This window comes from Sorex araneus, chromosome 2 (genome assembly GCF_027595985.1).
Source record: "Sorex araneus isolate mSorAra2 chromosome 2, mSorAra2.pri, whole genome shotgun sequence".
Lineage (NCBI taxonomy): Eukaryota > Metazoa > Chordata > Mammalia > Eulipotyphla > Soricidae > Sorex > Sorex araneus.
Genome location: NC_073303.1, coordinates 37435754 through 37579371, shown reverse-complemented (window position 1 = coordinate 37579371; position 143618 = coordinate 37435754). Strand labels below are relative to the sequence as shown.

Sequence of the window (143618 nt, the reverse complement as noted above, 5' to 3'; positions counted from 1 at the left end):
ACGCCTTAGCCCATTTTCTGGCATGTAGCTGTCCAGTTTTGCCAACACCATTTATTAAAGAGGCTTTCCTTACTCCACCTCACATTGCTTTCATCCCTTATCAAAGATTAAATGATCATATGTTGAGGGTGTGTGTAAGGATATTGAACCCTGTTCCATAGGTCTGCTGCTCTGCCTTTGATCCAATTCCCTGTGTTTTAATTATTACCACACTGTAATAGATCTTGAGGTCGGGGAAGTTGGTGCCTCCCATTTTCATTTTTCCAAGAATTGCTTTAGTTATTCCTGGGGGTTTGTTGTTCCATATGAATTTCAGGAGTGTTTGATCCATTTCTTTGAAGAATTTCATGGGTATCCTTGTAGGGACCGAATTGAATCTGTACAATGCTTTGGGGTGTATTGCCATTTTGACAATGTTAATTCTCCCAATCCATGAGCAGGGGATATGTTTTCATTTACTTGTCATTTACTTGTGTCCTCTTTCATTATTTTGTGAAGTAGCATTTTGTAGTTTTCTTTGTACAGGTGCTTTACCTCCTGAGTTAAGCTGATTCTGAGGTACTTGATTTTCAGAGGCATGATTAAGAATGGGATTGCTTTTATCATGACACTTTCTTCTCTCTCATTATTTGTGTGTAGGAAAGCCATGGGCTTTTGGGTATTGGTTTTATAGCCTGTGACTTTACTATACAAGTCTATTGTTTCTAGGAGCTTCTTGCTAGAGGCTTTAGGGTTCTCTAAATATAGTATCATATCATCTGCAAATACTAAGAGCTTGATTTCTTCTTTTCCTATCTGTCACTGTCACTGTCATCCCATTGCTCATCGATTTGTTCGAGCGGGCACCAGTAACATCTCTCATTTAGAGACTTATTGTTACTATTTTTGGCATATCCGTTACGCACGGGTAGCTTGCCAGGCTCTGCCACACAGGCTCAATACTCTCTGTAGCTTTAGGGGCTCTCAGAGAAGGGTGGAAGAATCGAACACAGGTTCGTCGCGTGAAAGGCAAACGCCCAACCGCTGTGCTATCGCTCCAGCCCTTCCTATCTGTATGCCCTTAATATCTTTTTCTTGCCTAACTGCTATTGCAAGTTCTTCCAGTACTAGACTGAATAGAAGTGGTGAGAGTGGGCATCCTTGTCTTGTCCCTGATCTTAGAGGGAAAGTTTTTAGTTTTTCCACATTGAAGATAATGCTTGCCATAGGCTTGTGGTAGATAGTTTTGAGTATCTTGAGGAAAGTTCCTTCAATCCCCATTTTAATGAGAGTTTTCATCATAAATGGGTGCTGGATCTTGTCAAATGCTTTCTCTGCATCTTTTGATATGATCATATTGTTGCTACCTTTTCTTTTGATGATATGATGGATTACGTTGATTGATTTCCGAATGTTAAACCATCCTTGCATCCCCAGGATGAATACTACTTGGTCGTGGTTTATGATCTTTTTGATGAGTTGTTGGATTCTATTTGCTAATATTTTGTTGAGGATCTTCGCATCCATGTTCATCAGGGATATCAGCCTGTAGTTTCTTTTTTTGTGGTCTCTCTGTTTGCTATTGATATTAGGGAGATATGTGCCTCATAGAAACTGTTTGGGAGAACTTCTGTTTCTTCAATTTCCTGGCTAAGTTTGAGAAAATCTGGCAGTTGATTCTCTTTAAATGTTTGGAAGAATACGCTAGTGAATCCATCTGGACTTGGGCTTGTGTTTTTGGGAAGACTTTTGATTACAGTTTCAATTTCCTTGATAGTAATACGTCTCTTCAAGTATTCCAAATCTTCTTGGTTCAGCCTTGGGAGATTATAGGAATCCAGGAATGTATCCATTTCTTCTAGGTTCTGCTGCTTCATGGCATACAGAATTTCAAAGTAGTCTCTGATAATCCTTTAAATTTCTTTGGTGTCTGTTGTGATGTCCCCCTTTTCATTTCTGATTATGTTTATTAGGGTTCTCTCTTTCTTTCTTTGTGAGTCTTGCTCTTGGTTTATCAATCTTGTTTATTTTCTCAAAGAACCAGTCCTTGGTTTCATTAATCTTTAGGATTGTTTTTTGGGTTTCCATTTCTGTTCTAAGTTTCATCATTTCTTTCTTTCTGCCTGATTTGGGCTCCTTTTGTTGGTCCTTTTCTAAGATCTTTAGCTGTGAAGTTATCTATAAGGGCCCTTTCTTTCTTCCTGAGAAATGCTTGCAGAACTATAAATTTTCCCCTTCACATGGCTTTAGCTGCGTCCCAAGGTTCTGGTAGTTTGTGTCTTCATTTTCATTTGCTTTCAGGTATCTTTTGATTTCTTCCTTGATTTCCTCTCTGACCCACTCATTGTTCAACATTGAGTTGTTTGATTTCCAGGTGCGTGATTTGGTTCTCACAGTCTGTGTGTGATTAACTTCTATCTTCAGTGCATTGTGGTCTGAGGAGACAGTTGATACAATTTCTATCTTCCTGATTCTTTCGAGGTATGTTTTGTTTCCCAGCAAGTGGTCTATTTTGTAAAATGTTCTGTGTGCACTGGAAAAGAATGTGTATTTGTTTTGGGGGGATGTAAAGCCCTGTACACATCTATTGACCCTCTCTCTTCTATTTTTTCCTTCAAAGCCAGTGTTTCCTTGCTGAGTTTTAATCTTGTTGATCTATCCAGAGGTGATAAGTGTTGGGCCTGACTGAGCCATAGGCATGAGCCTATGTAAACTGCACCTCACAAACGCAGGAACATAGGGCCCATGAAAATGGGTGAGATTTCTCATGTGTCCTGACTGGCTTGGATGAAGCAAAACATCTTTTCCTTTAAGCTGCTTTCAGTAAATACTTTGTTTACTGAAATAGCTAGTTTTCCTTTCTCACAGAAGCCTGGCTTGTCTTTGACATCCAGAGTTCAGGTGCTAGCCCAGCCTGGTCTTTGACATGCATATTCCAGGTGCTAGCCCAGCCTAGTCTTTGGGATGTAGATTCCAGAATCTTGCCCAGCTTGTCTTTGGGCTGCAAACCCAGATGCTTGTAGTCCAGGAAAGGTTTTGGATACAATTTTGGTTCTTTGTCTCTTTCCAGAACCCTAAATCCACTGATTTGCAGACACAAGGAAACAATACATGCCTTGCTACCTCAATGGTCTTTCTGTAACTTCTTTTGATGGACTTAATTACTAAAATACCAGAAATCCAAAACCTCATATGCTCTTCATTCTCAGCAATGGAAAACATATTATCAAATGATGCCTTTTCAGCAGGTCTGATTGTTGGGGAAAAAATCAAAATATTAATAGCGAGTTTTCTGTTGAAATATTGAATGTAATCGAAGTAAAGAGAATTAAAGTGAAAATCATCAGCCACACAGGCGGGGGGTTGGGTGGGATGGGAGGTATACTGGGGTTCTTGGTGGTGGAACACTGTGAAGGGATGAGTGTTTGATCATTGTGTGACTGAGACTTAAACCTGAAAGCTTTGTAACTTTTCTCATGATGATTCAATAAAAAAAAGAGACTTGACTAGAACACAATTTTTATGTTTAGCCCAATTAAATCACTCTTTACTATTTTATTAGCCATCCTTGAGAGTAAAGATGCCATTATTAATTTTTTATAATACATTGAACAATTTTTTTATTGAATGAAGAGAAAATGTTTTTAAAATGTGAAATATGCCCTATGTTATTTTAGTATGAAAGGATAAAAATTTGCAAAGATTACTATGTATTCCCTTTTTTTTTTCTTTTTGGGTCACGTCCAGCGTTGCACAGGGGCTACTCCTGGCTCTTTCACAGAAATTACTCCTGGCAGTGCTCCGGAACCATTGGGATGCTAGGAATTGAAATTGGGTCGGCAGCGTGTGAGGCAAATGCCCTACCCACTCTGCTATTGCTCCAGCCCCTTTTTTCTCTTTTACTGGTAAATTTACATTTCTGTCACTTGTGTATCACTTATTTCCTCAAAATATATCCCCTTGTACATCACATATGTTAACAGTATGTTTCTGGCAGTTGTACCCAAGATACACACACACATACACACACACTTACAAGCACTCACCCCTGTCATTATAATGTCAATGAAGGGAAGAGTGAAAATTACATTTAAATTACATTTTTAAAAAGTAAAAGGAAGAAATAGTAGAGAAGAATCCAAAGCTGATATGAATAACAGTGACAAGACTCAGGAAACAAAGTGGATGTAAGTAATACCTATAGAACAGCAGAAACAGGAAAACCTTATTAATACTTATTACTTTTTTTTTTTGCTTTTTGGGTCACACCCGGCGATGCACAAGGGTCACTCCTGGCTCATGCGCTCAGGAATTACTCCTGGCTGTGCTCGGGGGACCATATGGGATGCTGGGATTCGAACCTGGGTTGGCCGCGTGCAAGGCAAACGCCCTACCCACTGTGCTATCACTCCAGCCCCAGTACTTATTACTTTGTAACAAATAATCCTAAAATTGGTGGCTTGGGAGAATAATTGTCTATTAGCTCAAAGAGATAAAACCAAGTGAAACCAGATGGTGATGGAAGAATCTAGGGGAACAAGGAGTTAAAGGATTGAATCAACCATTGGTGTTGGTGTAGCAACAGAAATAGCTTTGGTAGTCCAGTCTACACCATCTAAGTAGAAGCCAAGATGAGGTCACACTCAGAGGGAATTTTTTAGGGGGAGCCCTAAGTAGGGAATTTTATCATAGATTCCCTATAAAAGTATGAGTCCCAGGATTATTAACCAGCAGATAATGGTTTTACATATGAGCTTTTAAAAGTATATTCTAAAAATAATTTTGGAAAATGGGCAGAGAGAACTGAAGGGCAGTTGCAAATACAATTGAGAGGGTCACTCCAGAAATGTGTGGACTTAGCCAAGGCAGAACTTTTATGTGAAAGTGGGGGATTGTAGGATATCATTGGTTTGTCCTTTTTCCCTTGCTATAAAGACTTTAGCTTTATCTGGTAATAATCTCTAAACAATTCTAGACAATATTTGTATGTCCTGTTCCCCTTGCCACAAGGAGCTTAGGTATATCAGGTCACGCCCATCAAGATGCTCCCCAGTCACTCCCATTCCTTTGTTTATCTGTAACCACTTCTATGCTCTCTTCCCCAACCAGTTACTCAGCTTTTCCCCTAATCAGACTCTGATGATTTGTAAGGTCAGACCTTTCTAGGACACTGAACTTATGTTGTAAGTTCATATTGTCTTTCTCCTCTCCTTATGTCTTTTGAATAGTTTACTTTAAAGCAATGCCCTTTTTTATGGACAAAGAAAGACAGTCGTTGATATGCTTTTGTAACATGGGATTTTATTGGCTTTGAATATTATTCACTCCCGGGCATCTGCTTTCTCGACATAAGCCTCAGCTGCCCTTACTTCCTAGCACCCCCAAAAGCAGGGTCCCGATGAGGGACGGGACTGACCCAGGGCAAGCAGTGAGTTATGTACTACTCTAGCATCGAGATGGGCCTGGACAAAGTGCCTCATTCTTAACTATAAATTAAGAGCTTGGTCTGGACAAATATTGTCATGATCCAAAAGCAACGACGAGACTAGGACCCTGCTAGGGATAGGAAAGACTAATCTGGCCTGAGCACTGTAGTCTGAGATCTAGGTGATCCCAGGAGAGCAATTCTATAAGCTTAATGTATCTCTTGCTGTGTCCATACAAAATGATTGATATTATGAATGCTTGTATGTTAGTTGGACAAGGAGACGAGAAACACACCCATGAGATTCTGCTCTTGGGTGGGTGTCCTGCTGAAAGAGAATCTGTCCTAGAAAAAGCATCCCCTGAGAGAAAGAACTTTACCCCTATTGATTGTGACCACGCCTATGTGTAAGCCCCAACCCCTCATTCTTGGGGATTTAACTAGGCTGAAAGAGTGGTCTGGGGCCAGTGACCAGTGCCAGATCTAGAGAAGCTAGATCGAGATACAGACCCAGAGGAAAAGGAGCATGAAGTAACATGGGGGAGGAAGAAGCAGAGAGAGAGATGGGAGTGCATAGAGAGGAGATTGGAATAAACTGCAACTGAGACCAACCAGCCTGGCCCTTGTTCCTTTCTTAGCCTGCCTCATGATCGCGATCAACCTCCCCAGAGTGGGGGAAGAGGCTGGAGACTACTGAACTCGGGTGACGGGAGAGACAGCGACGCTGCCCTGTGCCCGGTGTGGAGCCCCCCCTTCCCTTCCTCTTTTGTGCGTTTACACAGGGGATGTGGAGAGTAAGCTTGAGATTCTGCACAATTATCTCAACTGAGGTTGTGATTTTGAAGTTTATAATAACACACACATTTTTGCTTCATTTCCATTTCTTTTTTTTTCTTAAATCCAACACGAATACAAATTTTATTTATTTATTTTGCTTTTTGGGTCACACCTGGCAATGCACAGGGGTCACTCCTGGCTCTGCACTCAGGAATTACCCCTGGCCATGCTCAAGGGACCATATGGGATGCTGGGAATCGAACCCGGGTCCACCGTGTGCAAGGCAAACGCCCTACCAGCTGTGCTATTGCTCCAGCCCCTTCATTTCCATTTCTGATGGAGAGTCTTTAAAACTCTTGGGATTTTCTCAGTGGTCAGAGCTTTAGACACATATTCAGTTCTAATATATGTCCATTGCCTGTGGTTCCTGACACAGGGCTCCTGAAACTTCATGAATTTGGGGGGATGAGGGGAATAGGAGCATCTTTATTCTAATGAGGCAACACTGGATGGACTCCTGAATAGAGCTGGTCACTGGAAATCAAGGTCACAGAATATTGTGCACTGCACCCCACTCCACCTCTTGAAAATGGAGAAGAGAGTCTCGGGCTGGGGCCGGTGCCGGCTTGAGCTCCACCGAGATTTGACCTGGGTGGCCATGCCTTTGCACAGCCGCTTTGCTGCTGAACGAGCAGGATCCAGAGCCAGCTATAGGACTTGGGGTTCCAGTGAGTGCTTGCAGCCATGTCTCCAGACTGTGAATTAAGCTTTTGCCCCATGATGCTCCAGGAAGGGAAATGACTCAATTTCCAACTTAAATTTCCCTGGACTTAATTACTAAAATACAGAAATCCTAAATGGCTCGGCCAATACTGCGCTACTATGGCCGCGCGACTTTATATCTCTTCATTCTCATCAGTGGAAAACTAATTATCAAATATTTCCCTGTCTATCGGGCCATATTCTTGGGGGGAAAATTCCAACAAGAATAGTGAGTTCTGTCTTGAAACTCCAACAACAATAGTGAATTTTGTGTTGAAATATGGAATGTAATCAAGGTAAAGAGAAAAGGAAGTGAAATTTATCAGTTATGCAGGGGGGGTGGTTAGGGGGTGAGGGTTGGGTTGTATACTGGGTTTTTTTTTTTTTTGGTGGTGGAATATGGGCACTGGTGAAAGGACGGGTTTGAGCATTGTATAACTGAGACATAAGCCTTATAACTTTGTAACTTTCCACATGGTGATTCAATAAAAAATAAAATAAAATAAAGGAAAATGGAGAATAGTTGAAAATAAAGCAAATTCCTATGAGATAAAGACTTCATTACATTAGCATCCAGTTCAGAGTGCTACCAATTAGTGATCCACACACTGGATGGTGTAAACCCCCATTCCATGGTAACAGAAGCTCCTTTCCTTCTGCAGTTTACCACCTCTATCTCTTTATCAAGATCCTCATCTGTACTCTATCATGTCGCTAAAGTGGTGGGAATAGAAGTTTCCTAAATACTTAGAGTCACTGTAGAAAATTGAGCCTGAGGAGGTAACTGTAGCAAGCAACCTCAGATTTATTCTTGATTGGTTGGAAGTTCAGGAAATAATCAGGACTTGAGATTGGCATCTAAGGCAGAGTGGCAGAGTCTCATAGATGGAGTCTTTTATCTCTAGCAGATGGTGTCAGGGTTGAGGTATATTGAGTAGGATACCAGGAACAGGAGCTGTGGCCTCTGGTGGGCATGTGGTGGGCACCACAGTGACTCCAGTGACACCACAGGTATAATTTGTGCCTCAACTGGGAGTGCGCCCTACCCCCAGCAAGCACGTGGGAAAGTCCCACCAACCTCGTGCTGAGCATCACAGCTAGACACGTGCACGCACCAGTTGGGCATGTGTGCAGCCTCCGGTCATCACAGCATCACTAAGAACAACAATGAAGAGAAGGAGAGGAAATAAACTTAATAAGATAAAAATAACGAAACCATGCAGTTCATAAACACAGGCCATGCATGAGCAGTGAAGGGCATTTTGACTGCATCAAACACAGCTTTTTAAAATTTATTTTTAATTTATTTTTTAATTTTTTTTTGCTTTTTGGGTCACAACCGGCGATGCACAGGGATTATTCCTGGCTCTGCACTCAGGAATTACCCTTGACGGTGCTCATGGAACCATATGGGATGCTGGGAATCGAACCTGGGTCAGCTGCATGCAAGGCAAATGACCTACCCGCTGTGCTATCACTCCAGCCCCAAAATTATTTTTAATTAAAATTTTTAATTTTATTTTATTTTTATAAAGTAGTCCAAATAAAAATATTTATTACATTTAATATTGGAACACCAATTCTACCACCATAACACCTTCCTACCACCATATTTCAGATGTTTCCCTATGAACCCGAACCCCTGCCCCAAACTAGAACCGAAATAATACATTTTGTATTATTTGTTGGGGCTGGAGCGATAGCACAGCAGTAGGGTACTTGCCTTTCACATGGCCGACCAGTGTTCGATTCCTCCACCCCTTTCGGAGAGCCCGACAAGCTACCGAGAGTATCGTGCCTGCACAGCAGAGCCTGGCAAGCTACCCGTGGCGTATTGGATATGCCAGAAACAGTAACAATAAGTCTCACATTGACAGACGTTACTGGTGCCCGCTCGAGCAAATCGATGAACAATGGGATGACAGTGATATTATTTGTTATGAATAAACTGCTGAAAATGATCCAAGAAAATTTCCTTAGAGGAATGTGTATGAAGATTATTGTATTTCACGGAGGGGCCATTAAGTAAGCACTTCTCTAATATTTATATATATTAGATATATATGTATATATCATCATCATTATCATCCCATCGATCTTCAAATTTCTCGAGTGGTCTCAGTAACGTCTTCATTTGTCCTAGCCCTGAGATTTTAGAAGACTTTCTTTACTTGTCCTTTGTAACTATATCGCATTGGAGGCTCTTTCAGGGTCAGGTGAATGAGACCCATCATGTTATTGGTTTTGGCATATGAATACACCATGGGGAATTTGCGAGGCTCTCCCATGAGGGAAGGAAAGTCTTGGTAGCTTGCCAGGTTCTTCCAGAGGGAGAACTAGGCTATAAGATGTTGCATGGTCACTTTGCAACTGCGCGCTTCCAGGAGCTTGGTTTTATAGTCTCTGGATATTGGCCGATGGTGGGATTACACAGAGCTGGGAGCAGTCCCTGGGTGTGACCACCTAGCTACTGGAAAATGGAAAATCTGGGCGGAAGAGGCCCAGTCCAGACCATATGTATATATATATGTCTGTAAAAATATATTTCCCCCTAAGTTTGGTTGCCTTCTACTTTAAACCCCACTAATATGCAACTCTTTGAATATTAGTGATGTGAGGTAAGACATGTTGGGCGGCTACAGATGCAGCCTCCAGGTCCAGGAGAAAGTTTACTCATGGGTAAGGCTCAGTCAAAGAGAAACACTTGCAGTTTGAGGCAATGGACACTTGTCTGTAAACTCAAGTTAAAATTTACAATAAGACATGTTCTCATGTGTTGGTTTGTTGTGGGTCACACAATCTCTGAGATATAGAATATAGAAATTTTTTAAATAGAGTAACACACTGGGATTTTAGGAAAAAACACAGGGGTTAGAGGGAGCCTGCGCGACAGTACATGGGGAGGCGCTTACTGTATGTGGCCAACCTGGATCTGATCCCTGTATGGTTCCCTGGGCCTGCCAGGAGTGACCCGTGAGTGCAGAACCAGGACTTCGCCCTCCTCCCCCAAAGCAACAAAGGAGTTAGAGGTTCATCAAAGCCCACAATGACTGAGACAAAGACAGACTGGGCACACCTCTGTCCCCTCCCTTTCCCTCACAGCCTCTCTGGTCACATGTGGGACAGACTCAAATCAAAACAGAAAACACGTGGAAGGTCTCAAGATTTTTATTTTTTTCTTCTCAAATTTCAGGGATTTCTTTTATTAACCCTCAACCCCAAAAAACAGGAATTAGAAAAGTGCAAATTAGATGCTGATTTCAATAAGGGCTAAACATTATTCAGGAAAACAAGAAGCTAACACAGATGGAGACGGCTGAGTCCTGTTTCTGCTGGCAAAGCCCAGAGCATCAGGGAAGAGAACGCAGGTCAGTGTGGAGGGCCTGGTGGGCAGGGGTGGGCCAGTCTCCCCCATCACAGAGTGTGACAGAACACAAACACACTTAAGTCCCAGGGCAGAAGGAGAATCAGCAGTTCTTGAGTCACAACACTGGGATGTGAGGAACCCAGCGGGACAGCTGCCTCACACTGTGAGAGAAAAGAATGAAGAGACTCAGTGAGTGACAGAGTGGTGACATCCTGAGCAAGCTCCCAGCATCCTTCTCAAAGAACCCCCAAATCCAGTCCTGTCCCCTCTGCCCAATCCCGCCACTCCAACCTCCAGAGTCTCACCTCTAGGGTTCGACAGAGACTCATCAGAGCCCTGGGAAGTGTCGCTGTCTGGAGGGAACAAACAGGCCAAGGTCAGAGCCCCAGGGGGTGGGACTAGAGGAGGATCTAGGGGTGCGGGAGCTCCTGTGGGCTCCAGACTCTGTCCCAAAGATTTTAGGGCCCCAGCCCTGCCCAGACTTACTTGCAGCCTGAGTGTACTGTCCTCCTTTCTCACCTGCAGGAAGGAAACATCCAGGGAAGGTCGGGGAGAGCACAGGGTCCTGAGGCCACAGAGCAGCTCTCTAGGCCCGGACCTCCAGGAAGCATCAGCACTAGAAGACTGAGAGAAGGACCAGGAAACGTGCGGGGAAAAGACACTCGTGGACTGACCAGCCTCTCCTGGCGGTCTGTTCTCAACAGGGACAGTCCCTGTGACCTGGGATCCTGGGAACCAGGTTCATCCCCAGCTTATGGGGGTGAAAATGTCTTTCCTGAGCAACCCTGAGAGCGGCACACACAGGGGAGTGTGAGTGACAGCACAGGGGCAGGTGGTGCTTTGCTAATGAAGCAGGAGAGCTAATATGGGGGGAGACCCCCAAAGTGGGACAAGACTCAAGACTTTCCACGTTGGACAGATTCCCCCCAACCCACCCCCATCTTACCTGAGCGCTTCCTCCTGCTGATCACAGCTGCCACCACAGCTCCAGTGACCACAGCCCCGAGGACAGCCAGGCCGACAATGATGCCCACAGTGAGGATGGTGGGCTGAGAAGGGGGCTCTGGGAAGGGAGGAAGGAGAGGGTCTGACCCCAGCCCCGCCTGACCCTCCGCAGTTCCCCACAGGGGCCAACCTTGATTCCCTGAGAACAGGTTCTGTGCCCCGTCCCCCTCCTCACCCCATCTCAGGGTGACAGGCTCCGGCAGCCCCTGGTGCTGCACACGGCACGTGTATCTCTGCTCCTCTCCAGAAGGCACCACCACAGCCGCCCACTTCTGGAAGTTTCCATCGCCTGAAGGCCTGGTCTCCACCAGCTCTGTGTCCTGGGTCAGGTCCTCCCCATCACGCTGCCAGGTCAGGGTGATCTCGGCAGGGTAGAAGCCCAGGGCCCAGCACCTCAGGGTGACCTCCTGGCCAGAGAAGGGGTGGTGGGTGATGTGGCTTCTGGGGGCGTCTGAGGAGGAACAATGAGAAAATTCACACTTTGGGTCACTTCCACAATTAGGTTGAACAGGATAATCGGTTTGGAATAGGAGGTAAAAATCCAGACACAAACTGGGCTGAGAAACTGGATAAAGTCCTATTCCTTGGAAAGTTCTGGAATAGGGTTTGGGAAGGAGGTTCGGGTCTCTCAGGAGACACTGACTCTGTCCTGCCCTGGGTGGAGGGTGAGTGACTGAGAGAAGCAGGAGTCAGAGCTGAGACCTGAGACAGTTCACAGGTGGCTGCCTGGTCCCAGGGAAGCCATATTCGTTATTTCTGAGAATTTTGCCCCTCCCCCCACGCTCCCACACTGAGAAACTTCAAGGTCCTGAGGACACAGGGTGGCCTGAGGGGAGGGCGGGTCTCTGTGGTACAGAACATGGAAACCAGGCGGGTCCGTCCCTCTCCTGACTGAAGAAGGGGCGCTGTTCGGACACTGAACCCCACTCTGTCCCCCGGTTGGGAGTCGCCCCTCCCCCGGGCGGTCAGGGGTCGTCAGTATCCGGGACCCGGTACCTGCGCGCAGCAGCGTGTCCTTCCCGTGCTCCAGGTATCTGAGGAGCCCCGGCACGCAGATGTTCTCCAGGTAGTTCCTCCAATATTCAGCCTGACCCGCCTGCTCCCTCTTGCGCTGGCTTCTCCAAGCCTGCGTGCCCCCCGCCGCCGTCCAGGAGCGCAGGTCCTCGTTCAGGGCGATGTAGTCGGCGCCGTCGTAGGCGTCTTGCCAGTACCCGCGCAGGAGGCGCCCGTCGGACCCCACGTCGCAGCCGAACATCCACTGGAGGGTGTGAAAGTCTGACCCGCCCGCACAGATTAACCCCGAACCGAAAACGAAACCGGGGCCCGGTCCACGCGGCGCCTCCCAGTCAAGGGTCCGGGGCGGGTCCCTCAGCCTCGGGGACGCTCGGACCCGCCTCGGGGCGACCCGGCCCGTCCCCGTGTTGGCTCGTCCCTGCCCGGCCGCGCTCACCCGCCTCGCTCTGGTTGTAGTAGCCGCGCAGGGTGTTCAGGTACACTCGGTAATTCTGTGTGGTGCCCTTGTAGATCCGCGTGTTCTCCTCCAGGTACTCGGGTCCCTCCTGCTCCACCCACGGCGCCCGCGGCTCGGCCCTCGGACTCGCCGAGTCGCTGTCGAAGCGCACGAACTGCGTGTCGTCCACGTAGCCGACGGCGATGAAGCGGGGCTCCCCGCCGGGCCGGGACACGCCGGTGTAGACATACCGCAGGGAGTGGGGGCCTGGGGGAGGGGAGGGGTGAGACCCGGCCAGACCCGCCCCCCGCGCGCCCCTGGGCCAGGGTGAGGGATAGGGAGGGGGCTCGGGAGACGGGAAGGAAGAGGGACCGAGAAGGGCGAGACTTAGGGGCGCGGGGGGAGTTGGAGGTTGGGGGGACAAGGAGGAACATTTGGGGGCGTCCGGGCAGGGAACCGGAGAAACTCCTTCTCGGGGTCCTGCACATCAGTGCCTGGCAGTCCCCACCCTCCCCCCCGCAACGAACTCCCCTCCCGACCCCGCACTCACCCGCCCGGGTCTGGGTCAGGGCCAGGGCCCCCGAGAGCAGCAGCAGGAGGGGTCGAACCTCCCACATACTGAAGGAAGCAGGCGGGTTCTGACTCACCTGTGAGTTCCCTCAGTTTATAACCGGGAGCGTCGCGGACGCTGATTGGCTGAAATAGACAGCGATGCCCAATGGGAGTGAGGACTGGGGACGTGTCAGGAGTATCCGGGCAGAAGGCGCTGACACAGGTTGCAGAGGGAGAAGTGAAACTCTGGAGACCAGGAATCCCCAGGCCTGATCTCCCGCCCCCAACACCACCCTGGGGACAATGGGGGCCACACCTGGGACTTGGGACTTCGCCCTCTCACCTGTCCCTCACCTGATCTTTGTCGCACTGTGTCCCGTGTCCAGGGCTGAGACTGACTCATCGATTTTCCATGGATTTCATTTCAGTATCTTGCTACAATCTTACAAGTTCGCTAGGACCCCAGAGATGCTTCTGTGCGTTCAGGTTATGCCTGTCAGTGTTTGCTGTGCGAGGAATCTGAGTTAGAGACCCTTTATTGTTGGTGGTGACTTTTTTTTTTTTTTGGCTTTTTGCTGCACCAGACATTGCCCAGGAGTAACTCCTGACTCTGTGCTCAGGGATCACTCTTGGCAGGTTCATGGGACCATATGTGGTGCCCTGGATCAAACCTGTGTTGGCCACATGCAAGGCAAGCACCTTACCTTCTGTACTATCTCTCCTGCAGTTAAAGCCTGAAAATGACTTCTACGGAATAATATCAACAGCAGATTAATGCTAACAGGAAGTCTTTTCGGGGTGGGCAAGGGGTCACACCCAGTGATGCTCACTGGCTCTGTACTCAGGAATTACTGTGGGCAGCGCTCTGGGGAACATATGGGATGCAGCAACAGAACCTATTTCTTAGAAGAAGAAGAAGAAGAAGAAGAAGAAGAAGAAGAAGAAGAAGAAGAAGAAGAAGAAGAAGAAGAAGAAGAAGAAGAAGAAGAAGAAGAAGAAGAAGAAGAAGAAGAAGAAGAAGAAGAAGAAGAAGAAGAAGAAGAAGAAGAAGAAGAAGAAGAAGAAGAAGAAGAAGAAGAAGAAGAAGAAGAAGAAGAAGAAGAAGAAGAAGAAGAAGAAGAAGAAGAAGAAGAAGAAGAAGAAGAAGAAGAAGAAGAAGAAGAACCACCTATTTCTGGCAAGGTGCAAAGCAAGCTCATTACCTGTTTTACTATCTCACCAGCCCTAGAAAGTTTTTTGAAGAAAAGCCATATTAGATTTTTGCCGGGTAGCAGCACCAGCTGGGCAGGCCTGATCCATGGACGCCATGAGGACTAAGAAAGAGGCAGAAATGGGAGCGAAAAGCATGACTGAGTCAGGCTCAGTCCACAAGCTGAGGTGAGGGGCTCTCAGCCTGTGGACTGAGCCTGACTCTTCTCCATGAATCAAATTTATTTCTTAGGATCCATAATCATCAGAACATTATTTGTGTAAATTCAAAGAAATATATATTATAATATTTATATATAATATAAAGATAGACACATCCAAGGCCTTAGTTCATGGGGATGAAAATCTTTGTAATGGGCTTTTTCAAGGGGAGATTCTTTTAGGAGTGGAAGTAAATACAGAGCAGATACAGAACCCTCCCCCACAGCCCCTCCTTGCCAGGGCAATATTGCATGTCTAGTGCAAATATTCTGGGTTGAATGGTTCCATAAAGGTGCCATAAAGTTCCAATAAAGATCCAAGGGGTCCCACAAGAACCTCTTGTCCATCTCCTTTATTTATCTTGTCCCCCCAAATTTTTGTTTCTGCAGAGAAATGGCCCAGTTCTTCAAATAATCTTGAAAAGAACGCCAAGTTGCTAAATCTTCCATGTAGACCAGTCAGGGCTGGGCTCTGGGCCCTCCTCAGAATGGGGTTGGGCAGATTCCCCGAACACCCCAGCCACCCTCCCCAGCCCAGGGGCCAACAGCGCCCACCCACACCCAAAGTTTCAGGCATAGAAATGGCCCCATTCCACACCTGAACCTCATCAAGCTGCTAAACCACCAAATGCTTCCAGCTTCTGGAGCGACACCCCATTTCATAGTAGTTTGAGCCTTTTGACCCCAGCCCAGTAGGAAAACAGCAGATTTGATAAACAGTTGTGTAGGATATTGCAAACCTCAATGTCCAAAATGAGAGAGAGAGAGAGAGAGAGAGAGAGAGAGAGAGAGAGTGTGTGTGAGAGAGAGAGAGAAGTAAAGCACCTGCCATAGAGGCAGGAAGGGGGTGGGGAGTGGGGGGTGGTGGGAGGGAACCTGGGGACACTGGTGCTGGAAATGTCCACTGGTGCAGGGATGGTGTGGGAATACTGTATGACTGAAATCATACCACATGAACAGCTTTGTCAGGGTCTATCTCACAGTGATTCAATAAAAACATTAAACAAATTGTCGTGGAGAAGCCCACCAAGCTGAGTGAGCAAAAAAAAAATAACACAGAAGGCTCAGAGGCACTAAACATCCAGTAAACACTCAGATACGCAGCATTGTGAGATAGAACAATGATCACAGATTGATTCCTATTGTTATTTTTCCTGATACTTTTTCCTGTAAAAAAAATATAAAGTAAATTATTTTGTGCCCCCTAAGGGGTCAGGCTTGTGGGTGGACAGGAAATGCCAGTGTGTGACCAAAATAATGAGCAGCACAGCCAAGTGTGCTGACACCACAGCTCCCATGTGCAACCTCAGAGACAGAGTGTGTGCAACCTCAGAGAGCGAGGCCACCTGTTCAATGTCAGGGAGCCAGTCCACCTGTGCGACATCAGAGCAAGGTCACCTGTGCAACCTCAAAGAGCTAGAACGAAAGTGCCATCTTGTTCATCCCAGCAAGAAATGCCAGTATAATTGAATTTTTTAATTCTGGAATAATTTTATGTTGTAGCATGTGTTGTAACAAGCATGTGTTGAACTAAATTTCTTTGTGTCTGCTTACGAGGCCGGCTGAGTGGGGGGGGTGGGAAACTGGGGACTTTGGTGAAGGGACGGTCACACTGGTGGTGGAATTGGCTTTGGAACATGGACTCCCTGAAACAACTGTATAACAAACAAGTTTGTAAACCATGGTGCTTGCAGAAAGTCTCCCCTCAAAAAAAGTGCTTCAGGGGTTAAGAGGTCCAGGCAGCTGGTTCTGTGTGGCACACACGGGCCTCAGAGCACCACAGCTGTGGCACTGGAGAACCTGGAGCTCGAGCAGAGGCCTTCTGAGCACTGTTTGGAAGTCCCCACCCCAAAATTCGAAAGAAAAAGGACAAAACTAATTCAGAACATAAATGGTGTTGTGGAAGAGTGAATCCTTTACACTGTATGTATTCAAAGTGTCTTCTCTGTCTCATCAGAAGCTAGCTGAATTTTCATATTTTCTCCTGCCTTTAATCTGTTATTTAAGTGACATATGAAAATAATAACCTTTATCCAAATATGTAGGGCTGACATATGTAACAATTTTGTCATTTAATTATGAGTAGTAATTATGAGGGTAAAACTCTGTTGTTTCAAGAAATGGGGATACATGAATATTGGGACCTAAAGCCTTTTAGATGTATTAGGATTCTGAAATCACATGTTTAATATCCATTTGGTAAAAATAAAATTTCAATTTGGTAGCTGAGTTATGGACTCAAGGCTGGGGTGTTAAAGAGGATCACAAGTGGATGTGGTCAGTGGGGATCCAGGCTCCCATGGGTGAGCCCGGGGCTCCCTTTGGGCACCCAGTGTGGGAGACATGAGACAACAGGTGGGAGAGGACATGGGGCAGACAGTGGGCTAACTTGGAAGCATTTGTTTGGATTTATTTATATCTCTTTAAGGGTCCAATCCTGTTCAAAGCTGAGGGGACCTCGGACATGGCAGGACCATTGCTGTCCTGCCCCTCCCTGTGGGGAGACAGTATCCAGGTCCTGATGAGAGAGTGGGGAGATGACCGAGCTGTTCTCTCCTCAGACTGTTTATACGGGGTGAAAGTGATATAGGGACCAGACAGGTTGGAAAGTGAATAAGGTGATTGCCTTGTTCATCACTGACCAGGGTTCTCTTCCTGACACCCCATATGGTCACCTGAACCCCACCAGGACTTATCCCTAAGTACATACAGATGTGATCCAAAACCCCCAAATCAGAATAGAACATAAGATAAACTCATCATCTGAGCATGTGATGGGGAGGGACTGACTGGTTGGCAGAGGGAAGAGGAAGTGGAGCAGCGCTCAGAGGAAGGACTGGACTCTGCTGGGCTTAGGGACCCAATGGGGCAGCAGGACAGGGCATGGAGCAGACTGGTGAAAAGTGCAGCAAAGTAGGCAGAGGTGCGAGGGTGCAGTTCCTGTCACTAAGGACACACAGACCTTCCCCCTGTCTCAGGAGCTGTTATCTGTGGAGCTCCTGCAGGGTCTCTCCCTTTCTTGGCACCTGCCCTTGGGGCAGGTGGGGGAACTACATTGCTGTGCTCAGGGTTACCCCAGTCTCTGTGCTTCAGGGCTGCCCCCAGGGGTGCTCAGGGGTCCTCACAGTCTGGGTGTGGTAACAAGCAATATGAACTCAATTTTACAATATGTGTTGTAACAAGCTACCTCCCAAATCTGGAAATCTGGAAATTCAAGGCCCAGGGCTGATGCCTCCAGGCTGCACAGGCCTTGATCCCCTTCTCTGGGTCTTTTCATTCTCTCATCAGTGTTAAGGGGTCTTATTCTAGATGGAAAAAGAATTTTGAAATCTTTTCTCCTGGGGGTTATGATGCTGCCAACGGGTCAACCTGTACCTGCAGTGCGAGTGTATCAGCAGCCTGATGGTGTCTTCAGGCTTACTGACACACTAAAATTGCCGTTGTGCATTTGGCTGGATCCCAACAACTTGGGACCATGTTTACCATGAAATTAAACAGCCAAAAGTTAGGTATGTGGGAGCCACACGCACAAACCACCTCTTACTCAGCTATATAAGATCATTTATTGGCCTTATCTCAGAGACCCAAGATAAATCTCAACAGAGACCAAAAGCTGCAGTTAATCTTGGACTCCCGCATGATGAACAGACTGGGGTAAATCAGAGGGGTTAGGTTGGCCTGTGCCTGCCTAAGCAGAGCCCCCAGCAGCCATTTGTTTCCACAACCCAAAATCGCTGTTATATCCCCAGACTGACTCCTGTCTCAGGACAGACCTCATCAAGATATAATCTGCTGAAAATTCGGGTATGCGGTGACTGAAATCTCCAGGCTTTCACGGAGTTGGTTTGGGCCACCGCTCCCCACTTCCCAATACACGTGTAAGCACTGGCAGTCACCCCCACAAACCAACTCCAGCCCACCCTGTAACTCCATTACTGGCCTTGCTTCAGAGACTCAGGAACACATCTCCAAAGGCATCAAAAGCCAGAGATGAAGCAGCGAGTTTCAGCAGACACCACAGGGCGCCCCCTAGTGTGCACAGCTACGAGCTCATGGAGAGCTCCCTACTAGGAAGCACAATTCGGACTGAGTTGTTTTTCTGCGCTATGGCCACACGGGGGCACCGCTGCTCTGCTCGCTCCTACTTTGCAGAGGCGGGGCTGTGGTCTGACTCAGGCTGAGATGCTGACCGGGAGGAGGAGGAGATATGGGTCCAAGATAGATTGGCCCAAGATAGATGATAGGTCCAAGATAGATTTGTCCAAGTTAGATTGGCCCAGGTAGAAGATTGGCTGAAATTAGATTGCCATGGGATGAAGGTGCTTCAGAGCTATCCTGGGGTCAGAATCTGGAGCCGGATGGAGAGTTGCAGAAGGGAAACCCCTGGGGCTTGTGCTGGCCTTGCTGCACACACAGCCTGCGCCCCGGCCCTTTGAGCTAAGGCATCTCACTGGCCCCTGGGCATGGTTCACTGTCTTGTGAGGTCTGATGTTTGTAAGAAGGCGGTTTAAAAGATTCTTTCATTGCTGATTTATCTCTGTCCCTTTCCTTCCCTTTGTTGTCGCTGCTGTTGGTGCCTTCACTGGTGCTCACACACTTGGATGTGGTGCTTGCCGGGTCACACACTTGCTCACAGTGCTCACACACTGTTCAGTTGTAACATCATTTAGGTAAAAAATTTAGCCTTGGCATTTCTGCACACTTGGTTGTGGTGTCAAAGACAGATGTCTTTTTTTGGGGGGGCTAGGGATCACACAACACAGCATCACCAGGATCTCACAAGGCATGTGGGATGGTGCCAGGGGTCAAATTCATGCTCTCATATCTTCAGGGCAGACAGTCTACACTGAACAACATTCACATACCCCAGAATGTCTACACTGAGCAATATTTCAGACATTCAATCTAGCCTCCTCTCCCAGTCAGGAAAGCTAAGCTAGTTCTGTGAGTTGGGAATAAGGCTCAGCGGTAGGGCATAGGCCTTCCACATATGGAGGCAGGGGTCCATCCTGTCTGTGCAGAAACAAATAAAAGTTTAGTTCAGTGAAAAAATATTGGCCATGGACTAGAATGGAATTTTATATTTTGAGTATGATCTGACAAATATTTTATAAGTGTCATAAAATTTAAGGTATTTAAAATAATGTTTAAAAACTGGTCACATGCGGAAGAATTAAAGATATTCTTAAGGCCAGGGCCAGAATTCAGCAGGTAGGGGGTTTATCTGACTGGGGTTCAATCCCTGGCACCACATATGGCTCCCTGAGTCCCCCTAGGAGTAAGCCCTGAGCACTGCTGGGTGGACCCCAAAATAAACAAACAAAATTAAAAGTTTCATACAACCTGAAGAACAGTTCTTAGTGTGAGTGTTACAGAGGGATTCATTCTAAAGAAACACTGTGGGAAATAGATCCAGAGCATAGGTACTCTTTGGGATGGGGTCAGGAAAACGAGGAAAATTAATGTTGATAACATAAGTAGCATAAGGAGATGGAGGATGGTATTGGGCACTTTGGTGGTGGTGAGATGCAGAAACTATATTAACACTGTACATGTTGCCTTAATTACAACAATAGAGATATTTGTTTGTACAAAATAAAACACATATCTTGAAATAGAGAAACTGAGGTACACGTGTCATCAGGGGGTGAGGGTGACCATCATCACTGATGACCAAATGGCTCCTGCACTCCCTGAAGTGCTATTGAGAATGACACTGTGTCTGTGGGCTTCTGACACCCCTAGCCTTGGCCACCACACCCAAACTGAGGGGCTTTCTCCAGTGTACAGCAGAGCAGCCTCCTAACAATGCCACGTCATCCAAGACTCAGCCAGAGGAAACTTTGGGAGACATGACTGGGATTTCACTTGGGGTGAATGACCCTGCGGTGGGATCCTAGGAGACTAAAGAAAACAGTAACATCAAAATATGGTGTAGAGATTCACGATACTCTCATGGCAGGAACTTATCAGCTGTAGAAATGTGGTAGCGATAAAAGATGAAGAATTTTCCTAAGAAAAGGAACAGGGACACTCGGACCCCAAGCAGCCCACTGAACTAATTCCCGCATGGGACCAGAGACCCTACGGCGTGCTGAAGCAGTGGGACCCGGGCATCCCCCAATTCTTTTAACCTGTCTCTCTCTCAACTCCTCCCTCCTGAGCACAGCGCAGGGGCCGCGGTTTTCCTGAGCGCAAAAGGGAGACGCCGATCCAGCCAAAACAGGACGTGAGCGCGCTTGCGGGAGTCCCCAGGGGGCGGGGGCGGCGACCCCCGCCCACCGCAGTTAGATACTTAAACCCACCTCCCCCACGTGTGCTTCCTTTTGGACCCGGCTGTGGAGCGAGCACGATGGAGGGGCCCGAGGGAGCGCCCTCGGACCCCAAGCAGCCCACTGAACTAATTCCGGCATGGGACCAGAGACCCTACGGCGTGCTGAAGCAGTGGGACCCGGGCATCCCCCAATTCTTTTAACCTGTCTCTCTCTCAACTCCTCCCTCCTGAGCACAGCGCAGAGGCCTCGGTTTTCCTGAGCGCAAAAGGGAGACGCCGATCCAGCCAAAACAGGACGTGAGCGCGCTTGCGGGAGTCCCCAGGGGGCGGGGGCGGCGACCCCCGCCCACCGCAGTTAGATACTTAAACCCACCTCCCCCACGTGTGCTTCCTTTTGGACCCGGCTGTGGAGCGAGCACGATGGAGGGGCCCGAGGGAGCGCACTCGGACCCCAAGCAGCCCACTGAACTAATTCCGGCATGGGACCAGAGACCCTACGGCGTGCTGAAGCAGTGGGACCCGGGCATCCCCCAATTCTTTTAACCTGTCTCTCTCTCAACTCCTCCCTCCTGAGCACAGCGCAGGGGCCGTGGTTTTCCTGAGCGCAAAAGGGAGACGCCGAGCCTCTCTCTAGGTTTCTCCATCTTATGAACACCATAAAAGGGTAAAAGTTTGTAGTGATGTTATTTCTGGTTGTACTTTCCCTGGACTTTATACAGAAACCCAAAACCGCGCGGCCGCTGCCGCGGCTGCGCGACTTAATGTCATCTTAGTATGAGCAATATGTAATGGTTCCTTTCTAATGGGGCGGACTTTTGTGGGAGATCCTAATAGTAAGTCTGTTGCTGAAACATTGAAGGCAATCAAAGTGGTAGCCATCTCACTAGACTGAACTAAGCTATATCCCCAAGCCGGTTGAGAAGAAATTTTCTTCTTTCTCGGGAAGAAACGCGGTGTGTCATCAACTACAGTGTGATGTCCATTAAGCAAGCAGACCTGGTGGCGTGGGAATGGGATATAAGGGGAAAAATTATGTACAAGGAACAGCGGGACGCTGGTGGAATCTCGAGCCGGAGCCGATACCAGCGCAAGACCTTCGGGTCCAGAGACTGTTTGGAGACACTCTACTAGTCTATCAACTAAGCCAGAGCCCCACGCCTGCTGATGACGGGAAATAACCATCCTTTTCGGTTTTTTTCCCTTGTCAGGCAGCGTGGCGATTACTAAAACAGGCGTGAACTCGGTGGCGCGGGGCAAGGGGGAAAAAGAAAAACTATGTAACAAACAGCGGGACTTAATATCTCTATATTCTTAGCAATGGAGAACTATCAAATGCCTCCTTGGCAATAGGACTGCTTTTCTTTTTTGGGGGAAACCCCAACAACGGTAGTGAGTTGTGTGTCGAAACATGGAATGTAATCGAAATAAGGCGTAAACGAAGTGAAACATATCATGTGCAAGGGTTGGGACTGGGGAGGTGGGAGGGGGCGGCAGGTATACTGGGGGGGTTGGTGATGGAAGATGGGCACTGGTGAAGTGAAGGGTGTTTGAGAATTGTATAACCGACATAATCCTGAGAACTATGTAACCCTCCACATGGTGATTCAATAAAATTAAAAAAAAAAAAAAAAAAAGGAACAGGGAGTGGAAGGAAAGTTCCCTTGTAGTTTCTAGGTTTCCACCACTGACTGGAGAAAGAGGTTCTGGAGACATTTTGGAACCTCAGATACAGCACAAGGCCCCAGAAGTTTCTTTTCCGCAACTCTTTGCCAGGCTCCAGATCCTGACCCCAGGTCTGCTCTGAAGGCATCTTCATCCCATGGATGTCCTCCAGGTCAACATCTCAGCCTGAGTCAGACCACAGGCCTACCCCTAATAGTAGGAGCGAGCAGAGCAGCGGCGCCCTCGTGTGGCCATAGCACAGAAAGACAACTCAGTCCAAATTGTGCTTCCTAGCAGGGAGCTCTCCATGAGATCCTACCTGTGCACACTAGAGGGCGCCCTGTGGTGTCTACCAGAACTTGCTGCTGTGTCTCTTTTGATGTCTTTAGAGATTTATTCATGGATTCTGAAGCAAGGCCAGTAATAGAGTTACAGGGTGGGCTGGAGTTGGTTTGTGGGGGTGACTGCCAGTGCTTCCATGTGTTGGGAAGTGTGGGGAGGTAGCCCAAACCAACTCGTGAAAGCCTGGAGATTTCAGTCACAAAACCCGCGTACCGGAATTTTCAGCAGATTATATCTCGGTGAGGTCCGTCCTGAGACAGTGGAGTCAGGCTGGGGGTATGGCAGCGATTTAGGATTGTGGCAGCAAGTGGCTGCTGGGGACTCTGCTTGGGCAGGCACAGGTCAAGCTGCCCCCTCCGATTTACCCCAGTCTGTTCAGCCATGCTTGGGTCCGAGATTAACTGAGGCTTTTGGTCTCTTTTGAGATTTATCTCTGGGTTCTGAGATAAGGACTATAAATGAGTTTATATAGCTGAGACAGAGGTCGTTTGTGGGTGTGGCTCCCACATACCTAACATTTGGCATTTAATTTCTTTGTAAACTTGGTCCAAGTTTTTGGGGTCCAGCCAAAGGCACAGTGGCAATTTTAGGGTTCAGGAAGCCTGAAGAAACCATCAGGCTGCTGATGCCCTTGCCTCACAGGTACAGGTTGACCGGAAGGTAGCGTCAACCCCCCTAGGATAAATGACATTAAGAATTTTTTTCCACCTAGAATAAGACCCCTTAATGCTGATGTGAGAATGAAAAGACCCAGAGAAGGGGAGCAAGGCCTGTGCAGCCTCGAGACATCGGCCCTGGGTACCGGTTCTTGAGTTTCCTGATTTCCACAGTATCTGAGAGCAATAGCTCTAGGACGTGGCATTGCTTCCAAAAGTTTGCTAGAGAGGTGAATTTTTAAAAATCTAGTATATGAAAGGTGGCAATGTGTTGTTTATGAAACCCTATCATCAACAGCACTGTAAACAACAGTGTAAAACTTTTAAAAAAAATTCTTTTGCTTTCATCTGACCAGAGTTTGATCCCAGATATCACATATGATTCTCTGATCCCTTCCATCAGTAATTCCAGAGTGCAAAGCCAGGAGTAACTCTGGCCAACAAACAAAGCAAAAAAAAGAACCCCTGGCAAGCCTCCCCCTAACCTTCCCCTCATAGAGCCGACTGGTGGGACAAGTTGTCTGCAGGGCAGGGGCTGTTAGAAGAGATGAAGGGATCCGTGTTGGAACATTGTATGCCTGAAACCAAATAATAAGTAACTCTGTAATTTCACTGTAACTGAATAAAAAGAGAGAGAACAATAATCCAGCATAGATGAATAATCTGATGTGTAGACTTCACTGTGGATTTTTAAACATTACTCTGTCAGTGACCAAAAATACCCTTGTTGAGGCAGCATCTCCACATTTTGTTTGTGTAGGGAAGAGAGTGCAGTCGAATGTCTTTAAAAAATTAACGCAAAAATAAAAACCACAACCCAACTCTCCTGGAGGGGAGCATAACATGACGCTTGCCATAACCATGCCACCAGACCCCTGTGCCAGTCTGTTTCACTAGGAGTGTCCCAAGGGAAGATGGGTGAGAGCTGTCCCCCACCTGAATGACCCAGCCCCTGCAGCCGAAAACCTCCAGAACCCAAACAACGCCATGCTCAAGGCTGCTCTCCACAGACGCAGGCTGAGCCTCATGCAGAGTGAACCTATTCCTGGACCATGCGGCTGCAAAAGTGGCCACGCAACAATTCATAGGAAATACCCTACCCATACTCCAAGAGTCCCGCACCACATTTCATGTTCACAGTAGTAGGCAATCAATCTTAGAGGGAAATATATATATACATATTTATGTATATATAGAGGTATATTTGCAAAAGCTCGCAAGGCTCAAACTTTTATAACATGTTAGTGATCTCTTATAGAAAAACTGTTTCCCCTGTCGAAATAAAACAATATCCACATGTATACCATGTATACCATTTTATAGCATCTTCAGGTGTCTGTTTGTGACTTTTCCACTCTCGGCATTCTTTGCGCAGTCATGGAGGTGCTGAACCAGTCAATCGTATTCCTCCTCGATGTTGTCAATGATGGCATTTTCCCACATTGCCGCAATAGTGCCAAAGAGCTCCCAGTTTGTGGTCATTCTGGTAGTTCTCTTCTTAAACTTAAACGTTACAGACCTTTCTCCCCACTCTGTGAAGTAGAATTTTGTACTAAGGAGATGGCAGTCTGATCCCGTTTGGAATTTTGGGAAAACAGCGACATCAGTCAGTCAAAACTTTCACTTGAATATGATATGGTCAATTTCATTGTGGAACTGTCTGCCAAGAGACTCCCATGTCCATTGTTTAAATTCAGCCTTCTGGAACTGTGAGTTACCATGGATGGTCTTGGTCGACATAATAACTCAAACTATCTCTCACCCTGTTCGTTCCAATCTAGGCTATGGGTTCCAATGTGGAGTTTTTCAGGCGACCTTCTTGGTCCTATCCTGGCATTAAAATCACTGTCAATGATCTTGTAGTAGGTGTGGTCTTCTTTATAGAACTTCTCCAGCTCCATGTAGAACTTCTCAATTTCTTCTTCATCATAGTTGGATGTTGGTGTGTAGATGATGAAGATAGAAACTGCTGACAGTGAGCCACATCTATTCAAGCATAATAGTCCAATTTAGGTTGTTAGGAATTTGAATGAATCAATGATCATTGCCAAGTTCATGTTGACAAGGACACAGATGCCTTTGAATATTAAAATAATAATAATAATATTAAATGTAAAATATTGTCAACTACCTTATAAAATTAAATTTAAAAAAAAACCTCTTTGGGGCTGGAGAGGTAGTGCTTGCATGCATGCAGCCAAACCCAATTTGATCACACTAGTTCCTAGCAATCAAATCTGCCTATTGGTGACACTGTCAGATCCAGGTGAAGAAGATCTTGGCCATGGGGCTCTGTGACTTGGAGGAACATGGAATCCTTACTCAAGGGAGAAGCATTGTGAATCCCAAAAGCAGGTCCTCAGCACCATGACAGCTCCTAGCTAACATTAAGTCTCAAGTAGGACTCATTTTCTGCTTCCCAAAAGCAGGACTTGCAGTTTCTTGTAATTTCCAGTTGAGTAATTTGCCAAGATAAGAAATTGGGCAGTTGGGTCTGGCCAGTCATGAAGGCTCACTGTACCCTCCCTATAAACTGTTACTAGCCATTGCCTAATTGCCGACCACTTTTTTAATAGGGTCAATGCTAAAAATAGACCAGTATGTAAAATGCTTTTTTATTCTGAACTATTTTTTATAAACTGCGTTTGATTGGGAGTCAGTGTCCTTGTCAAGGCTCCACTGCGTTGGATGAGAGTTGGACCCTAGCTCGAGTTAGCAATGTCTTGGGCTAGTAATAAATCTCGTTTGCTTTTGCATTAACATGTGTGGACTTGGTCTCTCTGCACTTGGGGATCAAAACTCGGGCACAACAGCATCAGAATCAAACAGGCTTGGAGCTTTCTGTGGCAGCAGATGTACAGGACAGGAGGAGATGATGCTGGTTCCTTGGAGAATGTGGTACACAAGCTGCACTCTCTCTTTCCCTCTCTGGGATCCCCCTAGAAGAGTTCTCTTGGGTTCCTGCTGTAGAGCTGTGGGGTGCCTCATGGTACTCAATATCAGTTTGGATGAACAAACATCAGAGTTTTGGGGGGAGGCATAGAACTCTCTCTTGCACACAGCCAACCCAGATTTGATCACCAACATCCCATATGGCCTCTTGAGCATCACCAGGAGTGATCTCTAAAAATATTTCAGCAGCTTGAACATGGTCACCTATCCAAAGAATATGAAAATGTTTACCCATAAAATTATAGATAACCTGAATACTTATTTCAACATAATTTACAGTAGCTAAAATATGGAATTGAAGTGTCCATTGAGAAGAAATTCAATAAAGAAGATAGATTATTTGCATAATAGAGTGCAGATGAACACAATTACAAAAATGATGAAAATTTTATTTGCAAGAAGCTGGAAGAAGATTAAGAAACTTTGTGATGCAGAGTAAATTATAGAAAAAAAAGGTAGGTATTGGATAATTTGCTCTACACATCTAAGGATAAAATAATTGGTGAGCAGACAAAACATAGAAAGACATGCCAGTGAATCTGCTGTCATCTTAGATTTAAGATTATGGGAGGAGGAGAAGGTAGGGAAATATAAAGTGAGTCCTATGATATCCAACATTACAGCACCTCCAAAATCCTCCACAACACCTGCCCCCAGGCCACGGCACCTCTGATCTGGCACGAGATGAGGCAGCTTCACAGGTTTTCCTCTGGCCTTGAGCACAGTGAGTCTTCCTCCACAGACCGGGAGCTGGTGTGGGGTCACCCAGCTGCCTGGCAGAGTGATGACAATTGCACAGCAGAGACTGGGGTAGTCTGGACAGATTTTTAAAATTTTTATTACTGAATCACTGTGAGATACAGTTAAAAGCCTTCATGTTTGACTTCCAGTAATACAATGATCAAACATCCATCCTCCACCAGTGCACATTCCCCACCACGAGTCTCCCCAGTGTGCACGCCCTTTCCCACCCCCTCGCACTGCCTCCATGGCAGGCAGTTTCCCCCATACTCTCTCTCTACTTTCGGGCATTATGATTTACAATACAGATACTGAGAGGCTATCTTGATTGGTTCTTTATCTACTTTCAGCACACATCCACTGTCCCGACCAATCCCTCCAATCATTTTCTTAGTGATCCCTTCTCTATTCCAGATGCCTTCTCTCCCTGCCTGCCCCTCCCACCATGAGACAGGCTTCCAATTATGGAGCAATCTTCCTGGCCCTTGTGTCTACTGTCCTTGGGTGACAGTCTCATGTTATGTTACAGTCCACAAATCAGTGCAGTCCTTCTATATTTGTCACTCTTTCTGACTCATTTCACTTAGCATGATACTCTCCATGTCTATCCAATTATAAGCAAATTTCATAACTTCATCTCTCCTAAAAGCTGCATTGTATTCCATTGTATAGATGTACCAAAGTTTCTTGAACCAGTCGTCTGTTCTTGGACTTTGGGTTGTCTTCAGATTTTGGCTATTGTGAACAGTGCTGCAATGAACTTACAGGTACAAATGTCATTTCTACTGTGCTTTTTTTGCACCCTTAGGATATATTCTCAGAAGTGGTATTACAGGGTCATATGGAAGCTGCATTTCTAGTTTTTGAAGGACAATCCATATTTTTTTCCAGAAAGGTTGGACCAGATGGCATTACCAGCAACAGTGAAGGAACGTGCCCTTTACCCCACATCCATGCCAGCACTGGTTGCTTTTGTTATTTTGAATGTGTGCCAGTCTCTGTCGTGTGAGGTAATATCTCATTGTTGTTTTGATTTGCATCTCCATGATGACTAGCGATGTGGAACATTTTTTCATGTGCCTTTTGGTCATGTATTTCTTTTTTGAGGAATTTTCTGTTCATTTCTTCTCCCCATTTTTTGATGAGGTTGGAGGTTTTTTATTGTACAATTCTACTAGAGGATTGTATATCCTGGATATTAATCCCATATCAGATGGGTATTGAGTAAATATTCTTTCCCATTCTGTGTGCTCTCTCTGTATTTTGATCACTGTTTCTTTTGACTTGCAGAAGCTGCTTAGTTTGAAGTAGACCCATTTGTTTATGTTAGTTTCCACTTGCTTGGTCAATGGTGTTTCATCCTTTAAAATATTTTTAGCTTCAATGTAAATGTTCTGCCTACATTTTCCTCTATGTACCTTATGGATTCATGTCTGATATTGAGGTCTTTAATCCACTTTGATCTGACTTTTGTGCCCGGCATTAGACAGAGGTCAGAGTTCATTTTTTTGCAGGTAGCTATCCAGTTTTCCCAGCACCACTTGTTGAAGAGGCTTTCTTTGTTCCACTTCACATTTCTTGCTCCTTTGTTAAATATTAAGTGGTCATATATTTGGGAGTCTGTGACAGAATACTCAGCTCTATTCCATTGGTCTGCAGGTCTGTTTCTAGCCCAATACCATGCTGTTTTAATGACCACTGCTTTGTAGTACAGTCAGAGTTGGGGAAAGTGATGCCACCACCTTCTTTTTCCAAAGGATTGCTTTAGCTTTGCATGGGGATTTATTGTTCCATATGAATTTCAGGCGTGTTCTGACTATTTCTTTGAAAAATGTCATGGGTATCCTGAGAGGGACTGCATTAAATTTGTAGAGTGCTTTGGGCAATATTGTGATTTTGATTTTAATCCTCCCTACCCATGAGCAGGGGATGTGTCTCCATTTCCTAGTGTCCTCTTTTATTTCTTTAAGTCGTGTTTTATAATTTTCCTTGTATAGGTCCTTCACCTCTTTTGTTAAGCGGATTCTGGAGTAGTTGATTTTCTGAGGTACTATTGTGAACGGTATTGTTTTCTAAATATCTCTTTCTCCTCTTTTGTTACTTGTCTCTAAGAAAGTCATGGACTTTTGGGTGTTGATTTTGTAGTCTTTTCTATACAGACTTATTATTTCTAGGAGCTTTTCTGTAGAGTCTTTAGGGTTTTCTAAGTCTAGTATTAAAGAGGATTAAAGACCTCATATCTGCAAATACTGATAGCTTGACCTCTACCTTTCCTAGCTGTATGCCTTTATATCTTGTTCTTACCTAACTGCTGTGGTCAATTCTTCCAGTACTATATTGAATAGGAGTGGCGAAATGGGGCAAACTTGTTTTGTGCCCGATCTTAGAGGGAATGGCTTTTAGTTTTTCCCCATTGAGAATGATGCTTGCCATGGGCATGACTTTGATTATACCTTGATTATACTAGATGACTTTGATTATACTGAGGAAAACTCCTTCAAAGCCCATTTTGCTGAGAATTTTCATCATAAAAGGATGCTGGATCTTAATAACTGCTTTCTCTGCATCTATTGATATGATCATATGATGTTTATTATTTCTTTTATTGATATAATGAATTATATTAGTTGACTTGCGAATGTTAAACTATCCTTGCATCCTTGGGATGGTTGTGGTGTGTGATCTTTTTGATGAGTCGTTGGATTCTGTTTGCTAGGGTTTTGTTGAGAATCTTTCATCTGTGTTTATCAGGGATATTGGCCTGTAATTCTCTTTCTTTGTGCTATCTCTGTCTGCTTCTGGTATCAAGGTGATATTTGCTTCAGAAACTGTTCCTGATATTTTCTGATACTTCATTTCCTGGAAGAGCTTAAAGAGGATTGGGAGTAGGTCCTCTAAAGGTTTGGAAGAATTCACTAGTGAATACACCTGGGCCAGGACTTTTGTGTTCAGGGAGACTTTTTATTCCCATTTCAATTTCCTTGATGGTGATAGGTCTGTTCAGGCATTCCAGGTCTTCTTGGTTCAACCTCAGGCAGCTATAGGAATCCAGGAATTTATCCATTTCCTCAAGGTTCTCTTGTTTCATGGCATAAATCTTCTCAAAGTAATCTCTGAGGATAATTTGAATTTCTGCAGTTTCTGTTGTGATGTACCCATTTTCATTCCTGATTCAGTTTATTAGGGTTTGCTTTCTCCCTTTCATTGGGAGTCTTGCTAGAGTTTTATCGATCTAGCAAAGTTTTATCGATCTTGTTTATTTTCTCAAAGAACCAGCTCTTAGGTTCACTAATCTTCCAGATTGTTTTTTTTTTTGGTTTCCATCTCATTAATTTCTGCACTGAGTTTTATTATTTCCTTCCTCGTGCTTGGATTGGGCTAGTGAGGATAGATTTCCGGAACAGGGATCCCACTGTCACCCCCATTAAAAAGGGGAAATTGGTGGTGCTCTAAGTGTGGAGTATTTGGTCAACTCAAACCTCACAACTCTGTAAATCAGGTGTCTTATTAAAAATTATAGAAAAATTTCCATCTTTGTTCTGTTATGCCCAGAAAAACCATTCCCAGCCTTGCCAAACCCTATCAACCCTCATAGTTTAAACCTAAATGTTGGAAAATCTACTCCAGTTGGTGGAGTACCAGGCGTGCCCCCCAACCTAACCCTGCACACTCTGGAAAGCTGCTACAGCTCCCATGAAGAGAAAACTAGAGAATAATGAGAATTCTCTATGCCCAGATGATGGAGAAGGGCATCCATTGTAATAACCTGTCCTGGTTTACAGAACCTCACATTTCCCATTGTCACACTGTCTTGCCCATAACTGCTTCTTAGCTGAGAGTCCTAACATCTCTGCTGTTTTGTAACACTCAAAATTTGGTGTTCAGCTGCCAACCTATTCTCTCTGCCTTCACCTACAGAGCTAAACTTCTCTCTATACAATGCTGCCGAGAGATGGTGCAAAGGCTGGAGACCATCCCTGCATGTATAAGGCTGGCCTCAGAGTTTGATCCCCAGTACTGCATAGTGCACCAGCAGGGGTGGCCAACCAGAACCCTCTAAGGCCCCACCAACTTCCCATCATTGGGCCCGAGCTCTGAACAGTTAGGTCTGCATTACTAGGGAACAGCCCTAGTTGTCACATCTGCACTAGTTTCTCAGTTTCCTCTGCAGGTCACTCTCCCCTCACCTGCCCATCCACACAGCAGCCAAACTGATGCCCACAAAGACACTGCACAGGGCTGAACTTCTACTTAAACTTGCCTGGAGCTGCCCCTCTTAGATACAAGTCAAAGCTTTCAGGGTCATTGAAGCCTCATACCTGAGGGCACCAGGACCTGACCTCAGTGACTGCTCCAGTCATACTGCCACCTCCTTTTCCCTGACAAATTTTTTCTACATCCCTGATGCATTTGCACTGGGATTTCCTGACTGGCACGTGCCCCCAGACATCCAAGCAGATAATACCTCATGTCCTTCCCTCTTTCATCAAAGGTCATCTTCCCTGTGAGGCTATACTAAACAGGCTAGGAAAACAGTCCCTGTCCTTGTCTCCAGCCAATTACGAGTGGGTCATGTTCCCCACAGCCATTACCATTTTCGAACCCGAACACCTGCTTTAGTAATTATATTTTCAACGTGAGTCCATCCCTTCCTACTAAATCTCTAAGGCTGGTAAGTTTTGCCTAATTTTCATTCTCTGCTATTTGCTAGACTCAAAAATATCATCCCTGGGGCTGGAGCGATAGCACAGCGGGTAGGGCGTTTGCCTTGCACGCGGCCGACCCGGGTTCAAATCCCAGCACCCCATATGGTCCCCTGAGCACCGCCAGGAGTAATTCCTGTGTAGAACCAGGAGTAACCCCAGTGCATCGCCGGGTGTGACCCAAAAAGCAAAAAAAAAAAATATCATCCCTATATCTGGCACAGTGGGTAGATGACAAGTATAGACCATGGTAGAGACACTGTCTTATTCATGCAACCTCAACCAACATGCCGTGCTGTGGCAGCTGTAATGTCTACTCCAAGTGACATCGATGTCACCTACACTTTTCTCACAAGTGCTTCTCATCCTCACTTTACCTCCCTCTCACACTGGCACCCCACAGAACACAGTATTTTCTCTCTTAGGAGAGAAGAACTTGGGGTCCGAGATCCTCTTTTTTCTAACCCCTAAGTTTGAAGGTAACTGAGAGTAGTTTATAAATCCATGAAATCAGATCACAGACAGCGCTAAGATTCCTAGAGCATCAGGGTTGGTGGGCGGGAGGGCTTATGAAGAGGAATAAAATGAAAATGAAAAACTTCATCTGTTGGTTCCATACTGTGAATTCTTAAAGGCAGAAAAATTTGGGGAGACCAATGCAAGATACAGCCCCAGAACAAGGTCAAGTCTGAACATTCATCTCTTGATACCACAGAGACTCCTGTTTGCAGGGCACATGCTGGGACTTGAGGGGTCAGTGAGAGGCAAATGCCTCCTGAGGCTCAGAGATGGGGACACACAATGAGAGAATGAGCTATGAATGTGTGTACAAGAGAACAGGCAGCCTCCTGCACAGAAACGACAAAGAAAAACCCAGCTGAGGAGCAGACCGAGGCCTGAGCCTAGACTGACCAGCTCAGAAGCCCTTGCTGCTCACATCCCTGGACAGGATGAGGCCAGGTGTGACCTGAGTCCCTGTGAGCAAGGGCCTGTGGGACAAGGTGCTACTGAGGACCAGGACAAGGAGCAGGAAAAATGACCCAGACAACTCTGTGAACACATTAAAACCCACAAGGACTGAGAGAGGCTGGGCATAGGCTCAGTTCCTGCCCATCCCCTCACAGCCTCTCCTGTCACACCTGGGACAGACTCAAAAAGGAAAACACATGAAAGGTCACAGCATTTCCATTTATTTCCTCTCAGATTTCAGGGATTTACTTTATTAACCCTCAATCCCACAAAACAGGAATTAGAAAAGGTTGAATCAGATACTTCTTTCAGTAAGAGATAAACATTATTCAGGAGAACAAGAAGCTAACACACATAGAGATGGCCAAGTCCCATCTCTGCTGACACAGCCCAGAGCATGAGAGAAGAGAATGCAGGTCAGTGTAGAGGGCCTGGTGGGCAGGACTGGGCCAGTCAACCCTGTCACAGTATGTGACAGGACAAAAGACACACTCAGGTCCCAGGGCAGAAAGAGAATCAGCAGTTATTTTTAACTTTTTTTTTTTTGCTTTGTGGGTCACACCCAGAAATGCACAGGGGTTATTCCTGGGTCTGCACTCAGGAATTACCCCTGGTGGTGCTCAGGGGACCATATGGAATGCTGGGAATTGAATCCGGGTCGGCCGCGTGCAAGGCAAACGCCCTACACTCTATGCTATTGCTACAGCCCCTAAAAATTTTTTTATTAGTGAATCACCATGAGGTACAGTTAGAGAGTTACAAACTTTCGTGCTTGTGTTTCAGTCATATGATGGTCAACTACCCATCCCTCCACCAGTAAACATTTTCCATCACCAATGGTCCCAGTATCTCTTCCACCACCCCCAAACCATCCCCCCCCACCCCGCCTCTGTGGCAGGGCATTCCCTTTTGATCTCTCTCCTTTTGAGTGTTGTGTTTGCAGTAGAGGTATTAAGTGGCCATTAAATTCAGTCTATAGTCTTCTTTCAGCCCACATGTCCCATCCTAACACAGGCCCTCCTCGAAAACTTTACTTGGTGGTCCCTTCTCTATCTGTACTGCCTTTTGCCCCAGCATGTGAGGACAGCTTCTAAGCTGTGGAGTAATCCTCCCGGTACTTATCTCTACTGGTCTTGGGTGTTAGTCTCCCAATCTGTAACTTTGTATTCTACAAATGAGTGCAATATTTCTATGTATGTCCCTCTCTTTCTGACACATTTCACTTAACATGATACTATCCATGTTGATCCACCTATATGCAAATTTCATGACTTCATCCTTTCTAGGGCTGGAGCGATAGCACAGTGGCAGGGCCTTGCATGCAGCTGACCTGGGTACTATTCCTCCACCCCTCTCGGAGAGCCTGGCAAGCTACCTGTGGCATATCCAATATGCCAAAAACAGTAACAAGTCTCACGATGGATACGTTACTGTTGCCCGCTCAAGCAAATCGATGAGAAACAGGATGACAGTGACAGTGACATCTTTTCTAATAGCTGCATAGTATTACGTTATATAGATGTACCAAAGTTTCTTTAACCAGTTATCTGTTCTTGGGCACTCAGGTATTTTTCAGATTCTGGATATTGTAAACAGTGCTGTAATGAACACATAACTGTAGATGTCATTTCTACTGTAATTTTTTGCATCTCCGGGATATATTCCCAGAAGTGATATTGCTGGATCAAATGGGAGTCAATTTCTAGATTTTTGAGAAGGTTCCATACTGTTTTCCAAAAGGGCTGAACCAGTCGGCATTCCTACCAGCAGTGAAGGAGAGTCCCTGAGAATCATCAGTTCTTGAGTCACAACATTGGGATGTGAAGAAACTGAGCAGGGCAGCAATCTCACACAGTGAGAGAAAAGAATGAAGAGATTCAGGTGAGTCACAGAAGTGGTGACATCCTGAGCAAACTCCCAATAACTTAATAAAGCACCAAACCAGTCCTGTCCCCTCTGCCCACACCCTCACCTCAAGTGTTCATGAGAGACTCATCAGAGCTCTGGGAACTGTCACTGCCTGGGGTGGAACAAACAGGCCAAGGTCAGAGTCACTGGGGATGGGACTTGAGGAGGAATCAGGGGTGCAGGAGGTCCCCATGGGCTCAGCCTCTGTCCCCAGGATTCCAGGGTCCCAGCCCTGCCCACACTTACTTGCAGCCTGAGTGTACTGTCCTCCTTCCTCACCTGCGGGAAGGAAACATCCAGGGAGGGTCGGGGAGAGCACTGGGTCCTGAGGCCACAGAGCAGCTCTCTAGGCCCGGACCACTGGAAGCATCAGAACTCTGAAGACTGAGGGCAGGACCAGGAAACACGCAGGAATGAGACGCTCCAGGACTGACCAGCCTCTCCTGGCGGTCTGTGCTCACAGGGACAGTCCCTGTGACCTGGGACCCTGGGAACCAGGTTCATCCCCAGCTTATGGAGGTGAAAGTGTCTTTCATGAGCAAACCTGAGAGTGGCACACACAGGGGAGTGTGAGTAACAGCACAGGGGCAGGTGGTGCTCCTGCTAATGAGGCAGGAGAGATAATATGGGGGGGACTCCCAAAGTGGGACAAGACTCAAGACTGGCATGTGTCAGACAGATTCTCCCCAACCCACCCCCATCTTACCTGAGCACTTCCTCCTGCTGATCACAGCTGCCACCACAGCCCCAGTGAGCACAGCCCCAAGGAGAGCCAGGTCGACAATGATGCCCACAATGTGAATGGTGGGCTGAGAAGGGGGTTCTGGGAAGGGAGGAAGGAGAGGGTCTGACCCCCAGCCCCAGCCTGACCCTCAACAGTTCCCCAGAGGGGCCAACCTTGATTCCCTGAGAACAGGCTCTGTGCCCCGTCCCCCCCCCACCCCATCTCAGGGTGACAGGCTCCGGCAGCCCCTGGTGCTGCACACGGCACGTGTATCTCTGCTCCTCTCCAGAAGGCACCACCACAGCTGCCCACTTCTGGAAGGTTCCATCCCCTGAAGGCCTGGTCTCCACCAGCTCTGTGTCCTGGGTCAGGTCCTCCCCATCACGCTGCCAGGTCAGGGTGATGTCGGCAGGGTAGAAGCCCAGGGCCCAGCACCTCAGGGTGACCTCCCGGTCAGAGAAGGTGTGGTGGGTGATGTGGCTTCTGGGGGCTTCTGTGGAGGAACAATGAGAAAATTCACACTGTGGGTCACTTCCACAACGAGGTTGAAAAGGATAATTGGTTTGCAAAGGAGGTAAAAACCCAGACACAAGCTTGGATGGAGAAACTGGAAAAATCCTAATTCCTTGGAAAGTTCTAGAACAGGGTTCGGGAAGGAGGTTAGGGTCTCTCAGGAGACACTGACTTTGTCCTGTCCTGGGTGGAGGGTGAGTGACTGAGAGAAGCAGGAGTCAGAGCTGAGACCTGAGAGAGTTCACAGGTGGCTGCCTGGTCCCAGGGAATCCACACTCCTTGTTTCAGAGAAGGTCGCCCCTACCCCCTTCCTTCCCACACGGAATGATTTCAGGATCCTGAGGACATAGGATGGCCTGAGGGGAGGCTGGGTCTCTGGTACAGTACATGGAACCAGGCGGGTCCTCCCTCTCCTGACTGAAGAAAGGGCGCTGTTCTGACACTGAACCCCACTATGTCCCCCTTGTGTGGAGTCTCCCTACCCACCCCACCTCCACCCCCCGCGGTCAGGGATCTTCACCATCCAGGACCGGTACCTGCGCGCAGCAGTGTATCCTTCCCATTCTCCAGGTATCTGAGAAGGGACTTCACGCAAATGTTCTCCAGGTAGTTCCTGAGGTACTCAGTCTCACCCCCCTGCTCCCACTTGCGCTGGGTTCTCCAAGCCTGCGTGCCCCCCGCCGCCGTCCAGGAGCGCAGGTCCTCGTTCAGGGCGATGTAGTCGGCGCCGTCGTAGGCGTCTTGCCAGTACCCGCGCAGGAGGCGCCCGTCGGACCCCACGTCGCAGCCGGACATGCTCTGGATGGTGTGAGAGTCTGACCCGCCCGCACAGATTAACCCAGAACCGAAAACGAAACCGGGCCCGGTCCCCGCGGCGCCTCCCGGTCAAGGGTCCGGGGCGGGTCCCTCAGCCTCGGGGACGCTCCGACCCGCCTCGGGGCGACCCGGACCGTCCCCGTGTTGGCTCGTCCCTGCCCGGCCGCGCTCACCCGCCTCGCTCTGGTTGTAGTAGCCGCGCAGGTTGCTCAGGTTCACTCGGTAAGTCTGTGCGTTATTCTTGGAGACTTGCGTCTCCCGCTCCCAGTACTCGGGTCCCTCCTGCTCCGCCCACGGCGCCCGCGGCTCCATCCTCGGACTCGCCGAGTCCCTGTCGAAGCGCACGAACTGCTTGTCGTCCACGTAGCCCACGGAGATGTAGCGGGGCTCCCCGCCGGGCCGGGACACGGCGGTGACGAAATACCGCAGGGAGTGGGGGCCTGGGGGAGGGGAAGGGGTGAGACCCGGCCAGACCCGCCCCCCGCGCGCCCTGGGGTCAGCCAGGGTGAGGGAAATAGAGGGGGCTCGGGAGACGGGAAGGGGGGAGGGACCAGAAGGGCGAGACTTAGGGGCGCGGGGGGAGTTGGGGGTTGGGGGGACAAGGAGGAACATTTGGGGGCATCCGGGCAGGGAACCGGAGAAACTCCTTCTCGGGGTCCTGCACATCAGTGCCTGGCAGGTCCCACCTTTCCCCTGCAACGAACTCCCCTCCCGACCCCGCACTCACCCGCCCGGGTCTGGGTTAGGGCCAGGGCCCCCGAGAGCAGCAGCAGGAGGGGTCGCGGGTCCCACATACTGAAGCAAGCAGACTGGATCTGACTCCCTAGGGATTCCAGTCATTGCCTAACGGGAGCCGCGCGGACGCTGATTGGCTGATCTAAACACCATCGCCCAATGGGAGTGACGATTGCTGAAGCGTCACTAGTATCCGGGCAGAAGGCGCTGACACAGGTTGCAGAGGGAGAAGTGAAACTGGGGAGACCAGGAATCCCTAGGCCTGATCTCCTGCCCCCAACACACTCCGGGAACACTGAACCACACCTGGGACCTGGGATTTTGCCCTCTCACCTGCCTCCTTTCCTGGTCTTTGTCACACTGTGTGCCGTGTTCAGGGCTGAGACTGACTCATAGATTTTCTGCTGTGCGGGCGGAGATACTCTTAGTAACCTGCCAGGCTCTCCGAGAGGGGCGAAGGAATTAAACCCAGGTTGGCTGCGTGCAAGACAAATGTTCTACCCACCATGCTATCACTCTAGCCCATGTATATAATATAATATTTATATACAATATACAAGATAGACTTACACATCCAAGGGCCTTAGTTTTGGGGGGAAAACATCTTTGTAATGGCATTCTCAAGGGGAGATTCTTTCAGGAGTGGAAGTAGAGATAGAGCAGATACAGAACCTCCCCTACACCTCCCCCCGCCTCTGTCAGGGCAATATTCCACCTCTAGTGAAAGTATTCTGGGTTGAAAGGTTCCATAAAAGTTCCATAAAGTTCCCATAAAGAACCATGGGGTCCCACAAGAACTTCTTGTCCATCTCTTTTATTTATCTAGTCAAGAACAGTTTTATTTTTCAGCTTAGAAATAGCCCAGTTCTTCGAGTAATCTTGAAAAGAAAGCCAAGCTCTAAATCTTCCATGTAGACCAGTCAGGACTGGGCTCTGGGACCTCCCAAATCTGGAAATCTGGAAACTGAAGACCAGTTCCCAGAGCCAATGCCTCCAGGCTGCACAGACATTGCTCCGCTTCTCTGGGTCTTTTCATTCTCCCATCAGTGTTAAGGGGTCTTATTCTAGATGAAAAAAATTTTAATATCTTTTCTCCTGGGAAGTATGATGCTGCCAACGTGCCAACCTGTACCTGTGGGGCGAGTGCATCAACAGCCTGATGGTCTCTTAAGGCTTCCTGACATCCTAAAATTGTTGCTGTGCCTTTGGCTGGACCCCAACAACTTGGGACCAAGTTTACCAAGAAATTAAATGCCAAAAGTTAGGTATGTGAGAGCCAGGCCCACAAACTACGTCTGACTCAACTATATAAGCTCATTTATTAGCTTTATCTCAGAGACCCAGAGATAAATCCTAAAAGAGACCAAAAGCCACAGTTAATCTTGGACCTGCACATGGCTGAACAGACTGGAGTAAATCAGAGGGGGGCAGGTTGGCCTGTGCCTGCCCAAGCAGAGCCCCCAGCAGCCATTTGCGTCCACAATCCAAAATAGCCACCATATCCCCAGGCTGACTCCACTGTCTCAGGACAGACCTCACCAAGATATAATCTGGTGAAAATTCCGGTATGTGGGTTTTGTGACTGAAATCTCCAGGCTTTCACGGAGTTGGTTTGGCCTGCCTTCCCCCACTTCCCGATACACGTGGAAGCACAGGCAGTCACCTCCACAAACCAACTCCAGCCTACCCTGTAAACTCTATTACTGGCCTTGCTTCAGAGACCCACGCAAGTCTACAAAGATGTCAAAAGCCAGAGATGCACCAGAGTTCTGACAGACACCACAGGGCGCCCCCTAGTGTGCACAGCTAGGAGCTCACGGAGAGCTCCTTGCTAGGAAGCACAATTCAGACTGAGTTGTCTCTCTGTGCTATGGCCACAAGGGAGCTCTGCTCGCTCCTACTTTGCAGGGGCGGGACTGTGGTCTGACTCAGACTGAGATGCTGACCTGGAGGAGGAGATATGGGTCTAAGATAGATTGGCCCAAGAGAGATGATAGGTCCAAGATAGATTTGCCCAAGTTAGATTGGCCCAGGCAGAAGATTGCCTGAAAGTAGATTGCCATGGGATGAAGGTGCCTTCAGAGCTTCCTAGGGTCAGGATCTGGAGCCGGATGGAGAGTTGCAGAAGGACTGGAGTATAGCACAGCGGTAGGGCGTTTGCCTTTCACGCAGCCGACCCGTGTTTGATTCCTCCGCCCTTCTCAGAGAGCCCGGCAAGCTACCGAGAGTATCTTGACACACGGCAGAGCTTAGCAAGCTACCTGTGGTGTATTAGATATGCCAAAAACAGTAACAATAAGTCTCACAATGAGAGACGTTATCGGTGCCCGCTCGAACAAATCGATGAGCAGCGGGATGACAGTGACAGTGACCTAAATGATGTAACAACTGAACAGTGTATGATCACTGCAGCAAGGTTGTGACCCCAGCAAATTCCACAACCAAGTGTGTGAACAACAGTGAAGGCACCAACACCAGCGACAACAAAGGGAAGGAAAGGGACAGGAAAAATCAGCTATAAAAAAAATCTTTTTTTTTAATTAATTAATTTTTTTAATTGAATCACCATGTGGAAAGTTACAAAGCTTTCAGGCTTAAGTCTCAGTTACATAATGCTCGAACACCCATCCCTCCACCAGTGCATATATTCCACCACAAAGAACCACAGTAAAACTCCCCCCGGCCCCCTGGCCCCCAGCCCCCCACCCCAATAAAAAATCTTTTAAACCACCTTCTTACAAACATCAGACCTTACAAGACAGTGAACCACGCCCGAGACCAGTGAGATACCTTAGCTCAAAGGGCCGGGGCGCAGACTGTGTGTGCTAGCATAAAGCCCCAGATGTTTCCCTTCTGCCTACTTTACTGCACTTTCCACCAGTCTGCTCCATGCCCTGTCCTGCTGCCCCATGTGGGTCTCTAAGCCCAGCAGAGTCCAGTCCTTCCCAGTCAGTCACTCTCTCACCTCTGAGCACTGCCCCACTGCCTCCTCCCTCTGCCAACCAGTCAGTCCCTCCCCATCGCCATGCTCAGATGATGAGTTTACCTTATATTCTATTCTGGTTTTTGGAGTTTGGGTAACATCTGGCTGTACTCAGGGATTAGTCCTGGTGGGGTTCAGGGGACTATATGGGGTGTCAAGGATAGACCCTGGTCAGTGGTGAACAAGGCAATCACTTTATTCACTTTCCAATCTGTCTGGTCCCTATATCACTTTCACCCAGTATAAACAGAGTCTGAGGAGAGAACAGCTCTGTCATCTCCCCACTCTCTCATCAGGACCTGAAGGATCTTTCCCCGCAGGGAGGGGCAGAACAGCAATGGTCCTGCCCTTCCCAAGGCCCCCTCAGAATTGGACCCTTAAAGAGAAACTAAATAAATTAAAACAAATGCTTCAACATTATACCACTGTCAGCGGTGTCCTCTCCCACCTGCTGTCTTATGTCTCCCACACTGGGTGCCCAAAGGGAGCCCAGGGTTCACCCATGGGAGCCTGGATCTCCACTCACCACATCTACTGATGATCCACAAATCTTGTGTGTTATTACACGAGATTTGAGTCCATATCTCACCTACCAAATTGAAATTTTATTTTTACCAAATGGATATTAAGCATGTGATTTCAGAATCCTAATACATCTATAAGGCTTTAGATCCCAATATTCATGTGTCCCCACTTCTTGAAAAAATGAGTTTTACCCTTATAATTACTGCTCATAATTAACTGACACAATTGTTAAAAATATCAGCCCTACCTATTTGGATAAAGCTTATTATTTCCATAAGTGTCACATAAAACAACAGATTAAAGGCAGGAGAAAATATGAAAATCCAGCTAGCTTCTGATGAGACAGAGGAGACACTTTGAATACATACAATGTAAAGGATTCACTCTTCAACAACACTGTTTATGTTCTGAATTAGTTTTGTCCTTTTTCCTTCCTATTTTGTGGTGGGGACTTCCAAACAATGTTCAGAAGGGCTCTGAGCGAGCTCCAGGTTCTCTGTCAAAAATCGTCTTGTTGAGGCAGCATCTCCACATTTTGTTTGTGTAGGAAAGAGAGTAAAGAGAGTACAGTGGAATGTCTTAAAATTGATGCAAATAAAAAAAATCCTCTCTTGGATAGGAGCATAACATGACACATGCCATCATAATCATGCCACCAGATCCCGTGCCAGGCTGTTTCACTCGGAATGTCCCAAGTGGGAGGGGCAGGTTGAGAGCCCTCCCCGCCCGAAGGACCCAGCCTCTGCAACTGAAAACCTCCAGAACCCATGGCTGCCACACTCAAGACTGCTCTCCGCATTCAAAGGCCGAGCCTCACCCATAAGTGAACCTATTCCTGTACAATGTGACTGCAGCAATTCATAAGACACACACTGCCCATTCTCTAAGAGTACCACACCACATTTTACTGGGTTCACAGTAGTAGGCAATCAATCTTAGATGTATATATATATACATATATACAAATATATTTACAAAAACACACAAGGCTCAACCTTTAACAACTTGTTAGTGATCTCTTAAAGAAGGTCTTTATGGCCCCTGTCTAAATAGAACAACCTTCACACTCTTTCCTCTAAGGATACTTTTTTGGACTATCTTCAGCATTTTTTCATAACCAACAATACAAAATACATTATTTTGGTTCTGCTTTGATATAGGAATTCGGGTTCGGGATTGAAACATCTAAAATATGGTTGTGGGAAGGTGTAATGGTGGTGGGATTGATGTTTGAATGTTAAATATAATAAAATATTGTGAACTACCATATAAAATTTTTAAAATTTTTAAAAAGAACCTCTTTGGGGTTAGAGAGGTAGTACTAGAATGCATGCATCCACACCCAGTTTGATCATCACCCCAGTTCCTAGCAAGCAAATTTGTCTTTTGGTGACACTGTGAAGAAGATCTTGGCCATGGGGCTGTGTGACTTGGAGTGACATGGAATCCCTGCTCGAGGGAGAAGCTTTGTGCAGCCCAAAAGCAGGTCCTCAGCACCATGACAGCCACTAACCAACATTAAGTCTCAACTAGGCCTCAGTTTCTGTTTCCCCAAAGCAGAATTTGCAGTTTCTGGTAAACTCCCAGTTGAGTAATTTGCGGAGACAAGGAATTGGGCAGTTGGATCTGGCCGTCACGAGGGGTCACTGTACCCTCGCTATAAATTGTTACTAGCCATTGTATAATTGCTGAGCACTTTTGCAATAGGGTCAATGCTAAAAATAGACCAGTATATAAATTGCTTTTTTATTCTGAACCCTATATAAACTGCTTGTGATTGGGAGTCGGGGTCCTTGTTAAGACTCCACTGCCTTGGTTGAGACTTGGACCCTAGCTCAAGCTACCAATGGCTCGGGCTAGTAATAAAGTTCCTTTGCTTTTGCATTATCGTCTGTGGACTTGGTGTCTCTGCAACTGGGGATCCAAAACTCGGGCACAACAGCATTAGAATCAAACAGGCTTGGTGATGTCTGTTGTAGCAGATGCACAGGATGGGAGGATGTGAGACTGGTTCTTGGACAATGTGGTGCAGTTGCTGAACTTTCTGTTTCCCTCTCAGGGATCCCCCTAGAACAGTCCTCCTGGGCTCCTGGTGCAGAGCTGTGGGGTGGCTCATGGTACTCAATATCAGTTTTGATGAATAAATGTCAGAGTTTTGGGGGAGGCATAGGAATGGACCGAGCTCTTTCTTGCATATAGCCAACCCAGATTTGATCACCAACATCCCATATGTCCTCTTGAGCATCACCAGGAGTGATTCCTGAGTACACGGCCAAAATAAATCTTGAGAACAGCTGAGGCCCAAAGAACAAAACAAAAAAATTATTGATTATATGTTTTATTGTTGTTTTTCAGATCATTAAACATCAAGAGGATGGTTTTCAAAGTCTTTTCCAAGTAGTTAAAAAATTTTGGATCTTGCTGAATTTTCTTGTCATCCATTGATATAGCTGAATTTCTCTCTCTCTCTCTCTCTCTCTCTCCCACACCCCCCCCACTACCATTGCTCCAACTACTTCATCATTTGCAGGCCGGGCTTGTGCTGCTCATGGCTCCCAGGCCTGTCTCTTCCAGTCAGTGGGGTTTAGCCCCTGTCAGGGTCAGGTGGAGACCATTTGCCTCTACTTGAGGCATCTACAGCTGGGACTCCAACGGCCTCTGCAGGGTGGAACCCCTGTGTTCAGATATATTTCCTGCCATAGTTTTCTATCTTTATAATCAGACAAGGTCCCAGAGTAAACTAGTGGGTGGTGGGACAGCCTTGACATGCTCCTGGCTAGTGGTCTAGCAGCCTGTGGGATCTGGAGTTTCAGGAGACCTGGAAATATAGACTTGCCAGTAACATCTGTGACTAGTGGTGAAAAATGTGAATACTACAAACAAGAAAAAATATTTGTTTTGAGGTAAGGAAGTTTTTAAATAGGAACATAATATTCAAGGTGAGTTTTAAATAATCAAGATATTAAAAAAAAAAAGAACCTAACAAGCAAATCTGCCTATTGGTGGCACTGACAGATCCAGATGAAGAAGATCTTGGCCATGGGGCGGTGTGACTTGGAGGAAGATAGAATCCCTGCTCGACGGAGAGCTTTTGATTCAAGAAATTGGTTCTTATGAAGACAAAGAGACTGCATTTATGCCTCCTGCCGTGTCTCCTGGACTAATAATGCAGAACCAGCCCAGTAAGGCACTTTCTGCTCTGAGGCACCACTGGCACGGGGATGCCTCACTCTGGACCCTCTGCCACACAACAGCCTCTGGACATCAGGAAATTAGGAAAGAGCAAAGCAGACCAAGTAGCCCCCCCCCCCGACACAGTAACACTGAGTGTGTCTGTCAGGGGGTGAGGAAAGGGCCAGGAGAGGTAGTGACAGAAGAATGGGAAGACTGTGTCAGTGTAGATGATCAAACAAACTACATTATGTTGGCAGGAGTGACTTAAGGGAGTAAGGGAGCAAGACTCTGCCTCTTGGCCCTTGTCTGCGGGCAGCCCTGTGTGTGAATATGTGACATAATTGGACCTCCTTGGGGAGGAATCAGTTAGACATTATAAAAATTTTCCTTTATTATAAATGAAGAGTTTTTAAAAGCTTACAAGTATTTATGGAAAACAAACAGCGTGAGGATGATCTTTTTTTTTGATAGACTGGTACTTACACTGCCTCTGTGGAGCTATAGTAGCAGCTAAAAGAACTTACAGCTCTGAATGAGAATATCCCAGCAAGAACCTTTCTTAGAATTGAACCATTTGAGCTGTTATCATTCTTTGTAAGCATCAGAGGTACCACTTAAAACTTTTGAGAAGTCCATGATGAATTTTCCATCTAAGATTGATGCTAAGAAGGACCAGCTAGCAGATGCCCAGAGAGATCTGAAGCATGCTGAGGCTGATGCCCAGGGCATGAAGGATGCAAAGATCTAGAAGATGGTAGAGTCAGAGAAGAAGGTTATGCAGAGATTTGAGGAACAATTAATGAAGGCTGAATAATTTCAGACCAAGAAGAGAATAAACAACTTGCCTTGGGCACCTCCAAACTCAATGATCTGGACTCCAGAATTGCAGTGGTTTGCTGTAAAAACATGTGCATTTGATTGAGAACATTTACAGCAAACCCGAGCGGGGGAAGTTTACCTGAGCTGTCAACATGGCCAGTGAAGTCTCTGAGTTCTAGCCAGGTCTGAGCAGCAGGTTCTGAGGGAAGAACATCACAGTTTGGGGAAGATGGATAAACCATGAGCCTCACTTGCCCTGAAACCTGAGGAAGAGAGGCAGCAAGTCTTAACAAACCATCTTATTAAAAGAGAGACCTGAAAATACTAGAAGAGAGATCTGAACTACTTGCCCTATGGAAAACTTATTAAAAATATTTCAAATATCAAAATTCCAGCTGGCTGATTTGTTTTGAATTTTGTTTTCATTTTCAGAAGTGGATGGGAATTTGTCAAGTGTTCTTCCAGGTTAATTCATTCTTTCACTTAGCATTAGGATTTTCTTAATACTATTTTATACAAAGTCCAATTATATTCATACATGCATACAGTTAGGGTTTTGAAATTACTTCTACACTGTACATTTTACACTTCTACAGTAGAAATTTCCAAACTCCCCTCTCTTCCCCATATGAGGGATTTTGAATTGGACAGAATAAAAACCCAGTCCACCTGTTGCAATCATCTCTATCTCTCGTCATAGGGATTGATTCTCATTAAACTTGAACCAGTTGTGACATCAGTAGTGTTTTGGTTCAAACATCTGTTCACAGAAGGGCATGATGGGAAAATGATTTATGACTGAGTGGCTTTTTTTTCCTTTTGGGTCGCACCCAGCGATACTCAAGGGTTACTCCTGTCTATGCACTCTGGAATTACTCCTGGCGGTGCTGGGGAAATCATATGGGATGCCGGGTATCAAACGTGGGTTGGCCACATGAAAGATAAATGCCCTACCCACCCACTGTACTTTTGCTCAGGCCCACTGAGTGATCCTTTTAAAATGTGAATTTTTAACTTATTTTTAATTATTAAAATATCAAAATCTTTAAAAATCTTTAAGATCAGTAGACTGAGGTTAAGATGGATGATGGGGGAGTGATTATAAGAATAACAAAATAATCTATAACTGAAACCAATTTCCCATCATTCTTTTTTCTGTATTCTTTCAGATAAGATAAGAATACAGTATTTATGGAAGTATTTATGGAAAACAAAATTTTTCCATACTTCGCACTGTAGCACTGTCCTCTCGTTCTTCATCAGTTTGCTCGAGCGGGCACCAGCAACATCTCCTTTGTAAGACTTGTTGTTACTGTTTTTGGCATATCCAATATGCCCCAGGTAGCTTGCCAGGCTCTGCTGTGTGGGCGGGATATTTTTGGCAGCTTGCCAGGCCCTCCAAGAGGGGCAGAAAAATCAAACCTGGGTCAGCCACATGCAACGCAAATGCCCTACCTGTTGTGCTATCACTCCAGTCCATCCTTTCAGATAGATATCTTTTTTTCTTTCAAACCACAGTCTTTCATTGAAAGATGTATAAAATGTTCAAGAGGACAATAAATCTAGAGTAAAATGAGTAATTGGTCCCAACTGGAAGACATATCAAGATTTTAGGACTTTTATTATTCTTATTCTAATTGTGTGAAGATAGGAAATATTATAAAAATTGGAATAAAATGTGAAACATTTTTGCCTTTCATACCAGTTTAGAGGCATTATTACTTTAGAGCATGTACAGTCCATTTTCCACAGCTTTCCTCAATTATCTATTTTACTATGAGTTTCCTTTTAATCAAGTGTAGAGTTTTTTATAACATAAATTTCTACAACTTGATAGTAAAAAGATTACTATAAAATCTTTCAGCAGTTTAACTTGGTCATCTATTCAAAGAATCTGAAAATGCTAACACATGAAAATTATATATAACCTGAAGTTTCTTTCAGCATAATTTACAGTAGCTAAAATTGGAATCAAAGTGCCCATTGATAGGAAATTCAATAAAGAACATAGATTGTTTGCATAATACAGTGCAGCTGAATACAGCTACAAAAAAGACAAAAATGTGATTTGCAAGAAAATGGAAGAAAATTAAAAACTTTGTGATGTAAAGTAATTTATAGGGATAAGAAAAGACAGGTATTGGATAATTTCCTCTACACATCAAAGGATAAAATAATTGGTGAGCAGATAAAACATAGACATGCCAATGAATCTACTGTCATCTTAGATTTAAAATTATGGGAGGAGGAGGAGGTAGGGAAATATAAAGTGAGTCCTCTGATGATCCAACACTGCAGCACCTGCAAACTCCTCCACAACACCTGCCCCCGGGCCACGGCACCTCTGATCTGGCACAATATGAGGCAGTTTCACAAGTTTTCCTTCGGCCTTAATCACAGTGAGACCCTTCCTCCACAGACCAGGAACTGATGTGGGATCACCCAGTTGCCAGGCATAGAGATGACGATTACACAGTAGAGATTGGGGTAGTCAGGATAGATTTTTTTTGTTATTTTATTTTTTATTATTGAATCACCATGAGATACAGTTACAAGCTTTCATATCTGAGATACAGTCACACAATGATCAAACGCCCATCCTTCACCAGTGCACATTCCACACCACCAATCTCCGCAGTATACCCCCCTTTCCGACCCTCCCCCTGCTTCCATGGCAGGCAGTTTCCCCCACACTCTCTCTCTACTTTGGGGCATTATGGTTTGCAATACAGATACTGAGAGGTTATCATGATTGGTCCTTTATCTACTTTCAGCACACATTCCCCCCTCCCCTCCGCTCATGAGGCAGGCTTCCAATTATGGAGCAATCTTCTTGGTCCTTGTGTCTGCTGTCCTAGGGTGTCAGTCTCTCCACAAATGAGTGAGGTCCTTCTATATCTGTCACTCTTTCTGACTCATTTCACTCAGCATGATTCTCTCCATATCTACCCACTTATAAGCAAATTTCATGACTTCATCTCTCCTAAAAGCTGCATAGTATTCCATTGTATAGATGTACCAAAGTTTCTTTAACCAGTCATCTGTTCTTGGGTACAGCAGCATGTCCTTCCCGTTCTCCAGGTGTCTGAGGAGCCAAGGCACGCAGATGTTCTCCAGGTAGTTCCTCTGGTACTCAACCGCACACACCTGCTCCCACTTGCGCTGGGTGATTCAAGCCTGTGTGACCGCCACTGCTGTCCAGGAGCGCAGGTCCTTGTTCAGGGTGAGGTAGTTGGCACCGTCATAGGAGTATTGATGGTACCCATGCAAGAGGCGCCCAGTGGAACCCACATCGTAGCCGAACATTCTTTAGTAGATGTGAGAGTCTGACCCGCCCCGCACATATTAACCCTGAACCGAAAACGAAGCAGGGGCCTGATCCCCGCAATTCCTCCTGGTCCGGGTCCTGGGCTCGTCCTCCAGCCTCAGGCATGTCTGGACCCAATCAAGCCAATTGGCTGATCCCTGAGTTGGCCCATCCCTGTACCGGCTGCACTCACCTGCTTCACTCTGGTTGTAGTAGCCGCGCAGGGTGTTCAGATCCACTCTGTGAGTCTGGGGGGGTTCCCTTGGCTCTCCTTGTCTCTCCCTTCCAGTACTCAAGTCCCTCCTGCTCCACCCACAGTGCCCACGGCTCCGCCCTCGAACTCATCCAGAGATACGTATACTCATAGCTGAGGCTCTGTCCGTGTGTGTGTGTGGCGAGTGGCCGTGAGAATTCCTGAAGTTTTCGATGCTGGGGCTGGCTTCCTTGGGGTGTGGAGGGCCCTCACCTGCCCCCCCCTTTGAGGTGCCCCAAATGAAACAGCCTGGTGCAGGGTCCAATGGCATGGCTATGGTAGTGTTGTGTTATGCACTCTCCGAGGAAAAGGACAGTAAGTCAATCGTGGCTGTTGATGAGATTATCGGGTGCCATCTAGAGGTGGCTTGTGGGTTTTACTGCCAAGTTTCTGGAAACATGGGGGACATTGGGGTTATTGGAAGCCCTTTTCAAGCTTTTACAGAAAACTGAAGAAACAGAAACATTCCCAAACAGTTTCTAATGAGGCACATATCACCCTGATACCAATAGCAAACCAAGACACAACAATAACAACAAAAATGACAATTACAGGTTGATATCCCTGATGAACACAGATGCAAAGACCTTCAACAAAATATTAGCAAATAGAATCCAATGATTCATCCAGAAGATCATACACCATGACCAAGTGGATTCATCCCGGGATGCAAGAATAGATTAACATTCGTAAGTCAATCAACATAATCCATCATATCAATAAGAGAAATGATAAAAACCATATGATTACATCAATAGATGCGGAGAGAGCATTTGACAATATCTAGCACCCGTTTCTGATGAAAACTCTCAGCAAAATGGGAATTGAAAGAACTTTCTTTGGTATAGTCAAAGCCATCTACCACAAGCGCACAGCATGCATTATTTTCAATGGGGAAAAACTAAAAGCCTTTCATCTAAGATCAGGGACAAGAAGACAAGGATGCCCACTCTTGCCACTTCTATCAAATATAGTACTGGAAGTACTTGCTGTAGCAGTTAGGAAAGAAAATGACATTAAGTACTTGCCATAACAGTTAAGTGAAGAAAAATTCCTTCACTATTAAGCAGATGAAGAAAGAAGTCAAGTTCTCACTCTATGTAGATGACATGGTACTATACTTGGAGAACCCTAAAGCCCCTACAAAGAAGCTCCTAGAAACAATATGTTTGTATAATAAAGTAGCAGGTTACAAAATCACTACCCAAAAGTCCATGGCTTTCCCCTCTTCAACAAATGGTGCTGGCAAAACTGGACATCTACATGCGAAAAAAAAATGGCCTAAGATATCTACTTACGACCATGTACAAAAGTCAGGTCAAAGTGGATTAAAGCCCTCAACATCAGACTAGAATCTATAAGGTACATGGAAAACAAGGTTGGCAAAACCCTCCACGACATTGAAGCTAAAGGTATCTTCAAAGCTGACATGCCACTGGCCAAGCAACTGGAAACAGATAAACAAATGGGACTATCTTAAACTAAGAAGCTTCTGCACCTCAAAAGAAATAGTGACCAAAATACAAAGACAGTCTACAGAATGGGAAAGATATTCACCCAATACCCATCTGATAAGAGGTTGATACCAAGGATATACAAGGGACTGGTTGAACTCTACAAGATCAAAACATCCAACCCCATCAGAAAATGGGGGGAGGAAATGAACAGAAAGTTTCTCAAAGAAGAAATCCAAATGGCTAAGAGGCACATGAGAAAATGCTCTACATCACTAATTATCAGAGAGTTTCAGATCAAAACAACAATGAGATATTATTTCACACCCCAGAGACTGGCCCACATCCAAAAGAACAAAAGCAACTGGTGTTGGTGCAGATGTGGGGAGTAAGGGACTCTCCTTCACAGCTGGTGAATGCCGACTGGTTCAGCCCTTTTGGAAAACAATATGGACGATTCTCAAAAAATTAGAAATTGAGCTCACATTTGACCCAGCAATACCACTCCTGGGAATATATCCTGCAGAGGCAAAAAGGTATAGTAGAAATGACATCTGCATTTGTATGTTCATTGCAGCACTGTTTACAATAGCCGAAATCTGGAAAAAAAAAAAAACGGAGTGCCCAAAAACAGGTGACTGGTTAAAGAAAGTTTGGTACATCTACACAATGGAATACAATGCAGCTGTTAGAAAAGATGAAGTCATGAAATTTGATATAAGTGGATCAATATGGAAAGTATCATGTTCAGTGAAATGAGTCAGAAACAGAGAGACAGACATAGAAAGATGACACTCATATGTAGAATATAAAGTAACAGAATGAGAGACTAACACCCAAGAAAGTACAGATAAGGACCAAGAGGTCTACTCCATGGCTTGGAAACCGGCCTCACATGCTGGGGGAAAAGGCAGCTCAGATAGAGAAGGGAATACCAAGAGAGGATGTTGGGAGGACCCATTCAGGTTGAAAGATGTGTGCTATAAGTAGACTATAGACCATACACGATGGCCACTCAATACCTCTATTACAAACTACAATACCCAAAAAGAGAGAGAACAAAAGGTAGTGCCCTGCCGCAGAAGCGGGGTGGGTGGTGAGGGATGGGGTGTGGGTGGTGGGAGGGATAATGGGAACATTAATGGAAGAGAATGGGAACAGGTGGAGGGATGGGTAAACGATCATTGTATGACCTGAAATGCAAACACAAAAGTTCATAGGTTTGTAACTGTACCTCATGACGATTCACTAATAAAAATTTTTTAAAAAAATAAAGTAAACACCCCAACAGAAGTCAAAAAAGAAGTCCATGGCTTTCCTATATGAAAATAATGAAAGAGAAGAAAGTGATATGAAAAAAAATCCATTCACAATCATACCTCAGAAAAATCAAGTATCTCAGAATTGGCTTAACCTAAGGAGGTAAGGGACCTGTACAAAGAAAACTACAAAACGCTACTTTATGAAATAAAAGAAGACATAAGAAAATGGAGAGGCATCCCTTACTCATGGATTGGGAGAATTAATATTGTCAAAATGGCAATACTTCCCAAAGCATTACACATATTCAATGTGGTCCCTACTGGCTTATCCATGACATTTTTCAAAGAAATTGATCAAACATGCTTGAAATTTATATGGAAAAATAAACCCCATGAATAGCTAAATCAATGGTGCTGGCCAGGCCAGGCACGGTCAAAGCTCCGCACAGCAGTGCCGGCTTCAGCAAGCCGCAGAAACGGCAGGCTATAACGTCAAATTCGATATGTTCAGTAAGATCTGTGTGAATGTGGACGATGCCCACCCGCTGTGGAAGTGGATGAAAGCCCAGCCCAAGGGCAGGGGCATTCTGGGAAATGCCATCAAATGGAACCTCACCAAGTTCCTTATTGACAAGAACGGCTGTGTGGTGAAGCGCTACGGCCCCATGGAAGAGCCCCTGGTGATCGAGAAGGACTTGCCTTGCTACTTATAACTGCACCGATCTTTGCCCCCACATCGAGCCCCCCAAAATGTGCCCCTCGGAGCCTTCCACCCGGCGCCCATGACAGTCTTTCTGCAAAACAGCCTGCTGGTGGGGCAGACTCGAGAACTCGGCATGCACCCCCTTGCCGGAGGAAGGCCCCAAGGCCCAGCTTAAGGCTCGGTGCCCCCCACCCCCGCTGCCTTCTTGGAATAAAACATACAAATTGGCCAAAAAAAAAAACAAACCACATTCACATGGAGGGCTCCTCTTCATCCATAATCTACTGCCTTCAAAAGTGACTAAACAGCCCAAAAGGAGAGAGAGAGAGAAAAAAAGGAAGGTGCCTGCCACAGAGGCAGTGGGTGGGCCGGGGAGGGGGTGGCGGGAGGGATACTGGGGACTTTGGTGGAGATCATGCATTGCTGGAGGCATGGATGTTCGATCATTGTATGAGTGAAACTCAACCATGAAAGCTTTATAACAGTATCTCATGGTGATTCGATAATTTTTTTAAAAGAGTAATTAAACAACATGTGTGTGAGAAATCCTTGTTAATAGCATTGTAAACCACAAGATCTTAATCAATAAAAAAATTTGAATAAAAATAAACAAGAACTCCTGGTTCATGCACTCAGGAATCACCTCTGGCTGTACTCAGGGGACCATATGGGATGCTGGGATTTTAACCCGGCTTGGCCACATGCAAGGTAAACGCCCTACCCTCTGTACTATCACTCCAGCCCCCCCTTTTTTTTGGTTGTTTTAACTTCTTGACAGAGAGGATGGGAAAAAGAAACCCCGGTGGGGGCTGGGAAACAAAAGGCTTCTCAAAAAATAAAGAAAAAAGGAAAAAAAAACAAAAAAAAAAAGAAAAAAAAGGCTTCGTAAGCCCTTTTCAATTTTGTTTTTCATGCATTCATTTGGGGAGTGTGGGGGAGGTCCTCAGGGACGAGCCTGGCAGGGGGCGCCAGACCAAATGGGGGTCTGGGGATGGGACCCGGAGCCCTCCCCGCTGTCTGTCTCTCTGCCTCAGCGCAGCTCTCTGGACATGCTGGTTGGAGCTACAGGTCAGCAGAACCGGGGGCAGGGTTGGGGGGGCAGGGAGGGATGAGTCTCAGTGGGGGGCGCAGGCTGGTGTATGAAGGAGCCCAGCATCTGGGACGACTTCACCCGGCGCAAGGCAGGGAGCCCTCCTGGACACGGGCAGGCCCAGGGCCCTGGTGACGGCTACAAGGCCCAGGTGAGTGTGTGTGTGAGGGGGGAGAGAGCAGGAGAGAAAGAGCGAGAATGACTGAGACACACTCTTGGGGACACACAGGCTGGGGTGGTCCGGCTAGTACTCCCCTCACAGAGCCCTGCTCAGCACCCCCACTCCTGTGGTTCTGGGGTGCACCCTGAGGTTTCAGACTGTGGCCTCGGAGGGTCAGGGCCCACCTGAAGGGCCTTGGGCCATTGCCTGCTGGTGCCTCCCAGGCCCGGAGTGCCCAGACCGCGCTCGCTCTGCGTCCTGCTCCCCTCCGGCCTCACGTCTCAGCAGATCCCGCCAGGATTGTTCGTGCCCCAGAACCTCAGTGATGTGACTGTGGGCGCTTGGGGGAAGGGGGCGGGGGGCCTTTCCCACAGGGCCCAGCCCACCCCCACCTGAAGAGGACAGGCCGGCTGGAGTGCGCAGTGGCGGGGTGGACAGTTCCGGCCCCCCACAGGGACACCCCCACCCCAGTCTTCTCGGTCCATCTGCCTCCTCCCTCCGTCTGTGCAGGAGGGTGTGGGCCTGCTCCAGAGCCTGGGCATGAGCCATGACCGACTCTCCGTGTCCTGGCCCCAACTCCTACCCACGGGGGTCAGTGGTGAGGAGGGCGGCGTCCCTGCAGCCCGTGGGGCTCCCTGTGTCCTGTTGGCTTTGTGAGGTCACTTGGGGATGAGGAACAGCCACAGACCCCGGGGGAGGGCCTGGACAGGGGAGCAGCAGGGCTGGGGGTGGGGGATCAGTGGCCCGAGAAGAGCCAGGGCCCTGCGCCACTCGAAGCCCTGCTTGTCTGCTCTCAGCCGAGCAGGTGAATGAAAAGGGGGTCCGGCTCTACAGCGACCTCATCGACGCCCCGCTGAGGGACAACATCACCCCAATCTTGACCATGAACCACTTGGACCTCCCGCAGGTGAGGGCAGGTGCAGCTGGGCGCTCAGCTCCACAGGCTGGACTGGACGGGGGTCCAGGGCTGGCCCAGGCGAGGCAGAGTCTGGGTCCAGCTCCTCCCTCTTTGAACTTCTGCTATGTGCCTTAGTTTCCCCTTCAGGCAGCTGCAGCATGCCTGGTCCGGAAGCTGGGGTCTCTCTGCACACCCAGCTGGGGGCTGTGAGCCCTGGAGGTGCTCAGAGCTTACTCCTGGCTCTGCACAGGGATCATTTCTGGTAATGCTTTGGGGACCTTGTGGGATGCCAGGGATCTAACCAGGGTCAGACGCTCTCCCTGCTGTGCCTAGGCCTGGCCCCTGCCAAGTTACTCTTATGTATCAGCCTCAGCCTTGCTCAGCTCCCCAGCCCGCCCTCATTTGCATAGTTCCTCCCACAGCTCAGCTCCACATCTGTTTCTTTCTCAATATTTTTCTTTTGGGATCACTTCTGGCCGTACTCGGGGGTTACTCCTGGCTCTGAGTTCAGGAATCACTCCGGTGGGCTCAGGGTGGGGAGCCATGCGAAGTTCCAGGAATTGAACCTGCATCAGCCATGCGCAGCACAAGCACCTACCTTCACTTCTCTCTCGTCAACCCTCTGAGCACTGCACTATAGCACTGTCATCCTGTTGTTCATCGATTTGCTCGAGTGGGCACCAGTAACATCTCCATTGTGAGATTTGTTGTTACTGTTTGGGCATATCGAATACGCCACAGGTTGCTTGCCAGGCTCGCCATGTGGATGGGAAACTCTGGTAGCTTGCCAGGCTCTCCGAGAGGGTTGAAGGAATCGAACCTGGGTCGATGACCATGTACAAGGCAAACACACCCTACCCGCTGTACTATCGCTCCACATCACTCCTCAGCTTCACATTTTTTTTTTCATTTTGGGTCATACCCGGTGTTGCTCAGGGATAACTCCTGGCTTTGCACTCAGGAATTACTCCTGGTGGTGCTCAGGGGACCATATGGGATGCTGGGAATTGAACCCAGGTTGACCGAGTGCAAGGCAAATGCCCTACCCACTGTGCTATCGCTCCAGTCCCCAACTCCACATTTAAACCCTTTCATGGCTCATCACATCTCAAGCCCACAGCCCTGCCCCTCACTGCCTGTGCCTCTGGCTGCACTCTGTCACCGTCATCACCCGTGTTTCTCACACAAGCAGGGCCGGTCGGCTCCAGAGTCCCTTCTGGACACAGAATGACCAGCTTCTGTCCACTCTCTCAGGCGCTCCAGGCCAGGTTCGGCGGCTGGCAGAATGTGAGCATGGCTGCCTACTTCCGGGACTTCGCCGATCTGTGCTTCGAGGCCTTTGGGGACCGGGTGAAGCACTGGATCACATTCAGTGACCCTCTGGTAAGCCGGACTGGAGTGTCCCCAGCCCCCTGCACATACACACACATACACACAGGCATACACATGCACACACATACACATGCACACATGCACACACAGGCACACGTATGCACACACACACACACACACACACACACACACCTCACAGGCCCATTTGCTCTCCCTGCAGACAATGGTGGAAAAGGGCTACGAGACTGGGGTCTCCGTGCCAGGTCTGAAGCTGCCGGGGACAGGACTGTACCAGGCTGCACACCACATCATGAAGGTGAGGTGCCGGGACCAGAAGGCTGGGAGGGAGTAGAGGGGACAGCGCCCTTTGTTCCAGCTCATTGGGCCCCAAGGATTGAACTTTCTCACTCATTGGCTGCCATGTCCAGGCACGTCCAACAGCCTTCCCGCGCCTTGGCTTCCCTGCTGTTCATGGACTGTCGGCTCCCACATACTCTCTGCTAGTGTGGCCTCGTGGTCTAGAGCTTACAGCCTCGCTAAGGGGCTGGATCCCACCTGTGAGTCCCTCTGTCCAGGAGGGAGCCAGAAGCGAGGGCACCCACAGTACACGCTCAGATGCTGGCGGCTTGCACTTGTGCCGAGCTGGGCTTTGGAAGGAGCAAGGAACGTGAGAAGTAGCAAAAGAGTGTGGTAACTCGAGTGGAAGGTGTGTGGGGTACGAAAGTAACAGGGTCTGCCTGCAAGGGTGCAGCGGGGTGGCATGCGGTGTCCAGAGGCATCAGTGAGGGTGGGAGACGGCCATCTCTGTCTGGCTCTGGCCAGACCGAGTGCTGCTTCTGTTTTGGTGTTGAGGCCACCCTGGACAGTGCACAGAGGACCAAATGGTGCCAGGGATCAAGCCTGGGGTCCTACATGTGCTCCAGCCCTCGGGCCACCCTGCTGCCTGCAATACTGTGTGATTAACTGTGGTCCTGAGCAGCCCGGCACATCCCAGGACTAACTTTGCAACTGTGAGTTTACACCGACCGTGTGACTCCTTCGCTGACTGCCCGCCCAACATACTGAGCGCTTTCCCTGATGTCCCTCTCCAGCACGATGCGCTTGTCGAGTTAGTTTTTGCCGACTGAAAAGTCCAGGAAGGAAAGGCTGCTAAAGCAAACAAGGGTATCCTGGGAGGGGGGTGTGGCCTGAGTACTGGGCTCTCACATAGATGCTTCTCAAAATGCAGGGAGCATCGGACTCTGGAGGAACCTTGTTAAAATCGTGCTTTGAAGGCCAGAGATGTAGCTCTGCAGAGCACATGTTCTATCCCTGATGCTGTAACTGGAAAAATATCACAGCTTTGTTGTTTGGGAGCCACACCCTGCAGTGCTCAGGGCTTACCCCTAGCTCTGCACTCAGGCATCATTCCAGGCAGGGCTTGGGGGAACTTCTGTGTGCCGGGATTGAAGCAGCGTTGGCTGCGTGCAATGCAAGTGTCTCACCCACTGTACTGTAGCTCCGGCCCCAGAAATAATACAGCCCATTGAGAAAAGGGTGGCTGGGCCTCACCGTCAGAGTTTCTGACTCAATTCTAGACTAGGGCCCAGGAATTCTCATTTCACTCAAGCTCCCAGGGGTTTGTGATGCTCTTGGGTCAGGAGCTGCTGCCCCTTAGCGCCTATATCACCTTGTGATATTCAGGTGGGGATGGAGCGGTGACAGCGGCTCTCTGTGTTCCTTCATGATTTCCGGGTTCTTTAATATTTTCAAAAGTGAAAATACTGAGTAAATAAGATACTCAGACTCAGAGTTGGAAAGCATAGAAGTTTATGGAAAGTAGAAGAGAGAAGAAAAAGAAAAAGAAAAAGTCGGGAAGAACTTTTGTATGTGTCGTTTTAAGGGCTCCTTGCATTCCTTAGGGGTTGACAAGTGTTTACAAAAGTTGCCAGAAAATTATAATGCTGTCTAGCTGGTCTATATTTTTCTGGGCATTTTTGCCTCATATCTTAGTCTCCCTGTCAGTCTAGGCTCCAGGATAGGGTGTTATGGTCCTGGAAAAGTCTGGGACTGCTGGGGCAGAACTTTGGCAATGAAATGTGTGGGGTCAGTGGGGGAAAGGCCGCAAGGGGAAACTGAGGCATCCTCCTTCACTGGCAAGGGGAATCAAATCCTCCAGGCCTAATTGCCAATTATTTCAGTTTCCCCGTCAGCCTAGGCTCCAGGGCAGAGTTTTATGTTCTGGGGAAGCCCGGGGAATGCTGAGAGAGAACCTTGGGGGTGGAATATGTGTCTGGTTGATGGGGAGAGATGGAACATCTGGAGATAGAAAACTGTGGCTTCCTCTCTCCCTGGCAAGGGGAAACTGAGGCTGCCTCTTTCAGCAATCTCTCAGATGCTGGGCTGTGCAGGCCTGTGCAGGGCCGTGGGGTAGCAGGCGACACTGTGCAGAAAGGAAGGATCAGATTCCATCACCAAGACTGTTCCAGACCCTCGACATCTCCCCCAGCAACTGAGTGTCTGGGGGAAATGCTCAGGAGCAAGAAGGGAGCCAGCCCTGAGTGGAGTTAGAGGGTCCTTTGTGCCGGCAAAACCCGTCCGTGCATACCAGGAGTGCCCACCTCCAGCGGTCATACAAAACTGGGATGAGCCAAGTGGGATGTGTGAGAATGACAGGACTGAAATGGGGTCTTTAGAAAGTGCGGCAGCTTGGAAGAGTGAAAAGAGTCCAGAGGGATAGCACATCGGGGAGGGCATTTGCCTGGCTAGCGGCTGACCCAGGTTTGATCCCGGGTATCCCATATGGTCCCCTGAGCACCACCAGGAGTAATTCCTGAGTGCAGAGTGAGAAGTCACCCCAAAAAAGGGGGGGTTAAAAGGAAGAGAGTGAAACCGGACAGAAGATACCTTTGCGCTTTATCCTGTCGCAGGCCCACGCCCGAGCCTGGCATTCTTACAACAGCACCTGGCGCAGCATACAGCGATGTGAGCTGTCCTGTGTGCCCGGCTCAGACTGGTGCCCACGGTGGAGGGGTGGGGGTGCCACCACACCTAGTCCCTCTCCTGCATTCTCTCTTTGAAGGGCTGGTGGGGATTTCCTTGAACTGCACCTGGGGGGAGCCCCTGGACATCAGTGACCCTAAGGACGTGGAAGCTGCCGAGAGAAACCTCCAGTTCTGCCTGGGCTGCTTTGCCAACCCCATTTATGCTGGGGATTACCCCCAAGTCATGAAAGACCAAACTGGTGAGCCAAGTCACATCTGTTATGAAACTTTCTGTTTTGTTATTTTTAACCTCAACCAGCCATGCTCAGTGCCGACGACTGCCCCTGCACTTAGGGATCACTCCCGGTGAGGCTCAGAGGGTCATATGAGGTTCCGGGGATCAAATCCAAGTCAGCTATGTGCACAGCAAACATTCTACCTACTGTACTATCTCTCCACAGCCACCCCCATCCCCTGACAATTTTTCTTTCCTGGATAGTCAGGTGTAGCTTGCCAGGCTCTCTAGTGTGGGCAAGATACTCTCAGTTGCTTACTGGGCTCTCTGAGATGAGTGGAGGAATCGAACCCATGGCATATTTGATATGCCAAAAACAATAACAACAAGTCTCACAATTAAGATGTTGCTGGTGCCCACTCAAGCAAATCGATGAACAACAGAATGACAGTGATATAGTCAGGTGTAGTTTGGGATTTCACTTAACTGGTTGCATGCATGCCTTGAATGCATGAAGTTTGATTCAAGGGCCGGAGAGATACTGCAGTGGATAAGTCTTGGACTCAGCTGGCCTGGGTTCAATCCCCAGAACTAATTATGGCTTTACAGTGCTGTGAGGAGTGATCCCTGAGCACAGAACCAGAGGATAAGCCCTGAGCACTGCTGGGTGTGTCTCCCTCTACCCAAGGATTCAAATGTGAAACTGACTTGAACGGAAAAGATAACTGAAATGTCTGGGACTGGCTCAGTAAAAGAAAAGGCAGACAGGGTGATTCATTTAAAAAAAATTAAATTAAAAAGAAAAGGAAAGAAAAGAAAGGAAAGGAAAAGAAAGGAAAGGAAAATAAAGGAAAAAAAAGAAAAGAAGAGAAAAGAAAAGAAAAGAAAAGAAAAGAAAAGAAAAGAAAAGACAGGGACCAAGAAAGGAATCAGGCTGAGACTTCCTGACTTGCCACCGCCCCTGCCGTGGGAGCCAGCTGCCTGGGCCGCCAAGGGAGACTGTGCACCTGAAGCTGGTACTCAAGGTCCCCACGGACGAGAGCTGCGTGGAGTTCAGCTACCCGGAGCTGCTGCTGTGTGGGGAGCAGCGGAAGAAGTCCATTCACACAGAAGACCCATTTAATGATGAGCATAAGGAGAGGCAAGAAGTAGAAATATTGGCTAAGAAGTTTGAAATGAAATATATTACATCCTTTCAGAGGGCTAACATGCCCGTGTAACCCTAGAAAATCAGCACCTGTGTAACCCCGGACAGCCAGTATGCATGTGCCATCCCATATATCTAAGTAACAACCCCCACGACAAAGGGAATTATTAATATAAGAGGAATTTTTTAGTGTGTATTATAACAAGCAATACAATGGCTGGTGGAATCTGTCTGGATGGGAGATGTGTGCCGAAAGTAGATAATTGACCAAACATGATGACCCCTCAGTCTCTGTGTTGCAAGCCATAATGCCCCAAAGTAGAGAGAGAGTATGGGGAATATTGTCTGCCATGGAGGCAGGGGGAGGGTGGGAAAGGGGGGGATATACCCGGGATATCATTGGTGGGGAATGTGCGTTGGTGGAGGAATCGGTATTTGACCATTGTGAGATTATAACCCAAACATAAAAGCTTGTAACTATCTCATGGTGATTCAATGTGATTAAGTGAAATTTAAGAAAAAAAAAAAAGAAAGAAAGAAAACACTTCCTGAGGAGGTCAGTGGGTAGCACTAGACAAGTGTCCTGGGGTGGATTTATACAGGAAGTGTGGGGAGGACTGCATGATTAGAGGAGGCTCCAAGGCTTTTGGAAGGTTCCAGGAATTGAGAAATCCCTGGGTGGTTTCACAGTGCAGGTCCTTCTAGCTGAACTCACCTATCAGTTAGACTCTCCATGTCAATGAATCCCAAAGCCCCGCATTGAGATAGCAGCTGTAGCCAACATGCCGGGGTGGTTCCAGCACAGAAAACGACCAAGAATTCTCTGTCCCTCTCCTATTTCCCTGCCCCAGGGAGAAAGAGCGCAGAACAAGGGCTGGACACGTCCAGGCTCCCGCGGTTCTCGAGCCAGGAGAAGAGCTTCATCAGGGGCTCCTCTGACTTCCTGGGCTAAGGCTACCTCCTACCCGCTACATCACAGCCCGCAGCCTCCCCTCGCGCCTCGGGCCCAGCTACCGGAACGATCGTGACCTGGTGGAGCTGGCTGACCCTGCGGGGCCCGAGCTGGGGTCCGCATGGCTCCACTCTGCACCCTGGGGGCTCAGGAGGCTCCTTAACTTTGAGGAGCTCAGGTGGGTGACGCATTATTGAAAGGACAATTTTCAACCCGAATTCATGTTCAGCTGCCTACATTTAATTTAGCTAGGTTTTTGGGGTCTCTCCCCGTGGTGCCCAGGGATCACTCCTGGCAGTGCTCGGGGAATGACATGGTGGGCCTTACCCACTGTTCTATCACTCCGGCCCGGTGCCTACATTTCCAGTTACTTAGACCTCAAAGGCTGACATAGACCTTACCTGCAGTCCAGTTTAACTAATACAGATATAATTTTTCCTTAGCAAAATTACGATTTCCTATTTACTTTGCTGCACTCTCATCTAAAACAAGACCTGAAGTATTTCTCTAAAATGGTCCTGATTGGTGGCCCTGGAGCAATAGCACAGCAGATAGGGCATTTGCCTTGCATGTGGTCAACTTGGGTTCGATCCCCGGCATTCCATGTAGTCCTTCAAGGACCACCAGGAGTGATACCTGAGTGTAGATCCCTGAACATTGCTAGGTGTAGTCCCAAGACTAGAGAAAATGGAAATGGTGCTGATTTATTACCATCTTTTGCTCGAACTTGCCCATTGCCTATATTCATCTCTGAATAATGTAAAGGTCACCTGTGAAACTAGGACACAGTTCTTACAGATGCCTGCCTCAGAGACCTGCCTGCAGGTGAGAAAGTAATGCATGTTGGGTCAGAGTGATAGTAAAGCAGGGAGGGCACTTGCTTTGTACCATCCTGAGTTTGATCCCTGGCATCCCATAGGGACCCACATGCACTGCCAGGAGTAATTCCTGAGTGCAGAGCCAGGAGTAAGCCCTGCACATCACCAGATGTGGCTCAAAAACCAGTAAGAAAAAAAAAGTAGTGCATGCACTGTGTGACCCCAGCAGACTCAGTACGGAGACCCTCCCATATATGTGACAGAGAATGGAGCGCCTCAGAAATTTCACGGGACCCAGTTATGTGATGAGTGGAGGATTCAGTACCTCAAAGGTCACATAAATGAAATGCTAAAAGGTGAGATACAAATCAAGTCTTCACATGTTATCTGTATAATATTAACATATTGATCAAGTTTCTTGGACAAATCTTGGTTAACACATCATGGGCTGAAACTTGCTTCCAAATTTCAGATGAAGGGCTGGAGTGACAGCATAGCACTATCTCTGTGGGTAGGTGCTTGTCCTGCACATGGTGAGCCCAGGTTTGATCCCTGGTACCCCATAGGGGCCCTTGAGCGCTTTCAGATGTAAGCCCTGAGTATTGCTGGGTGTGCTTACCTGCCCTCCACCAAAATAAACAAAGTAAAAACATTCAATTTCAAATAAAACTATATGAGATCATCTTTTTGCACTTGACCAACTCAACAGTAATGGGGGCTACTTATGTGTATGTATATATGCACATATACGTACATATCTGTATCACTGTCATCCCATTGTTCATCAATTTGCTTGAGCAGGTGCCAATAACGTCTCCATTCATTCCTGTTGCATGGTAGTGTAGCCCGATGGCATATCAAGGGCACTTCCAGGGGAAACAGGACCGTCTTTGTTACTGTTTTTGGCGTACTGAGTACAACACGGGTAGCTTGCCAGGCTCTGCTGTGTGGGCGGGATACTCTTAGTAGCTTGCTGGGCTCTCCGAGAGGGGTGGAGGCTTTTGGGGCAGCCTCTAATCACCTTTACAAGTGTTCCCAGTCTACTGAATGTAAGCTTTTGATTGACTGGCATGTTGTAAGATCTGCACAGTTTCAAACATGCACCTGCCTGTACCTCTGGGCAGCACGTGGGACATCTGCAGCCTCAGGTTGATGTTGATGGAGTGCGCCCAGAAGTTGTTGAGCAGGGAGGGTCTGTGCCATGTCGAACACCTGTGCTGAGCCCCAGGTCTCCCCAGGTCTCCCGGTGGTTGGCTGACAGCACCCCACAGTGGATGAACCATTGGGCGCGCTGCCGCCACGGCTCTCTATCCTGTGGTGCTGCGATGTGGCCCAGCCAGGGCAGGTGGCAACATTGTGGCTGCCACCACCGCCACCATGGTTTCTCCATGCCCTGCCAATGCCATTTTGTCCGAATCTTGCAAAACAGTCAGCGATGCACATCAGGAATTATGCAGAGTTCCATGCCTGATGTGCTGAGCCACGCGTTGTCTAAGGCGAGATGGTGAGCCCGGTTAGGGAGAATGCAAGGGATTTGGGCAGCATCCCTGCCATCTTGCCTCCCCCCACTCCCAATGCTGGGGACTGAACCCAGATCGAGAAGCTACAAGGTCCTAGCACGAGTCACCATCCATATCCCAGGTCCTTTCTGCTTCACAATATTTTGGAAATGAAATACAGAAAATTGAAAGCCTATGTCTCTGCAGCCAGGAAAGACAGCGTCTCTGTGGAAGGGTAGACCGCGTGGCCTCTGCTGGACACCTGGGAGTGGGAGGAAAGACTCTCCGAGAGATACGGATTCTTCTACGTTGACTCGAACGACAGAACTATGCCGCACTACCCCGGGGCTTCTGTCGAATTCTACAGGAGGATCATGGCGGCCAGTGGCTTCCCCAGCCCCAGAGAGGTCGGGCTGACGGTGCCTGGTGCTGGTTCTGGGCTGGAGAGCAGGCTGTTTGGGAGCAGATTTGGACAACCAGTTTCTCTGCCTGCCTGAGAAAGGCGGGGTCAGGAGAGCCCGGCTGGAGGTCTCAGGCCCTAATGCACAGCCCCCCTCTCTCTGCTGTTCAGAAGGGGATCGGCAGGCCTTGAAGTGGTCCCAACACAGCATTAGGGCATGACTGGGTCACATCATGCCCGAATGTGGGATTTCGGTTATGCTGGCAGCAAAGGCTTGGAATGAAATGTTATTCTAAATGTGTGTCAATGCACACAAAGACTATTTTTTAAATACATGTGAAAACCGTTAAGCAAATCAGACTATATAATTTTTCTCTTTTTCTTACCAAAGGCACAACTAAAGAAATGCCACTGGTTCCAAGTGAAATTTTAAAATAATTTAAAATTGAGCAGGATAGGGCGCTTGCCTCACATGCTATCAACCCGGGTTCAATCCCAGGCATCCAATGATCCCCAGAGCTTCTGCCAGGAGTGACTCCTGAGTCTGCTCAGGGACCATATACAGTGCTGGGGATGCAACTAGAGCCAGCCACGTGCAAGGCAGGTGCTTTAGCCTCTTGTACAACTTCTCTGGTCCTGCAAGCAGATTAAAAAACAAGCAAACAAACAAAAAACCCACCTAATTTAGAGGCCAGAGAGATAGTACAGTGCCTTGCATACATTTGCCTTGAATATAGCTGACCTGGGTTCGATTCCCAGCATCTCATATGTTCCCCTGAACACCCCAGGAGTGATTCCTGAGCACAGTGCCAGGAGTAAACCCTGATTATTGCCAGGTATGGCCTAAAAACAGAAGAAAACCTCAAAATCTAATTTCTTACATGGTTCAAAAGTGATTTCAAACAGAAAAGAAAAAAAAAGAGGAAACTGACCAGGACACTGTTCCATCATTTGGATTAGATGGAAAGCAACAAAGCAACAAAGCAACAGAGGAGTTAGAGGTGCATCAAAGCCCACAATGACTGAGACAGAGACAGACTGGGCACACCTCTGTCCCCTCTCTTTCCCTCACAGCCTCTCCGGTCACCTGTGGGACAGACTAAAATCAAGACAGAAAACACATGGAAGTCCTGAAGATTTTTTTTCTTCTCAAATTTCAGGGTTTACCTCATCCCCACAAAACAGGAATTAGAAAAGTGCAAATCAGATGCTGGTTTCAGTAAGGGAGAAACATGATTCAGGAGAACAAGAAGCTAACACAGATGGAGACGGCTGAGTCCTGTCTCTGCTGGCACAGCCCAGAGCATCAGGGAAGAGAACGCAGGTCAGTGTGGAGGGCCCGGTGGGCAGGCGTAGGTCAGTCTCCCCCATCACAGAGTGTGACAGGACACAGACACACTCAGGTCCCAGGGCAGAAGGAGAATCAGCAGTTCTTGAGTCACAACTTTGGGTTGAGAGGAAACCCAGCGGGGCAGCTGCCTCACACTGTGAGAGAAAAGAATGAAGAGACCCAGGTGAGTGACAGAAGTGGTGACATCCTGAGCAAGCTCCCAGCATCCCGCTCAAAGAACCCCCAAACCCAGTCCTGTCCCCTCTGCCCAATCACTAGGATTCAAGAGAGACTCATCAGAGCCCTGGAAACTGTCACTATCTGGGGAGGAACAAACTGGCCATGGTCAGAGCCCCAGAGGGTGGGACTAGAGGAGGAATTAGGGGTGCAGGAGCTCCCCGTGGGCTCCGGTCTCTGTCCCCAGGATTCTAGGGCCCCAGCTCTGCCCACACTTACTTGCAGCCTGAGTTACTGTCCTCCTTCCTCACCTGTCGGAAGAAAACATCCCAGGGAAGGTTGGGAAGAGCACTAGGTCCTGAGGCCACAGAGCAGCTCTCTAGGCCTGGAAACCCTGGAAGCGTCAGAACACTGAAGACTGAGGGCAGGACCAGGAAACACGGAGGAAGTAGATGCTCCAGGACTGACCAGCCTCTCCTGGCAGTTTGTATTCACAGGGACAGTCCCTGTGACCTGGGACCCTGGGAACCAGGTTCATCCCCAGCTTATGGAGGTGAAAGTGTCTTTCATGAGCAAACCTGAGAGCGGCACACACAGGGGAGTGTGAGCGACAGCACAGGGGCGGGTGGTGCTCCCGCTAATGAAGCAGGAGAGCTAATATAGGGGGAGACCCCCAAAGTGGGGCAAGACTCAAGACTTGCCGTGTTGGACAGATTCCCCCCAACCCACCCCCATCTTACCTGAGTGCTTCCTCCTGCTGATCACAGCTGCCACCACAGCTCCAGTGACCACAGCCCCGAGGAGAGCCAGGCCGACAATGATGCCCACAGTGAGGATGGTGGGCTGAGAAGGGGGCTCTGGGAAGGGAGGAAGGAGAGGGTCTGACCCCCAGCCCCAGCCTGACCCTCAACAGTTCCCCAGAGGGGCCAACCTTGATTCCCTGAAAACAGGCTCTGTGCCCCGTCCCCCTCCTCACCCCATCTCAGGGTGACAGGCTCCGGCAGCCCCTCATGTTGCACACGGCACGTGTATCTCTGCTCCTCTCCAGAAGGCACCACCACAGCTGCCCACTTCTGGAAGGTTCCATCCCCTGAAGGCCTGGTCTCCACCAGCTCTGTGTCCTGGGTCAGGTCCTTCCCATCACGCTGCCAGGTCAGGGTGATCTTGGCAGGGTAGAAGCCCAGGGCCCAGCACCTCAGGTGACCTCCTGGTCAGAGAAGGGGTGGTGGGTGATGTGGCTTCTGGGGGGCTTCTGAGGAGGTACAATGAGAAAATTCACACTGTGGGTCACTTCCACAATGAGGTTGAACAGGATAATTGGTTTGGAATAGGAGGCAAAAATCCAGAAAGAAACTTGACAGGAGAACCTGAATAAAATCCTATTCCTTGGAAAGTTCTAGAACAGGGTTTGGGAAGGAGGTTATGTCTCCTTCCCAAACCTGCGCGGGTACCGTCTCTCAGGAGACACTGACTCTGTCTTGCCCTGAGTGGAGGGTGAGGGACTGAGAGAAGCAGGAGTCAGAGCTGAGATCTGAGAGAGTTCACAGATGGCTGCCGGGTCCCAGGGAACCCACATTCGTTATTTCAGAGAAGGTCGCCCCTTCTCCTCGCCCCTTCCCCCCCCACACACAAACTAAGTAACTTCATGGTCCTGAGGACACAGGGTGGCCTGAGGGGAGGGCGAGTCTCTGTGGTACAGAATATAAAAACCAGCTGGGTCCGTCCCTCTCCTGAGGGAAGAAGGGCCTCTGTTCTGACACTGAACCCCACTATGTCCCCTCTGTGGGGAGTCGCCCCTCCCAGGGAAGGTCAGGGGCCATCAGTACCCGGGACCCAGTACCTGCGCGTAGGAGCGTGTCGTTTCCGTTCTCCAGGTATCTCCTCAGATACTGCACGCACCTGCCCTCCAGGTAGTTCCTGTCACGCTCAGCCTCACCCGCCTGCTCCCACTTGCGCTGGGTTCTCCAAGCCTGCGTGCCCGCCGCCGCCGTCCAGGAGCGCAGGTCCTCGTTCAGGGCGAGGTAGTCGGCGCCGTCGTAGGAGTATTGAAGGTACCCGCGCAGGAGGCGCCCGTCGGACCCCACGTCGCAGCCGTACATCACCTGGATGGTGTGAGAGTCTGACCCGCCCCGCACAGATTAACCCCGAACCGAAAACGAAACCTGGGCCCGGTCCCCGAGGCGCCTCCCGGTCAAGGGTCCGGGGCGGGTCCCTCAGCCTCGGGGACGCTTGGACCCGCCTCGGGGCGACCCGGCCCGTCCCCGTGTTGGCTCGTCCCTGCCCGGCCGCGCTCACCCGCCTCGCTCTGGTTGTAGTAGCCGCGCAGGGTGTTCAGGCCCACTCGGAAAGTCTGTGCGTGGCCCTTGGCTCTCCGCGTGTTCTCCTCCCAGTACTCGGGTCCCTCCTGCTCCACCCACGGCGCCCGCGGCTCCATCCTCAGACTCGCCGAGTCGCTGTCGAAGCGCACGAACTGCGTGTCGTCCACGTAGCCGACGGAGATGAAGCGGGGCTCCCCGCCGGGCCGGGACACGGCGGTGTAGACATACCGCAGGGAGTGGGGGCCTGGGGGAGGGGAAGGGGTGAGACCTGGCCCGACCCGCCCCCCGCGCGCCCCGGGGCCAGGGTGAGGGAAAGGGAGGGGGCTCGGGAGACGGGAAGTGGGGAGGGACCGAGAAGGGCGAGACTTAGGGGCGCGGGGGGAGTTGGGGGTTGGGGGACAAGGAGGAACATTTGGGGGCGTCCGGGCAGGGAACCGGAGAAACTCCTTCTCGGGGTCCTGCACATCAGTGCCTGGCAGTCCCCACCCTTCCCCCCGCACCGACTCCCCTCCCAACCAGGCACTCACCCGCCTGGGTCTGGGTCAGGGCCAGGGCCCCCGAGAGCAGCAGCAGGAGGGGTCGTGGCTCCCACATACTGAAGGAAGGAAGCGGTTCTCACTCCTCCGGATTTCAGTAAGTTCGTAACGGGAGCAGCGCGGACGCTGATTGGCTGATCTAAACATCATCGCCCAATGGGAGTGAGGATTGTGGCCGCTTCAGGAGTATTCGGGCAGAAGGTTGCAGAGAGAGAAGTCAACACAGGTTGCAGAGAGAGAGAAGTCAAATTCTGTGGAGACCAGGAACCCCCCAGGTCTGATCTCCTGCCCCAGAACCCACAACCTCCCGCCCCAGGGAACACTAGATCACACCTGGGACCTGGGACTTTGCCCTTTCACCTGCTTCCGTACCTGATCTTGGTCACACTGTGTCCCGTGTCCAGGGCTGAGACTGACTTATCGATTTTCTGCTGTGCAGCTGCAGATACTCTTGGTTGCTTGCCGGGCTTTCTGGGAGGGGCGGAGGGATCGAACCCAGGTTGGCTGAGTGCAAGACAAATGCTCTACCCACCGTGCTATCACTCCAGCCCATGTATATAATATAATATTTATATATAATATGCAAGATGGACTTTTACATATCCAAGGGCTATTGTTCATGGGGAAAAACCTCTTTTTAATGGGCTTTCTCAAGGGGACATTTTTTTCAGGAGTGGAAGTAGAGATAGAGCAGATACAGAACCTCCCCTATGCCCCTCTCCCCTGCCAGGGCCATATTTCACCTCTAGTGCAAGTATTCGTAGAAGCCCACCAAGCTCAGTGAGCAAAAATAGTAACACTGAAACTCAGAGGAAAAAAACACAAGTAAACACTCAAACATTCAGCTTTAGTGACACCATTGTGAGATAGAACAATGATCACAGATTGACTTTTATTGATCTATTGCCTGATACTTTCTTACTGTAACAAGCAATATTAGGTAAATTATTTTGTGCCCACTAGGGGGTCAGGCTTGTGGGTGGGAGGAAATGCTAGTGTGTGCAACCAAAATAATGAGCAGCACAGCCAAGTGTGCCGACACCACAGCTGACATGTGCAACCTCAAAGCCAGAGCGTATGTGCAACCTCAGAAAGCCAGGCCACCTGTGCGACATCAGAGAGCTAGATAGAGCTAGAACTCAACTGCCACTCATTTATCCCTGCAAGAACTGCCACTACAATGGAATTATTTAATGCTGCAATAAGTTTATGTTGTACCATGTGTCATAACAAGCACGTGTTGAACTAAATTTCTTGTGCCTGATATGGGGCTGGCTGAGGGGCTGGGTGGGAAACTGGGGACTTTGGTGAACGGAAGGTCACACAGTGGTGGAATTGGCTTTGGAACATGGACTTCCTGAAACAACGGTATAACAAACAACTTTGTAAATCATGGTGCTTGCAGAAAGTCTCCCCTCAAAAAAAAAGTGCTTCGGGGGTTAAGGGGCACATGCAGCTGGTTTTGTGTGGCACACACGGGCCTCAGAACACCACAGGTGTGGCACTGGAGAACCTGGAACTCGTGAGCATTGTTTGAAAGTCCCTACCCCAAAATAGTAAGGAAAAGTGACAAAACTAATTCAGAACATAAACAGTGTTGTTGAAGAATGAATCCTTTACATTGTATGTATTCAAAGTTTCTTCTCTATCTCATCAGAAGCTGGCTGGAGTTTTATATTTTCTGCTGCCTTTAATCTATTGTTTTATGTGACACTTATGGAAATAATAAGCTTTATTCAAATATGTAGGGCTGATATTTTTAATGATTGTGTCAGTTAATTATAAGCACTAATTATAAGGGTAAAACTCATTGTTTCAAGAAATGGGGACTCATGAATATTGGGACCCAAAGCCTTATAGATGTTTTAGGATTCTGAAATCACATGTTTAATATCCATTTGGTAAAAATAAAATATCAATTTGGTAGGTGAGATATGGACTCAAATCTTGTGTGTTATTGTGTATCATAAGTGAATGTGGTGAGTGGATATCCAGGCTCCCATGGGTGAACCCGGGCTCCCTTTGGGCACCCAATGTGGGAGACATGAGACAGCAGGTGGGAGAGGACATCGCTGACAGTGGTATAACGTTGAAGCATTTGTTTTGATTTATTTAGAATCTCTTTAAGGTTTCGATCCTGTCCCAAGCTGAGGGGACCTTGGACAACAATGATCCTGCCCCTCCTTGGGGGGAAAGGGCATCCAGGTCCTGATTAGAGATGGAGGAGATGAAGGAGCTGTTCTCTCCTCAGACTCTGTTCATACGGGTTTAAAGTAATATAGGGACCAGACAGATTGGAAAGTGAATAAGGTGATTACCTTGGGCACCACTGACCAGGGTTCTATCCCTGACACCCCATATGGTCACCTGAACCCCACCAGGACTAATCCCTAAGTACAACCAGGTGCGATCCAAAACCCAAAAACCTGAATAGAATGTAAGATAAACTCATCATCTGAGCGTGGCGATGGGGAGGGACTAACTGGTTGGCGGAGGGAGGTGGCAGTGGGGCAGCGCTCAGAGGCGAGAGAGTGACTGACTGGGAAATGGCCTGTGGGAGAGCAGGGCTGCACTCTGCTGGGCTCAGAGACCCACATGGGGTGCAGGAGAGGAAATGTGACAGACTGGTGGAAAGTGCAGCAAAGTAGACACCGATGTGAGGCTATAGTTACTGTCACTAAGGACACACAGACCTTCCCCCTGTCTCAGGAGCTGTTATCTGTGGAGCTCCTGCAGGGTCTCTCCCTTTCTTGGTATCTGCTCATTTGGGGCAGGTGGGGGAACTACACCCCGCTGTGCTCAGGGTTACTCCAGGCTCTGTGCTTGGGGGCTGCTGCCAGGGGTGCTCAGGGAACCTTGCAGTCTGGGTGAGCCTGGCCTTGCCGCACACACAGCCTGCGCCCCGGCCCTTTGAGCTAAGGCACCTCACTGACCCCTGGGCATGGTTCACTGTCTTGTGAGGTCTGATGTTTGTAAGAAGGTGGTTTAAGAGATTCTTTAATTGCTGATTTATTTCTGTCCCTTCCTTCCCTTTGTGGTCACTGCTATTGGTGCCTTCACTGGTGCTCCCACACTGGGTTGTGGTGCTTGACAGGGTCACACATTTGCTCACAGGGCTCACACACTGTTCAGTTGTAACATAATTTAGGTAAAATTTAGTTGTGGCGCTCTTGCACACTTGGTTGTGGTGTGAAAGACAGAACTATTTTTTTTTTTTGTTTTGGGGCCGGGGATCACGCAAGACAGTATCACCAGGATCACACGAGGCCTATGAGATGGTGCCAGGAGTCAAACTCACGCTCTCATGTCTGCAGGGCAGACAGTCTACACTGAGCAACACTCCCAGGCCCCAGAATGTCTACACTGAGCAATATTTCAGACTTTCAATCTAGCCTCCTATTCTAGTCAGGAAAGCTAAGATAGTTCTGTGAGTTGGGGATAAGGCTCAGCGGTAGGGAACAGGCCTTCCACATATGGAGGCAGGGGTCCATCCTGGCTGTGCAGAAACAAATAATAGTTCAGTGAAAAAATATTGGCCATAGACTAGAATGGAATTTTATATTTTGAGTATGATCTAACAAATATTTTGTAAGAGTCATCATGATCATGATCACGATATCCCGTTAATCACCGATTTCTCAGGTGGGCTCAGTAACATCTCATTTCGTCCTTTCCATGAGATCTTAGAAGTCCATCTCAACTCAACCCTCCAACGATGTTGCACTGGGGGCTCTTCAGGGTCAGGGTTATGAGATCCAGCTTGTTAGTGGATTTTGCATATGAATACACCATGGGAAGCTTGCAAGGCTGTCCCATGTGGGCAGGAAACTCTCAGAAGACTGCCAGTTATTCCCAGAGGGAGAAGCAGGCTAAAGATATTGAGCGGCTTGGTCTCGTGCTTCTGAGAGCTTGCTTTTAAGTCTCTCTCTGGATGTTGGCCGTTGATGGGATTACACACACCTGCGTTCTTCTGCCGGTACCTTCATGCATGAGGCCTGTCCGAACGTGTGGAGAGGGGCCTCCAGCATGGCTGTAGCTAGGTTCCTGTGGTCCTTGGCCGCCGGGAGCTCTGCTCGGGGTGAGGAGGGAAGCTGGAGCCCATCCCCTCCGAGGCGCCCCGGGGAAGACAGCCAGGCTTGCAGGCAAGAGACTCTTTTAAGAGTCATAAAATTTTAAATTTATTTAAACTTAAATACATTTAAATTTATTTAAAGTAATGTTTAAAAACTGTTCACATTCAGAACAATTAAAAATATCCTTAATGCCAGGACCAGAGTGCAGCAGGTAAGGTGTTCACCTGACATACAACTGACTGGGGTTCAATTCCTGGCACCACATATGGTAAGCCCTGAGCACTGCTGGGTGAGACCCAACAATAAGCAAACAAAATTGAAAGTTTCATACAACCTGAAGAACAGTTTTTACTGTGAGTGTTACAGAGCGATTCATTCTAAAGTAACAGTGTGGGAAAGAGAACAAGGAGCATAGGTACTCTTTGGGAGGGGGTCAGGTGAATGAGGAGAATTAATGTTGATAACATAAGTAGTATAAGGAGGTGGTGGATGATATTAGGCACTTTGGTGGTGGTGCGATGAAGAAACTACATTAACACTGCACATGTCACCTTAATTACAATAATAGACATATTTGTGTGTACAAAATAAAACACATGTCTTGAAATAGAGAAACTGATGAACACGTGTCATCGGGGGTGAGAGTGACCATCAACAGTGATGACCAAATTGCTCCTGCAATCCCTAAAGTGCTGTTGAGAATGACACCGTGTCTGTGGGCTTCTGACACCCCTAGCCTTGGCCACCACACCCAAACTGAGGGGCTTTCTCCAGTGTAGAGCAGAGCAGCCTCCTTACAATGCCACATCATCCAAGACTCAGCCAGAGGAAACTTTGGGAGACATGACTGGGATTTCACTTGAGTGAACGTTCCTGGGATGAGATGTTGTCCATCTGAAGAGCTGAAGAAACTGAGACTCTCGTTAGAAATTTCCAGACAACTGGGGCTGGAGAGACTGGACAGTGAGGAGGGTTCTTGTCATGCACACAGATGACTCAGGTTTGATCTCCAGCACCCCAGAGGGTCCCCTGAGCATCACCAGGGGTGATCCCTGAGAACAGAGGCAGGAGTAAGCCCCAAGCATGACCAGATGTGACGCCAACACAAAATAAAACAGAACAAAATCTCCAGGCTGCCTCTTACCCAAAGCCCATGTCCTCTCATCTTCTGTGTGAGCTTGTGTTTGATGTTCAAGACATAGAGAGTCTTGTCCATCGCTAGCAGCCTAACTGTGACCTCTGCATTGCCTGTGACCTTCAGTTCCACTTTGCTCTGAGGTGATAAACTCAGCATAAAGTCTTTATTCTTCAATCTAATATCTAGCTGATCAAGAAAAAAGACACCCAGCCCACCCCAAGCTCCTTTTCAAATTCATCCTTGGGGAACTCCACCAGCCCAGTTACAGCAACGCACACTTGTGTGCAACCCTCACCAGTCTCCTGGTTGAGTCCTCCCCTTCTCTTTTTCTTTTGTTTTTTAAGCCACACCTGGATGTGCTCAGGGTTCACTCCTGGCTCTGGGTTTAGAGATAACTCCTGCCGGGCTCAGGGAACCTCTGGGGTGCTGGAGAACGAACGCAGATTGGCTGTGTGCAAGGCAGGTGCTCTACCCACTGTACTACTGCTCTGGGCTGACCTCTTTTTTTTTTCTCGCTTATTGGCCCAGCGATGCACAGGGGTTACTCCTGGCTCTGCACTCAGATATTACTCCTGGCGATGCTCAGAGGATCATATGGGATGCTGGGGATCGAACCCAGGTCGGCCACGTGCAAGGCACATGCCCTACCCGCTGTACTATAGCTTCAGTCCCCTGGGCTGAGCTCTTAAAGGCATACTCTCACCTTTTCCCGCCCCCATTCTTACTAGGAGTTGGTCAACTGGCCAGGTCCCCTGACTCAGGGATGGTGTCATACAACTTCAGGGAGTGTGACTCACCATCTCCATACACCTGTCATTCATGTCGATCCATAACAAACCAGACACCAGTTCAGGGTCCCCTCCTGTCTTTCCTGGGGGCAGTAGGTATAAGGCCACAATAGGGAAGGAGGGCAGCGTGTCTGGGGGCACATCAATGATGGTTGTCGTACAGACGCTATACTTGGAGAGGTGGAAACTAAGGACAATTGTCTCCGGCCAGAGGAACAGGCATCAGCCACGATGACGGCTTCTCCTTACACAACCCAGGATGGGTCAGGGGACTTCCTGCACATCGAAGTGAAGGCGCTGGGCACAGAGGTAGGCAGCATCCTCCAGATGAGCCTCAATATGAGGCATCTGGACCCACACACCAAGGAGCAGTTCACGCACGACACCATTCTGGTGAGAACGGGCCTGGTAGGAGGGTCTGAAAGGAGATCCCGCCCACAAGGGAATCTTATAGGAGGGACTGGAAGAAAACCGCACCCCAAGGGAGTCTGATAGGAGGGACTGAAAGGAGACCTTACCCCAAGGAAGGTCTGATAGGGACTGGAAGGAGGCCACACCCTAGAGGGTCAGGCACAAGGGACTGAGAACAGACCCCATCCCCAGTGGCGGTATGATAGGAGGGGCTGAGAAGAGGCCTCATCCCCAAGAGGGTTTTCATAGGAGGGCTGAGAACAGACCGCTCCCATCCGGAATCAGGTCCTAGTATCAGAGGATCAGAACTTGGATGAATTCCCCACCAATGCTGATGACCAATGGAATAACACTATCTGGGCTTTTTGGGAGCTACCTGGGACGAACTCAGTCCAAAGGGCTGACCCTGAGACACTGACCCTCTCTTGGACTGGGCCAGGCCCAGGGAAGGGCTATTTCTACCCTTTTCTTCTAGGACTTCTTTGCTTCCAAGATCCTGAGTAAGAGTCAGATCGTGCATGCCAGACACCAGCCAAGGAATCCTGGAAGTGTCTTGAAATTTATATGGAACAATAAATCCCCATGAATAGCTAAAGCAATTTTTGAGAAAAAAAGGTGGGAGGCATCACCTTCCTCAACTTTAAACTGTAATACAAAGCAGTAGTAATTAAAACAGCATGGTATTGGAATAAAGACAGATCCGCAGATTAATGGAATAGGGTTGAATATCCTGAACACACCCTCAAATATATCATCTTTTAATCTTTGATATGGGAACAAGAAATATGAAGTTGAACAAGGAAAGACTCTTTAACAAGTGGAGCTGGCAAAAGTGGACAGCTACATGCAAAAAAAAATGGAATTAGACCTCTACCTAATACCATACACAAAAGTCAGATCAGAATGGATGAAAGCCCTCAAATCAGACCTGAATCCATAAGGTACCTGAAAGAAAATGTAGGCAAAATCCTCCACGACATTGAAGCTAAAGGCATCTTCAAACATCTTCCACTGACCAGCAAGTGGAAGCAAAGATAAGCTAAGAAACTTCTGCACCTCAAAAGAAACAGGGACCAAGATATGAAGACAGACATACGGAAGAGGAAAGGTTATTCACAAAATACCCTTCTGATAAGACAATATATCAAAGATATACAAGGCACTAGTTGAACTAGTTGAAGAAAATCATCCCACTCCATCAGAAAATAGGGTGAAGGAAAGAACAGAAACTTTCTCAAAGATGAAATTTGAATTACCAAAATGCATATGAAAAAATTCTCTTCATCTTTTATCATCAGGGAGATGCAGATCAAAACAAGGAGATATCATCTCACACCACAGAGACTGGCACACATCCAAAAGTACAAGAGCAACTAGTACTGGTGTGGATTTGGGGAAAAAAAACTCTATTGGTGGGAATGCTTACTGGTCCAGCCTTTTTGTTAAATAATATGGACATTCCTCAAAAAAAAATAGAAATTGAGCTCCCATTTGACCCAGCAATACCACTTCTGGGAATACACCCTGGGGCCCAAAAATACACAGCAGGAACACCACCTGCACTCTGATGTTCATTGCAGCACTACTCACAATAGGCAGAATCTGGAAACAACCTGAGTGCCCGAGAACAGATGAATGGATAAAGAAAATATGGCATATCTACACAGTGAAATACTATACAGCTGTTAGAAAAATTGCCTACAAATGGGTAGACATGTCGAGTGTCATTCTAAGTGAAATGAGTCAAAAGGAGCGGGACAAATATAGAATAACTGCATTCAGCTGTGACATATATATCATAAGTAAGAAAAAAATGCATATATATCAACCACAAGCGTGCATAGCAGAGGGTAGATAAGATATAGAAGGGACCAGTATGACAATAATAGCTGAAAATAACCATACTGGGTAAGAACTGAGTGTTAAAAGTAGATAAGGGGATATTCCTGATAACCTTTCAGCATCTGTATTGCAAACCACAGTAAAAAAAGGAGAGAGAGACAGAGAGAGAGAAAGAGAGAGAAGAAAAGTGCCTGCTATAGAGGCGGTCTGGGGTTAGAGGGTGATAGTGACAAGAGAGAAACTGGGGACACTGGTTTTGGTCTAGTATTCTGGTGCAAGGATGGGTGTTGGAACACTGTACCACTGAAACATAATCATGAACAGCTTTGTAAGGGTCTATATCACAGTGATTCAAAAAAAATAAATTAATAAATAAAAATTTATATGATTAAAACCCAATCGTGAACAACTTTGTAATAGTATTTCTTTATGTATTTTAACGTTTAAGTAATTAAAAATAATAATAAACAAACAAAACATAAAAAAATGACAAATGACCTCCAAAGTCGAAAGGATGAAATAAAATTTAGAGTGAAAATAAATGTTATAAAAATTAAAAAACAAAAGAAGGCTAATACAAAAAACTGTACTCTTCAAAGAACAAAAAAATGGCAAGCCTTTAGCCAGAATAAAAAAAAAAAGATAGGGATCAGAGAGTACAGTGAGTAAAGTACTTGCCCTGCACATGTACCCAATCTGAGTTCAATATCTAGCATCCCCTATGGTCCCCCCAAAATTTCCAGGAGTAATTCCTGAGTACAGAGCCAGGGGTAACTCTGATTATTGGCAGGTGTGGTAAAGAAACAAATCAAAAAGAAAAAAGAAAAAAATTGCACTAGTGAGATGGCTCAGTGAGTATAGTTCAAAGAGAACATGTAAGCAGGAGGCCAAGACTCAATCCTGAGCACCTTCTAATTCCCCTATAAAAATAATAAAGGGAGCCAGAGCGATAGCACAGCGGGTAGGGCGTTTGCCTTGCACGCGGCCAAGCCGGGTTCGATCCCCAGCATCCCATATGGTCCCCCAAGCACTGCCAGGAGTAATTCTTGAGTGCAAAGTCAGGAGTATCCCCTGAGCATCACGGGGTGTGACCCAAAAAGCAAATAATATATATATAATAATAATAATAATAAAGGAATATTTTAAAACTATTCACATACAAGAGAACAAAAAATATTCTAAAAGACCGGGTCAGAGTGACAATACAGAGGATACAGTGTTTACCTTGAATGTGACTGAGGGGGGTTAGATTTGGTCCTATGAATCCCACCAGGAGTAACCCCTGTGCCCAGTCAGGTGTAACTAAAAATAAAGAAACAAATTAAGGTTTCATGAAAACTTGTGGAATAGCCCTTAGTGTGGGCTGTTCATAGGGATCCATTTACAGAATCCCTGTAAAGTGTGGGAAAGAGGGCAAGGAAAATTCTTTGGGGAGTGGGTTAGGGAATGAGAGAATTGACTTAAATAATTGACTTAAAAGTAACATAAGAACATGGTGGATGATATTACTTTATTGGTGATGAGATGCGGTAAGGGTACATTAACACTATCTGTACATGTTACTCTATTGCAACAATGAATATATTTGTATATAAAATAAAACATGTATATTCAAAGGGAGAAACTGAGCATCATGTGTCATCAGGGGATGAGGGTGACCATTATCATTGGTGACCAAGTTGTTCCTGCACTCCCTGAAGTGCTATTGAGAATGACACAGTGTCTGTGTCCCACACCCCTAGCCTTTACCACCACACCCAAACTGAGGTGCTTTCTCCTATGTATGGCAGAGCAGCCTCCTTACAATGCCAAGTCATCCAAGACAAAGAGAATCTGAGACTGACTCAGCTGAAGGTGCCTTTGGGAGACATGACTGGGACTTCACTCGGGGTGCATGATCTTGGGGTGGGATCCTGGAGAGAAAAGAAAACAAAAATCCAAATATAGTGTGGAGATTCATGATACTGGCCTGACATGGACTTACCAGCTAGAGAAATGTGGTCGAGATAAACGATGAAGAATGTTCCTAGGAAAAGGAACAGGGAGTGGAAGGAAAGTCACCTTGTAGTCTCTAACTTTGGCATCATGGGCCGGAGAGAGGGGTTCCGGGGACATGATGGAATATCAGACACAGCACAAGGCCCCAGAGGTTTCCTTTCTTCTACTCCATGCCCAGCTCCCGAGCCTGACCCCAGGACGGCTCTGAAGGCACCTTCATCCCATGGGTGTCCTCCTCCAGGTCAGCATCTCAGCCTGAGTCAGACCACAGCCCCGCCCCTGCAAAGTAGGAGCGAGCAGAGCAGCGGCGCCCCCGTGTGGCCATTTGGAGAAAGAAAACTCCGTTTTAATGGTGCTTCCTCAGCAGCGGAATCGCTGGGCTCTCAGCAACAGGACAGGCTGTGCTCACTAGGGGGCGCCCTATCGGCGTCAGGTGCTAAACACATTCACATGGAGGGCTCCTCTTCCTGCATAATTGTGAGCACTGGCTTCAAGAATGATTAAACAGCCAAAATGGAGAGAGATAGAAAAGGGAAGGTGCCTGCCACAGAGGCAGGGGGTGGGTCCTGGTGGGAGTGGCAGGAAGGATACTGGGGACGTTGGTGGTGGAGACCACGCACTGGTAGAATGATGGGTGTTCGATCATTGTATGATCATGAAACTCAATCATGAAAGCTTTGTAACTGTATCTCACTGTGATTGAATAAAAAAATTTTTAAAGAGTGATTAAACAACATGTGCGTGAGAAATCCTTATTAATAACATTATAAACCACAAGATCTTAATAAAAATATTTAAATAAAAATAAACAACAAAGGCTGCAGGTCTTCAGTGCTCTACCCAGACCCAGAGTGAGTCCCACAAACATACTGGTGCCCAACCCGTGCTGAGATGAGATATTGATCCTCAGTCTCTGTCACTTCCACTGCTGGTGACTCCTCGGAACCAACTCTAAAATTTCATTCCTAAAATGAAGGGGCCCCTTGTAGGGGTGGGTTTCAGTTTCCCTCCCAAGCCTGCTCGGATTGGGACTGGGCCTCTTCCGCACAGATTCCCCATTTTCCAGTAGATAAGCAGTCACGCCCGGCCTAATGCCGCACAGCCCCAGCATGGCAGGACGGGAAAGCCCGCAGGCTCTGAAATTACAGCGCAACTGAGAGCACAGTGAACCCCCTCCCGACCAGGCTCCTCACCCTGGGTCTCTGTCCCAGAGCAACTGACCCGCGGGTCCTTCATGAGGCACATGGGCCTCCTCCCCAGTCCGCCAGGCAAGGGGGAACTCTGCACAGACACCCCCCCCCCCCCGTATACCCTGCCCTCCCACTCTCTCTACTCAAATGCCAACAGGCTACAGCACTGTGACCTGAGTGAATAACCAAGAAAATATTTAAAAAAATCTTTTGCTGTCACCATTCGTTAGGCTTCTTTAGCATTTCTAGAACCCCAGATCACCTATGTTGTTTGTCAAATCGTGTCAAATTGCAACAACCTATTTAGATAGGATTTTTGCTGATGGGATTTGGCAGTTTTCAAATTTCTGCTATTACAGAACAATGCTGTCCCCACCACACATACTAAACACACACACACACACACACACATACACACATACACGCATGCATGTACACACACCCAGACTACATTCCTAGAAGTAGAATTGGTGGGTCAAGTGTGTTGCAGTATTTGTGTATGTGTGTGTGGGGGGGTGACTTTCGTTTGGATCTCTGGGAATCAAACCCAGGCTTTTTGTTTGCTTGATTTTCGTTTGGGGCCACACTTGGCGCTGCTCAGGGCTTACTCCAGACTCTGTGCTCGGGGGTCACTCCTGATGGGACTCAGGGGACCCTAGGGGATGTCGGCTGCGGACAAGACCGGCCCCTATTCACTGTGTTTAAGATCCCCTCCCCGACCGCCTTCCCGCACTGCTGCTGTGATGCGCACGGCTGCGTGCACGGCAATAGGGCTGCCTCGAGGAGCTGCGACCCTCGCATCCTGCATCCTCCAGTCCGTGCCCCAGTGCCCTGCGCCCTGGCCCAACTCACCTGCGCACCTCGCAGGGGTCTCTGCGGTGCCGCCGAATGCTCACCAGGGGGCGCACACCTGCCGTGCCGCTCACCCATGCCTGGCTGGGGCGAGGCAGGGCAGGACCTCAGATGCTGAGGGGGCACCAGGAGGGCTGGCAGCGGGCAGCAGACAGCGGGGGGCTGTGAGACGGTGCGGTCAGGGGAACATTAACGGTTCTCTACAATTCTAGACTCAAGATTCCACGGCAGGCGCTCTGAGCATTCCCTCACGATATGCACTGAGGAATTACTCCTGGCGGTGTTCAGGGGACCTTATGGGATGCTGGGAATAGAAGCCAGGTCAGCCGCGTGCAATGCAAACACCTTACCCGCTGTGCTATCGTTCCAGCCCCTCCTCCTGCTTCTTGACTCCCTCTGCCCGGCCTGTCCAGCTGTCCCTCTGCAGACAGTTCTCCCCAGGCCACCACCGTGAACCACCTGCACCATCTCCACTGCGAGGGGAGGTGCTCAGGGGCGCCCCTGGTGGGGTGGGGGATGCTGAGCACTGCCCTAGACTCTGGGCTGGCCTCCCCACCCCCAGGCTGCCTCCGCTCCCACCCCACATCACTGCAGGTGGCCAGCAGGGGCCGAGCCCTGGGGGATGGGCAGCTTCCTTGCTCGTGTGTCCCTCCCCTCCTAGCTGCTGAGGACCACAGAGTGCGACTGAAAGAAGACCCGGCGCTCCTCCACCTCCCGGGGACCTGCAGGGTCCCCCAAACAGGAGCTGCAGTGTCAGAGAGCAAATCCTCAAGGCTGGGGAGGCCCTGCCCGAGCTGGACGCCAGCCAGAGCATGCGCCACGAGCCCAGAGGGCCCCACACGCACAGAACACAGCGCTGGAGAGGCTGGGGTCAGATCCCACACTGCCAGGGGCACCGAGGGCCACAAAGAGAGGCCTGACCCCAGTGAGAACGGGCGAAAGAAGATGTGGAGGGGCTGAAGCAATAATACAGAGGGAAGGGCATTTGCCTTGCACGCAGCTGACCCGGGTTCGATTTCCAGCATCCCATAGGGTCCCCTGAGCATCGCCAGGAGTAATTCCTGAGTGCAGAGCCAGGAGTAACCCCTGTGAATCGTGGGGTGTGACCCAAAAAGAAAAAAGTTGTGGGAGCACCACACAGGCCACCTCATCTAAGGGTGCAACCCCTGACAAGTGCAAGTGTGAGCAGCACCACTAAGGGAGCACGGACCTCGGGGAGCACCCTGCCAGGAGTGATCCCTGAGCGCAGAGCCAGGTGTGCCCCCCTCACAAGAAAAGCTTCTCCAGGGGACTCTACTCTTCGCTCCTGCTGTGGTTTGGGGGCCACACTCGGCCATGCTGAGAGACCACAGCAGGCCAGGGATCGAACCCGAATCTCCCACAAGAGGGGCCTGTGCTCCAGCCCTTGGCATCAGCTCTCTGCCCCCTCCAGGAGACTCTAAGACGGAAACGGGCCCCAGAGCTGCTGGACAAGCCCAACCCGGCAGCCAGCAGGGATCGGGCCGCCTCCAGGGCTCCAAATCTGGGCCTGTGGCTCTTCCCGGAACTCCTGTAATCTCAAGTATGTGGGGGAGGGGTGTTTCCTGGCCCACCGGCTCTTTGGGGTCCCCCCAGTGGAAGGCAGCCAACACTCTCTCCTCCATGTCCTTCCCCGACTCCAGAACTCACCCAGGGGACAGCAACTGACTCAGATACTTCCTGTTTGCTTGGCCACAGTGACAAGGGGGTGGACACAGTGGGGAGGCAGAGAGAGGCACGGCTGGTGCTGTAAGGTCAGCCTCCCTCGAGACACATGGCACCAGCTTCTGGCCTCTGGGGCTCCTGGGGTGTCCTGGGGGGGTCAGGTCAGCAAAGGCAGGAGGAGCCTAGGAAGCTTTCCTTCAAGTGTAATGGCCAGGCTGAGGGAGACAATGGCTCACCCTGAACCAAATGCTGGACAGCAGGTGAGGGGGAGACGGTGGGTCAGACCCTGGGGTACTTGCATGTCCTGCCATTCATTGCTATGAGACCCAAACAAGCTCAGTTCCCTCTGAGCCCTGCTACCTTCCGATGCCACAGGACACCCTGTGTGCGGAGCATATGTACAACCTCAGAGTGTCAGAGCATGTGTGCAACCCCAGTGAGCCAGCATGCCTGTGCAACCGCCGAGAGCTAGCACATCTGTGCCACACCATTCACCTCAGTAAAAAGTGTCTCTACAAAGGAAATTTTTTTTCATTGTTAAAGGGATTAACTTTATTTTATTTTTTTAGTTTAATCTTTTTTTTATTAATGAATCCCCGTGGGGGTACAGATACAGATTTTCATATTCTTGTGCTTGTGTTTCAGTCATACACAGCCTGAGTACCCATCCCTCCACCAGTGCCCATTCTCCACTGATGACCCATCATCATCCCTCCAACCCCCACCCCATCTCCCCACCTTGATATCAACCCCTTATCAAACGAATATTGGGTGAATATCCTTTCCCATTCTGTAGATTGCCTTACAAAGGGAATTCTTTTTTTTTTATTTTTGAGTCACACCCGGCAATGCACACGTGTTACTCCTGGCTCTGCACCCAGGAATCACCCCTGGCGGTGCTCAGAGGACCATATGGGATGCTGGGAATTGAACCTGGGCCAGCCGCGTGCAAGGCAAACACCCTACCCACTGTGCTATCACTCCAGTCCCACAAAGGGAATTCTTAATGCAGGAATAATTTTATGTTTTAGCATGTGTTGTAAGAAAAAATAGAAATAAACTACTTGGTGCTGCTAAGTGGGCATGCTTATGGGATGGGTGGGAAACTGGAGACTTTGGTGGAGGGAAGGTTATACTATGGTAGAACTGGTGTGGAACATTGTATTGAAACAACTATTGAAACAACTGTATGATGAACAACTTTGGAATTCATGGTTTATAAAAAAATTAAGTGTGTAATGTTTTAAAAAAATAAAAATTATTCCAGGGATTAATTGGTACATGGAACCAGATTCAATCTGACACCACGTGGTCCTCAGAGAACCTCCAGGTGTGGCACAGGAGACCCCGGAGCTCTCTCAGACGCCTCCTGAGCACTGTTCAAGAGTCTCCACCCCAAAATTAGAAGAGAAAGGGAAAAAATGATTCCAACAATAAATGGTGCTGTGAAGCACTGTTTACAATAGCCAGAATCTGGAAAAAACCCGAGTGCCCTAGAACAGATGACTGGTTGAAGAAACTCTGGTACATCTATACAATGGAATACTATGCAGCTGTTAGAAAAAATGAGGTCATGACGTTTGCATATAAGTGGATCAACATGGAAAGTATCATGCTAAGTGAAATGAGAAAGAGAGAGACAGACATAGAAAGATTGCACTCATCTGTGGAATATAGAATAATAGACTATAAGACTAACGCCCAAGAATAGTAGAAATAAGTACCAGGAGATTGTTTCCATGGCTTGGAGGCTGGTCTCTCATTCTGGGTAACTCAGGGAAGGGACCACCAAGTAAAATGTGGTTGGAGGTCATGTGGGGGAAGGGTGAGGCGGGCGGAATACAGACTAGAGACTGAACATAATGGCCACTCAACACCTTTATTGCAAACCACAACACCTAATCAGAGAGAGAGAACAAAAGGGAATTCCCTGCCATAGTGGCAGGGTGGGGTGGGGGGAGACGGGACTGGGGAGGCGGGGAGGGATGTTGGGTTTACGGGTGGTGGAGAATGGGCACTGGTGAAGGGATGGGTTATCGAACTTTGTATGGGGGAAGCATGAGCACAAAGATTTATGGATCTGTAACTGTACCCTCACGATGACTCTCTAATTAAAAATAAAATAATAAAAAAAAATAAATGGTGCTGTGAAAGAGTAGATCATTTACCTTTACATTTTTCAAGTATTTATCTTTTCTTTCTCATCAGAAGATAGCTGGATTTCTTTTTCTCCTGCCTTTAATCTGTTGTTTGGTTTGATGTAATGGAAAAATATTAAACTTTATGCAAATACATAGGAATGATATTTTTAACAATTGTGACAGAGAGTTGTGAACAGTAGCTATGATAACAATGAGAGAGTCACTTGAAAGGAAAACACCGGTTGCCTCAGGAAATGGGGTACAAGAATATTTGTGACTTCAAACCTTGTATTAGACATTTGAATCTACATTTTTTTCCATTTGGTAAAAATAAAACATCAGTTTGGAAAATAGATATGAACTCAAAACTGCTGTGTTGGGGAGAATTAAAGGGTGGACATGGTCAGCAGAGATCCAGGCTCCCATGGGTGAACCCTGGGCTACATCTGGGCACCCAGTGTGAGAGACTTGTGACAGCAGATGGAAGACATGGGGCTGACATTGTGGTATCTTGGAAGCTTGTATTTAGACTTATTTAGCATCTTTTCCAGGCCCCAATCCTGTGCAAGCAGAGGGGCCTTTAGACAGGGCGGGACCATTGCTGTCCTGCCCCTCACTGGGGGAAAGAGCATCCAGGGCCTGGTGTGGGGAGTGGGGAGATGATGGGGCTGTTCTCTCCTGAAACCCTGTTTATTCTGGGGAAAGCACTATAGGGACCAGACAGAAAAAGTGCTATGGGGCTAGTGGGTAAGGCACTTACCTCGAATACTACTCACCAGGGCTTTATCCCTGACACTCTGTATGGTCACCTGAGCACTGACTGGACTCATCCTTGAGCACAGCCAGGTGAGCCCCCAAACCAAAGAAGTAAATACAAAGTGAAATGAACCCACCCCCTGAGTATGGGATAGGGAAGGAGCTTACTGCTTGGCACGGGGAGGAGGAAGTGGGACTCAGTTCTCAGGAAGTGGAGAGTGACTGACTGGGAAGTGGCCTGTGGGAGGGCAGGGCTGGACTCTGCTGGGCTCAGAGACCCACACGGGGCAGCAGGAGAGGACATGGAACAGACTAGAGGAAAGCACAACAAAGTAGCCATAGACACGAGGCTACAGTTACTGTCACTAGGACACACAGACCTTTCCCCCATGTCTCAGGTCGCTGTTTCCTGTGGAGCTGGTGTGGGATCTCTCTCCCTTTCTCTGTGTCTGGTCGTCTGGTGCTGGGGGTACTACACCTTGCTGTGTTCAGGGTCACTCCAGGCTCTGTGTTTGGGGGCTGCTTCCAGGGGTGCTCGGGGGACCTCGCAGTCTGGGTGAGCCAGGGCTGGCAGCACACACAGCATGTGCCCCAGTCCCTTGAGCTAAGGCACCTCACTGGCCCCTGGACGTCTTGTAAGGGCTGATGCTCTTAAGAAGGTGGTTTAGAGTTTAAGATAGTCCCATTTGTTTATCTCTGCTTCCAGTTGCTAGGTCAGTGGCTTGTCATCTTTGAGGATACCTGTAACTTCAATGTCATAGAGGGTTTTCTTCAATGTTCCTAATGGATTCTGGTCTGATATTGAAGGTTTTAATCCATTTTGATCTGACTTTATACATGGTGTTAGGTAGACGCCTTAGCCCATTTTCTGGCATGTAGCTGTCCAGTTTTACCAACACCATTTATTAAAGAGGCTTTCCTTACTCCACCTCACATTGCTTTCATCCCTTATCAAAGATTAAATGATCATATGTTGATGGTGTGTGTAAGGATATTGAACCCTGTTCCATAGATCTGCTGCTCTGCCTTTGATCCAATTCCCTGTGTTTTAATTATTACCACTTTGTAATAGATCTTGAGGTCGGGGAAGTTGGTGCCTCCCATCTTCATTTTTCCAAGAATTGCTTTAGTTATTCCTGGGAGTTTGTTGTTCCATATGAATTTCAGGAGTGTTTGATCCATTTCTTTGAAGAATTTCATGGGTATCCTTATAGGGATCACATTGAATCTGTACAATGCTTTGGGGTGTATTGCCATTTTGACAATGTTAATTCTCCCAATCCATGAGCAGGGGATATGTTTTCATTTACTTGTCATTTACTTGTGTCCTCTTTCATTATTTTGTGAAGTAGCATTTTGTAGTTTTCTTTGTACAGGTCCTTTACCTCCTGAGTTAAGCTGATTCTGAGGTACTTGATTTTCAGAGGCATGATTGTGAATGGGATTGCTTTTATCATGTCACTTTCTTCTCTCTCATTATTTGTGTGTAGGAAAGCCATGGGCTTTTGGGTATTGGTTTTATAGCCTGTGACTTTACTATACAAGTCTATTGTTTCTAGGAGCTTCTTGCTAGAGGCTTTAGGGTTCTCTAAATATAGTATCATATCATCTGCAAATACTAAGAGCTTGATTTCTTCTTTTCCTATCTGTCACTGTCACTGTCATCCCATTGCTCATTGATTTGTTTGAGCGGGCACCAGTAACATCTCTCATTTAGAGACTTATTGTTACTATTTTTGGCATATCCAGTACGCATGGGTAGCTTGCCAGGCTCTGCCGCACAGGCTCAATACTCTCTGTAGCTTTAGGGGCTCTCAGAGAAGGGCGGAAGAATCGAACACAGGTTTGCCTCGTGAAAGGCGAACGCCCAACCACTGTGCTATCGCTCCAGCCCTTGCTATCTGTATGCCCTTAATATCTTTTTCTTGCCTAACTGCTATTGCAAGTTCTTCCAGTACTAGACTGAATAGAAGTGGTGAGAGTGGCCATCCTTGTCTTGTCCCTGATCTTAGAGGGAAAGTTTTTAGTTTTTCCACATTGAAGATATGCTTGCCATAGGCTTGTGGTAGATAGTTTTGAGTATCTTGAGGAAAGTTCCTTCAATTCCCATTTTAATGAGAGTTTTCATCATAAATGGGTGCTGGATCTTGTCAAATGCTTTCTCTGCATCTTTTGATATGATCATATTGTTGCTACCTTTTCTTTTGTTGATATGATGGATTACGTTGATTGATTTCTGAATGTTAAACCATCCTTGCATCCCCAGGATGAATACTACTTGATCGTGGTTTATGATCTTTTTGATGAGTTGTTGGATTCTATTTGCTAATATTTTGTTGAGGATCTTCGCATCCATGTTCATCAGGGATATCAGCCTGTAGTTTCTTTTTTTGTGGTCTCTCTGTTTGCTATTGATATTAGGGAGATATGTGCCTCATAGAAACTGTTTGGGAGAACTTCTGTTTCTTCAATTTCCTGACTAAGTTTGAGAAAAACTGGCAATTGATTCTCTTTAAATGTTTGGAAGAATACGCTAATGAATCCATCTGGACTTGGGCTTGTGTTTTTGGGAAGACTTTTGATTACAGTTTCAATTTCCTTGATAGTAATACGTCTCTTCAAGTATTCCAAATCTTCTTGGTTCAGCCTTGGGAGATTATAGGAATCCAGGAATGTATCCATTTCTTCAGGTTCTGCTGCTTCATGGCGTACAGAATTTCAAAGTAGTCTCTGATAATCCTTTAAATTTCTTTGGTGTCTGTTGTGATGTCCCCCTTTTCATTTCTGATTATGTTTATTAAGGTTCTCTCTTTCTTTCTTTGTGAGTCTTGCTCTTGGTTTATCAATCTTGTTTATTTTCTCAAAGAACCAGTCCTTGGTTTCATTAATCTTTAGGATTGTTTTTTGGGTTTCCATTTCTGCTCTAAGTTTCATCATTTCTATCTTTCTGCCTGATTTGGGCTCCTTTTGTTGGTCCTTTTCTAAGATCTTTAGCTGTGAAGCTATCTATAAGGGCCCTTTCTTTCTTCCTAAGAAATGCTTGCAGAGCTAAATTTTCCCCTTCACATGGCTTTAGCTGCGTCCCAAGGTTCTGGTAGTTCGTGTCTTCATTTTCATTTGTTTTCAAGTATCTTTTGATTTCTTCCTCGATTTCCTCTCTGACCCACTCATTGTTCAATATTGAGTTGTTTAATTTCCAGGTGCGTGATTTGGTTCTCACAGTCTGTGTGTGATTAATTTCTATCTTCAGTGCATTGTGGTCTGAGGAGACATTTGATACAATTTCTACCTTCCTGATTCTATTGAGGTATGTTTTGTGTCCCAGCAAGTGGTCTATTTTGTAAAATGTTCTGTGTGCACTGGAAAAGAATGTGTATTTGTTTTGGGGGGATGTAAAGCCCTATACACATCTATTGACCCTCTCTCTTCTGTTTTTTCCTTCAAAGCCAGTGTTTCCTTGCTGAGTTTTAATCTTGTTGATCTATCCAGAGGTGATAAGTGTTGGGCCTGACTGAGCCATCAGCATGAGCCTATGTAAACTGCACCTCACAAGGGCAGGAACATAGGGCCCATGAAAATGGGTGAGATTTCTCATGTGTCCTGACTGGTTTGGATGAAGCAAAATATCTTTTCCTTTAAGCTGCCTTCAGTAAATACTTTGTTTACTGAAATAGCTAGTTTTCCTTTCTCACAGAAGCCAGACTTGTCTTTGACATCCAGATTTCAGGTGCTAGCCCAGCCTGGTCTTTGACATGCATATTCCAGGTGCTAGCCCAGCCTAGTCTTTGGGATTTAGATTCCAGAATCTTGCCCAGCTTGTATTTGGGATGCAAACCCAGATGCTTGTAGTCCAGGAAAGGTTTTGGTTACAGTTTTGGTTCTGTATCTCTTTCCAGAACCCAAAATCCACTGATTTGCAGACACAAGGAAACAATACATGCCTTGCTATCTCAATGTTCTTTCTGTAACTTCTTTTGATGGACTTAATTACTAAAATGCCAGAAATCCAAAACCTCATATGCTCTTCATTCTCAGCAATGGAAAACATATTATCAAATGATGCCTTTTCAGAGGGTCTGATTGTTGGTGGGAAAATCCAAGTATTAATAGCGAGTTTTCTGTTGAAATATTGAATGTAATTGAAGTAAAGAGAATTAAAGTGAAAATCATCAGCCACACAGGCGGGGGTTGGGGTGGGATGGGAGGTATACTGGTGTTCTTGGTGATGGAACATGTGCACTGGTGAAGGGATGAGTGTTTGATCATTGTATGACTGAGACTTAAATCTGAAAGCCTTGTAACTTTTCTCATGATTCAATAAAAAAAAGAGACTTGACTAGTACACAATTTTCATGTTTAGCCCAATTAAATCACTCTTTACTATTTTATTAGCCATCCTTGAGAGTAAAGATGCTATTATTAATTTTTATAATACATGGAACAATTTTTTATTGAATGAAGAGAAAATATTTTTAAAACATGAAATATGCCCTATGTTATTTTAGTATGAAAGGAGAAAAATTTGCAAAGATTACTATGTATTCCCTTTTTTTTCTTTTTGGGTCACATCCGGCGTTGCACAGAGGCTATTCCTGGCTCATTCACAGGAATTACTCCTGGCAGTGCCGGGAACCATTTGGATGCTAGGAATTGAAATTGGGTCGGCAGCATGTGAGGCAAATGCCCTACCCACTCTGCTATTGCTCCAGCCCCTTTTTTCTCTTTTACTGGTAAATTTATATTTCTGTCACTTGTGTATCACTTATTTCCTCAAAATATATCCCCTTTTACATCACATATGTTAACATTATGCTTCTGACAGTTGTACCCAAGATACACACACACATACACACACACTTACAAGCACACACTTCTCACCCCTGTCATTATAATGTCAATGAAGGGAAGAGTGAAAAATACATTTAAAAAAGTAAAAGAAAGAAGTAGTAGAGAAGAACCTAAAGCTGATATGAATAACAGTGACAAGGCTCAGGAAACAAAGTCGATGTAAGTAATACCTATAGAACAGCAGAAACAGGAAAAACTTATTAATACTTATTACTTTTTTTTTTCTTTTTGGGTCACACCCGGCGATGCACAAGGGTCACTCCTGGCTCATGCGCTCAGGAATTACTTCTGGCAGTGCTCGGGGGACCATATGAGATGCTGAAATTCGAACCCGGTTCGGCCGCATGCAAGGCAAATGCCCTACTTGCTGTGCTATCACTCCAGCCCCAATACTTATTACTTTGTAACAAATAATCCTAAAATTGGTGGTTTGGGAGAATAATTGTCTATTAGCTCAAAGAGATAAAACCTAGTGAAACCAGATGGTGATGGAAGAATCTAGGGGAACAAGGAGTTAAAGGATTGAATCAACATTGGTGTTGGTGTAGTAACAGAAATAGCTTTGGGCCTTTGCGGCCCCGCGCGAGATCGACCCCGGAGGCAACTGAACCACTTTGGACACGAGCGGCGCCCCCAAAATGCCTCCAAACTGTGTGCTGGGAGCTTCTGGCCCAGGCACTGCCGGCGAGTGATGCAATTACCAAAAGAATTTTCCTTGGACTTCATATAGAAATCCAAAACCGCGCGACCTAAATCTCTTGATTGTCAGCAACGTGTAAATGTTCCTTTTTGGCAGGGCTTAACGTGGGGGGAAACTCCAAACAATCGTACTAAGTTTTTTGTTGAAGGGTAAAAGATTGTAGCGATAGAATTTTAGGCAGAATTTTCCCTGGACTTTATATAGAAACCCAAAACTGCGCGGCCACGGCAGCCTAATGTCATCTAATCATCAGCAATATGAAATGGTTCCTTTGTAATGGGTTGGACTTTGGGGGGACCATAATAGGGTTAAAGTTTGTAGCGACGTGTAATTTCTGGCTGTACTTTCCCTGGACTTTATACAGAAATTCAAAGCCGCGAGTCTGCTGCCATGGCCGCACAACCTATTGTCATTTAATCATCACCAATATGAAATGGTTCCCTTTTAACAGGTCAGACTTTGGTGGGAAATCCTAACAAGAATAGTAAGTCTTTTGCTGAAATATTGAAGGCCACCAAAGTGGTAGCCATCTCTATAGACTGAACTAAGCCATATCCCCACGCCAGCTGAGAAGAAATTTCCTTCTTTCTCGGGAAGAAACGCGGCGTGGCGTTAACCATAGTATGATGTCCATTAAGCTGACACGGACCTGGTGGCGTGGGAATGGGATACAAGGGAATACATTATTTTGTACTTGGAACAGCGGGACGCTGGTGGAATCTTGAGCTGGGGCCGATACCAGCGTATTACTTTTGGTTCCAGAAACTGCTTGCAGACATTCTACCAGACTATCAACTAAGCCAGAGCCCCACGCCGGCTGATGACGAGAAATAACCATCTCTTTTGGTTTGTTTTCCCTTTGTCAGGCAGCGTGGTGATTACTAAACAGGCGTGATCTTGGTGGCGAGGGACGAGGGGGTTAAAAATAAAAAAGTTATGTAACAAACAGCGGGACTTAATATCTCTACATTCTCAGCAATGGAGAGCCATCAAATGCTTCCTTGACAGTGGGACTGTCTTCTCTTTTTTGGGGGGAAACCCTAGCAACAATAGTGAGTTATGTGTTGAAACATGGACTGTAACCAAGATAAAGCGTAAACGAAGTGAAACTTATCACTTACAAGGGCGGGGACTGGGGAGGCGGGAGGTATAATGGGGTGGTTGGTGATGGAATATGGGCACGGGTGAAGGGAAGGGTGTTTGAGTACTGTATAACTGACATAATCCTGAGAACTTTGTAACCCTCCACATGGTGATTCAATAAAATTTAAATTAAAAAAAAAAAGAAAGAAATAGCTTTGGTAGTCCAGTCTACATCCTCTAAGTTAAGCCAAGATGAGGTCACACTCAGAGGGAATTTATTAGGGGGAGCCCTAAGAAGGGAATTTTATCATAGATTCCCTATAAAAGTATGAGTCCCAGGATTATTAACCAGCAGATAATGGCTTTATATATGAGCTTTTAAAAGTATATCCCAAAAATAATTTTGGAGGATGGGCAGAGAGAACTGAAGGGCAGTTGCAAATACAATTGAGAGTGTCACTCCAGAAATGTGTGGACTTAGCCAAGGCAGAACTTTTATGTGAAAGTGTGGGATTGTAGGATATCATTGGTTTGTCCTTTTCCCCTTGCTATAAAGACTTTAGCTTTATCTGGTAATAATCTCTACACAATTTTAGACAACATTGGTATGTCCTGTTCCCCTTGCCACAAGGAGCTTAGGTATATTGGGTCACGCCCATCAAGATGCTCCCCAGTCACTCCCATTCCTTTGTTGACCTGTAACCACTTCTATGCTCTCTTCCCCAACCAGTTAATCAGCTTTTCCCCTAATCAGACTCTGTTAATTTGTAAGGTCAGACCTTTCTAGGACACTGAACTTATGTTGTAAGTTCATATTGTCTTTCTCCTCTCCTTATGTCTTTTGAATAGTTTACTTTAAAGCAATGCCCTTTTTGTATGGACAAAGAAAGACAGTTGTTAATACGTTTTTGTAACATGGGATTTAATTGGCTTCGAATATTATTCACTCCCGGGCATCTGCTTTCTCGACTTAAGCCTCAGCTGCCCTTACTTCCTAGCACCCCCAAAAGCAGGGTCCCGATGAGTGATGGGACTGACCCAGGGCAAGTGGTGAGTTATGTGCTACCCTGGCATCGAGATGCGCCTGGACAAAGTGCCTCATGCTTAACTATAAATTAAGAGCTTTGTCTGGACAAATATTGTCATGATCCAAAAGCAACGATGAGACTAGGACCCTGCTAGGGATAGGAAAGACTAATCTGGCCTGAGCACTGTAGTCTGAGATCGAGGTGATCCCAGGAGAGCAATTCTATAAGCTTAATGTATCTCTTGCTGTGTCCATACAAAATGATTGATATTATGAATGCTTGTATGTTAATTGGACAAGGAGAGGAGAAACACACCCATGGGATTCCACACTTGGGTGGGTGTCCTGCTGAAAGAGAATCTGTCCTAGAAAAAGCATCCCCTGAGGGAAAGAACTTTACCCCTATTGATTGTGACCACACCTATGTGTAAGCCCCAACCCCTCATTCTTGGGGATTTAACTAGGCTGAAAGAGTGGGCTGGGGCCAGTGACCAGTGCCAGATCTAGAGAAGCTAGATTGAGATCCAGATCCAGAGGAAAAGGAGAATGAAGTAATATGGGGGAGAAAGAAGCAGAGAGAGAGATGGGAATGTATAGAGAGAAGATTGGAATAAACTGCAACTGAGACCAACCAGCCTGGCCCTTTTCCTTCGCCTGCCTCATGATCGCCATCAACCTCCCCGGGGTGGGGGAAGCGGCTGGAGATTACTGAACTCGGGTGACGGGAGAGACAGAGCGCCGCTGCCCTGTGCCCGGTGTGGTGCCCCCCCCCTTCCCTTCCTCTTTTGTGTGTTTACACAGGGGATGTGGAGAGTAAGCTTGAGATTCTGCACAATTATTTCAACTGAGGTTGTGATTTTGAAGTTTACAGTAACACACACATTTTTGCTTCATTTCCATTTCTTTTTTTTTTAATCCAACACGAATACAAATTTTATTTATTTATTTATTTTGCTTTTCTGGTCACACCTGGCAATGCACAGGGGTCACTCCTGGCTCTGCACTCAGGAATTACCCCTGGCCATGCTCAGGGGACCATATGGGATGCTGGGAATCGAACCCAGGTTCACCACGTGCAAGGCAAACGCCCCTACCCGCTGTGCTATTGCTCCAGCCCCTTCATTTCCATTTCTGATGGAGAGTCTTTAAAACTCTTGGGATTTCCTCAGTGGTCAGAGCTTTAGACACATATTTAGTTCTGATATATGGCCATTGCCTGTGGTTCCTAACACAGGGCTCCTGAAACTTCATGAATTTGGGGGGATGAGGGGAATAGGAGCATCTTTATTCTAATGAGGCAACACCGGATGGAATCCTGAATAGAGCTGGTCACTGGAAATCAAGGTCACAGAATATTGTGCACTGCACCCCACTCCACCTCTTGAAAATGGAGAAGAGAGTCTCGGGCTGGGGCCGGTGCCGGCTTGAGCTACACCGAGATTTGACCCGGGTGGCCATGCCTTTGCACAGCTGCTTTGCTGCTGAACGAGCAGGATCCAGAGCCTGCTATAGGACTTGGGGTTCCAGCGAGTGCTTGCAGCCATGTCTCCAGACTGTGAATTAAGTTTTTGCTCCATGCTGCTCCAGGAAGGGAAATGACTCAATTTCCAACTTAAATTTCCCTGGACTTAATTACAAAAATACAGAAATCCTAAACTGTGCGGCCGCTACTGTGCTACTATGGCCACGCGACTTTATATCTCTTCATTCTCATCAGTGGAAAACTAATTATCAAATATTTCCCTGTCTATCCGGCCATATTCTTAGAGGGAAAATTCCAACAAGAATAGTGAGTTCTGTGTTGAAACTCCAACAACAATAGTGAGTTTTGTGTTGAAATATGGAATGTAATCAAGGTAAAGAGAAAAGGAAGTGAAATTTATCAGTTAGCAGGGGGGTGGTTGGGGGGTGGGGGGTGGTTGTATACTGTTTTTTTTTTTTGGTGGTGGAATATGAGCACTGGTGAAAGGACAGGTGTTTGAGCATTGTATAACTGAGTCATAAGCCTGAGAACTTTGTAACTTTCCACATGGTGATTCAATAAAAAATAAATAAAATAAAATAAAAAGAAAATGGAGAAGAGTTGAAAATAAAGCAAATGCCTATTAGATAAAGACTTCATTCCATTAGCATCCAGTTCAGAGTGCTACCAATTAGTGATCCACATACTGGATGGTGTAAACCCCCATTCTAGGGTAACAGAAGCTCCTTTGCTTCTGCAGTTTACCACCTCTATCTCTTTATCAAGATCCTCATCTGTACTCTATCATGTCGCTAAAGTGGTGGGCATAGAAGTTTCCTAAGTACTTAGAGTCACTGTAGAAAATTGAGCCTGAGGAGGTAACTGTAGCAACCTCAGATTTAATCTTGATTGATGGAAGTTCAGGAAATAATCTGGACTTGAGATTGGCATCTAAGGCAGAGTGGCAGAGTATCATACATGGAGTCTTTTATCTCCAGCAGATGGGTCAGGGTTGAGGCATATTGAGTAGGATACCAGGGCCAGGAGCTGTTTCCTCTGGTTGGCATGTGGTGGGCACCACAGTGACTCCAGTGACACTACAAGTATAATTTGTGCCTCAACTGGGAGTGTGCCCTACCCCCAGCAAGCATGTGGGAAAGTCCCACCAACCTCGTGCTGAGTGTCACAGCTAAACATGTGCATGCACTAGTCAGGCATGTGCACAGCCTCCGGTCATCACAGCATCACTAAGAACAACAATGAAGAGAAGGAAAGGAAATAAACTTAATAAGACAAAAATAACTAGACCATGCAGTTCATAAACACAGGCCATGCATGAGCAGTGAAGGGCATTTTGACTGCATTAAACACAGCTTTTTAAAATTTATTTTTAATTTATTTTTAAATTTTTTTTGCTTTTTGGGTCACACCCGGCGATGCACAGGGATTATTCCTGGCTCTGCACTCAGGAATTACCCTTGACAGTGCTCAGGGAACCATATGGGATGCTGGGAATTGAACCTGGGTCGGCTGCGTGCAAGGCAAATGCCCTACCCTCTGTGCTATCGCTCCAGCCCCAAAATTTATTTTTAATTAAAAATTTTTATTTTATTTTATTTTTATAAAGTAGTCCAAATAAAAATATTTATTATATTTAATATTGGAACACCAATTCTACCACCATAACATATTCCTACCACCATATTTCAGATGTTTCCTTACGAACCCGAACCCCTGCCCCTAAGTAAGTAGAACCGAAATAATACATTTTGTATTATTTGTTGGGGCTGGAGCAATAGCACAGCGGTAGGGTATTCACCTTTCACACGGCCGACCCGTGTTCGTTTCCTCCACCCCTTTCGGAGAGCCCGGCAAGCTACTGAGAGTATCGTGCCTGCACGGCAGAGCCTGGTAAGCTACCCATGGCATATTGGATATGCCAAAAACAGTAACAATAAGTCTCACATTGAGAGACGTTACTGGTGCCCGCTTGAGCAAATCGATGAGCAATGGGATGACAGTGATATTACTTGTTACGAATAAACTGCTGAAAATGATCCAAGAAAGTTTCCTTAGAGGAACGTGTGTGAAGATTATTGTATTTCACCGAGGGGCCATTAAGTAAGCACTTCTCTAATATTTATATATATATTATATATATATATATATATGTTTATATCATCACCATTATCATCCCATCGATCGTCGAATTTCTCGAGTGGTCTCAGTAACCTCTCCATTCGTCCTAGCCCTGAGATTTTAGAAGCCTTTCTTTACTTGTCCTTCCCAACTGTATCGCTCTGGAGGCTCTTTCAGGGTCAGGTGAATGAGACACATCATGTTATTGGTTTTGGCATATGAATACACCATGGGGAATTTGTGAGGCTCTCCCATGAGGGAAGGAAAGTCTCGGTAGCTTGCCAGGTTCTTCCAGGGGAGAACTAGGCTATAAGATGTTGCACGGCCACTTTGCAACTGTGCGCTTCCAGGAGCTTGGTTTTATAGTCTCTGGATATTGGCCGATGGTGGGATTACACAGAGCCGGGGGCAGTCCCTGGGTGTGACCACCTAGCTACTAGAAAATGGGAAATCTGGGCAGAAGAGGCCCAGTCCTGATCCGAGCAGGCTTGGAGGTCTCAGCCCCGGGTCCCACACACCTGGGTTCCTCTGCAGGTACCTTCATGCATGAAGCTCGTCTGAATGTGTGGAGAGGGACCTTGAGCTTGGTTGTGGCTAGGCTCGGGGTCTTCGACCACAGGAGCTCTGCTCAGGGTGGGGAGGGAAGCTGAAGCCAATCCCCTCTGAGGGGCCCCGGGGAAGACAGCCAGGCAATCAGGCAAGAGATTGTGTTGCTCTCTTCCGGGAGCTTGGTTTAAGTCTCTGGATGTTGGCTGTTGGTGGGATTACACGGCGTCGGGGGCAATCCCTGGGTGTGACCACCTAGCTACTGGAAAATGAAAAATCTGGGCGGAAGAGGCCCAGTCCAGACCATATGTATATATATATATATATATATATATATATATATATCAGTAAAAATATATTTCCCTCTAAGTTTGGTCACCTTCTACTTTAAACCCCACTAATATGCTATTCTTGGAATATTAGTGGTGTGAGGTAAGACATGTTGGGTGGCTACAGATGCAGCTTCCAGGTCCAAGAGAAAGTTTACTCATGGGTGAGGCTCTGCCCAAGAGAAACACTTGCAGTTTGAGGCAATTGATGCTTGTCTGTAAACTCAAGTTAAAATTTACAATAAGACATTATGTTCTCATGTGTTGGGGTTTGTTGTGGGTCACACAATCTCTGAGATATAGAATGTAGAAATTTTTTTAAATAGAGTAACACTCTGGGATTTTAGGAAAAAAAACAGGTTAGAGGGACCTTGAGCGACAGTACGGGGGAGGTGCTTACTTTATGTGGCCAACCTGGATCTGATCCCCAAATGGTTCCCTGGGCCTGCCAGGAGTGATCCGTGAGCGCAGAACCAGGACTGCGCCTTCCTCTCCGGAAGCAACAAAGCCCACAATGACTGAGACAGAGACAGACTGGGCACACCTCTGTCTCCTCCCTTTCCCTCACTGCTTCTCTGGTCACATGTGGGACAGACTCAAATCAAAACAGAAAACACATGAAAGGTTCCAAGATTTTTATTTTTTTCTTCTCAAATTTCAGGGATTTCTTTTATTAACCCTCCACCCCACCCCAGGAATTAGAAAAGTGCAAATCATATGCTGATTTCAATAAGGGTGAAACATTATTCAGGAAAACAAGACCTTAACACAGATGGAGACGGCTGAGTCCTGTCTCTGCTGGCACAGCCCAGAGCATCAGGGAAGACAATGCAGGTCAGTGTGGAGGGCCCGGTGGGCAGGGGTGGGTCAGTCTCCCCATCACAGAGTGTGACAGGACACAGACACACTCAGGTCCCAGGGCAGAAGGAGAATCAGCAGTTCTTGAGTCACAACACTGGGATGTGAGGAACCCAGCGGGGCAGCTGCCTCACACTGTTAGAGAAAAGAATGAAGAGACTCAGTGAGTGACAGAAGTGGTGACATCCTGAGCAAGCTCCCAGCATCCCTCTCAAAGAACCCCCAAATCCAGTCCTGCCCAATCCTGCCACTCCAGCCTCCAGAGTCTCACCTCTAGGGTTCGAGAGAGACTGATCAGAGCCCTGGGAACTGTCGCTGTCTGGGGAGGAACAAACAGGACAAGGTCAGAGCCCCAGCGGGTGGGATTAGAGGAAGATCTAGGGGTGCGGGAGCTCCCCGTGGGCTCCAGTCTCTGTCCCCAGGATTCCAGGGCCCCAACCCTGCCCACACTTACTTGCAGCCTGAGTGTACTGTCCTCCTTTCTCACCTATGGGAAGGAAACAGCCCAGGGAAGGTCGGGGAGAGCACTGGGTCCTGAGCCCACAGAGCACCTCTCTAGGCCCGGACCTCCAGGAAGCATCAGAAGTAGAAGACTGAGAGAAGGACCAGGAAACATGCGGGGAAAAGACACTCCTGGACTGACCAGCCTCTCCTGGCGGTCTGTTCTCAAAAGGGACAGTCCCTGTGACCTGGGACCCGGGGAACTAGGTTCATCCCCAGCTTAGGAGGTGAAAGTGTCTTTCCTTAGCAAACATGAGAGCGGCACACACAGAGGAGTGTGAGCGACAGCAAAGGGGCAGGTGGTGTTTCGCTAATGAAGCAGGAGAGCTAGTATGCGGGGGACCCCCAAAGTGGGACAAGACTGAAGACCTGCCATGTTGGACAGATTCCCCCCAACGCACCCCCATCTTACCTGAGCGCTTCCTCCTGCTGATCACAGCTGCCACCACAGCTCCAGTGACCACAGCCCCGAGGACAGCCAGGCCAACAATGATGCCCACAGTGAGGATGGTGGGCTGAGAAGGGGGCTCTGGGAAGGGAGGAAGGAGAGTGTCTGAGCCCCAGCCCCAGCCTGACCCTCAACAGTTCCCCAGAGGGGCCAACCCTGATTCCCTGAGAACAGGCTCTGTGCCCTGTCCCCCTCCTTACCCCATCTCAGGGTGACAGGCTCCGGCAGCCCCTGGTGCTGCACACGGCACGTGTATCTCTGCTCGTCTCCAGAAGGCACCACCACAGCCGCCCACTTCTGGAAGGTTCCATCCCCTGAAGGCCTGGTCTCCACCAGCTCTGTGTCCTGGGTCAGGTCCTCCCCATCATGCTGCCAGGTCAGGGTGATCTCGGCAGGGTAGAAGCCCAGGGCCCAGCACCTCAGGGTGACCTCCCGGTCAGAGAAGGGGTGGTGGGTGATGTGGCTTCTGGGGGCTTCTGAGGAGGAACAATGAGAAAATTCAAACCTTGGGTCACTTCCACAATAGGTTGAACAGGATAATTGGTTTCGAATAGAAGGTAAAAATTCAGACATAAAGTTGGCTGGAGAAACTGGATAAAATCCTAATTTCTTGGAAAGTTCTAGAACAGGGTTTGGGAAGGACGGTAGGATCTCTCAGGAGACAGTGACTCTTTCCTGCCCTGTGTGGAGGGTTGAGGGACTGAGAGAAGCGGAGTCGGAGCTGAGATCTGAGAGAGGTCACAGATGGCTGCCGGGTCCCAGGGAAGCCATATTCGTTATTTCAGAGAAGGTCGCCCCTCCCTCCACACACATTGAGAAACTTCAGGGTCCTGAGGACACAGGGAGGGCTGACGGGACGGCGGGTCTCTGTGGTACAGAACATGGAAACCAGGCGGGTCGGTCACTCTCCTGACTGAACTCCACTATGTCCCCCCCTGTGGGGAGTCGCCCCTCCCGCGGGCGGTCAGGGGTCACTCTCCCGGGACCCGGTACCTGCGCGCAGCAGCGTGTCCTTCCCGAGGTCCAGGTGTCTGCGGAGCCACTCCACGCAGAGGTTCTCCAGGTAGTTCCTGTAATACTCAGCCGCACCCGCCTGCTCCCTCTTGCGCTGGCTTCTCCAAGCCTGCGTGCCCGCCGCCGCCGTCCAGGAGCGCAGGTCCTCGTTCAGGGTGATGTAGTCGGCGCCGTCGTAGGCGTCTTGATGGTACCCGCGCAGGAGGCGCCCGTCGGACCCCACGTCGCAGCCGTACATCACCTGGAGGGTGTGAGAGTCTGACCCGCCCGCACAGATTAACTCAGAACCGAAAACGAAACCGGGGCCCGGTCCCCGCGGCGCCTCCCGGTCAAGGGTCCGGGGCGGGTCCCTCAGCCTCGGGGACGCTCGGACCCGCCTCGGGGCGACCCGGCCCGTCCCCGTGTTGGCTCGTCCCTGCCCGGCCGCGCTCACCCGCCTCGCTCTGGTTGTAGTAGCCGCGCAGGGTGTTCAGGTCCACTCGGAAAGTCTGTGCGGTGTCCTTGGCGATCCGCGTCTCCCGCTCCCAGTACTCGGGTCCCTCCTGCTCCACCCACGGCGCCCGCGGCTCCATCCTCGGACTCGCCGAGTCGCTGTCGAAGCGCTCGAACTGCTTGTCGTCCACGTAGCCGACGACAATGAAGCGGGGCTCCCCGCCGGGCCGGGACACGGCGGTGTAGAAATACCGCAGGGAGTGGGGGCCTGGGGGAGGGAAGGGGTGAGACCCGGCCCGACCCGCCCCCCGCGCGCCCCGGGGCCAGGGTGAGGGAAAGGGAGGGGAGACGGGAAGGGGGAGGGACCGAGAAGGGCGAGACTTAGGGGCGCGGGGGGAGTTGGGGGTTGGGGGGACAAGGAGGAACATTTGGGGGCATCCGGGCAGGGAACCGGAGAAACTCCTTCTCGGGGTCCTGCACATCAGTGCCTGGCAGTCCCCACCCTTCCCCCCGCAACGAACTCCCCTCCCGACCCCGCACTCACCCGCCCGGGGCTGGGTCAGAGCCAGGGCCCCCGAGAGCAGCAGCAGGAGGGGTCGCAGGTCCCACATACTGGAGGAAGCAGGCGGGTTCTGACTCACTTGTGATTTCCTTCAGTTTATAACCGGGAGCGTCGCGGACGCTGATTGGCTGAAATAGACAGCGATGCCAAATGGGAGTGAGGACTGGGGACGAGTCAGGAGTATCCGGGCAGAAGGCGCTGGCACAGGTTGCGGAGGGAGAAGTGAAACTCAGGAGACCAGGAATCCCCAGGCCTGATCTCCCGCCCCCAACACCACCTTGGGGACACTGGACCACACCTGGGACCTGAGACTTCGCCCTCTCACCTATTCCCTCACTTGATCTTTGTCGCACTGTGTCCCGTGTCCAGGGCTGAGACTGACTCATCGATTTTCCATGGTTTTCATTTCAGTATCTCGCCACAATCTTACAAGTTCGTGAGGACCCCAGAGATGCGTCTGTGCGTTCAGGTTATGCCTGTCAGTGTTTGCCTGCTAGGAATTTGAGTTAGAGACCCTTTATTGTTGGTGGTGACGATTTTTATTTTTTTGGGCTTTTGGCCACACCAGGCAGCGCTCAGTAGTAACTCCTGGCTCTGTGCTCAGGGATCACTCTTGGCAGGGTCATGGGACCATATGTGGTGCCCTGGGTCAAAGCCCTGTTGGCCACATGCAAGGCAAGCACCTTACCTTCTGTCATATCTCTCCTGCAGCTACAGCCTGAAAATGGCTTCAACTGGGATAATATCAACAACAGATTAATGCTAACAGGAAGTCCTTTGGGGGAGGGCAAGGGGTCACACCCAGTTATGCTCACTGTCTCTGTACTCAGGAATTACTCCTGGCAGCGCTCAGGGGAACATATGGGATGCAGACAATAGAACCTATTTCTGGCAAGGTGCAAGGCAAGCTCCTTACCTGTTATACTATCTCACTAGCCCTAGAAAGTCCTTCGAAGAAAAACCATATTAGATTTTTGTCAGGGACCAGCACAAGCTGAGTAGGCCTGATCCATGGAGCCATGAGAACTAAGAAAGAGACAGAAATGTGAGCAAAAAGCATGCAGTGAGGGGGCTCAGAGCCTGTGGACTAGTCCTGACTCTTCTCTGTGAATCAAATTTATTACGAAGGATCCATAATCACCAGAACAACATTCTTTGTGCAAATACCAAGAATTATATATAATATAATATTTATATATAATATAAAGATAGACTTTTACACATGCAAAGGCCTTAGTTCATGGGGATAAACATCTTTGTAATGGGCTTTCTCAAGGGGAGATTCTTTAAGGAGTGGAAGTAGAGACAGAGCAGATAAAGGGCCCACCCCTAACCTCCCCCCTTGCCAGGGCCATATTTCACATCTATTGCAAGTATTCTTGGTTGAAAGGTTCCATAAAGGTCCCATAAAGTTCCAATAAAGTTCCAAGTTGTCCCACAAGAACCTCTTGTCCATCTCCTTTATTTATCTAGTCCCCAACAGTTTTTGTTTTTTCAGCAGAGAAATGGCCCAGTTCTTCGTGTAATCTTGAGAAAAATGCCAAGCTCTAAATCTTCCATGTAGACCAGTCAGGGCTGGGCTCTGGGCCCTCCTCAGAACGGGGTTGGGCAGATTCCCCGAACACCCCAGCCACACTCCCCTGTCCAGGGCCAACAGCTCCCACCCACACCCAAAGTTTCAGGCATAGAAATGGCCCAGCTCCACACCTGAACCTCATCAAGCTGCCAAGCCACCAAATGCTTCAGCTTCTGGAGCGACACCACATTCCACAGTAGTTTGAGCCACCTGACCCTGGCCCAGTAGGAAAACAGCAGATTTGACAAAACGTTGTGTAGGATATTGCAAACCACAGTGTCCATCAGAGCTAGGTCACCTGTGCAACCTCAGAGAGCTAGAACTCAAGCGCCACCTTGTTCATCCCAGCTAGAAATGCCACTGTAATGAAATTATTTAATGCTGGACTAATTTTATGTTGTAGCATGTGTTGTAACAAGCATGTGTTGAACTAAATTTCTTTGTGTCTGCTTATGAGGTTGGCTGAGGGGCTGGGTGGGAAACTGGGGACTTTGGTGAAGGAAGGTCACACTGGTGGTGGAATTAGCTTTGGAACATGGACTTCCTGAAGCAACTGTATAACAAACAACTTTGTAAACCATGGTGCTTGCAGAAAGTCTCCCCTCAAAAAAAGTGCTTCAGGGGCTAAGGGGCACAAGCAGCTGGTTCTGTGTGGCACACACGGGCCTCAGAGCACCACAGGTGTGGCACTGGAGAACCTGAAGCTCGCTCACAGGCCTTCTGAGCACTGTTTGGAAGTCCCCACCCCAAAATAGGAAGGAAAAAGGACAAAACTAATTCAGAACATCAATGGTGTTGTGGAAGAGTGAATCCTTTACATTGTATGTATTCAAAGCGTCTTCTCTGTCTCATCAGATGCTAGCTGAATTTTCATATTTTTCTTGCCTTTAATCTGTTATTTAAGTCACATATGTGGAAATAATAAGCTTTATCCAAATATGTAGGGCTGATATTTGCAACAATTGTATCAGTTAATTATGAGCAGTAATTATGAGGGTAAAACTCTGTTGTTTCAGGAAACATGATACATGAATATTGGGACCTAAAGCCTTATACACATATTAGGATTCTGAAATCATGTGTTTAGTATCCATTTGGTAAAAATAAAATATCAATTTTGTTAGTGAGATATGGACTCAAGTCTGGTGTGTTAATGAGGATCATAAGTGGATGCAGTCAGCGGGGATCCAGGCTCCCATGGGTGAGCCCGGGGCTCCCTTTGGGCACCCAGTGTGGGAGACATGAGACAGCAGGTGGGAGAGGACATGGGGCTGACAGTGAGGTAACGTGGAAGCGTTTGTTTTGATTTATTTAGTATCTCTTTAAGGGTCTAATCCTGTTCAAAGCTGAGGGGACCTTGGACAGGGCAGGACCATTGCTGTCCTGCCCTCCCTGGGGGGAAAGAGCATCCAGGTCCAGATGAGAGAGTGGGGAGATGACGGAGCTGTTCCCTCCTCAGACTCTGTTTATACGGGGTGAAAGCGATATAGGGACCAGACAGATTGGAAAGTGAATAAGGTGATTGCCTTGTTCACCACTGACCAGGGTTCTATCCCTGACACCCCATATGGTCACCTGAACCCCACCAGGACTAATCCCTGAGTACAGCCAGATGTCACCCAAAACCCCCAAATCAGAATAGAACATAAGATAAACTCATCATCTGAGCATGGCGATGGGGAGCGACTGACTGGTTGGCAGAGGGAGGAGGAAGTGGGGCAGCGCTCAGAGGTGAGAGAGTGACTGACTGGGAAGAGGACTGACTGTGAGAGGACTCTGCTGGGCTTAGAGACCCACATGGAGCAGCAGGACAAGGCATGGAGCAGACTGGTGGAAAGTACAGAAAAGCTGGCAGAGGCGCAAGGGTGTAGTTACTGTCACTAAGGACACACAGACCTTCCCCGCCTGCCTCAGGAGCTGTTATCTGTGGAGCTCCTTCAGGGTCTCTCCCTTTCTTTGTATCTGCTCATTTGGGGCAGGTGGGGGAACTACACCCTCCTGTGCTCAGGGTTACCCCAGACTCTGTGCTTCAGGACTGCCCCCAGGGGTGCTCAGGGGTCCTCACAGTCTGGGTGTTGTAACAAGCAAATTGAACTAAATTTTACAATATGTGTTGTAACAAGCTACCTCCCAAATCTGGAAATCTGAAAATTCAAGGCCCAGGGCTGATGCCACCAGGCTGCACAGGCCTTGCTCCCCTTCTCTGGGTCTTTTCATTCTTCCATCAGTGTTAAGGGGTCTTATTCTAGATGGAAAAAGAATTTTGGTATCTTTTCTCCTGGGGGGTATGATGCCGACAATGGGTCAACCTGTACCTGCAGGGCTAGTGCATCAGCAACCTAGCGGTGTCTTCAGGCTTCCTGACACCCTAAAATTGCCGTTGTGCATTTGGCTGGATCCCAACAACTTGGACCATGTTTACCAAGATATTAAACAGTCAAAATTTAGGTATGTGGGAGCCACGCCCACAAACCACCTCTGACTCAGCTATATAAACTCATTTATTGGCCTTATCTCAGAGACCTAATATAAATCTCAACAGAGACCAAAAGCCATGGAAAATCTTGAACTCCTGCATGCTGAACAGATTGTGGTAAAATTCGGGTATGTGGGTTTTGTGACTAAAATCTCCAGGCTTTCACGGAGTTGGTTTGGCCTGCTTCCCACCACGTGGAAGCACTGGCAGTCACCCCCACAAACCAATTCCAGCCCACCCTGTAAACTCTTATTGGCCTTGCTTCAGAGACTCAGGAACACATCTCCAAAGACATCAAAAGCCAGATGCTGCAGTGAGTTTCAGCAGATACTACAGGGCGCCCCCTAGTGTGCACAGGTAAGAGCTTATGGAGAGCTCCTTGCTAGAAAGCACAATTCCGACTGAGTTGTTTTTCTGCGCTATGGCCACACGGGGGCGCCGCTGTTCTGCTCGCTCCTACTTTGCAGGGGTCGGGCAGTGGTCTGACTCAGGCTGAGATGCTGACCCGGAGGAGGAGTTATGGGTCCAAGATAGATTGGCCCAAGATAGATGATAGGTCCAATACAGATCTGCCCAAATTAGTTTGGCCCAGGTAGAAGATTGGCCGAAAGTAGATTGCCACGGGATGAAGGTGCCTTCAGAGCTGTCCTAGGGTCAGGATCTGGAGCCGGATGGAGAGTTGAGAAGGGAAACCCCTGGGGCCCTGTGCTGGCCTTGCTGCACACACAGCCTGCGCCCCGGCCCTTTGAGCTAAGGCATCTCACTGGACCCTGGGCATGGTTCACTGTCTTGTGAGGTCTGATGTTTGTAAGAAGGAGTTTAAAAGATTCTTTTAAATCTTTTAGATCCTGGGAGGGGGGGCGTTCCCGGCGCGCCTTCCGCCCAGAGATGAACCGAGAGCCGCGGCATGAGAAACAGACCCTCCGCGCCTAAAGACTGTGATCCTGAGGTCTCCTAACCCATTTTGGCACCAGAGCGGATTCTTGCAGCCATCCACTTTGACTGTGAACTGAGCTAAAATATTAGAAACCCAAAAATCGCGGCCGCGCGGACTCAAAGTCTTCACTCTTACCAAGGAAGAGAAATTATTAGATGATGCCTATTCAGCAGGCCTGATTGTTGGGGAAAATTTCCAATCAATAATAGTGAGTTCTGTATGGAAATATGAAATGTACTCAATATATATAGAGAATAATGGGAATATCATTAGCTACTTAGATGGGGGTGGGGTGGGAAGGGGGTGTATTGGGGTTCTTGGTGGTGGAACGGGTGCACTGGTGAAGGGATGGTGGTTTAATCAGTATTTGACTGTGACTTAAACCTGAAAGCTTTGTATTTTTTTTTCTTGTTTTCACGGTGGTTCAATAAAATATTTCTTTAAGGAAAAAAAATAATAAAAAAATAAAAGATTCTTTTATTGCTGATTTATCTCTGTCCCTTTCCTTAGTGAACTGAGGACTTTGTTTTATTAAACTTTGTTTTCGCTCCTGTAGGTGCCTTCACCGGTGCTCACACACTTGGTTGTGGTGCTTGCCAGGGTCGCTCACTTGCTCGCAGTCTCACACACCTTTCAGTTGTAACATCACTTAGGTAACATCATTTAGTTGTGGCGCTCCTGAACACTTGGTTGTGGTGTCAAAGACAGAACTGTTTTTTGTTTTGGGGCCGGGGATCACACAAGACATTGTCACCAGGATCAGACGAGGCTTGTGGGATGGTGCCAGGGGTCAAACTCATGCTCTTATATCTGCAGGAAAGACAGTCTACACTGAACAACATTCCCAGGCCTTAGAATGTCTACACTGAGCAATATTCCAGACATTCAATCTAGCTCCTCTCCCAGTCAGGAAAGCTAAACTAGTTCTGTGAATTGGGGAGAAGGCTCAGCGGTAGGGCACAGGCCTTCCACGTATGGAGGCAGGGTCCATCCTGGCTGTGCAGAAACAAATAAAAGTTTTGTTCAGTAAAAAAAGTATTGGCCCTGGACTAGAAAGGAATTTATACTTTGAGTATGATGTGACAAATATTTTATAAGTGTCATAAAATTTTAAGTATTTAAAGTAATGTTTAAAAACTGGTCACATCCGGAAGAATTAAAAATATTCTTAAGGCCAGGGCCAGAGTGCAGCAGGTCGGGTGTTTACCTGACATACAGCTGACTGGGGTTCAATCCCTGGCACCACATATGGTTCCCTGAGTACCCCTAGGAGTAATCCCTGAGCACTGCCGGGTGAGACCTAAAAAAAAGAACAAACAAAATTGAAAGTTTCATACAACCTGAAGAACAGTTCTTAGCGTGAGAGTTACAGAGAGATTCATTCTAAAGAAACAGTGTGGGAAAGAGGACAAGAGCATAGGTACACTTTGGGAGGGGGTTAGGTGAACGAGGAGAATTAATGTTAATAACATAAGTAGCACACAAGGAGGTCTGGAACGATAGCACAGCGGTTGGGCATTCGCCTTTCATGCTGCCAACCCTTGTTCAATTCCTCCGCCCCTCTCGGAGAGCCTGACAAGCTACCGAGAGTAGGGAACCCGAACGGCAGAGCCTGGCAAGCTACCTGTGCGTATTAGATGTGCCAAAAAAACAGTAACAATCAGCCTCTCAATGAGAGACGTTACTGGTGCCCGCTTGAGCAAATCAATGAGCAACGGGATGACAGTGACAGTGACAGCACAAGGAGACGGTGGATGGTATTGGGCACTTTGGTGGTGGTCAGATGCAGAAACTGCATGAACACTGTACATGTCACCTTAATTACAACAATAGATATATTTGTTGTACAAAATAAAGCACATGTCTTGAAATAGAGAAACTGAGGAACATGTGTCATCAGGGGGTGAGGGTGACCATCATCACTGATGACCGAATGGCTCCTGCACTCCCTGAAATGCTGTTGAGAATGACACTGTGTCTGTGGGCTTCTGACACCCCTAGCCTTAGCCACCACACCCAAACAGAGGGGCTCTCTCCAGTGTACAGCAGAGCAGCCTCCTTACAATGCCACATCACCCAAGACTCAGCCAGAGGAAACTTTGGGAGACATGACTGGGATTTCACTCAGGGTAAATGACCCTGGGATGGGATCCTAGGAGATAAAAGAAAGAAAGCAGAAACATCAAAATATAGTGTAGAGATTCGTGATACTGTCCTGACGTGGACTTATCAGCTGTAGAAATGTGGTAGCAATAAAAGATGAAGAATTTTCCTAAGAAAAGGAACAGTGAGTGGAAGGAAAGTTCCCTTGTAGTTTCTAGGTTTGGCATCACGGACTGGAGAAAGAGGTTTTGGGGACATTTTGGAACCTCAGACATAGCACAAGGCCCCACAGGTTTCCCTTCAGCAACTCTCTGCCCGGCTCCAGATCCTGACCCAGGACTGCTCTGGAGGCATCTTCATCCCATGGATGTCCTCCTCCAGGTCAGCATCTCAGCCTGAGTCAGACCACAGCCCCGCCCCTGCAAAGTAGGAGCGAGCAGAGCAGCGGCTCCCCCGTGTGGCCATAGCGCAGAAAGACAGCTCAGTTTGAATTGTGCTTCCTAGCAGGGAGCTCTCCACGAGCTCCTAGCTGTGTATACTAGAGGGCGCCCTGTGGTGTCTGATGGAACTTGCTGTTGCATCTCTGGCTTTTTTATTATTTATTATTTTTTTATTAAATCACTGAGAGATAGTTACAAGCTTTCATGTTTAGGTTACAATCTCACAATGATCAAACACCCATCCCTCCGCCAGTGCACATTCCCCATCACCAATTTCCCAGGTATACCCCCCTTTCTTACCCTCCCCCCTGCCTCTATTGCAGACTATAGTCCCCATACTCTCTCTCTACTTTTTTTATTTTTGGTGTCTGTGTGGTTTATCGGCAATAGCAGGCTTATTACTTTTTTTTTTAATTTTTAAAATTTTATTGAATCACCGTGAGATAGTTACAAGCTTCCATGTTTGGGTTACAATCTCACAATGATCAAACACCCATCCCTCCGCCAGTGCACATTCCCCACAACCAGTATCCCAGGCATACCCCCCCTTTCCCACCCTCCCCCTGACTCTAAGGCAGACAATATTCTCCATAACCTCTCTCAACTTTTGGGCATTATGGCTTGCAACACAGACAGTGAGAGCTCATCATGTTTGGTCCATTATCTACTTTCGGCATATATCTCCCATCCCAACTGGTTCCTTCAGCCATCATTGTCTTAGTGATCCCTTCTCTATTCCTTCTGCCTTCTCCCCTCTGCTCATGAAGCAATTCAAATGCATCTCTGGCTTTTAAAGTCTTTGGAGATGTATTCCTGGGTCTCTGAAGCAAGGCCAGTAATAGAGTTTACAGGGTGGGCCGGAGTTGGTTTGTGGGGGTGACTGCCAGTGCTTCCACGTGTATTTGGAAGTGGGGAGAGGAGCCCAAACCAACTCCATGAAAGCCTGGAGATTTTAGTCACAAAAACCGCATACCCGAATTTTCAGATTATATCTTGGTGAGGTCCGTCCTGAGACAGTGGAGTCAGCCTGGGGATATGGCAGCGATTTTGGGTTGTGGAAGCAAGAGGCTGCTGGGGGTTCTGCTTGGGCAGGCACAGCCCAACCTGTCCCCTCTGATTTCCACCAGTTGTTTCAGTGATGCATGGGTCTGAGATTAATTGCGGATTTTGGTCTCTTTTGAGATTTCTCCTGGGTCTCTGAGATAAGGCCAATAAATGAGCTTATATAGCTGAGTGAGAAGGGGTTTATGGGCATTGCTCCCACATACCTAAATTTTGGCTGTTTAATTTCTTGGTAAACTTGGCCCCAAGTTGTTGGGGTTTTGCTAAAGGCACAGTGGCAATTTTAGGGTGTCAGGAAGCCTGAAGACACCACCAGGCACAGGTATGCACTCGCCCCACAGGTACAGGTTGGCGGCATCACACCCTCCAGGAGAAAAGATATTTTCCATCTAGAATAAGACCCCTAACACTGATGGGAGAATGAAAAGACCCAGAGAAGGGATGTAAGTCCTTGGAGCCTGGAGGCTTCAACCCTGGGCTCTGGTTCTTGGGTTTCCAGATTTCCACAGCATGTAAGACCAACAACTCTAGGCCATGGCATTTCTTTCTTATTTTTGTCTTTTTGGGTCACACCAAGCAATGCAAAGAGGCTGTTCCTGGCTTTGGATTCAGGAATCACCCCTGGTGGTGCTCAGGGGACCATATGGGATGCTGGGAATCGGTTCTGGGTGGGCCGTTTGCAAGGCAAACGCCCTACCCGCTGTGCTACTGCTCCAGCCCAGGCCATGGCATTTCTACCAGGAAACTTGTGCTGAAGAGGTGAATTTTTAAAAATCTAGCATAGGAAAGGTGTCAATGTGTTGTGTATGAAACCCTATCAACAACAGCACTGTAAACAACCTTACAAAATTTTTTTAAAATGTTGGGGCCAGAGTGTTAGTACAGCAGGTAGGACATTTCCCTTGCTTGCATCTGACAAGAGTTTGATCCCAGATATCACATATGATTCTCTGAGCACTTCCATGAGCAATTCCAGAGTGCAAAGCCAGGAGTAGCTCTGGCCAAAAACCAAAACAAAACAAGAATCCCTGAGAAATCTCCCCAAAACCTTCCCCTCCTAGCACCGACTGGTGTTTGGGAGGCAAGTTGTCTGCAGGGCAGGGGCTGTTGGGAGAGATGAAGGGATCAGTGTTTAAACATTGTATGTCTGAAACCAAGTCATAAGTAACTTTGTAATTTCACTGTAACTGCATAAAAAGAGAGATAACAGTATTCCAGCATAGATGAATAGTCTAATGCACAGACTTGACTATTGATCTCTAAACATTTCTGTTAGTGACCAAAAATTTTCTTATTGAGGCAGCATTTCCACATTTCTTTTGTGTAGGGAAGAGAGTAAGAGAGTGAAGTAGAATGCTTAAAATCAATGCAAAAAAATGAACCTGTCCTGGAGGGGATCGTAACATGACACTAGCCATCTATGACACTGACACTGGATCCCGTGCCAGGCTGTTTCACTCGGTGTGTCCCAAAGGGGGGGTGGGCGAGAGCCCTCCCTACCCGAAGGACCCAGCCCCTGCAGCCAAAAACCTCCAGAACCCAAACGCCGCTGTGCTCAAGGCTGCTCTCCCACACATGCAGGCCGAGCCTCACCCATGACTGAACCTATCCCTGGACCTGCGGCTGCAAAAGCGGCCACGCAACAATTCATAGGACACACCCTACCCATACTCCAAGAGTACCGCACATTTGATGTTCACAGTAGTAGGCAATCAATCAATCTATCAATCTTAGAGGGAATATATATATATATATATATATGTATATATACATATGTATATTAGGGAGAGTTTTCACTTTTGCCCAGGAGATTTTCTTCTTCAAGGTGCCGGGAGTCAGGCTAGGGTTTAGCAGTATTCTTGGTGGATAGTCATTTCTGAGTTATATTCAATCTTTTTTTCCTTCAACTCAGCTAGAAGCTCCAGCTCTTTAAGGATCACAGCACTCGGGGTCCTTGGATCTTCTGCTGGGCCTTAGGAAGTTGTGTCCCAGGAGCATATTCCAGTTCTCTAGCTCCCCAGTGTTCCAGTAATAGGACTTAATGTTTATCTCTCTTTTTCTCTTACATTTGAAATTTAATAGCTAAGAGAATGTTTAGATTAAAGTGGCTGAGGAAAGTTTGTGTTTTTTAATATTTATTTTTGACTTCCATAGAGATTGTTTCTGTGAGTGCTAATTTTAGGTCCTAATAATGTGAAAAAGATGCTCCCTTAAGGTAATGTAGGAAATGAGAAAAATGGTTTGTGTTTGATTTATTGTTTTATGTTCACTACGATTTTTAAAATTGCACTCCGTATAATAAACTTATTTGTTTTACATTCTAGCTGGCTTTCCTATCCACAGTGTTTAGAAGGTAAGTGAGAGTATCTAACTGTTCAAGACTGTAGTTGTAAGATACCAAACTAAGGAGGGATAGAACAGTGGGTAAGGTACTTGATTGCATGTGGCTGACCCAGATTTGATCTCCAAAACCCGGTATCACCCCATGGGTCTGTCAGGAGCAATCCCTGAGCACAGAGCCAGGAGTAAATCCTGAGCCCGGTTGGGTGTGGCCCCCAAACAAACTGTTATTTTGATACCAAATAACAATTTTTATAAAATATAATATAAAAGAGACTGGAATGAATAGCTTGAAATGATCACTTTGGACAGAAACTGAGTGTTGAAAATTGGTAAAGGGGATATGACTAATAACCTTTCAGTACTTGTATTGCAAACCATAATGCCCAAAAGAGGTTGGGGAGAGGGGAGGAGAGGCGGGTGTGGGGGAAGGTGGGGAGGGGGAGAAAGAAGAGAGAAGAGGAGAAGAGAGCTGTTTGCATTGGTGATGGGAATGTACATTGTTGAAGGGAAGGGTATTGGAACATTGTCACTGTCACTGTCATCCCGTTGCTCAAGCGGGCACCAGAAACATCTCCATTGTAAGATTTATTTTTATTGTTTTTGGCATATCGAATACACCACAGGTAGCTTTCCAGGCTCTGCCATGTGGGCAAAATACTTTCGTGAGCTTTCCGGGTTCTCTGAGAGGAGCAGAGGAATTGAACCCGGGTCGGCCACGTGCAAGGCGAACGCCCTACCCACTGTGATATCACTCCTGAAGCCCAATCATGAACAACTTTGTAACTGTGTATCTCATTGTGACTCAATTAAAAATATTTATTTAAAAAACCAACTTTGCAGATATTGCCAGACTATGTACTGTGATAGCACAGCAGGTAGGGCATTTCCCTTGCATGTGGCCAACTGGGTTCCATTGCTCCATCACTCTGGGGGAGCCTGGCAAGATGCTGACAGTATCCCACCCACATGGCAGAGCCTGGCAAGGTCCCCGTGGCATAATTTGATATGCCAAAGACAGTAACAACAAATCTTACAATGGAGATGTTACTGGTGCCTGCTCGAGCAAATTGATGAACAATGGGATGACAGTGCTATAGTGCTATATATATATCCACAGATATATTTACAAAAGCACACAAGGCTCAACCTTTAACAACATGATCGTGATCTCATAGAAGGTCTAAATCGCCCCTGTCGAAATAGAACAACTTTCACACTCTTTCCTCTATGGATACTCTTTTGGAGCATCTTCAGTGTTTTTTTCATATCAAACAATACAAAATACATTATTTCGGTTCTTTTTTGGTACAGGAATTAGAATTCAGAATGGAAACATCCGAAATATGGTTGTGGGAAGGTGTAATGGTGGTGGGATTGATGTTTGAATATTCAATGTATTCAAATATTGTGAAATACCTTATAAAATTAAAAAAATTAAAAAGAACCTCTTTGGGGCTGGAGAGGTAGTGCTTGCATGCATGCATCAACACCCAGTTTGATCATCAGCCCAGTTCCTAGCAAGTAAATCTGCCTATTGGTGACACTGTCAGATCCAGACGAAGAAGATCTTGGCCATGGAGGAATGTGACTTGGAGGGACATGGAATCCCTGCTTGAGGGAGAATCATTGTGCAGCCCAAAAGCAGGTCCTCAGCAGCCAGGACAGCCTCTAGCCAACATTAAGTCCCAACCAGGCCTCAATTTCTGTTTCCCCAAAGCAGGGCCTGCAGTTTCTGGTAAACTCCCAGTTGAATAATTTGCCGAGATAAGAAATTGGGCAGTTGGGTCTGGCCGGTCATGAGGGGTCACTGTACCCTCCCTATACATTTTTACTAGCCATTGTCTAGTCGCTGACCACTGTTGTAATAGGGCCGAGGCTAAAAATAGACCAGTATATAAATTGCTTTTTTATTTATCACAAATGGTCTGCTTGTGATTTGGAGTCGGGGTCCTTGTCAAGACTCCACTGCACTGGATGAGACTTGGACCCCAGCTCGAGCTAGTGATGGCTCGATGGACAACAGGCAGATTGGGCTATAGTTGCTGATGTCGTAGATGTCTCCCTTCTTGTACAACAGGACAGTCCTGCTGGTTTTCCATTGGGATGGAACCTTGTATTCGTACAGGTAGTGTGTGAAGTGCTGAGCCATTATATTGATGAGTACTGGCGGCAGATTCTTCAGGTGTTCGGGTCTGACTTCATCCGGACCGGGTGGAGGACCTTGGGAATGACATATCCATCCTGCAGAATTTGGTATCTGGGCAGGTGGATATGGCTGTTGAAGAGATCTGAGTAGAAGTCATGAATAAACCTCTCCATTGCCCTTCTGGAAGATGTGATAGATCCATCAGGATGTCGGAGGGCAGTCATCTTGGTCTTTTAGTTGGCAAAGGAAGGGCGAGCGTTGCAAATACTTTTCCCGGCTTCTGCCGCATCGGCCAACACTGGTGCTCTCCCCTGTTTGAGGTCTTCCTTTATCGCTTCTCTGCTCAACTTTGTGAACTCGGACATTAGCTTGTGATTGCCTGAGGCTCGTGCCAAATCAAGTTGGCAAATGAGCTTGAGAGTTTCCGAAAACAGGTGTCTTGGCATTTAGTATTTAGTTAGGTTTTTGGGGTCTCCCGCAGTGGTGCTCAGGGATCATTCCTGGCAGTGCTTGGGGAACGACATGGGGTGCTGGGAATCTAACCTGGGCTGGCTGCACCTTACCCACTGTTCTGTCACTCCAGCCCGGTGCCTACATTTCCAGTTACTTAGACCTCAGAGGCTGACACAAGCCTTACCTAAAGTGCAGTTTGACTAATACAGATGTAATTTTTCCTTAGCAAAAATTATGATTTCCTATTTGCTCTGCTGCATTTTCATCCAAAATGTAATGTGGGAAGGAACAAGACCTGAAGTATTTCTTAAAATGGTGCTGATTTATGGACTTGGAATGATAGCACAGCAGATAGGGCATTTGCCTTGCATGTGGTCGACTTGGGTTCTATGCCTGGCATTTCATGTGGTCCCCCAAGGACCACCAGGAGTGAACTCTGAGTGTAGGTCCCTGAGCATTTCTGGGTGTGGTCCCAAGACTAGAGAAAATGGAAACGGTGCTCATTTATTGCCATCTTTTGCTTGAACTTACCCATTGCCTATATTCATCTCTGAATAATGTGAAGGGTCACCTGTGAAACTAGGACACAGTTCTTACAGGTGCCTTCCTCGGAAACCTGACTGCAGGTGAGAAAGTAATGCATGTCGGGTCAGAGTGATACTACAGCAGGGAAGGCGCTGGCTTTGCACCATCCTGTGTTTGATTCCAGCATCCCATAGGGTCCCCAGAGCACCACCAGGAGTAATTCCCGAGTGCAGAGGCAGGAGTAAGCCCTGAGCATCACCAGATGTGGCCCAAAAACTAGTAAAAAAAAAAAAGTAATGCATGCACTGTGTGACCCCAGCAGACTCAGTATGGAGACCCTCCCGTATATGTAACAGAGAATGGAGCGCCTCAGAAATTTCATGGGAGTCAATATGTGATGAGCGAAGCATTCAGTACCTCAAAGGCCACATAAATGAAATGCTAAAAGGTGAGATACAATTCAAGTCTTCACATATTGTCTGTATGATATTCGCATATTGACCAAGTTTTTTTTTTGACAAATCTTAGCAACACATCATGGGCTGAAACTTGTTTCCAAACTTCAGATGAAGGTTTGGAGAGAGTACAGCACTATCGCTGTGGGTAGGTGCTTGCCTTGCATGTGGCCAGCCCGGGTTTGATCCCTGGTACCCCATAGGGGCCCTTGAGTGCTGCTGGAAGTAAGCCCTGAGCATGGCTGGATGTGCTTACCTGCCCCCCACCAAAATAAACAAAGTAAAACATTCAACTTCATATAAAACCATGTGAGGTGATCTTTTTGTATTTGGACCAACTCTGCAGTAATGGGGGCTACATATGTGTGTGAGTGTATACACACACACACACACACACACACACACACACACACACCCCAATTCTGGGGACTGAACGCAGATCGAGAAGCTACAATGTTCTAGCATGAGTCACCATCCACATCCCAAGTCCTTTTTGCTTCACAATATTTTGGAAGTGAAATACATAAAACTGAAATCCCATGTCTCTGCAGCCAAGAAAGACGGCGTCTCTGTGGGAGGGTACACCGCGTGGCCTCTGCTGGACACCTGGGAGTGGGGGGAAGGACGCTCCAAGAGATACGGATTCTTCTACGTTGACTCGAACGACAGAAATACGCCTCGCTACCCCTGGGCTTCTGTCGAATTCTACAGGAGGATCATGGCAGCCAGTGGCTTCCCCAGCCCCAGAGAGGTCGGGCTGACGGTGCCTGGTGCTGGCTCTGGGCTGGAGAGCAGGGTGGCCGGGAGCAGATTTGGACAACCAGCTTCTCTGCCTGCCTGAGAAAGGCGGGGTCAGAAGAGCCTGGCTGGAGGTCTCGGGCCCTAACGCACAGCCCCCCTCTCTCTGCTGTTCAGAAGGGGGTCGGCAGGCCTTGAAATTGAGTCCCAACACAGTTAGGCATGACTGGGTCACATCGTGCCCGAATGTGGAATTTTGGTTATGCTGGCAACAAATGCTTGGAATTAAATGCTATTCTAAATGTGCATCAATGCAAACAAAGACTATTTTTTAAACATATGTGAAAACCAGTAAGCAAATCAGACTATATATTTTTCTTCTTCTTACCAAAGGCACAACTAAACAAATGCCACTGGTTCCAAGTGAGATTTTAAAATAATTAAAAATTGAGCTGGATAGAGTGCTTGCCTCACACGCATTCAAACCGCGTTCAGTCCCAGGCATCCATTTGATCCCCAGATCCTCTGCCGGGAGTGACCCCTGAGTGCAGAGCTAGGAGTAAGCCCTGAGCACTGCAGACTATGGCTCTCAAAAATAAATAAATAAAACCTCAGGATCTAATTTCTTACATGGTTCAAAAGTGATTTCAAACAGAAAAGAAGAATAAAAAAGAGGAAACTGACCAGGACACTGTTCCTTCACTTGGATTAGGTGGGAAGTTGGCACGCCAAAGCCTTGGAAACTTGCTTTGTCAGCACCCAGATGCTTGCTGCGGGTGAGTGGATTCAGCGGTCTGTGATAATAACAGCATCGCCAGACTCTTGAGACATGCACCGACCTGAAGTCATCTTCCAACGACAAGATTAGAGATTTCCATTTCCCCCGAGTACCATTCAGTGGCAGAGCATGAGTGAAAAGAAAAGGGCAGGGGGGAAACATTCTTTCATTGTTTGTGGGTTTTTTGTTTTGGGGTACCAGGAATCAATCCTCAAAAACACGGAGCATCAAATGCATATGTAACTGCCAGTGAAACGCTTTGATTTCTGGCTTCTGTGAATTTATGACTTGACCTGTCACAGAGGGGTTTGTGAAAGGGAGGGAAACTTAACCATTGCAACCTAATGGAAAGGATTCCAGTCAGAGACTCCTCCAGATAGCCACCCATTAAGCAAGTACCTAGTAAGTACTGTTAGCTCTAGAGTGATACAGGAGGGAGTAGGGGAGGGCCCTGGTTAGCCAACAGCACTTGGGTCACACCCAGTGGTATTTAGGGGCTGTCCTGGTGTGGTACTGTGTCAACCGGGTGCTGGGGACCCACCCAGCCTCCTGCTGACACACACACTCCAGCCTGCTGAGCACTCTTCAGCCACCAAGAGCATTTCCGAGGCAACAGAGTATCAGAGATGTTGCATGATCACGCACTGTGTGCTGGCGAGATGGAGAAGTTAGTGAGCACTGCCACGAGTGTTCCTGAGCAGAGTCCAGAGGAGTCTTGCGCACTGTCAGGTGTGGCCCAAGCTCGCCTCATCTCCTCCCCCAGCAGGTGCAGCTGTGCCCGGGTGCCCGCTAGTGCCCCATCTCTGAGTCAGGGTGCGGGTGCCTGTGGTGCTCGGAGCTGCCAGGCTGTCCCTGGGTGATGCCTAGAGGGCTCCTGTGGTGCCAGGGATGGAATCAGGCCACGCTGTGCAGGCACTGGCTTGTCTCTTATGCTCCCCTGGCCCCTAAATTTTTTTTTCTTTTCCTCCTTTGAAAGATAATCAGAAATATATTTCCTCTCTTTAAAAGAAAAACCCAAAGCCAACTAACTCAATATGTCATAGTAGCATAGAAAGATCGCACTCATATGTGGAATATAAAGTAGCTGAGAGGTACAAGCTTACAATGTTGAGATTCCTGGCAGACATTTCTCTGGACTTAGTTACTAAAATACTAAAATACAGAAATCCAAAACTATGCTGCTGCTAGTGCGGCCTCCTGACCTCATATCTCTTCATTCTCAGCAATGGAAAACAAATTACCAAATGCTTTCTTTTCAGCAGATCGACTTTAGGGGGCAGAAACTCCAAATCAATAATACTGAATTTTTTTTTAAATATTGAATGTAATCAAAGTAAAGTGAAAGTAAAGTGAAATTTATCAGTTACACATGCGGGGTGGGGACTGGGTAGGTGGGGGGAAGGGGGACATATCGTGATTCTTGGTGGTGGAATATGTGCACTGGTGAAGGGATGGTTGTTTGAGCATTGTATAACTGAGACTTTAACCTGAACACTTTGTAACTTTCCACATGGTAAATCAATAAAAGAATTAAAAAAAATATGTCATAGTAGTAGACCAAATCCAACCAACTTGGCTATTGTCACAGGCTAGTGGGCCACTGTCGCCTCTTCCCTACCCAAGAAACCCAACCACCCCACTACACTCGAACTAAGATGAAATTAGTGCAGACACGATGCAGGAATGACCGTGCAGTCAAGGCACCCTCAGGATAGGTCAGTGCTGTTCATCCTGGGATCACGGTGTCTGGCAGAGGGGAAACGCAGGCCTGGCATCTAAGTGTCCACACTTTTTTTTTCCTTTTTCTTTCTGGATCACACCCAGCAATGGTCCGGAGCGATAGCACAGCGGTAGGGTGTTTGCCTTGCACGCTGGCTAACCCAGGTTCGATTCCTCTACCCCTATTGGAGAGCCTGGCAAGCTACCGAAAGTATCCCACCCTCATGGCAGAGACTGGCAAGCTACCCGTGGCATATTCAATATACCCAAAACAGTAAAAACAAGTCTCACACTGGAGACATTACTGTGAGTAAATTGATGGCAATGACAGTGACAGTGACCCAGCAATGCACAGAGGTTATTCCTGGCTCTGCACTCAGGAATTACTCCTGATGGTACTCAGGGGATCATGTGGGAATTAAATCCGGGTTGGCTGTGTGCAAGGCAAATGCTCTACCCACTGTGCTATTACTCCAGCCCCCACATTCTCTTAACACACACGAAATAGGTTCACATGTGATTCTTCTTACTTAAGTTACCATGAAAAAAATTTTTTTTCATTAAAAAAAAAAAAGGTGGGTCCATCCCTATCTGTGCTCAGGGCTTACTCCTAGCAGGAGTTCACAGGACCATATACAGTGCCGGGGACTGAACTCAGGTCCTCTGTGTGCAAGACAAATGTCCTATCTGCTCTACTAACTCTCTAGCACCACCATGAAAAATTTAATTTGGAAACCAAAACTGTAGAGAATGGAACATGGAGGCGAATATTCTTGGTTTAATGCATGCGGCCGACCTGGGTTTGATTCCTCCGCCCCTCTCGGAGAGCCTGGCAAGCTATCGAGAGTATCTCACCCACAAGGCAGAGCCTGGCAAGTTACCCATGGCATATTTGATATGCCAAAAACAGTAACAAGTCTCATAAGGGAGATGTTACTGGTACCCGCTCGTGCAAATCGATGAGCAATGGGATGACAGTGATACAGTGACAGTGATAATGTACAGTCAACACAAATGCTAATCTGCATGCATTAGACTTTATACCACAGTATCAAAGGAAGAACTGTTCAGGCATCCTTTATCCCATTATTTCCAGAAATGTTTTACAAAGTTCTCACACAACTTTTTGTAAGATTAAATCCACCAGGTTCTCTTTCATGGCAGACAAGACCAAGCGGAGAGTTCAGGGGTGGCCTTCTGAGTTTCCCGGGCAGTCAGGTTTGCCAGATGAAGCAATGCAGTGACGCTCCGCTCTGGCCTTCTTCCCTTTCAGAAGCTGTGCGGGGCCCCATGCAGATGGTGACTGAGATCGTGGCCCGACTGTCTCTGCCCTCTGTGTCCTGCTCGCTGCAGCTCTCCTGATGCTCCTCCTGCGGAGACACGGCTGAGGGCGGTCATTTGGCAGCTTTCGAGGCGGCTGTTAGAGGACAATCATCACCACCTTCCTTCTCCGCTCTGAATGTTTATGTACATTTGTTTTCAGTTGCTGTGATTTTTTTCTTTCTGCTATTTTCTTGGGAGGAGGAGGAGGGATCAGATACTAGGATTTAAAAATTTGAAAATAAAAGCAACCAAAAATTAAAGCCATCTTTAATATTACCCCCCAAAGTCAAAGCCGATATTCTACTGGGGTTTTGTTGGGGCTGTTGGGCCACACCTGGGGATTCTTATGGCTTCATCCCGGTTCTGTGATCAGAGATCGGGGAATATATGGGATTCTCCAGATTGAAGCTGGGTTGATTTTGTGCAAGAGGAGCCAAGTAAAGCCTACCCACTCTACTACTGCTTAGTACTTTACTACTTTTACTACTTTACTGCTATGCATTGCTTTTCATTTGCTACTATGTATTTCTTTTCATTTGCAAAATGGGTTCATCACAAAGGATAGTCAATAACTATTCTTTTTTTTTAACGTATGGTATCCTTTTATTTATTTTTTTTCAGGGTACCTTTTTTTATTATTAGTTTATTTTTAATTAGAGAGTCATCGTGAGGGTACAGTTACAGATCCATACATCTTTGTGCTCATGCTTCCCCCATACAAAGTTCAATAACCCATCCCTTCACCAGTGCCCATTCTCCACCACCCGTAAACCCAACATCCCTCCCCCCCTCCCCAGACCCGTCTCCCCCCACCCCACCCTGCCACTGTGGCAGGGAATTCCCTCTTGTTCTCTCTCTCTGATTAGGTGTTGTGGTTTGCAATAGAGGTGTTGAGTGGCCATTGTGTTCAGTCTCTAGTCTGTATTCCACCCGCCTCACCCTTCCCCCACATGTCCTCCAACCACATTTTACTTGGTGGTCCCTTCCCTGAGTTACCCAGAATGAGAGACCAGCCTCCAAGCCATGGAAATATTCTCCTGGTACTTATTTCTACTATTCTTGGGCGTTAGTATTATAGTCTATTATTCTATATTCCACAGATGAGTGCAATCTTTCTATGTCTGTCTCTCTCTTTCTGACTCATTTCACTTAGCATGATACTTTCCATGTTGATCCACTTATATGCAAACGTCATGACCTCATTTTTTCTAACAGCTGCATAGTATTCCATTGTATAGATGTACCAGAGTTTCTTCAACCAGTCATCTGTTCTAGGGCACTCGGGTTTTTTCCAGATTCTGGCTATTGTAAACAGTGCTGCGGTGAACATATAAGTGCATATGTCACTTCGACTATACTTTTTGGCTTTTCTGGGATATATTCCCAGCAGTGGTATTGCTGGGTCAAATGGGAGTTCAACCTCTAGTTTTTTGAGAATCGTCCATACTGTTTTCCAAAAGGGCTGAACTAGCCGGCATTCCCACCAGCAGTGTAGAAGGGTCCCTTTCTCCCCACATCCTCTCCAACAGCGGTTGCTTTTGTTCTTTTGGATGTGTGCTAGTCTCTGTGGTGTGAGGTGGTATCTCATGGTTGTTTTGATCTGCATCTCTCTGACGACTAGTGATGTAGAGCACTTTTAGTCAATAACTATTCTAATGAACTATTTTCCACTCCAAATCTGCCCAGAAAGTGTACTTTTGTTTGAAATCTCCATCTCAGTACTGTTCTATACATGACAATCAATTATCTATAGCTAAAATTCAGGCAACCTGGGAAAAATATTAGGTGGATACCAAGTAAATGAGCATCCACTTAGACCCTTTTCTGAGATGGGGGGGGATCGCCAATTCTTATTTAAAAAAATACACCTTTAGCTTCATTACTTCTGTCTTTAAGACAAACTTTTGTTCATTTTCAGTTTTGGGGATCACACCTAGCAGTGCTCAGGGCTGACTCCTGGTGGTGCTCAGGGGACATGGGTCAGCCACATCAAGGCAAACACCTGAACCCCTGTAATATCTGGAACAAGAGAAAAACAACCAAAACAAGAACAAAAAACAAAGCCAACCTGCTTATGCTAAATTTAGTTTCCTTTTCTCAATGGAATACCTCCAAGAAATTTTATGGATTTAATTTATAGCTTTTCTGTTGCTGAAAGATCGCAAATGTGAGTGGTGACTCCAGATCACAGTATCCCGAGAATGAACACACTACCTGGAACAAGCCCGCCCACACTTGAAATGCTTTTAGCTGCAGGTGATCATGATGGTGAAGCATGTCTTTTCTTCCAGGCTGGTATTGAACGTTAGCTCAGAAAAATCTGTAACGAAGAACATAGAACTTACTGGCTTTTCTACCACAGTACTAATGAATTTTTATAATAATCAAAAGCAATCGAGGGACGGAGTGTAGTACAGCAGGGAGCGCGCTTGCCTTGACCGAAGCCAAGCCAGGTTCAATCAGCACCGTCAGAAGGACCTCTGAGAGCCAGGAGGACCCACTGAGCATCGCAGGTGTGGCCCAAAACCAAACAAGGTAGTCAAAATCAGTGTTTCACCATTTTCTGATCATGGTCTTCTTCTCAACTTGCACTTGAACTGTTAAACTCTCTCCAATTCTGACTTCTAATTTTCTAGATTTTTAATTTCCTACTTTTTTATTATATAGAAAGGATGGCACCATCACCAGTTTCTTTAGGACCTAACAGTTCAACCCTCTGAGCAGAGACAGATATTCTAGTTAGGGAGGTTCCCATTATATCACAAAATATATTTTTTGGGGAAAGAAGAAACATTTCGCCTCTTCCCCTTGGAGACTCTGTGCCACCCGGAAAAGCGCCCCCCGGGTCCCATGCCTGCCCGCGGCAGCGGGACAGCTCGGAGCACCCCAGCCCCGCCGGGCAGGTCCCAGTCATTTGCCCACCGTGCCTGAGCCCGCCCTCCTGTGTCCGACAAGTATATTGGCTCTTCCCCTTGGAGACCCTGTGCCACCCGGAAAAGCGCCCCCCCCCCCCCCCCCCCCCCCCCCCCCCCCCCCGCGACCCGTGCCCGCCCACGGCAGCGGGACAGCTTGGAGGTTAGGGGCGTGTCCTCTCGTTTGGGGGCGTGGCCTCAAAAGTGGGCGTGGCTTCTTTCCGGAGCGGCGGCCGCAGATTATTTTTCTTACCATTCCATGCATTGTCCTTTGGCCACAATTGATTGAACCCATTCCTCCGAAGAACTCCCTGATCATCTTAGTTATTATATGTTAATACTCAACTAACCTAGCCTATCCTAACTTCACAAAAACTGTCAATGAACACATCAACTTGCACAGAAAACCCCTTGGTCAAAAGAGCATAGCCAAAAATCTTCAGTCGAGGTTCCTCGCAAGCTAACGAGAGCTCCAGATAGTAAAGCCCATAACAACATGAAGAAACTGAGAAAATCCCCACCACTAGGAGAGAGCCAAGAAAATATCTCACTAACCTCAACAGCGACCTCCCAGAAATACACCCTCCTCTCAGATAAAGAATTCAGAGAGGAAATTGTGAGGATGGTTCACGAACTCAAAGAAACTATGGAACGAACATCCAATAAATTAAGGGAGGATATGGATGCAGCGTTGGAACGCTCCACCAAGATAATCCAGGAAGAAATGAGAGCAAAAATTTCAAAGCTACGAACAGAAGTCACACAACTAAAAGAATCAGTAGATGAAATGAAAAACTCCGTAGGAGCCCTTAATAGTAGAATGACTACAGCCGAAGACAGAATCAGTGAGCTTGAAGATGAGCTGCACAAAGCATATAGACAACATCAAATAATGGCAAAAGACCTCAAAATGGCTCTAGAGTGAGTTAGAGTCCTAGGGGATGACCTCAGGAGAAACAACATAAGAATCATGGGAGTGCCGGAACCACACGGAACCAATCCCAATGAAAAAAACACCATTAAAGACATCATTGCTAAAAAATTCCCAGAGCTAGAGAATGCGGACATCCAGATAGAAGGAGTCCGAAGGGTGCCAGCTAAAAGGGACCCAAATAGAAAATCCCCAAGGCATATCATAGTCAGAATGATGGATGCCGTGGATAGAGACACAATACTGCAAGTAGCAAGATCAAAGAAGGAGATCATATAAAAAGGCGCACCCTGCTTTGAACTTGAAACAGCCGCGGGATACAGGGCCAGCCCCCGCCAGGGCCGGGGCTCGGCTCCGGCCGGCCGGGCTTTCGGCCCGGGAGCCCATGTCTCTGCAGAGCCGGTGGATGTGGAATGAGCAGGAACCAGAGACAGCTTTTGGAATTGGGGTTCCAGCAAATGCTTGTACCCGTGTATGGAGACTGTGAACTAAGCTTTTGCCCCACGCCGGCTAATGGAGGAAATAACCTTCCTTCTTGGTCTCTCTCCCCTCCGGGAGACAGCGTGGTGTCCGACATTTTGTGGGTCCGTTGAGGAGGTATGAACTTTTGGCGCGAGGAAAAAAAAAAAAATGTGTGCTTTGAACTTGAAACAGCCGCGAGATACAGGGCCAGCCCCCGCCAGGGCCGGACTTAACATTTATAATTGTCAGCAATGTGAAACGGTTCCTTTTGATCAGGTCTGACTTTCGGGGGGGGAAACTCCAAATAATAACAGTAAGTTTTTGTTGAAAATATGGAAGGTTTTTAATGTAGCAGCCAGCTCTCTGGACCGTGAACTAAGCAAACTAATTATCAAATGTAGTAGGTCTGTCTCTCTTGCTTGGAAACTCTAACAGCTATAGTGAGTTTTGTGTTGAATTATGGAATGTAATCAAGGTAAAGAAAAAATGAAGTGAAATTCATTAGTTATACAGTAGGGGGTAGGGGGTGGGGGCGGGGGGTATACTGGGGTTTCTGGTGGTGGAATATGGGCACGGGTGAAGGCATGGGTGTTTGAATATTGTATAACAGACATATAAACCTGCGAACTTTGTAACTTTCCACATGGTGATTTAATAAAAAGTTAATAAAAATAATAAAAATAAACAGTCACTCTTCAGGTGAAGATTCCTTGAAAAAAAAAAGGCGCACTCCTTAGATTCACAGCAGACCTATCAGAAGAAACCCTCCAAGCCCGAAGACAATGGTGGGATATAGTGAAAAAACTTCATGAAATGAATGCCTCACCAAGAATACTCTACCCAGCTAAACTCTCAGTTAAACTTAAAGGAACCATACATTATTTTATGGACAAGCAACAGCTCAGGAACTTCATAGACTCAAGACCAAATTTAAAAGAAGGACTCAAAGGGCTACTATAAGACAAGGAAAAAGACCTATAAGAACAACAAACCCTACAGAAAAATGGCACAAAATCCAATGACAATAATTTCTCTTAATGTTAACGGGCTAAATGCACCAATCAAGAGGCACAGAGTGGCAAAATGGATTCGGAAACTAAACCCAACTTTCTGCTGCCTACAAGAAACACATCTGAATAGCCGGAACAAACACAGACTAAAAATCAAAGGATGGAAAACAATCCTGCAAGCAAACAGCCCCCTCAAAAAAAAAGCGGGGGTGGCCATACTAGTATCCGATAGCATTGATTTCAGGCTGAAAAAGATCAGAAGGGACAGCAAAGGTCATTTTATATTCATCAAGGGATATGTACAACAGGAAGAAATCACACTCCTAAATGTATATGCACCTAATGAACGACCAGCTAAATACTTAAAAGAACTCCTAACAGAATTTAAGGAGGACATAACTAGCACCACGATAGTAGTTGGAGATTTCAACACTGCCTTATCACCTCTGGATAGATCGACAAGAACAACACTCAGCAAGGAAACGATGGCCCTGAAGGAAGAAATGGAGGAGACAGGGCTAATAGGCCTATACAGGGCTATACACCCCAAAAAGAAAGAATACACATTCTTTTCCAGCGCGCACGGAACGTTTTCCAAAATAGACCATGTTCTGGGCCACAAATTATACCTTAATAGAATTGGGAAGATATAAATTGTATCAACTATCTTTTCAGACCATGATGCACTGAAGATGGAAGTCAATCACACACAGACTCGGAGAACCAAATCAAACACTTGGAAATTAAACAACTCACTATTGAACAATGAGTGGGTCACGGAGGAAATCAAGGAAGAAATCAAGAGATACCTAGAAACAAATGAGAATGAAGACACAAGCTACCAAAACCTATGGGATGCAGCTAAAGCTGTGTGAAGGGGAAAATTTATAGCTCTGCAAGCTTTCCTCAGAAAGGAAGAAAGGGCCTATATAGATAGCTTGACTTTGCAGCTCAAGATCTTAGAAGAGGACAAACCAAATCGAAGGAAAGAAAGAATAAAACTTAGAGCAGAAATTAACGATATGGAAACCCGAAAAACAATCCATAAGATCAATGAAACAAAGAGCTGGTTCTTTGAGAAAATAAATAAGATTGATAAACCACTAGCAAAACTCACAAAGAAAGAAAGAGAGAAAACGCTAATAAATCGAATCAGAAATGAAAAGGGGGACATCACAACAGAAACCAAGGAGATTCAAAGGATCATCAGAGACTACTTTGAAAGTCTGTATGCCACGAAACAAGAGAACCTAAAAGAAATGGATGAATTCCTTGACTCCTACAATCTCCCAAGACTGAGCCAAGAAGACGTGAAATACCTGAATAGGCCCATAAATATCAAGGAAATCGAAACTGTAATCAAAAGTCTCTCCAAAAACAAAAGCCCAGGTCCAGACGGATTCACTGGCGAATTCTTCCAAACATTCAAAGAAGACTTGTTGCCAGTTCTCCTCAAGCTTTTCCAGGAAATCGAAAAGACAGGAACCCTTCCGAACAGTTTCTACGAGTCACATATCTCCTAATACCTACTAAAAGCAAACAAAGACACCACTAACAAAGAAAACTATAGACCAATATCCTTGATGAACACCAATGCGAAGATTCTCAACAAAATACTAGCAAATAGAATCCAACAACTCATCAAAGAGATCATACACCATGACCAAGTGGGATTCATCCCAGGGATGCAAGGATGGTTTAACATTCAGAAATCAATCAACATAATCCATCACATCAACAAAAGTAAAGATAAAAACCATATGATCATATCCATAGATGCAGAAAAAGCATTTGACAAGATCCAACACCCATTCATGATAAAAACTCTCACCAAAATGGGTTTTGGAGGAACTTTTCTCAAGATAGTCAAAGCCATCTACCATGAACCTATGGCAAGCATTATCATCAATGGAGAAAAACTAAGGGCTTTTCTTCTAAGATCGGGGACAAGACAAGGATGTCCACTCTCACCACTTCTCTTTAATATAGTACTGGAAGTATTAGCAATAGCCATCAGGCAAGAAAAAGATATTAAGGGGATTCAGATTGGAAAGGAAGAAATCAAGCTCTCACTATTTGCAGACGATATGATACTATACCTAGAGAAACCTAAAAGCTCTAGTAAGAAACTCTTAGAAACAATTGACCTATACAGTAAAGTCGCAGGCTATAAAATCAATACCCAAAAATCCATGGCCTTCCTATATGCAAACAATGAGACAGAGGAAAGGGACATGAAAAAAGCAATCCCGTTCACAATTGTGCCCCAGAAAATCAAATACCTTGGAATCAGCTTAACTAAAGAAGTAAAGGACCTCTACAAAGAAAACTATAAAACGCTACTTCATGAAATAAAAGAGGACATGAGGAAATGGAAAAATATCCCCTGCTCATGGATAGGGAGAATAAACATTGTCAAAATGGCAATACTCCCCAAAGCATTATACAGATTTAACGCAATCCCTATAGGGATACCCATGGCATACTTCAAAGAAACGGAGCATGCAATCCTGAAACTTATATGGAACAATAAACGCCCACGGATAGCTAAAACAATTCTTGGGAAAAAGATGATGGGAGGCATCACCCTCCCCAACCTTAAACTCTACTACAAAGCGGTAACAATTAAAACAGCATGGTACTGGAACAAAAGCAGAACTGCAGACCAATGGAACAGGGTGGAATATCCCCACACGCAACCTCAAATGTATGACCATCTAATCTTTGATAAAGGTGCAAGAGATGTGAAGTGGAGCAAGGAAAGTCTCTTTAACAAATGGTGCTGGCACAACTGGACAACCACATGCAAAAAAATGGGCTTAGAACTCGACCTGACACCATGCACAAAAGTCAGATCAAAATGGATTAAAGACCTCAACATCAGACCACAAACCATAAGGTACATTGAAGACAAGGTAGGCAAAACCCTCCAGGATATTGAAGATAAAGGTATCTTCAAAGATGACACGGAACTAAGCAATCTTGTAAAAACAGAGATCAACAAATGGGACTACATTAAACTAAAAAGCTTCTGCACTGCAAAAGATACAGCGACCAGAATACAAAGACTATCTACAGAATGGGAAAGGATATTTACACAATACCCATCACATAAGGGGTTGATATCAAGGGTATATAAAACACTGGTTGAATTCTACAAGAAGAAAACATCCAACCCCATCAAAAAATGGGGCAAAGAAATGAACAGAAACTTTACCAAGGAAGAGATATGAATGGCCAAAAGGCACATGAAAAAGTGCTCTACATCACTAATCATCAGAGAGATGCAGATCAAAACAACTATGAGATACCACCTCACACCACAGAGGCTAGCACACATCCAAAAGAACCCTTTTGGAAAACAATATGGACGATTCTCAAAAAACTAGAGGTTGAGCTCCCATTTGTCCCAGCAATACCACTGCTGGGAATATATCCCAGAAAAGCCAAAAAGTATAGTCGAAATGACATCTGCACTTATATGTTCATCGCAGCACTGTTTACAATAGCCAGAATCTGGAAAAAACCCGAGTGCCCTAGAACAGATGACTGGTTGAAGAAACTCTGGTGAGAGAGTGACCTGATGGGACATGGCCTGTGGGAGGGCAGGGCTGGACTCTGCTGGGCTAAGAGACCCACATGGGTAGCAGGAGAGGACATGGGACAGACTTGAGGAAAATGCGACAAAGTAGCCATAGACAAAGTAGCCATAGACATGTGGCTCCAGTTACTGTCACTAGGACACACAGACCTTTCCCCATGTCTCAGGTCCCTGTTCCCTGTGGAGCTGGTGTGGGATCTCTCTCCCTTTCTCTGTCTGGTCATTTGGTGCTGGGGGCACTACACCCTGCTGTGTTCAGGGTCACCCCAGGCTCTGTGTTTTGGGGCTGTTCCCAAGGGTCCCCAGGGGACCTTCCAGTCTGGGTGAGCCAGGGCTGGCAGCACACACAGCCTGCGCCCCAGCCCCCTGAGCGAAGGCACCTCACTGGCCCCTGGGCGTCTTGTAAGGGCTGATGCTTTTAAGAAGGTGCTTTAAAAGATTCTTTTACTGCTGATTTATTTCTGTCCCTTCCTTTCCTTTGTTGTCACTGCTGTTGGTGCCTTCACTGCTGTCACACACTTGGTTGTGGAGCTTGCTGGGGTCACACACTTGCAGTGCTCACAGACTTTTTACTTGTGGTGCTCAGAAGAGAACATCATTTAGTTGTGGAGCTCCTGCACTCTTGGTTGTGGTGTTAAAGATAGAGCCCTTCTTTGTTATGGGGCCGGGATCACACAGACAGTGCCACCAGGACCACAGGAGGCATGTGGGATGCCCTCGTACCTTCAGGTCAGGCCGCCTACACTGAGCAACATTCCAGACATTCAATCTAGCCTCCCCTTCTAGACAGGAAAGCTAAGCTAGTTCCATGAGGTTGGGGATGTGGCTCAGTGGTAGAGCATGTGCCTTCCATGTCTGCAGGCAGGGTTCCATCCTGGCAGTGCAAAAACAAATAAAATTTAGTTCAGTGAAAGTAATGATCTGAGACTAGAATGAAGTATCAGAATTTGAGTATGATCTGACAACTCTTTTCTAAGTATCAGAACATTTCAAGTATTTAAAGCAATGTTTAAAATTATTCACATCCAAGAAAATAAATATATTCTCAAGGGCAGGGACAGAGATTATGAGTACAGCGGGTAGGGTGTTTACCTGGCATGCAGCTGACCAAGGTTCAATCCTCAGCACCACATATGGTCTCCCTGAGTCCCACTAGGAGTGAGCCCTGAGCATGGCCAGGTGTGACAACAAAATAAACAAACAAAATTGAATGTTTCATACAAACCTGCAGAACAGCCCTTAATGTTCTTTCTCAAGAACCAATGTAGGAAACAGGAAAAGAAAATTTTTGACTCTTTGGGAAGTAAGTCGGGGAATGGCAAGAAAATGCAAAAAGCAAAAATAGCATAAGGACATGGTGGATGTTATTAGGCACTTCGGTGGTGGTGAAATGCAGTCACTGTACATTAACTCTACACATGTCACCTTAACTACAGCAATAAATATGTTTGTATATATAAAATTAAACATGTATCTTCAAGGGGAGAAACTGAGGAACGTGTCTAATTAGGAGGTGAGGGTGACAATTGTTAGTGATGACCAAGTGGCCCCTTCACTCCCCGATGTGCTGTTGGGAATGACACAGTGTGTCTGTGGGCTCCCCACACCCCTAGCCTTGACCACCACACCCAAACTGATGTTGAGTTTTCTCTGATGTTTATCAGAGCAGCCTCCTTACAATGCCACGTCAGCCAAGACAAGGAGAGTCTGAGACCCGACTCAGCTGGAGGCGCCTTTGGGAGACATGACGGGGACCTCACTCCGGGTGCATGATCCTGGGATGAGATCCGAGGAGAGAAAAGAAAACAGTAACATCCAAATATAGTGTGGAGATTCGTGATACTGTCCTGACATGGACTTATTAGCTGTAGAAATGTGGTAGCGATAAAAGATGAAGAATGTTCCTAAGAAAAGGAACAGGGAGTGGAAGGAAAGTTCCTTTCTAATTTCTTGGTTTGGCATCAAGAGGCCCTGGGGCCATGATGGAACCCAGACACAGCACAAGGTTCCAGAGGTTTCTCTTCCGCAACTCTCCGCCCGGCTCCCCAGCCTGACCCCAGGACTGCTCTGGAGGCACCTTCATCCCATGGGTGTCCTCCTCCAGGTCAGCATCTCAGCCTGAGTCAGGTCAGGGCCCTGACCCTGCAGAGTAGGAGAGAGCAGAGCAGCGGCGCCCCCGTGTGGCCACAGCGCTGAAAGACACTCAGTCCGAATTGTGCTTCCTAGCAGGGAGCTCTCCAGGACTCCCAGCGGCAGGACAGTCTGTGCACACTAGGGGGCGCCCTATCCCGCGTCAGGTGCTGTGTCTGAATAGTTTCCCTAAACATACTCACATACAGACTCCTCCTCATTCATCACCATGAGCACTGGCTTCAAGTGTGATTAAGCAACATGTACGTGACAAATCTTTGTTCATAGTATTGTAAACCACAAATTTTAATCAGTAAACATTTTTTTAAATTAAAAATGTACAACAACAATAACATCAACAACAGCAACTTCAGTTCATAACTGCTGCTATCCAGAGCTAGAGTGAGCCCCAGAAGCATACTGGAGCCCTCACCGTGCTGAGATGAGATATTGGTCCCCAGTCTCTGTCACTTACTCCTGCTGCTGCCGGTTCCATGGGAATTAATTCTAAATCCTAAGTTTCTGTCCTTAGGATGAAGTGAAGGATAAAAGAGGTTAAAAGCCCAAGGGCCCTGGACTGGGAATATACAGGGAATGTTCCATTTAAAAAGTGAAAGCTGGAGGAAATAGAGACTCTAGGGGATGGAGGCCAAATAAAGTGGAGAGGGAAGAAGCAGAGAAAGGTGCAGGGAAGAGCCAGCTAGTGGACGCCTGTGGGGATGGATGGGCTTGTGAGGATCAGGCACAGGGAGCAATGGGTAGGGGTGAATTTGTCACCTGGAGGGTAATTATTAGAGCAGGAGTTAGCTCTGTAATTGACTGGTAAACTACAGTTAAGTTTTACACATTTCCCCACACTTCGATTCCCCATACTTTGAGTTATGTCAGATAACTCAAACACACAGGGAAGAGTAGAGGATAGAGGAAAGGAGAGGAAGGGAAGGGAAGGGAAGGATAGGGATGGGAAGGGAAGGGAAGGGAAGGGAAGGGAAGGGAAGGGAAGGGAAGGGAAGGGAAGGGAAGGGAAGGGAAGGGAAGTGAAGGGAAGGGAAGGGAATGTTCTAGTTGACATTGTCAATGACTTCTGGATTTCTCCCCTAGGAGAAAGTTATTCCACAGGACACTGAATGAAAAGCAGACCCTAAGGAGTTATTAGTGTTGTTTTAACCTGTGGACTTGATTCATTCATTCAGTGAATGAATTTTTTTCAAATCTTTTTCCTACCCTTGTGGGCTTGGATAAAAGATCATCCATGTGTCCTGGAGTTCCCAGTTCCATATATTGTTCTAATTTTATTTCTAAGAGGTTTCAAGGAAAGATTATTAGAGTTGTTGCCAATTTGTACCTTAAACTTTGTGATCAAACAACTTAAATGCACTGTAGAATGGAGCACCTGTGTCAGATCTGTTACTCCTGTGCCTCCATTTGATCAAATCTCCATTTGATCCCTGTGCATCTGTGATGGAAAGTGTCAGGGGGAGACAACACTCCCGCTGCTCTCCCACACGTTCAGCCTCTGTTTATACTCCTGGAACTAGACAGTTCACTTGTCTCAGAGTCAGAAGCCCTAGGTTTGCATCCTTGTTTTGCCACTTACTGGCCCTAATGACCTTTACAATTGATTTTTCTTCATTTGAATAATTAGAATGATTTGTAAAATCTTTGCTAGCTCAAATTCCACTATTTTCTGTCCCTTCACTTTCTTTGTTTTGTATTAATTTTTCAGGACTGACCAGGAAAGCAAACTGCCAGGAGTGACAGTGAGACTGGACCAGTTCCTGTCTGAGCACGAAGAAGCCCCCAAAGTGGGCAGAGAAGTAGCTGAGGAAATTTTCATCACTTTTACTGAGAGCAGGAAGGAAACGTTGCTCCTAATGTCAGGTGGGAGCTTATGCTCTACAGGTGTCCCAGCTCTCCAGGGACTGTCCTGGTGCTTTCTCCTGGTGCTAAAAGCACTCCCAGGTGTCCCTAGTGGTTGAACTGCTCTGGCCTCTGGAAGAAACTGAGGATCCAGCACTTTGGTTTTTTTTTTTTTGGCTTTTCTGGGTCACACCTGGCGATGCACAGGGGCCACTCCTGGCTCTGCACTCAGGAATTACCTCTGGCGGTGCTCAGGGGACCATATGGGATGCTGGGATTCGAACCTGGGTTGGACGCGTGCAAGGCAAATGCCCTACCCGCTGTGCTATCGCTCCAGCCCCGGATCCAGCACTTTGGACTGAGAGTTCACAGTGAAGAGGAAAAAGGTACAGGAATCCTCCATGAGAGATGCTGGCATTAGGTTCAATGTATTTTGGGCAACATCTTGCTCAGAGAGCCCATAAAGTTGACTGAACTTTTTTTTTGTTGTCTGTTTTGTCTGTAGTGAAGGTAACATTATTTCAATAATGCTAATTCTTATGCTTTTGTATAAAAATTACTGTACTTCCTCCATCATCAGAGTGCTTAAGACCCACCCTCACTGCACTTGTTATTTTTATTTTTGTCAAATTATCTTTTATATTTCATGCCTATGATTTTTAATATCAACCAAAACTATCTGTACAGAAGACCTAAGATCAACCAAGTAGCAAAACATGTAAAATGCACAAATACCTTTTCAAATGAAAGCTCTTGATTTATTTATTTTTGCACTTTTTTCTACATTTTTTAAAATGAATCAATGTGAGGTACAGTTACAGATTTACAAACTTTCATGCTTACCTTTCAGTCATACAATGATTGAATACCCATCTCTCCACCAGTGACTATTCTCCGCCACCAATGTTCCCAGTATCCCTCCCACAATGCCCACCCCATCCCCACTCCACCCCTGCCTCTGTGGCAGGCATATTCCCTTTTACTCCCTCTCTCCTTTTGGGTGTTATGGTTCGTGCTACAGGTCTTAAGTGGCCATCATGTTCAGTCTATAGTCTACTTTGAGCCTGCATCTCCCATACTGAGCGGGCCCTCCAAGCATCTTTACTTGGTGGACCCTTCTCTATCTCAGCTGCATTTCCTCCCAGCATGTGAGGTCAGCTTTCAAGCTGTGGAGCAATCTTCCTGGTCCTTATCTCTACTATCCTTGGGTGTTAGTCTCCCATTATGTGACTTTATATTCCACAAATGAGTGCAGTACTTCTATGTCTGCCCCTCTCTTTCTGACTCATTTCACTTAGCATGACAGTCTCCATGTGATCCACTTACATGCAAATTTCATAACTTCATCTTTTCTAACAGCTGCATAGTATTCCATTGGGTAGGTATGCCAGAGTTTCTTTAACCAGTCATCTGTTCTTGGGCACTCGGATTTTTTCTAGATTCTGGCTATTGTAAACAGTGTTGCAATAAACATACAAGTGCAGATGTCATTTCTATTATACTTTTTTTGCATCTCTGTGATATATTTCCAGAAGTGGTATTGCTGGGTCAAATGGGAGCTCAATTTCTAATTTTTTGAGAAATGTCCATACTGTTTTCCAAAGGGTCTGAACCAGTCGGCATTCCCACAAGCAGTGAGTTTTTTAATTTCATCTACTGAGTCCTTTATTAGTGACACTTCTGTGTGTAGCTTTCTTATTTCTGTTCTCATTTCTTCCTGTATTTTCCTGGCTGTCCGTTCCACTGTTTCTTTCATGCCCTCCTTTAATTGACTGGATGCCTGTTCCACTGTTTCTTTGAGTTCATTGAACATCTTCGACATTTCATCTCTGAATTCCTTATCGGAGAGATCATATTTGTGAGTAACCCCTGTTGAGACTTCTGGACTCTTTTCTTGATCCTTTACTTGTGTTTGGGATTTTCCGCTATTTCTTCGTATTATGTTAGTATGGAGGTGGGACCTTCCAGTTCACGATCAGTATTCCCCTCTCTCTGCGAGAAAGGATTCTGGATGAACTCAGTCAATGTTGATTGCCTTTCCCCCCTTCTAGAATACTACCTTCCTCTTAGGTTCTCCTCTGTGACTTATGTGAGGCCTCCAGTGAAGCTTCAGAGGATGTGTTCTTTTATATTAGTCTTCTGCAGCTTCTTGTGTTCAGTGGTACTTTGGTGAGATTAAAACAGGCTAGAGGACTTTTGGCCTAATGTGTTTGAGATAGTCAGGATGTTCTCCATGTAATTAGGTAATGGATGTCAGAGCTGGACTGAACCATCAGATGAGCCCATGTAGACTGTGCCACACACGGGCAGGAACAAGGGCCCCATGAAAATGGGCGAGATTACTCATGTGTCCTGACTGGTTTGGATGAGGATGAATTTCTTTAAGCTGCCTTAGTAAATAATTTCACAAATTTCGGTATACTGAAGTTGTCAGTCTTCCTTTTCTCACAGATCCCAGGTAGTTAGCTTATTTGTTTTCAGTATGCAGATCCTAGGTACTTTGTTTGTTTTCAGTATGCAGAAAAGCATTCGGCTTTGCATGTTCCTCCTGTAACTCCTTTGTTGATGGCCTCACTGTATTGAGCCCTTAGAGTAGGAGCAGTAGGATGGTAATAAAAGAAGATTTGGGGGTGCTCTACCTTTGTCACAGCATCTGAGTGAACCCTATGAAATGTATTTCTCTCATGTTCCTTGTCTCAGCGCCTCCAACTGAACAAAATATTCATGCAACAAATGGAGATTGAGGTGTGAGTTCAGAGTGCTGGGAAAGGGAAAATAACTGTGCCCCCAGAAATCACGTCCCCTGTCACACTGCAGGTCCTGACGGATGCTGGGTGGTTTTGCTGTTCGGATTCTGGTTTGGGGCCTTCAAGGGGAATAAGTCACTGGCAGGGAGGTCCACACACCTGATTGAAGGAGCTGGCAGCGCTGAAAGCGGGCTGACACTCTGCAGGGTGCTGGGCAAAAGTTAGTTAATAATGTTCTAAGGTAAAATAAGGAAGAAATTAAGGAATACATCTTATTCTAGCTAATATAAAGTTTTTCAAGTATTGCCAATGCAAGTGTCCAATGTACAACTTAGTGTTAAGACTTAACAGTATAACACACCTTCATATTGCTTATTTGAAGATATTAAAATAACATAATGTCAAACTTCCATTCTGTTACTGAAAAATGTATCAGTTCAATTCGAAAGATTCAAAAAGCATTGTACTGATACTATATGTGTGGCCAGGAAAAAATGGTCTCTGAGCTTAAAAAATAAAGACAAGACTCTTACTCTTCTATATTTCAAAAAATCATATGTATCTGTCCACACATACAGTGACATCAAGTGAAAGTTTCCCACACTCTAAAAGGAAACAAAGTTTCTATTAAACAAAGTTTCTCTTAAACAAAGTTTCTATTACAGTATTTTGTGACAAAGTTATTTTAAAAGCACACATTTCTCACCTGCTTTGCTCTATCTTGCTACAAAAGACATGAAATAGATAAATTTCTTCAAGACATAGATCATGCCTAATTTAGAAAGTCCTTTTCTTGAGATTTCAGTGTGAAAAATATTTAATTAACTATACAAATCTGATGCTTTAAAATTAATTATAAAAATATGCACAGAGAAAAACATCAACTTTTCTTTTTTTTGTATATAGAACACAAATAAAGGTTTATTGTATAAAACTAAGGCCTTACACATTTTCAACCTCAGAAGACTAGGTAATCTTAACTCCACATAAATTCCAGTTTTCCTTCCCCCTCCATCTCCATTATCACAATGCCCAGAACAAATGCTATAAAAAATAAAAACTATAAATAACACCAAGTCCTTTAAAGACAACAATCTCAAATGTTATTTCTTGGCATAGGTAATCTTCAAGGCATGGAGATTATTCACTTGCAATCACTTGTCATCTCGTTGTTCATCGATTTGCTCAAGCGAGCACCAGTAACGTTTCCATTCATCCATGTGTGTGCTAGTGTAGCCCAATGGCATCTGCTTGCTCCAGGAACACAAAGAGCATTAAACCGTTATTCAGGGTCTTAAGGAAGAAGTCCTACCATCTCGTAGGTGAGTGTCCAGGTGTTCTTTTGACATCCCGTGGAATCCAGTCGGTAATGGCTCTAGTCCAGCAGTCATCTCCAAATCGCATTTCGTGTCCAGCCCATCTGATTTTTGACACCTTAGCCAACGAGGCAGCGCCCCTGATCTCCGATTGTTGATGGAGGTTGGAACTCCAGATTTCCTCTCTCACTGAGTGAAGCGTGATACTCCAAGCATAGCTCTTTCGATTCCTCTTAGGAAGACCTGAATAGCATTCTTTCCTGTTTTCGTAAGGCCCAGGTCTCTGAGGCATAAGTTAGTGCAGGAAGAATGGTGGAATCGAAAAGATGTGCCTGGAGCCGGAAGTTCTTCGTCCTCTTATCCACTTCTTCAATGGTCTTGAAGGCATTCCATTCTGCTCTCTTCCTCCTGCACAGCTTAGGTGCCAGGTCATTTGTCATGTTGAGTTCTCGACCAAGGTCACATAACTGCTGCATTCAGAGATGTTTGTTCCATTGAGAGCAAATGGAACATCAGGTATTAGTCTGTTTCTCATTGACATTGTCTTCGTAAGATTCAACTGGAGTTCAATCTTTACACACTCAAGTCGAAGTCAGCCAGCATTCGTGCCACTTAGCTAATGTTTGGTGTTATTAGAACGATGTCATCAGAGAAGCAGAAATGGTATAGTGTGCTGACTGTCAATTTTCACTCCCATTTCTTCCCATTCCAGTCGTCGCATGATGTTCTCGAGGGTGGCACTGAAGAGTTTCCGTGGAATGGTATCACCCTGCCAAAGACTTCTCTTTATTTATTTATTTATTTTTAAATAATTTATTTATTTTTTAATTAGTGAGTCACAGTGAGGGTACAGTTACAGATTCACACATTTTCGTGCTTGTTTTCCCCTCATGCAATGTTCGAGAGCCTATCCCTCCACCAGTGTCCATTCTCCACCACTTATGAACCGAGTATCTCTCCCACCCCCCTATCACATCCCCCCACCCCACTCCACCTCTGTGGCAGAGCATTCCAATTTGTTCTCTCTCTCTCTCTCCTTTTGGATGTTGTGGTTTGCAATAGGGGTGTTGAGTGGCCATCCTGTTCAGTCTCTAGTCTACTTTCAGCATGCATCTCCCTCCCCGCCCAGGATTTTATCACATTTTACTTGGTGTTCCCTTCTCTATCTGGGATGACTTTCCCCCAGCGTGTGAGGCTAGCTTCCAAGCCATGGAGCCAACCTCCTGATATTATATACTACTATTCTTGGGTATTAGTCTCCTACTCCGTTATTTTATGTTCCACAGATGAGTGCAATCTATCTATGTCTGTCCCTCTCTTTCTGGATCATTTCACTTACATGATATTTTCCATGTTGATCCACTTATATGCAAAGTTCATGACTTCATCCTTTCTAACAGCTGCATAGTATTCCATGGTATAGATGTACCAAAGTTTCTTTTACCAGTTATCTGTTCTTGGGCACTCGGGTTTTTTCCAGATTCTGGCTATTGTAAACAGTGCTGCGATAAACATATAAGTGCAGATGTCATTTCGACTGTACTTTTTTGTTTCTCCAGGATATATTCCCAGAAGTGGTATTGCTGGATCAAACAGAAGCTCAATTTCTAATTTTAAGCCACAACATCTACCACATGGCCAAGCTGAGAAAACAGGGCATATAGGCATCTCTTTAGTTCTTCTTTTTAAATTTTGTCATTCATATTGTTGATATAAATTGTATGATTTTGTCTGATATCCATGTTTTGAGTCAAACTTTTCAAACACCCATGAGACAGTGGGAGAGAGTGCAGAGCGAAACATCAACATTTCATATCAATTCTTTTTTTTTAATTGAATCACCGTGAAAAAAGTTACAAAGATTTCAGGTTTAAGTCTCAGTCATACAATGATCAAACCCCCATCCCATCACCAATGCACATGTTCCACCACCAAGATGGAATATTATTCCTCCCATCCCACCCTCCTCCACCTGTGTGGCTAATGATCTTCACTTTATACTCTCTATACTTTGAATACATTCAATATTTCAACAGAAAACTCACTATTATTATTTGGAAATTTCCCCCCATAACCAAGCCTGCTGAAAAGGCATCATTTGAAATTTGTTTTTCCATTGCTGAGAATGAAGAATATATGAGGTTTTGGATTTCTGATATTTTCGTAATGAAGTCCAGAGAGATTTCTGCCAGAAGTCACTGCAAGCTCATACCTCTGGTTAATGGGCTCTATAAGATGGCAGTCACCACGTGGCCACTGCCGCCACCACAGAAAGAAAAGGCCGAGAGAGAAAAACCTTTCCCCTCCCAGGGTGGCATAGGGTCATAACTCAGTTCACAGTCTAGATGTATTTCTATAAGAAGCCGCTGGGTACCGAAAGTGGTTAGTAGTCCTTCAGGATCATGGTCTTTTAGGAGCAGAGGAGCCGTTTTGTATGCCTTTCATATCAATTCTTAGGAGGCTTGACTAGAACAAAATTTTTATCTTTTGCCCAATTGTACTGCTCTTTACTATTTTATTAGCCATCCTTGAGAGTAAAGATGCTATTATTAATTTTTTATAATACATTGAACAAATTTTGCATTGAATGATGAGAAAATATTTTTAAAATATGAAATGTGCTCTATATTGTTTTTGTATGAAAGGAGAAAAATTTGCAAAGATTACCACTTCCACTCCCCCCCCCCGTTTTTTTCTTTTTTTTCCTTTTTGGGTCTCACCTGGCATTGCACAGGGGTTACTCCTGGCTCATTCACTCAGGAATTACTCCAGGAAGTGCTCGGGGACCATATGGGATGCTGGGAATCAACTTGGGTCAGCAGCATGTGAGGCAAATGCCCTACCCGCTTTGTGATTGCTACAGCTCGTTATTTCACTTTTTACTGGTTAATTTACATTTCTGCCACTCATGTGTCACTTATTTCCTCAAAACATATCCCATTTTACATCATATATGTTAACAGTATGTTTGTGACAGTTGTACCCAAGATACACACACACAGACACACACACAAGCACACACTTCTCACCCACGCCTGTCATTATAATGTCAGTGAAGGGAAAAGCAAAGAATACATTATAAAAAGTAAAAGCAAGCAGTAGAAGAGAAGAATCTAAAGCTAATATCGGAAACAGTTACAGGGCTCAGGAAACAAACTCGATGTAAATAATAACTATAGAACAGCAGAAAAAGGAAAATCTTATTAATACTTATTACTTTGTAACAAATAATTCTAAAATTGGTGGCTTGGGAGAACAATTGTCTATTAGCTCAAAGAGATAAAACAAGTAAAATCAGATGGTGACAGAAGAATCTAGGGGAACAAAGGAGTTAAAGGATGGAATAAACCATTGGTGTTGGTGTAGCAACAGAAATGGCTTTGATAGTCCAGTCTACATCCTCTAAGTAGAAGCCAAGATGAGGTCACACTCAGAAGAAACTTGTTAGGGGAAGCCCTAAAAAGGGAATTTTATCATAGAGGCCCTATAAAAGTATGAGAGTCCCAGGATTATTAACCAGCAGAAAATGGTTTTATATATGAGCTTTTTAAAGTATATTCTAAGAATAAATTTTAGAAGATGGGCAGAGAGAACTGAAGGGCAGTTGCAAATACAATTGAGTGGGTCATTCCAGAAATATATGGACTTAGCCAAGGCAGAACGTTTTATGTGAAAATGATGGATGCGGTGGGTAAGCCTGAGATTCTGCACAATTATCTCAAATGAGGTTGTGATTTTGAAGTTAATAGTAACACACACATTTTTGCCTCATTTCCATTTCTGGTAGAGAGTCTTTTTTAAAATTATTTAATTTATTTATATTATTTAAATTTATTTATTTTTTAATTAGTGAGTCACAGTGAGAGTACAGTTACAGATTCACACATTTTCATACTTGTTTTTCTCTCATATAATGTTTAAGAGCCCATCCTTCCACCAGTGTCCATTCTCAAGGTAAGGTCTGTGCTACCCAGAGCGCGCCCGGCAGTGGCCCTGGAACAGAGGCAGAAATCAGTCTTAGCTGCCCGCAGAGGTCACAGCCCCTGGCAGTGGCCTGGATCTGCTGCGTGTGAGCTGGCGGGCAGGGTGGCCCAGTGGGGGTGTGTGTATGGGGGGGCTCAGCAGAGGCGCCGGCATCAGGTTGAGTTTCCGATGACTGCATCGGATGCTTCTCCCCGCTTCAGGGCTTATGTGTACTGAGGTCACCTGACTCTTGGCAGCTCTGCTATGCCCTTTCAGAGCCAAGGTTGATGCCTCCTCAGGGAGTTCATGCTGCAGCTGAACCTGAGGTTGGTTCCTCCTCCAGCAATTGGACGGCCAGGGCTCCCGAGCCTGAAGACCCCCAGCAGAGGTCAGTGGGAGTCTGAGAGAGGCAGTATCGGGGAAGGTGTTTGCCTTGCACGTGTTAGGAACCCTTGTATGATCCCTGGCACCCCAAGTGTGCCCTGAACCCTGCCAGGAATGATCCCTGAGCACAGCTGGGTGTGGCCGGAACACGTATTTAACTAATTAGCTGTTATGGGGGCCAGAGAGGTAGTCCAGGGGTTACGGCTCTTTCCTGGCATGGTTTGAGCCCCAGCACCATGTATGGTCCTGGGGCCCCGCCAGGAGCCCCTGGGCACCACTGGGTGTGGCTCAAAAACAAATAAAACCAGATGCACCTCAATTACACTGCCACAACCTCTGCCCCTGGAAAGTTCCAGAGCCCCTGGGGGGGCGGGGTATTGCCCACTTTGGGACACTCTGCTCTGGAACTGACACTGGAACAGAACCTTCTCTTTCTCCTGCCACCCCATCCCTTCTCCACTGCGCCCACAGTCGGCCCCTGGAGGACACAGGTGAACCTCATGTCCCTCTCCCCTGCCCCCTCCCAGAGTGTCAGCAGAGACCACAGGAAGCGCCCTCAGAGGGCGCAGGAGACCTGGCAGGGAGCCCCCACTCCACCCCATACCCCCCCAGTGCGGGGTTCCCATCTCTCCTCCCGACAGGGCGAATGTGCTGGGGCACCTCAGGATTTGGCCGGCAGATGCTTCGTCCCCCCAGGTCAGGGGAAGGGCCCAGCGCCAGTAGCGGAAAAGCTGGTCCTGTGAGTGTCCAGGTCCCCAAGCCAGCATCTGAGCACTGGCCCCGTGTCAGTCAGGAGGAGTTCGGTGGGAGCAGGAGGGGGAGCTCACCTGTGGCCCCCGAGGTGGGGGGCGACCTCCCGCCGCCCCGCAGGGGTCTCACAGCAGAGCAGCCCTGCCCAGGCTCAGGCTGGAAATCCCCTCCAGCTCGGGGGATGTCGGAGCTTCCGGTCACTCCACATATACAAACTCCTGGACCTTAAGTGCCTGCTCAGGGCAGTGATTTATGATTTATGTTCCCCTCACACTCCTGGTGGCTCCTACATGCTGGCACTGGGAACTCTGTGTGAGCAAGGCAAGCATGTCTGCGCCTCCCAGGGGCTACGTGGCTGATCTGGAGGTGCCAGTCTAAGCCAGCAGTACCTAACTTGCTGGGGAGTGGGGATGGAAAGTGAGCCTCGAAAGGCTTCCTGGAGGAGGTGCTGTCTAAGACCTGAAAAAGGAGTAGAAAGAAATGAACTGAGCACCAAGAGGTAAGACTTGCCCAGTGAGAGAACCATGGGGTGAGATTGGTTAAATGGAGTCGAGTGGAGGGGCTGGAGCGATAGCCCAGTGGGTAGGGCGTTTGCCTTGCATGTGGCTGACTCGGGTTCAAATCCCAGCATCCCATATGGTCCCCTGAGCACCACCAGGGGTAATTCCTGAGTGCAGAGCCAGGAGTAACCCCTGTGCATCACCGGGTGTGACCCACAAAGAAAATAAAAAGGAGTGGAGTGGAGGTGCAGGGGGCCGCAGGCGGGAGGGGGAGGCGTGTGGCCCTGTGGGCAGCTGTGGCGGAGCAGGAGCTGCTGAGCCGCCCGGGGGAGATGCTGCAGCAGGCGTCCTGACTGGGCAGGGAGTGACCCGAGCAGAGGGGAGGGCTCAAGAGCAGGTTCCCACCCCGCAGCCCCCGTCAGGGCCCCTGCAGCCAGGCAGCTGCCCCTGTCCCTGTCGCTCGTGACCAGCTGGGCTGGGCCAGGTCTGGGGCTGCTGACTCAGGCCCTGCCGGCTGGCTCAGCGTCCCTGTCGCCCCGGGCCTCTTTATGGGGCTCTGCCACTGACCACAGCCTCGGAGACAGACTCCAGGGCGCTGTGGGTCCTGCTGTCAAGGCCAGCGCAGGCGGAGGCTCTGTCTGGGCTCCTCTGGGACCCAGCACAGTCGGTGGTAAGCTGTGGACTGGAGCCTGAGGGTGGGGCGGGGCTGAAATCCAGGGGTCCATCGGCTCTGTCCTGCCCTCAGGCTGCACCACGGGTGGTGGTGGGGGTGGGGGGTGTCTGTGCAGCCAGTCTCTGCCATCAGACTGGAGTGTCCCTGAGGTGGGGCTTTCGCATCAGCCCTGGGGCTCGCCGATCTTTGCCCTTAGTGTGGACGCCCAGAGCCCCCTCGGACACCAGCCTCGGCTCTGCATGTGGGTCCCAAACCGGGAAGTAACGGCCCCAGCCGGGCTCCCCCCTGCCCCCCCCCCCCGAGTCCCTGTCCCCACCTGTCCTCTCTGCCACGTGGCCCAACTGTAGGCTGTGCTTTCCCCAGGCGTGGCCTAGGGCCCTGTGGCTTGAAACCGGGGTGGAGGCCCCCTCTGGGGGGCGCTGCTGCTG

At 47.1% G+C, this 143618-nt stretch overlaps 3 protein-coding genes and 2 pseudogenes across 9 annotated transcripts; 1 reads left to right on the top strand and 4 right to left on the bottom strand.

Annotated features, from left to right (window-relative positions):
* Window positions 1-10212: 10212 nt before the first annotated feature.
* On the bottom strand, window positions 10213-13384 carry LOC129401947 (patr class I histocompatibility antigen, A-126 alpha chain-like). The gene is made up of 8 exons (XM_055125436.1): window positions 13316-13384; window positions 12766-13032; window positions 12312-12590; window positions 11491-11766; window positions 11257-11373; window positions 10797-10829; window positions 10616-10663; window positions 10213-10471 (listed from the first exon to the last, which is right to left on the bottom strand). The coding sequence occupies exons 1-8, from the start codon at window positions 13380-13382 to the stop codon at window positions 10467-10469; spliced, it is 1092 nt and encodes a 363-aa protein (XP_054981411.1). The 5' UTR covers window positions 13383-13384; the 3' UTR covers window positions 10213-10466.
* Window positions 13385-33883: 20499 nt separating this feature from the next.
* On the bottom strand, window positions 33884-37780 carry LOC129401944 (patr class I histocompatibility antigen, A-126 alpha chain-like). 7 transcript variants are annotated; one of them, XM_055125430.1, is made up of 7 exons: window positions 37714-37780; window positions 37160-37426; window positions 36707-36985; window positions 35875-36150; window positions 35625-35756; window positions 35180-35212; window positions 33884-35045 (listed from the first exon to the last, which is right to left on the bottom strand). In XM_055125430.1, exons 1-7 carry the CDS (start codon window positions 37778-37780, stop codon window positions 34999-35001), a joined length of 1101 nt encoding a protein of 366 aa, XP_054981405.1. In that variant the 3' UTR covers window positions 33884-34998. The 7 variants fall into 7 exon arrangements, with proteins under 7 accessions (XP_054981405.1, XP_054981404.1, XP_054981406.1 ...); XM_055125429.1 differs by having other exon boundaries at window positions 35180-35226; window positions 35636-35756; XM_055125431.1 differs by having other exon boundaries at window positions 33884-35060; window positions 35174-35212; window positions 35640-35756.
* Window positions 37781-53979: 16199 nt separating this feature from the next.
* LOC101555704 (lactase-like protein) lies at window positions 53980-120121 on the top strand (annotated as a pseudogene).
* Window positions 65176-68114, bottom strand: LOC101539305 (patr class I histocompatibility antigen, A-2 alpha chain-like; annotated as a pseudogene).
* Window positions 98642-100934, bottom strand: LOC129402148 (patr class I histocompatibility antigen, A-126 alpha chain-like). Its single transcript, XM_055127476.1, has 6 exons — window positions 100860-100934; window positions 100317-100583; window positions 99863-100141; window positions 99070-99345; window positions 98823-98950; window positions 98642-98731 (listed from the first exon to the last, which is right to left on the bottom strand). The coding sequence occupies exons 1-6, from the start codon at window positions 100924-100926 to the stop codon at window positions 98642-98644; spliced, it is 1107 nt and encodes a 368-aa protein (XP_054983451.1). The 5' UTR covers window positions 100927-100934.
* Window positions 120122-143618: the final 23497 nt, after the last annotated feature.

Coding starts and splice junctions, on each gene's coding strand:
- LOC129401947 (XM_055125436.1), bottom strand. CDS start 13,382: ATGTGGGAGGTTCGACCCCTCCTGCTGCTGCTCTCGGGGGCCCTGGCC. Junction 12,591..12,765: donor CTACAACCAGAGCGAGGCGG/GTGAGCGCGGCC, acceptor CGGGCGGGTCAG/ACTTTCACACCCTCCAGTGG. Junction 10,830..11,256: donor CAGCAGGAGGAAGCGCTCAG/GTAAGATGGGGG, acceptor TCCTTCCTGCAG/GTGAGAAAGGAGGACAGTAC.
- LOC129401944 (XM_055125428.1), bottom strand. CDS start 37,780: ATGTGGGACCCGCGACCCCTCCTGCTGCTGCTCTCGGGGGCCCTGGCC. Junction 37,427..37,713: donor CCTAACCCAGACCCGGGCGG/GTGAGTGCGGGG, acceptor CCCCTCCCCCAG/GCCCCCACTCCCTGCGGTAT. Junction 36,986..37,159: donor CTACAACCAGAGCGAGGCGG/GTGAGCGCGGCC, acceptor CGGGCGGGTCAG/ACTCTCACACCATCCAGAGC.
- LOC129402148 (XM_055127476.1), bottom strand. CDS start 100,926: ATGTGGGACCTGCGACCCCTCCTGCTGCTGCTCTCGGGGGCCCTGGCT. Junction 100,142..100,316: donor CTACAACCAGAGCGAGGCGG/GTGAGCGCGGCC, acceptor CGGGCGGGTCAG/ACTCTCACACCCTCCAGGTG. Junction 98,951..99,069: donor GCCTGTCACCCTGAGATGGG/GTAAGGAGGGGG, acceptor CTCCCTTCCCAG/AGCCCCCTTCTCAGCCCACC.